Consider the following 144,179-nt stretch of genomic DNA (forward strand, 5'->3'; position numbering starts at 1 on the left):
TGCATATTTGCAGACAGTGTTGGAACAAAGGGACCCAGTATTTGCTTCTCCAATACACAGAAGAAGTGATCAGACCAGTTTCAGTCACATGACTGTTGGCTGTTGGTTTTTTGAACTTGCCATATGACCCCAAGAGAGAAAAGTCTCCTATAGTGAACAAGATTTAAGAAGAATACTGGGCCCCAATGAAAAGTAAGAGCTGTCTACAATCAAGGACTCTACGGCGAGCTGGAAACACAGAAACCGTAACAAGAAATCACCATTAGAGAGTGCCTCAAACCTCTCCATTTTATTTTTCTTTTGCTCTTTTCTGTCCCTATTTGCATGTGCATATCATGTGTGCATGCTAGTGTGGGCGCATCGTATATCTGTAGGCGTTAACCATATTAGAGTTTAAGTTTAAGGTTTAATAAATTTCAACTCTTTCTTCTTTAAACTTAAGAAAACATGGTGTGCTCATTTCTTTGCCTTATAATTGGAAAGCTGTGAACAAGGATTCACAAAGGGTGAGCTCAAAACACAGTGTGTTTAAAATAAAACCCTGTTACAATAAGACCAGGTGAAGACAGCAAAAGACCCCGAGACACCTTTCTCACCTGCTCGTAACATCATCAATGTGGAGGAGTTCTCTGATCAGGTTGTGATGTAATTTGTTCTCATGTTCAGCCTTGATAAATTGTAGAGCTTGCCGTCCAACCTAGTGTGCAAGTAGACTCCTTCTATATCTGCAGGGAAGGCGAAGGTCAGAAGCATGGAGAAGAAGATGCCAAACAGACTGGGGGCTAGGACACAACCCTGTTTCACTTCATTTTTCACTCTGAAACTGTCAGAAATGGAGTCATCAAACTGTACAGTGCAGTGCATGTTGTTATGAAAGGAGCGGATGAGACTGAAGAGCTTCGGTGGACAGACAATTTTTCCCAAAATCCTGTGGAGCCCTGCTCTGTTGATGGTGTTGAATACCTTAGTGAGATCTACAAAAGTAAGGTAAAGGGGTATCCTCTGTTCCCTGCATTTCTCTTATAGCTGGCTTATGGAGAAGGTCATATCCACAGTAGATCTGCCAGCACTGAAACAACACTGCACTTCCAGGTACACTCGGTCTGCAAGTAAATGAAGTCTTTTAAGTATGACCCGAGCAAAGGCCTTCCCCGTGACGCTAAGGAGTGAGATGCCCCTGTAGTTGTTGCACATTGCAATGTTGTTGTTGAAAGCACGTCTAGACATCAAAAATTACTGCAATGAGCACTACTGGCACTCAACCATGATTAGTGCCATTTGATGGTGCCATTCTATAAAAGAAATTATGTGGACTAATGGAAAGCCTATGATCCATAATTATAAAGTTTACTGCCATTTCCTCTGAATTTTCATGAAATGATGTTTCCCTTTTTCTTCAGGTGCTGTACCCTTGAATTTCTTGGGACTTGTCAACCTAAGGAAAATTGAATTTTTGAATCATGCCTTGGTATAATTTTAATCACAATGTTAGCACTAGAGTTCTCTGGCTACAACACCCGTGGTGAAAGGAACTTCCTGTATATGTTATAGAAAAGAAAGAAAATATATTTTGCTTTAATGATGAAAAATGTGATTTTGGACACTGAACATTGCAGGTAATGAACTCGTTTTCTCAGTGGAAAATCTAACACAACAAAAAAGGAATATGGGAACTGGAGTAAGCCATTCAACCCCTCAAGCCTGTTCTGCCATTCAATTAGATCACGACTGAACTGTACATCAGCACCATTTACCTGCCTTTGATTCATATCCCTTTATTGCAAAAATATACCAATCTCATTCTTGAAAGTTTTATTTGACCCAACATTCATTGCACATTGGGGGAAAGAATTTCTATACGCTTTGTGTGAAACACATTTTTCACTTAAACATCTGTATCAGTGTTAACTATGTGACAGGCATTAGGGAGCTATATCAATAATAGCCACAGTTTGCGCCTCTTCATTGGTTTTCCATCTATTTTATTTTGCCTCTCCTCTTTCCCCTGCCCTGACAAAAGCCAGAAGAATATTTATGAATCATTTTAAAGTTTGATACTGAGATCTGTACGCAAAAATACTGCTCGTGTCATCAACACCAGTTTCCAATTTAACACAACAATTATGCTTTTGTATTCCATTGGTTCATCAGCTGTGATGAAACCATGGTGGATCATTCCTCTCCCATTGGCTTTGATTGCATGATACCCTGTGTTTCATTGCTTTTGATTGGATTTTGATTTGTTTTATATGACAACACCTGTGTCAGGCTAGCTACGCCCAGATAAATTCGTGAAGTAGTACTCAAAATCTAGCTTGGTAGTGCTCATTGTTTGGGAGCTATGGGTGCCGCTTGGGATGAAAACGGCATCCAATGCGTATGCGCACACTTCTGTTGCAATGCTGGTTTGATGCCAGCAGTTCTATTTTGGAGCTCAACACTCCAGCCGACTCCCTTTCTCAACCTTGCACAGCTGAACATGCATTAAGCAGCAGGAAAAACACACCCACCAGCACTAATTAAAGGGTTCATCAAGCACTTTCTGCCTAGTGGCTGATTGATTTTTGTTGGCTGTTGCTGCATTTGTGCAAGTGTTTGATACTTTCTATAGTTCCTTCAAGTTGCAAATGTCTATAGGGAGTGCTATGATAGGTACTGAAGGACTTTTTGCTGACTTCAAGGCTTCTGCACCATCCAGTTGCTCTCAGTCATGGATGTAGTAGTTTGCATTCTTCTTGGACTACAACAGAACAGGGAAAATGAGCAGAGGTCATGCACAGCAGGACAAGCTGCAAGAAGAGGGAGGATGGGGGGGATTGGGAGAAGAGCTCTCAGCAGGTGGCCGTATTCACCCAGAGTGTTCAAGGAGCAATTCTCCTACCTGAACCTCAACAAGGAAAAGTGTATGAGATGCCTGCAATTCAATAAGAACCTCCTCACTGAAATCTGCCAACTGCTGCAGCCACGACTGCAACCTCACAACAGTGCGAGGACAGCATTGTCAATGGCTGTGAAGCCAACTATAGTGATGAACTTTTATGTGATTGGCTCATTCTAGGCAGGAACTGGAAATATTTGCAACATCTCACAGTTTGCTGTCCAATGCTGCATAAGGGAGGTGACTGAGGTAGTTTGATACTGATATCTGTACACAAAAATACTGCTCATGTCATCAACACCTGTTTCCAATTTAACACAACAATTATGCCTTTGTATGGGTGGTTGATGGTCGGCACAGACTTGGTGGGCCGAAGGGCCTGTTTCAGTGCTATATCTCTCTATGACTCTATGACTCTATGACTCTATGTTCAGAGAGCTAACTACACTTTATTCTGTCTTGCCAGAGACCAGCAGGTGGAGCAAACATGCGGTTTTGCTAGGTTTGCAGATTTCCCCAGGGTGCAGGGTATCATTGATTGTATGCACATCGTTTTGTGGGCACCTTATATCAATTCTGTCATGTACTGAAGGCGAAAGGGATTCCACTCCCTCAATGTCCAGCTGGTGTATGACCATAGGCAGCGAATCATGCAGGTCAATGCCCAGTATCCTGGCGGCCTTCATTCTGCGGTAGTTGAGCAAGTGCCAGTTGAGTTTGAGCCACCAAGGCAAACCAAAATGTCGCTACTTGGCAACAAGGGCTATCCTTTGACAACATGGCTCATGATGCCAGTGTGCAAGCCACACACAGGTGCGAAGCAGGTATGCAATGAAAACCATGCGGCCACACGAGATGTGATAGTGAAGACCATTGACATACTGAAACAATCCATCCACTGCCTGAACTACTCTGGATGAGCCCTGTAGTAATCAGCAGAGTATCAAGATTCATGATGGTTTGCAGCATGCATGAGGGGACAGCCCTTGCCACCAGCCATATAGTGAGCAGCTGAAGAGTAGGGGCACAAGGAAGAGGAGGAAGAAGCGTAAGAGGAGGAAGAACAAGGGAGGAGGCAGCCTAGAATATCCCTTTCTGTCCGGGCTGTCTGTGAAGGACTAATTTGAGTGCAATACCAGTAACCTCAACCCCAATTCCCGATTCACCAACAGTTCACAATTTACCTTCCATCAGTCACTGACCATCACAGTGCCTGCCTGACCATAATGCAAAAATATAAACCAACACAAAATAAACATTCCAAATCAAATTTATAAATTAAATCATGCATATTGTGTACAAATATGAACCAATCACTCTTGTGCATTCCCTTAGTCCCTGTCTTCTGTGTAGCTTTGCCTATCCTAGTGCTCCTATGCAGTGCTACCCTAACGGCTGCAGCATGGCTGGTGGAAGGAAGAATACTGCAGATGGCCTTGCAGGACAAACTCGAAGATCTCTGTGCCTAGAAGGCTCGGCTTCTGACAGCACCATCTCAGCATAGGTGACAGCAGTCTGGGCTGGCTGTCTGATAGGCAACAGCAGGGCACTGGTGGAGTAGGAGGGGTGGGAGGATGAATGTCATCATCCTGAGAGAGGATAGCAGATTCATGTTCCATGGAACAACTGCCAGTACCCTGGGGCGGTGCCTCTGCAATGACAGCGGTGACAGTCTGCAAGCCCCTCGATGCAATGTAATCCACAACTATGCTGGCAGCATTCTGAGCTTGCTTGGCAACAAGCTGACCTTGTAAGACAGCAGTCTAAGCTTCCATTGCAGCTCTCAGACGTTGGGTGGCTGCTGCTTGTGTTTCAATGGAAGTTGTAACATTGGCCATCAGATGCTGGTTGGGTCCACAAGTGTGCGAACGAAGTTGGCCACCACTTCCATGTTCCTACAAAGTCCTGTGCCAAGTTGGTGCTGGATTCCTCCATGCTCCTTGACATAGATTGCAGGCTTTCTGGCAGGCTTCCCATTACACCAAGCATTTCATTGTGCATATCCATCAGCATTCTTCTGTAGGCTGTCCCATTGAAGTCCTCATGTGAATCCTTTGGAGTGGAACCCATCTGCGACCGCTCCATCTCCGGAGCTGGCACCTGTGCTATCCTGTGCAGTCCATTCATGTCCAGTGTTTCACCGCATGCAGATCCCGCCTCTTAATCTGTACTATAAGCTTCATGCAATGTCAGTATCTGAGCTGGTAGCTGTATGTGTGAAATTGAGTGATGGTGCTGAGTCTTCATCATCACCGTCTTATTCATGTTCCTCCACTTCCTGGCAAGGTTGTACCTCGCGGGAATCTGAAAGAAAAATACACAAGGGTAAGGATGTGGTGAGGGGAGGTGGGGTAAAGTAAGAGTGCATGCTTACATCATCTGCAGCTTGTAAATCAGAAGAAATTGTGGGATAAGGGAGAAGTGGGATGTGAAAAGGTGAATTAGGTATGAGGATACCATCATCTTCGATAGTTACAGCCCCACCACTGGCCACAGCCTCAGTAGTGGACATCCCAAAAATGGCTAACACTGATTCCTCCAATGGGATTAAAACCTGCAGTTGTATCTGTCCCCCTCTGGTTCTGGTTGTGCACCATTTTGTTCTTCATTGGAGATGGAAGTATGCTAGTGAAGATCATGCAATCTGTTTGCGTGATGTAGCTGTCATGGTTGAATAGCTGGCAGTGTGTGTAAGCTGTGAGGTGTGGGTATGAGGCTTGCAGTGGTGCTAAGTCTATCAGGGTAAGATGAAGCTTTGAATATTAGGTATGAGGTCTAATTGATAGTGATTGTTGGTAGGTGAGTGATGGGGGTGCAGTGTTTTGAGCAATGTCCGAGGCTAGTGTCGCAGCTGGTAAGATATGACTTTTGAAGACGCATTTACTGATCTTCACCACTCATGTGAGGTCATTGAACTTCTTAAGGCACTGCTTCTAGGCCCTTGGGGCTTGAATCCTGTCAATGACCTCGATGACTATCTGCTCCCACTGCCTTCTGAACTCGTGGCTGGAGGCCTCCTGTCCCCCTACAGATACAGGGCATCACTCCTCCTTTTCACTTCCTCCTCCAAGACCTCCATTGCAGCAAACAAAAAGCTTGGAGCTTGTTCTCTCCTACGTTGTGCTATTTCTCACTGTTTCGCAGGAAAGATTCACTTCCTGCATTACTCCCTGCACCTGTTCCACCTACAATTCATCTTCCCTTTAAGAAGTGTAAGTTAGCTTTAAGCACAAGTTGGCATGCTACTTGTAATTCAATAAAGGGTAAAGGGTAATCCTGCACAACTATCCCCACAGCCATTTTCAAGGACTATCCAATTTAACGCCTGGTAACTTGAGACAGTACTTGGAATTAATGTTAGTACACCAGACTGTTAATCTAATTCTGCTAACAGATATGTTTGGGGAAGATTCCAGCTTGATTTCTTCTACATGTGCTTATCTTATTTTGTAACAGTTTCAAATACATAGTGGTTTGGAAAAATTGGAAATATATTGAGTTTGTTTCTTTATAACACCGTGAAGATGAGTGATTTGGGAAGCCAATTGCAAATGAAATGAACTGCTTGACTACGATAAAACAGGAATCATTAAAGGATCATATTTTTCATTAAAACTATTTGGTAAAGCCTCACCTTTTTTAACAAATGTACAATTAGCAAATGCTTGTATCAAAACACATAAATAAATCAACGTATTCTCCTCAAACAAAAATAAATGGATAAAACCTATTTCTCTATTAATTTTCTCCTCTCATTCCCTGAATGCTGAATCATGCTGGGTATGATTCCACTCACATTCGAAACTATGCCTGCCCAGAGCCCATTTTTCATGTGTCAGTCTTGGTGTGAATACTGGGTAATGCCAGAGACAAGCCTCATCCTTTCCTCAGCAGGTTTTTATGCAAGATCTGGAATCTAGCTGGTTCCTCGTTCCCTTAGCTGCAAAGGGTAGTTATTGTACCCCAACTGCTACCGTGCCTGAGACTGGCTAATTCAGCACAGAATGGTGATCAAACCTGGATACTTTCTTTGTCTGTATACCTCAGTTCGAGACTTAGTAGAATGGTGTAACCAAATGATATTTTTGTTCAGAAACTCTTACCTTAATGTATCTTTGCCTTTCTGAGATCTCAACCATCTATGTACCTCAAGCAAAGGCAAGTTTTTTTTTCTCTGAGCCAATTGTTAATAGTGTTCCATTTAATGAATGTGAAAAACCATTGCTTTATTATATTTTCTTTATAACCCTCAGAGAACCACTAATTTGTGGGTTTTCTTTACAGGGTGAGACTTAATGGCTTACCTGGCTTGTTAGCTGAAACCCTAATGTTCTCATTAGATGATTATCTTTTCTTTCCCAGAACTTGCCCTCGGTCCTCTTCACTTGGCATTGTGTCTCACAACAGGCACATTAGCAAAGGATCACTCCACAAGATTCGACACTGCAGTAATTAACTCAATTCAGGCACTGAAAAGGCAGATGGCAGAAAAGAGGAAAAGACTTGCTATTAAACACAAGACAATTGTTCTCCAAGCAGCAGATAGAACATATTCATCTTTGGCAGCATGTCATAGTTCTCTTTTTGTCTGTCTGTCTGTCTGCTCTTTATTCTCTCTTGTGAAGCAATAACTTCATCAGAGCAGACAGCCCATTCCATAAATAGTGTCTCAAGATTTTCTGCCAAGAATGGGTTCTGTAAAAAAAAATAATTAAAATCTAGTCAACTTGAAAAAATAGGCCCATAAAGGAAACAGGGGTGCTTTAACTGGAAATATTACAATGATCAGTGACTTGATGCTGCTGAACTTCAATGTATTAGAATAAAAATAACAAAAATAAAAATGAAGGTTTCTTTACATTTACGTTAATGCATGTTCAAAATGTACAGAGCTTTATTTTATTACTCAGTCTTGATAAACGTTTCTATACTTTTTTGTATTTCTTCCTGTCACTCCTGCTTTCTCCCTCCTCTCTTGAAATTTCTGACTCACGCTGGAGGCTGGTTCCACAATGCAGGCTGCACTTTGAAACTTAACCCACGTGGCCACTCTGCATTTGTAAACTGTCAGAGGGTGTCAAAGGGCCATTCAACTGTAGAGACCAGCATGGCAAAGCCTGATTTGGTATTCGTTACAGTCTGCACTATTTCACAAATTATTACTAAGGGGAAAATACTTCGCTTCAAGTATTTACAAGGCCAACCTTTCTGTGGCCCTACCTTGTTTAAGAATAAATTCATATGCAATGGTCCCTTTATTCACTCCCAACTTCTCCGATAATGGTGAATCCCATACCCGTCTTCCGCAACACCTAAACAACATCCAATATTGGGCTGACAAACAGGTATAAGTGCCAGGCAATGATCATCTTCAACAAGAAAAGCCCAATCACTTACCCGACCAACAGCAGTACCACCACAAGCCTCTCTACCATCTACAAAGCTCAAGTCCGGAGTGCGATGGAGTATTCACCACTCGCCTGGATACATGCGACTGCAAAAGCACTCAAGAGTTATTTTGCTTATGATAATTTTAGTGAGTCTCTATACCTTATTCAATATTTGTTTTCCTGGGATGTCTGTATGTTGCCCTCTTCCTCAACGGTAAATCCTGACTTAAAGTAGTTATTCAACATGCCCGTCATTTCCTTCTTTTCATTGACAACATCAACATTAGTTTTCAAGATGCCCACCACATTGCTCCTGAATACCCTCTTTTTCCTAATCTAACTGAAAAAACTTTGTGTTGATTTTGATATCCTTTGCAAGTTTATTTCCATACTTCTTATTTATAGCTCTTATTATCTATTTTGACACCTTTTGCTGTTCTTCGTATATTTCCCATTCACCAGAATCTGTACTATTTTTTACATTTGGTATGCTTTTTCTTTTAATTTTGTGTTGTCATTTACCTATTTAGTCATCCTTAGGGGTATAAATTATTACATTAAAGGCTTTTCTGAGCATGTCCTGCTGAACTTCAGCCATTTTACCCATTAACCAATCTGCCCAGTTTACTGTGAACAGTCTCTGTTTCATTCCATTAAAGTCAGCCTTACCTAAATCTAGAATTTTAGTAGCTGTTTTGTGTTTCTCCCTTTGAAACAGTATATTGAACTCAATCATATTAAGGTTGCTGTTAGATAATTGTTCATGCACCATTAGACTGTTAACTAAATCTGGTTCTCATTACTAATATGGCAGCCCTCTTGTTGGTTCAAGGACATATTGTTGCAAAAAACTATCCCGGTTGCACTCAAGAAATTCACTACCGGTCTGGCATGTGCTAGTCCGCTTATCCCAATCTATATGAAAGTTAAAGTCCCCCAGTAAAACCACTTTGACTTTACTACATGCTTGTTTAATCTCTGTGTCAATGCAATCTATCACTTTACAGCTGCTACCAGGGGGCCTGTACACAATTCCCACTGCAATCTTAAATCTTTTTGTTATGAGCAGGTGAGAAAGGTGTCTAGGGGTCCCTCTCAGCCTTCACCAGGTCTTACCGTAACAGGGTTTAATTTTTAAAACACCGTGTTTTTTAGCTCTCCCTTGGTGAATCCTTGTTCACCGCTTTCCAATTATAAGGCAAAGAAACCAGCACAAACAGGCTTTCTTAGGTTTAAAGAAGAAAAGTTGAAATTTATTAAACTTAACCTAAACTCTAATTCGGTTAACGCCTACGGATACATGACGCACCCAAGCTAGCATGCACATGCGATACACACATGTAGATAGAGACAGAAAGAAAATAGAAGAAATAAAGTGGAAAAGTTTGAGGCAATATCTGAGAAGGTTTTTTGTGTTATGGTTCTCCGAACTCACTGTAGAATTCTTGATAGGTAGATCTTGCTTTTCATTGGGGCCCAATATTCTTCTTAAACCATGTTCACTTTAGGAGACTTTTCTCTCTTGGGGTTCATGTGTCTTCAGTGGATTCAGAGGCTTGTGAGAAAGAGATGGGAGCAGGCAGACAGGAGAGGCTGAGGCGAGCCAGCCAGGAGAGATCTTCTCAGTCCAGGAGCATTCTACTTTTTTTGCCCAAACTGTTTGTACAAATTCAAAAAACTCAGGTTGCCCATCAGGTTAGTCATGTGACTAGCTGGTTTGACCATGTCCATTTGTGTATTCAACCATCTTAGCAGTCAACCTGGAATGTGAGCTCCCCCACTTTCAACATCTGATGATCAAAAGTCCATTGTGGGTTGAATGTGTCAGGGAATGGCTGCTTTGTCCTTCCAAATATTGTGTGTTAATATGCAAATGTCTTTTCCAGCCACAACTGATCTGTTTAACAAGTCCTTTCTTCACTCCAGTAAGTGTAAAATTAATGTTCATGACAAAGTTAATGTGCCTTATTCTTGGCAGGTGGGGGCCTAGCATGACACTTTTTTATTTCTTATTTCTACCCATAAAGTTGCCACTGCCCGCTTACCTCTTGTTATATCTTTTATCATTGAAGTGATTTCATCCTTACTCACTAAGGTTACTCCTCCCCCTCTACCATTTTCCTTATCTTTCCTGTAGATCTTCTAACCTGGTATAGTTAGTTCTGACCATGCTACAGTTCCTTTCTGTCCCAGTACTGGTGCCAATATCCCATGAAATGGAACTACTCCTTCTCACACCACTCCTTCAGCCATTTGTTCACCTCCCTTATCTGCTTATCCCTATGCCAATTTGCAAGTGCCTTGGATAATAATCCAGACATTTTAACCCCTGATGTCCCGTTCTTTAATTTAGCTCCCAGTTCCTGGCACTCTCCAAACAGGACCTCTTGCTTACTCTTCCTTATGTTGTTGGTCCCACCATGAATCACAATGATTGGTCCTCCCTCTCCCTCTACAATAACCTTTCAAGCCAGTTTGAGATGTCTCTCACTCTGGCAATATACCATGTGGCAAAAGCAAAATATTGCGGATGCTGGAAATCTGAAATAAAAACAGAATATGCTGGAAACACTCGGCAGGTGTGGCAGCATCTGTGGAGAGAGAAACAGAGTTAACGTTTCAGGTCTGTCACAAGTACATTGTATTTGCTGGATGTATCAGTTTCTGTGGATCCTCGTTCTCTGTCTCACTTCAGTTCCCTTTGCTCTGCACACTATAGGCTGAATTTTGTGGCGCCAGTGGGTCTCCTGGCACTGGGCCGAAAAGGTGGGGAGCACCCCCCCACCCCCGTGCAATTCTATGGTGCCAGGCCAATTATCAGCCGGGCACCAGGGTACCGTCCCTTTAAAGATGGGGATCTTGTCTCCCAGAGCTGCCAGCCAATCACAGGTCTGCAGCTCAGTAGTATCAGCAGCGCCATTGGGAGCAGTGGCCACTGCCAATACTGCATTAGGCCTTGGGCCCAGGCCCAGCATCGGCAGCAACAGGTAAGTGAGGTGGAATTACCGGGGCCAGTCCGGCAGGCCCTGGTGATGGTGGGGGGAGGTGGGGGTTGAGTACAGAGGGAGGGGGTTCCAGAAAGGTGCGTTTTTTGCTTGTGGGCACCCTCTGTGAGCCATAGGATGGAAACCCGCCCCCAAGCTGGCAGAGAGATTGTCTCATTTTACAGGGCGACCTCTCCACATGGCAGAGTTGACCCCATGCTGCTGACATGGGAAGAGGCTCTTATGTGGCTGTTAATAGGCTTCTTAAGGGCCTTAATTAGCATCTGGGCGTGAAGGCCACGGGCCCTCTGCCCCTGCCTCCCGTTGCAATTCTATGGGCCCCTCCGCCTCCTGGCCCATTTCCGGGGGGCTCATAAAATTCAGCCCTATCAGTCACACCAACCTCGTTCTGAACCTCTCCCTCTCTATGACGTGTTACTGAAGTCTGGAGCAAACTGCAGATACACCTCCCCCTCCCTTATGTCTCAGAGTGTCTCCAACTCCTTTTCCAGCTCAATGACTCTCGGGGCAACTAGGGATAAGCAATAAATATAATCATGCAAATATCACGCACATCCTGAGTACAAGTAATAATTTTAAAAGATCCTTAATTTGACTGAAGAAGAATTGCATTAAAATTTGATGGTAACCGTGCCAAACTTAAGACATTTGAGACTCAATAGGTGAAAAAACAGCCTGCAGAGCAAATTTTCTTCCCAATATCTGCCCCTCTAAAATGGAAAACAGCAGAAAACAGATAAGTAAAAATAGGGAATATTTTGCTCCATTAATGTTACAGAAAAATAATTTTTCTATATATGGGATGCTTGTAATGACAGTTTAGTGAGAAAAAACAATTGGTTTGGATTTCCACTTGGGCAGAGCAACCGATTGCTTTAGTCGAAGTTGCAAATTGGAAATGAAACATATGTGTTCTGGTCTTCAGCTGACAATGCCCACCACAGTACGCTGAGGCAGGTGTTGTAATGCTTCGGGCATCCACACAAATTATCATAAAGGCCCAGAATTTCCTGAGAACTTGCCCATAGTAATAGCTCATCCATGGCCTACACCATTATCATAATGTAGAAGTTCCAGGAAATTTTAGCTCAAGTGACTCACGTCATTACTTAAGCCATTCCATAATTTCCTGGGGCTTGTGCAGATTCACTGTGAACTCCGCTAAAAATTGAGCAGAGAATTAATAAAATAAAATCAGAAAATGTTGCAAATACTCAGCAGGTCAGGCAGCATCTGTGGAGAGAGAAATAGAATTAACGTTTCAGGTCGATGACCTCTCATTTGGGGAACCACGCCGGGAATTTTCACTCCCTAGGCTCTTAATTGGTCTTGGGCGGGACTTCCAACTCCTTGAGGCAGGAAGTCCCGCCTAATGGAGCTACCTGCCAGTCAGCGGGCCGGCAGCTCTTAGACCCAGCAGTGCCATAGGAAGCGGTGGCCAATGCTGGGACTACACCCAGCCATCGCAAGCAAGGTGAAGGACGGCCCCGGAAGACAGGTAAGTTTTTGGGGCCTCACTGGGTATAATCAGCCATGCCCCGGTGTTGCAAGGGGGTCGGTTGGGGAGTGTGGGGAGTTTTGTGTGGTCGGGGCAGTTGGGGCTCCAAGGGCGGCCCTCCGTGGGGCACAGGGGGCCTGATCAGGAGGGCACCCCTCCAGCCTGCAAGAATGGTGGCATTCTTGATTAATTAGCGACATAAGGGCCTTGGTTGACCTGGGGCAGGCCGGCTGTTTCTCGCCGCTGCCTCCCCACGTAAAATTGCTGCAGGGGCGTTGGGAACTGCCCCCCCACCCCCGCCTCCCACTACATCTGATGGCCCCCCAGCGACCAGTCTGCTCGTTGGGGGCCATAAAATTCCGGCCTAGGATTTGGATTTCACTGCCTTATCGGATGGTGGATATAGATTCAACAGTAGCCTTCAAAAACAAATTGGATAAACAGTTGAAGGAGAAAAAATTGCAAGCTATGGAGAAAAGTAGGGGAGTGGGACTAACTGGATTGCTCTTCGAAAACACTGCCACAGATTCAATGGGCCAAATGGTCTTCTTTGCTGTACTGTTCTATGATTAAAATCAATGGTGGTCACCAGTTGCCTTAATTAAACCTAGTTGACTGATGTTGTTACTGCTGGTGGGCCTGTCATTACTGGTAGCAGTGTTTGAATAGTTCAGTGTGGCATTGCCATTAGCTTTAAAGAATCTTTTTTATATCAGTCCAGGGTGCATGAAAGGTACTGTGCCTGCAAATTTAATTAAGTAACACATATATTTTGTTGTAAGCTTTTGTGTTTCCATTTGAGTATCAATTAGAACATGAAATTTATTACAATTATAAGGGAATGTCTGCAAAAATACATATAATTGTCAATGTAGTCTGTACCTTTTTGTTGTATTCACTTAGCCAATTTCAGGCGAGTTTCATAACTTGGATGGCGCTCGAATTCTATCAGTAACTTTGTGATTTGAGTAGCAAGTGGCTTTTAATAGAAAACAAATACTACAATGAAGTGTGGATTTCAAAAAGTCTATGTCATATAAATGCCCCTAAATACGCAACCCTCAAATCCAAAGGTAACACTTGACCTGATTTTTGCTCCAAATTATTTACTTTTCAATGCAAATGCTCTCAGCAGAATTGATTTTTGGGTGGGAATCTCATTACATTTTGTGTAAATTTATGATGTAGTCTTGATAAAGCTGTTTCCCTGACATCCTCGTGAGAATTATAGTAGAAAAACAATGGCAGGGCAATCTTTATCAAATTTAACCCTCGCAAAATGTCATGAGTGTTGTAATGAAATGAGTAAGCATTGTCAGTGTATTGGAGCACTCAGTGCTAAATGTAACAGACTTGTTGGATAATTCAAACAAAACATTTTCCAGGTATTGTGTCATCACTTTGACGCTATTTTAACATGACCTGAATATTTCTTTTTTCTTCAATATTCCATTAAGAAAGTCTAGATATTATTATTGGTAATATTGGATGCGACTGTTTAAAGCGACTCGAGCGAAGACTTTCCCCACTATGCTGAGCAGGGAGATTCCACGGTAGTTGTTGCAGTCACCGCGGTCACCTTTGTTTTTATAGAGGGTGATGATATTGGCATCGCGCATGTCCTGTGGTACTGCTCCCTCATCCCAGCACAGGCAAAGCAGTTTGTAGAGTGCTGAGAGTATAGCAGGCTTAGCACTCTTAATTATTTCAGAGGTAATGCCGTCCTTCCTAGGGGCTTTTCCACTGTCTAGAGAATCAATGGCATCACTGAGTTCCGATTTTGTTGGCTGTACATCCAGCTCATCCATGCCTGGCAGCGGCTGGGCTGCATTGAGGGCAGTCTCAGTGACAACATTTTCCCTGGAGTGCAGTTCTAGGTAGTGCTCAACCCAGCAGTCCATTTGCTTGCGTTGGTCAGTGATTGTGTTCCCTGATTTAGATTTGAGGGGGGCGATCTTCTTGATGGTTGGCCCAAAAGCTCTCTTAATGCCATCATACATTCCTCTGATGTTTCCGGTGTCTGAGGCCAGCTGAATATAACTGCATAGGTGTTGCCAGTAGTCATTTGCGCAACGCCTGGCTGTTCTTTGTGCAGTGCTTCTGGCTGCTTTAAGTGCTACGGATGTTAACTCGCTGGGGGCTTTCTTGTAGTTCAGCAGTGCAATGCGCTTAGCGGCTATGACAGGTTCCAGCTCTTCAAAGTGAGATTGAAACCAGTCTGCATTTGCTTCACGCGTTTGCCATAGGTGGTCATAGCTGACTCATAGATGGCGTCTCTGATGTGGGCCCACTTGGTCTCTGCATCCCCTGTGGGAGTGTTTTGAAGGGCTTTTTCAAGTGAATTTAGAGCCGAGCGTGTCTACCCTGAGGCACAGTGTGGCTTTCGAGCAGAGAGATCGACCATTGACATGCTGTTCTCCCTTCGTCAGCTACAGGAGAAATGCTGCGAACAACAGATGCTCCTCTACGTTGCTTTCATTGATCTCACCAAAGCCTTTGACCTCGTCAGCAGACGTGGTCTCTTCAGACTACTAGAAAAGATCGGATGTCGACCAAAGCTACTAAGTATCATCACCTCATTCCATGACAATATGAAAGGCACAATTCAACATAGCGGCGCCTCATCAGACACCTTTCCTATCCTGAGTGGCGTGAAACAGGGCTGTGTTCTCGCACCCACACTGTTTGGGATTTTCTTCTCCCTGCTGCTCTCACATGTGTTCAAGTCTTCAGAAGAAGGAAATTTCCTCCACGCAAGATCAGGTGGCAGGTTGTTCAACCTTGCCCATCTAAGAGCGAAGACCAAAGTACGGAAAGTCCTCATCAGGGAACTCCTCTTTGCTGACGATGCTGCTTCAACATCTCACACTGAAGAGTGTCTGCAGAGTCTCATCGACAGGTTTGCGGCTGCCTGCAACACATTTGGCCTAACCATCAGCCTCAAGCAAACGAACATCATGGGACAGGACGTCAGAAATACTCCATCCATCAATATCGGTGACCACGCTCTGGAAGTGGTTCAAGAGTTCACCTACCTAGGCTCAACTATCACCAGTAACCTGTCTCTAGATGCAAAAATCAACAAGCGCATGGGAAAGGCTTCCACTGCTATGTCCAGACTGGCCAAGAGAGTGTGGGAAAATGGCGCACTGACACGGAACACAAAAGTCCACGTGTATCAAGCCGGTGTCCTCAGTACCTTTCTCTACGGCAGCGAGGCCTGGACAACGTATGTCAGCCAAGAGCAACATCTCAATTCATTCCATCTTCGCTGCCTCCGGAGAATCCTTGGCATCAGGTGGCAGGACCATATCTCCAACACAGAAGTCCTCGAGGTGGCCAACATCCCCAGCTTATACACCCTACTGAGCCAGTGGTGCTTGAGATGGCTTGGCCATGTGAGCCGCATGGAAGATAGCAGGATCCCCAAGGACACATTGTACAGCGAGCTCGTCACTGGTATCAGACCCACCGGCCATCCATGTCTCTGCTTTAAAGACGTCTGCAAACGCGACATGAAGTCCTGTGACATTGATCACAAGTCGTGGGAGTCAGTTGCCAGCGATCGCCAGAGCTGGCGGGCAGCCATAAATGCGGGGCTAGAGTGTGCTGCGTCGAAGAGACTTAGCAGTTGGCAGGAAAAAAGACAGAAGCGCAAGGGGAGAGCCAACTGCGAAACAGCCCTGACAACCAATTTTATCTGCAGCACCTGTGGAAGAGCCTGTCACTCTAGTATTGGCCTTTACAGCCACTCCAGGCGCTGCTGCACAAACCACTGACCACCTGCAGGCGCTTATCCATTGTCTCCCGAGACAAGGAGGCCAAAAAAGAAGAATTGGATGAACACTTAATGCCATCATGTGGCATTTCTTTGTCCGCTATTTTAGTGGAGGTGCCTGATGATAACAATGTGTTTGTCACCTTGAACTGCCAACAGTAATTTCCAGGCTCAGATAAAATTCTGGTGTAAAGAGGCAAGCAACGGCCAAGAAACAAGTACATTGTTTTATTAGTAATAGTTGACCACAATGGAAATGTGTTGGATGGAAAAGTGGATGTGCTCCATTACAGATTTGCCATCCTCTCCACCGGTTTTCCTTTATCTGCTCCACCCAGGTGATCCTTTATGTCCAGCGTTATAAGAGGCAGCTCTGCCCTGGTTCCAGTTCCAGAAAACAAATAAATCTGGCTGTGAAATCTGGCCGCTATTTCCATTGCAGTGTATATAGATCATTTATGAAAATAGAATAAACAGAACAGTCGGGTGCTGCTGGGCATTATCCACAAATATTCAAACTACTTATGTAGTTTTGAGCTCTACTCTGCTCAGTTCCCAAAGTCTGAGGGGCGCCAAGCAGAAAGATGATGAGCAGTGTCTGTTGTGACCCCCAGCAGTGGGAAGGGAAAGTTAGAGAGAAGGCTTATGCTCAGTCGCAGTAAACACTGAAGATGCCTGAGTGGAGCAGTCAGGTGCCTGCTCTGCTGAACATTGGTCAGTTTCGCAGCTGGGTCCTAAAGTACCTTGTGACGTCTTACTAGGGGCTGAATTTTATCAGCATGCCACGCTCCGTGGCGGCGCGCTGTGAAAGCAGCGGCCTTCCGACACGGAAGTGCCGCCACTGAACCCCTGCGATATTACACGCGGGGGCCCATTTAAATGGAGGGGGCAAAGTGGCTGCCCCCGATGACACAGTCGCCGGTGCCATTTTTAAAGGGCTTCAAGCCCTTCAGTAACATTTTCATATTTAAAGGTACCAATCTCTACTCTAAATCCCGTCTTCCACCCTCCAATAGATAACTTATATATAAATTGCCCTCTCCCCCCATTAAAAACTTTTATTGATATCCTGAACTTTCTCCCCCGAAATTTGTTCCTTTTGACCCTCAACCCCTTCCCACTATCCCTGCAACCACCAATATGTGTTTTCCCCACTTGCCCCCCCCAACTCCCAACCTGATCATTTTATTCCTTCCCCCCTCCCCACTAGTGTCTCGCCTTGGAACTCCAACAGAATTCCGAAGGCGTGCGAGTCGTATCCGGTCACCCATAAAATCGGCCAATGGAGGGTCACCGTCGTCAGGTAAGTTAATTTAAATGTTAATTAGCCTCATTTTAATATTTTAATGAAGGCCCCACCCCCAAGCTGTGGGGGTGGGGGTGAGGGTGGGGCTGCACCCGAGGCCTTGCCGCCGCCGCTAATATCCGGCGGGGCCTTCTCGGCATCGTGGGTCGAGGTGGACCCCTCCCACTAGCATTTTACCTGCCTCCCCACTGCAACCCATGGCGCCGAGGAGCTGATAAAATTCAGCCCTACGTTAAACTGTTGTTTTTCTGCTTGTTTTCACCTGGAGAAAGAGCACTATGAGGACCAATCTCTTCCCCAATTTCTTGCTGTAAAAAATGATTTCTAAAAACATTTCTAAAATGTATTGGATACATTGTCCTCTATTTGGAGATTTGCTACCTTCTGGTTCTGATGGCATGAGGGAGCCTTAAGGCTCGGATCATAATGTTTAGCTTCCAATCTGAATATGTTGAACATCTCTTCTACATCATCCCTTTCTCTTCATATATATGCAAAGTAAAATGATGATAAGTAATATAACTTTATTTAAGGTTATGTAGGTAAAATACAGGGAGTGAAATGCATCTTGGATACATTCTTTCATGTCTTCATATTTCTTATGCTGGTTCTGTACAAAATAATGTTGCCTTATCCTTTCTGTGCTTCTTTAAGTTGTGCTATATCTTCAGGATCTCCTGCCAGATCATTTGCATTATTAAGATGGAGTTCACAAGATACCACTCCTGTTGTTTCTCTATCATATTTAAGACCATCCTCCCACGTCACAACTGTTGTTGTATTTCTCTGTTACACAGTTCACAAGCAATGCAGGGCTCGATTGCCAAATCCGGCTTTTCTCTGTGGTCGTTGACTGATTTTCAACGAAGACTATCAAACTTTTCAACATTTCTACTGATAAGTGGCTTGTTGGCTGCTTAAGAAGCAATAAAAATTCAATATTATTACAGGTGCACCAAGATTGCTAATTTTTCATTACCAGTAACAAAATGGTGGGTTGTAAATTACAGTGAAGCAAACGATTATCCTATTTTCTGCAAAAGACGAACTATGATCCTAATTTTTCCCAGATCGTATTATTCGAACACTGAAACAGTGGCATAAGGTGCAACATCCTGATAGACTTACAGAACCAAAAAGAAACTTAAATTAGCCAGATTCAAAATGTTTCTGTCCTCATCCACCAACAATTACTTTCAAAACATTTTAGAAAGAAAGTATTCCTTATGCTAGGAACTGGCAGAAGACGAGGAAAAGCCTACTTTCTGTTGTACATCTGAAGAGTTACTGGAAACAAACTTATTGCTATCATGTCTCACAGTTTCATTATTTTAGCAAATTGAATGAAGTCTCATTTATGATTGTTCTTGTTAAATGAAATTATTATATTATGTACAATGCTGTGGCTTTAATGAAGAGGGGCAATTAACTTGAAGCAATATGCTCCCATTAGAATACAGCAGATGTGAGCTCACATTGGAACTCTTTGGGCGGCAGCATTACTATGGTAACAACAAGAGGATTATGGTAAAAATATGATCACTTCACTAATCTCTACTGCCTGTGAGAAGAATGAATGAGATCAGTCAGTCATATTTATTAATATCAGTTTGATATCAAATTGGTAGTACATAGTTCTGGGACAAGAGTATTAACAGCTATAACACTCGGTGATTAGAAGCATCTGGCTCTTGGGTTTAAAGATCTACCTTAAATCAGCAGATGCTATATTATTTTGACTTCAAGTTCCAGTGATCAGTCTGCACCTGAAATGCTAAGCTGTCTTTTCTCTTAGAGACACTGACGGGCATGCTGTGTATTTCCAGCATTTACTGTTTTAATTTGTGACAGTGGTGTTTTGTTATTATTTTTTTTGCACATTCATATATTCCTCCATTTGCTGATTATCAAAATGTGTTAATTCTTTTTCTTATCAAGACCTCTGGTCTCTGCTCCTTTTTCTCTGTATCACAGCCTCTCCCACCTCAAGTGTTAACTATCACTCCTATTTATATTCTGTGAAACCACAAGACCAGTGTGATGTTAGGCCCAAAATATTTTGAAATAGTGTTATTTATGAATCTTTTTCTGTATTTACAGTTGTCAGGCTGCAGTCTACATAAACTGTCATGTCAATTACCTCCAAAACTTGCAATTGGGCAAAAAACAATATGAAGGGAAATTAAAAATTCCTGAAGATAATTAACAGTGCTTTTACTTCTCCTTTCCTTTCTATTCCCACCTGTCCTGAAGGCACCCTCTTATGCTGGGGTATGATTCTATTGGCACTAGGAACCCGTTATATACACATGCACTTTCCAGCAGGGGCCACTGGGTAATGGTCAGGAGTCAGCCATTTGATGATGATAATGTTCACGGTTTTACTTTGTGAACTTGGAGATATCAGGATGTCAGGCACCAAAATATTGTGGTTGCCTCTGATTCGTGTTGAACTGCAAGATTTAAAGATTAAATGTGTTAAAAACTGGAGGCTGATTTGTACTGTAAGTGTACTATCATAGATAATAAACTCCACAGTTTAGAAATATCTTAAATTTATTGCAGTAACACTCATCTCTGATGTTGAAGTTTACAAATCTTCATTCCTGGCGTAAAGCCTCTCCAACTGGGATGACACACTGAAAAATTACAGACCACACCCTGGAATTACTTTTATAGGTACAAGTGTGATGAATCTGAGTTCCAAACCTAATGTGGAGAACGGTTTTCTTGAATTTAATAAATCTAGTAACAACAATAAAAAACACTCGATTTCTACAAAGCCTCATTCAAAAATGAAATCTATAAATTTTGAATTTGTCATTTGCAGCTGCACACAAGTTCAGTAGTATGATGTCAGGAGTCATTCGGGAGTTCAAAGAGTTTAACAGTTCCAGCTTCCTGACAGCTAACATACATGAAAGCTGTCCAATTATCTTAAAAAAACAAACTGGTTTAATAATGCCTTTCAGCAAAGGGAGCCAGGCACTGCTACCTGATCTAGCTGCATGTAACTCTACTCCGTACTAGGTAATGGTGCCTTAATGTCCTCTGAATTGACCTAGCATACTACTCAAACAGTGACGACAATAGCAGTCCAGGAAGAAAGTCCACCATCACCTTCTCAGAATAACTAGAACTGGGCAATAAAACATGGCCTTGCCAGTGTTGCCCACATCCTGAGAACAAATTTAGAAAAAAATCTGTCCTCTCATAGAGTGGATTTCCTGAAATGTGCTCCTGCTAGGCGAGGATTCAACAGGGAATGTGTATTCCTAAAATTAACCCACATATCTGGTTCTTGCTGTAATTTAGCTTCTTGATGTGATCACACAGGAAAATCCTTTGTAATTTCCACCAGAATCCCGACAGCAGAATATTCTGGAAACAGGCAGGAATCTGAATGACTGGGTCCCTGCTGACTCTAGGAGTTCCCGATCAGCCTTGAAAGGAGTAGAACCTATAACCACTGCATACATGGCCAGTGCTACCAAGGAGGTGAAATCAAGGGCGCGTGCTCCCTTTGCTGAGAGTTCTTGCTTTTACAGCAGAGAAGAGATGTAGCTTAAGACTCAAGGCCAAACATCAAGAGAGATGAGGCACCCCAACTGCCAGGATAGTGCAAATGGGCTCCACAGCAGGATTGGAGGAAGTGGGGGCAAGTAAAGGCAGCAGCCATAACTTCTGAAGATAAGATACAATAGAAAAAAATCTGGAGCATCTCTCGTGCACAGGAGGTCAGTGAGGGCTTCCATAGTGTTTCTCAGAGGAGAGGGGCAGAGTTCCTTCACCTGATAGCAGGTGCCTGCTGGTCCCAGGCTAATCAAGTGTCATCCTATTAACCCCGCAAACTGCAGCTGGAGGACATAATCACCAGGATTGTGGTCTATGGATTTTTGGGGTCTTAGAAAGTAAGATATCCAGCTAGCAGCAAGTAACACAGCAGCATGATTTGGGTTGGGGGAGAAACTGCTAATGATATTCTGAAAGGATTAAATACATGATCCTAGTAAAATTTAATTTTACTCTGTTGCTGAAATGATAATTAAAATAGTTTACTGGGGGAAACCTGCGCAGCCATGTGAATCCAAAGTTCATAAAATGGGCCATATGTGTAAGTTTGAGAATAAGACATCAGATAAAATGCAAGCAATAATTTTCCCATATTAAAGGCATATGACATAAAAATGTAAAATAAAACAGAAAATGTGATCCTTTTCAAGATCAACCCTTGGGCTATCACTGACATCACTGCTTCCTGTGGCTTCGTCAGACATTTTTTTTCAAGTGTCAGTCATCATCTCATTGTAGTATGGGACGCTCTATCAGTTACTATTTCAGGGAACAGTAAATTAATCATAGTCTTCATGCTGGATATCTCAAGATCCCGACATTGTGTATTGCCCAGTGGTGCAGTTGGAAAAGATGGTTCCACACCTTTTTTATCATTCATTCATGGGATTTGGGCATCGCTGGCTAGGCCAGCATTTATTGCCCATCCCTAATTGCCCTTGAGAAGGTAATGGTGAGCTGCCTTCTTGAACCGCTGCAGCCCATGTGAGGTAGGTACACCCACTGTGCTGTTCGGAAGGGAATTCCAGGATTTTGACCCAGCGACAGTGAAGGAGTAGTGATATAGTTCCAAGTCAGGATGGTGTGTGACTTGGAGGGGAGCTTGCAGGTGCTGGTGTTCCCATGCATTTGCTGCCCTTGTCCTTCTAGTCGGTAGAGGTCGCCGGTTTGGAAGTTGCTGTCTCAGGAGCTTTGGTGCATTGCTGCAGTGCATCTTTAGATGGTACACACTGCTGCAACTGTGCGTCGGTGGTGGTGGATGGGGTGACAAATAAGCAGGCTGATTTGTCCTGAATGGTGTCGAGCTTCTTGAGTGTTGTTGGAGCTGCACCTATCCAGGCAAGTGGAGAGTATTCCATCACACTCCTGACTGTGCCTTGTAGATGGTGGACAGGGTTTGGGGCTTCTGGAGGTGAGTTACTCGCCGCAGGATTCTTAGCCTCTGACCTGCACTTGTAGCCACGGTATTTATATGGCTACTCCATTTCAGTTTCTAGTCAATAATAGCCCCTAGGATGTGGATAGTGGGGGAATTTAGCGATGATAATGCCATTGAATGTCAAGGGGAGATGGTTAGATTCTCTCTTGTTGAAGATGGTCATTGTCTGGCACTTGTGTGGCACGAATGTTACTTTGCCACATGTTTTGCTCTTACTAATGTTTAACCAGTTAACCAGTGTTACTTGCCCACATTGGTGGTAGTCGAACTATCAGGTGGAAGCATATCTCCTTCTGACAGTTCAAGGTGTGACCTTGGAATGGGAATTGAAGAAAGAATCCAATTTTGCTCCTCTGCTTTTTTGGGTTAAAGGTTCATTGCAGCAGTTGAGAGGAACAAAAGATTGGAAAAGAAAGCTTTAACGTTAACATTGGCAACGTTATTAATCATTTATCTGATTTTTTGTCATTTTCCATTTCCCTTACATGAGAAATAATTCCTTCTGACAGACTCCAATTTTGTGAAATCTTGGATCTCTTGCAGTCTTTCAAAGTTTATTTTCCACTGCACTCACACACATCTCATTATTCCTGCCTTCTATTAGTTTCAGGAAATGTTACAAGGTTATTTGTCACTGGCTCTCTGGTGTTTCTGTTCTTTGATAACTTTATACAAACATAGAAATTTACAGCATGAAAGGAGGCCATTTGGCCCATCGTATCTGCACCAGTCAACAAGTAGCCGTCCAGCCTAATCCCACTTTCCAGCTCTTGGTCCGTAGCCTTGTAGGTTACGGCACTTCAAATGCATATTCAAGAACTTCTTAATTGTTATGAGGGTTTCTGCCTCTACCACCCTTTCAGGCAGTGAGTTCCAGATCCCCACCACCCTCTGGGTGAAATGATTGCCCCTCAAATCCCCTCGAAACCTCCTATCTCTTACCCTAAATCTATGCCCCCTGGTTATGGGCTCCTGAACCAAGAGGAAGGGGCTTTCCTATCCACTCTATCTACACCCCTCATAATTTTGTACACTTCAATTAAGTCTCCCCTCAGTCTCCTCTGTTCCAAAGAAAACAACCCTAGCCTATCCAATCTTTCCTGATAACTAAAATTCTCCAGTCCAGGCAACATCCTCCTAAATCTCCTCTGTACCCTCTCTAGTGCAACCACATCTTTCCTATAGTGCGGTGACCAGAACTGCACACAGTACTCCAGCTGTGGCCTAACTAGTGTTTTATACAGTTCCATCATAACCTCCCAACTCTTATATTCTATGCCTTGGCTAATAAGGGCATGTATCCAGTATGTCTTTTTGACTACCTTATGTACCTGTCCAGCCACCTTCAGGAATCTGTGGGCATGCACTCCAAGGTCCTTCTGCTCCTCTACATTTCTCAGTGTCCTACCATTTATTGTTTATTTCCTTGCCTTGTTAGCTTTCCCCAAATGCATTATCTGACACTTCTCTGGATTTAAATTTATTTACTACTGATCCTCCCACCTGACTAATCCATTGATATCTTCCTGCAGTCTAAAGCTTACTTCATTATCAACTTTCTTTCTTCTTTCTTTTGGGCCTCCTTATCTCGAGAGACAATGGATACGCGCCAGGAGGTGGTCAGTGGTTTGTGAAGCAGCGCCTGGAGTGGCTATAAAGGCCAATTCTGGAGTGACAGGCTCTTCCACAGGTGCTGCAGAGAAATTTGTTTGTTGGGGCTGTTGCACAGTTGGCTCTCCCCTTGCGCCTCTGTCTTTTTTCCTGCCAACTACTAAGTCTCTTCGACTCGCCACAATTTAGCCCTGTCTTTATGGCTGCCCGCCAGCTCTGGCGAATGCTGGCAACTGACTCCCACGACTTGTGATCAATGTCACACGATTTCATGTCGCGTTTGCAGACGTCTTTATAACGGAGACATGGACGGCCGGTGGGTCTGATACCAGTGGCGAGCTCGCTGTACAATGTGTCTTTGGGGATCCTGCCATCTTCCATGGCCAATTATTGTATTATTTGCAAATGTCTTAATCATACCCATGACATTCAAGTCCAAATCATTGATATATACCACAAAAAGCAAGGGGCCTTGTACTGAGCCCTGTGGAATCTCACTGAAAACAGCCTTCCAGCCATAAAAACACCCATCAACCATTACCTTTTGCTTCCTGTCTCTGAGCCAATTTTGGATCCAACTTGCCACTTTTCCTTGGATCTCATGGGATTTTACTCTGATGACCAGTCTGCCATGCGGGACCTTATCAAAAGCCTTGCTAAAATCCATACAGACTATATAAAATGCACTACCCTCATCAACCATCCTTGTTACCTCCTCAAAATTTCTATCATGTCAGACACAACCTTCCCTTAACAAATCCATGCTGACTGTCTTTGATTAATCAGTGTCTTTCTAAATGAAGATTTATCCTGTCCCTCAGAATATTTCCTTCACCGAGGTTAGGCTGACTGGCCTGTAATTACTCGGTCTATCTCTATCTCCCATTTGAAACAATGATACAATATTAGCTGTCCTCCAGTCCTCTGGTACCATGCTTTTCACTGTAGCATCATTGCTAAGTTTCCAAAACTGAGTCTAACTTGTAACTGAGTTTTTAGTTTCAAGGTTGTGTCTATATACCTGCTGAGAGATGTTAGAAGGCAAAATTTCCTTGTAAAGTTGGACATTGACATTTATTTTTTTTGTCTGGCGAAAAGCTAAATGCAATAGTCTGCTGATTTTGCTGCTGATAAGTGTTTCTCAGATCAGTGCACTCCTCCTGAGTCAGGAATCAATCCTCAATATTTAATTACATTTAACACTTTTAACCAAACAGGATGCATGTTCAACATAAACACATTTTTAACAGATGGTTCACTGTTCTGTTGAACACAGAATTCAATCAAAGCATATCACGATGCATCTACTAATAATGTGGAACTGGTTTGCCAACCACATATACTGGCATAATGGGTCTAGAAGCTGCCTTAAAAAGCACTAAGTCTCAAAGATGAGAAGATGTGAAAATGTAAGAAACAATTTATATGACTGTCCTCTTAGCTGGGGGAGAAGGGATTGATGTGGAAATAGTTTACGAACAATGGGGAAAGCAAATGAGCCCTATGGTAATGGCATTGAAAAGTCTGATAGCTGTGGATTATTTTACTCCTTCAGACTCCCTCCACCCCATTATCTCTATAGCAGTGGAACTGGTAAATGGGTAGACGTTCCCTGCTGAGACAGGCCTAATTATGTGTATTGTCCAAATCACTTCCAACATGGTGTCACATTGCCTGGTTGCACGGGGTGATAAACTGCTTTTGTGTGTCAGAACAAACTTTACTCAATTAAATCATTTTAAGTCAGAACTCAATTTGAATTTGATGACTAAAAGTGGTTAAGGCCTGTCCTTGGAGAGTAATGGACGATTGCATACAAGGAAGGATCCTTGTTTCATGGATTAAGTTCAAGGAAGATTATTAAACTATTCACAGTAAGTGAGTAAATGCACCAGATGTTGTGCTACTATCACAATGAACAGAAAGTCCTAGATTTGATCAGTGCTGAGTTAGCTACAATTTCCCTCAGCATTCTTAGGTTTGAGAGGGGTGAACAATCAGCGAAGTTTCCTGCTTCTGCTCGCTGCCCATTGACAACTGTTGGAAAGCGCGTGCGTCAATGTCAGATGAGGACAAAGTCTGGATTGGCTGTGATGCCCCCTTGGCTGATAACCGGATGGCACTCCCTGTCCAGGCTCATTTATGAAGATTAACCATTTGGGTGAGGCACCAGCTGGTCTATTCCCCTGCAAGATTCAGCACCATCAGAGCAGGAGTTTAGAAAATTAGGAGAAAACAAATATCAACATGGACGTGAAATTGGCTAAGGAACTGAAAGCAGAGGGTAGTGGTGAATGGTTATTTTTCAGACTAGAGGGAAGTATACAACATTGTTCCTCAGGATCAGTATTGGGGCCACTACTCTTTTTAATATATATTAACGACCTGGACATGGGTGTACTGAGCATAATTTCAAAGTTTGCAAATTACATGAAACTAGTAAATGTAGTGAACGATAAGGAGAGAAACAAACTAGTAATAGACAGGCTGGTAAAATGGGCAGACACACAACAGATGAAATTTAATGCAGCGGAGTGCAAAGTGATACCTTTTGGTAGGAAGAATGAGGAGAGGCAATATGTACTAAATGAAAAAGAGTCCTGGGAGCATACAGACACAGATTTTCGAAGGTGGCAGGACAAGTTGAGGATACTGTTAAAAAAGCATATTTCATTTATTACTATTAATTAATATTAATATTAAAGCCAGCACAGGTATTATTAATAGAGGAATAAATTACAAAATTAAGGAAAACACTGGTTAGGTCACAGCTGGAGTATTGTTTTCAATTCTAGGCACCATACTTTAGGAAGGATGTCAAGACCTTAGAGAGAGTGCAGAGGAGATTTACTGGAATGGGATCAGGGAGTTCAGTTATGTGGAAAGACTGGAGAAGCTGAGCTTGTGAGAAGGTTAAGATGAGAACAGTTTTGATACAGTCAATAAGGAGAAACTGTTTCTAGTGGCTGAAGGGTCGGTTACCTGAGGACACATATTTAAGGTGATAAGCAAAAGAACGAGAGGCATCATGAGTTGTTATGGTCTGGAATGCACTGCCTGAAAGGGTGGTGGAAACTGATTCAATAGTAACTTTCAAAAGGGAATTGAATAAATACTAGAAGGGAAAATAAGTTCAGGGCTACAGGGCAGGGTCATTGGATAACTCTTTCAAAGAGCCAGCAAAGGCGTGATAGGCCGAATGACCTCCTTCTGTGTTGTATTATTCTGTGAGTCTGTGATTCTAAATGAAATATAGGTGGAATCAGCCATTGGAGCATTGGCTAATAAAAAGGTCTGCTGCAATGGGGGCTGTTGGGGGGTGGGTTAAGACCTAATTATTGTGCAACCATTGATGCTTTTCTTACTTCTTGATAAGTGGGTGGTGAAGTAATCCATCCAACTGAAAGTTAGATATAATCAGTTGAACAACAGGAAATTAACCACTTGACCTTTGACAATGAGTCATACTTTATTTCCACTGGCAGTCACAGAGGGAAAATGGTACACAAAACACCATGGTCTAAGGGAGAATAAACTTAGTATTTCACTGCAAAAAATTATCAAAGTAACAAAGACAGTAATGTGATCAAAAAGGCTTATGCTTATGCCATCTTTTTCCAACAGAGGGTTGTGAGTCTTTGGAACTCTCCTCAAAAGGTGGCGGAAGCAGAGTCTTTGAATATTTTTAAGGCAGAGGTAGATAGATTCTTAATAAGCAAGGGGGTGGAAGGTTATCGGGGGAAGGCGGGAATGTGGAGTAATCGGTTCCGCCATGAACTTATTGAATGGCGGAGCAGGCCCGAGGAACTGAATGGCCTACTCCTGCTCCTAATTCATATGTTCATATCTGGGAACTAAGATGTCAAGGCCAAAGTGGCTTAAAATATTACCAAGAAAAATTTCAAATGTTAGGCTCAAATCCCTCTTTTAATAAAAGACAAATGATTGTTTTCTGCACAATTGCTAACAAAGCTGCATTTTCAGAAATTGCATCATTCAAAGCTGCCCATTCCATTGTGACAGTATTGTGAATTATGGATTAAACATATGGACACTCTTCTACTTAATTGTACCAACCACTTAAATCAAAGTGTATTACACTGAATTATGTAGAAATTACAAAATGGAAGCAGGTATTCTCTCCAATCAGTCCATGTTGGTGTTTGCCAACAGTGGTGCCAATCCCATGTGCCCGTCCTGTTCCCTTAATTCTCTATCCATTTGTTTAACCACCTCTACAACCCATTCTTAAACATTGAAATAGTCTCTGCTTCAATAATTAATTCTGATATTGCATTCAACAGCCTCACAACCTTCCTACTTTCTTAACATATCCTAATGGGAGGGTGATTGATTTTGCGCAGTGGAGGGGAGGGGAGGGAACTGTATCAAGAATTCTACTGCATTGGTGGAGGGATTGCATTGCATGTTTGCTGGATTGTGCTGCAGATGTATGGCCCAGATGCCATTCTGGCATATTTTCAAAGCTGTACCTTGTGCAAAAGCTCTTTCATTGTCTCAGCTTGTACTCCACAGCTGCTGTTGAACTGTCTTCCACATCCCAGGGTGGGGGCACTTTGCAAAATATGACACAAAAGTGAGTCAATGGTGTAAAGTTGGGAGAATTAAGTTAATGAGGGGAGTTGGGGTTGACACATAGGAACCCAACCAGTGGGGAGATAATGAGGGAAAGGGAATTCACGTCAGTGGAGGAGAGAGGGGTCAAGACATGGGAAATCCAGCTAATGGGGAAGAGGTGGCCAAGGAAGGAAATTTCAGATGAGTGGGGGATGGGGGGTGTGGATTGCCAAGATATGGGAAAGCTAGGCAATGTGGGAGGGTGTGCTGGGGGAGGAGAATTCAGGTTATCAAGGGAGGGTCAGGTTAAGGCATGGAAAAGCCAGCAAGTTGGAAAAGCTGGGGGTGGGTGCGCAGGGGTACAGTGCACGGGGCAGTTTCCTGTGAATGGGAAATGCGGCTAGTGGGGATGGAACATGCGATGGATGGAATGGGAAGCACTTCGAGAAATCAATCACAATGGACAACGTTGGCTGGCTAAACTAAAAACCTATTTTTACCCTTTCGTTACATAATAGGCAGCTGACAAAGTACAAAAATCTCAAAAAAAATCTCAAACAACCTTACCTAAATACTTGTTCAGACAATTTTAAAAAATCATAAAATCATCGCTTCCCTTAACAGACATGCTCCGATTTTTTTTCTGTTTCTAGATCTCCATTTTTCCATTTAGGCCTGCTTCCCATTTTATTTGTGCTTGTGTGGGTATTTTGTCCATTACTGCCCCTTTCAAGGCTTCTCATGCATGTGGCTGATGTATGTACTCCTCACTGAAGCTTTTACTCATGAACCCCTTGCTCCACAATATCATTTTTGTAACTTTCCTTCAGAAAACTACAACTGGAACTTCTGTCTTGTGCTTCTTACTATCAATCTGGCATCCCTCTCCTTACAAATGTTCCCCATTTATCAAAATCATTCTTACCTCACCATAAAAACACTATGGGCTGAATTTAGTTAGAGAGGAGGGGCCCTGATGACGGGCCCAACAGCTGGGGGCAACCCAGCCTTGGCCATTTGGGGGACCCTGGCAGAATTTTAGACCCATTCGGCTAATAATTAGTTACCATCAGGGCTACTGTCCCTTGAAAAGACAGGAGCTAGACTCCAGGCTGGCAGCTCTTCGATCTCAGCAGCACCACTGGGAGTGGTGGCCGCTGCTGGGACTGCACCCAGCTGGGAGGACACAGCCCTGATAACAAGGTGAGTGGGGCCATGGGACACCAGGGCCAGTCAGGCAGGCCGTGGCGAGGCGGGGGTGGGGTTTGGTGAGTGCAGGGGTGTGGCTATTGCACCGCTGGACCCTCCATGGCCACATAGTGCCCAAATAGGAGGGCCCCCCGAGCCTGCAAGGAGGCCGCCAGCATTCACCAAGCAATCTCCTCACTTGGCAGAGGGCCCACCCGCTGCTGGTAAAATGTTAGCAGCAGTGGGAAGAGGCCCTTAATTGGCCACTTAAGTGTACCCTGCCTTCCCTTGCCATTTTATGGAGACCCTAGCCTCCCAGCCCGTCCCCAGATGCTGGTAAAATCCAGCCCAATGGATACATCCACACTGCGGTTTTAGTATCAGTGTGTAGCACTTTGTGGCAAGTAAATCAGGCGTGAAGGCCTAAACTGACTCTTAAGCAAAGCAGGCTGACAGTCCCTCCTCCAGTGAGTCTCACTCTTGCTTTGTCCTGGTGTCAGGGGGAGACCTCACGTTGGATTCAGACTTCATTTACATTATAACTGCAGCGTGATCTGAAACAAAACTGCTTCACTCCCACACGACAGTTGTAGTATAAATGCACCCTATCATATATAACTTCCATCTATAAAAACACATATTCCCTGGATTCTTCTGTTTTGCAAACCAACTCCAATTTCTTTTTATACCCCCTTTTGTGATTGTCTCACTCTAGTGAAAGGTTGAAATATATGCCAGATTTGTCATTTTGACTGCTATAATTTTATTCTACAATGCATTACACACCAACCTCCCTATTGCTCCTGGGCCCAAGACCTTCCTCATGTTCTCCTACATCCAAGAGACCCAGGTACTCGCAAAACCCAATCCCTCCCTCTAAGATGCAACACAGTAACCTTCTGTCTCATTATGAGCAATGCTGCAGAATATTCACTATGTTTAATGTCAGTTGTATCTGCAGTCCAACAAAGTTTTTGAAGCAAACATTGCCTTTCATTACATTGAAATTACATAGAGTCTACAGCACAGAAGCAGGCCATTTGTTCCAACCAGTCTATGCTGCTGTTTTTGTTCCACCAAAACCTCCTCCCATCACTCTTCATCTAACTCCACTAACATATCCTTCTATTCCTTTAACCCTTATGCGCTTATCTAGCTTCCCCTTAAATGTATCTGTGCTATTTACCTCAACTACTCTAAAGGCCTGCTCAGGTCAGGGAAAAAAAACCCGACCTGAACCCGACAGAACCACATCGGACCCGAGCCCGACCCGGCCCAAGTCCCTCCATTTTTTCCCGTGTCCGACCCAACCCGAGTCCGACCCCGACCCGACGCGCCCCGAGCCCGACCCGGCCATTGGAATGTTCCCTTTACCTACCTTTCGGTTCCAAATCTGCAGGAAGTTGCAGCATGAGCGTGATTGTGTCATAGAGACACTCACTCGGTCACTGTGCAGACTCAGTGTCCCTCCTTGACGTCCCGGACTCCCAGCTCAGGTAGGTTTTTTACTTTTAACACTTACCAGCAGAGCAAAATGCAATACTTACTTTGTGTGTCCGACCTGGACCTGGCCGGACCCAGACCCAGACCCGGACCCGGACCCAGACCCGACCCGAGCCCAACACATGTTGTCGGATCCCATTGGGTTCAGGTCGGGTGGCAGGCCTTTAAACTACTCCTTCTGGTAGCAAGTTCCACATTCTAACTATTCTCTGGGTAAAGAATATTCTCCTGAATTTTCTAGTTGATTTATTGGTGACTATTCATGGTTCCTAGTTTTGGTCTCTCCCACCAGTGGAAACATCTTCTCTACATCTATCCAATCGAACCCTTTCGTAATCTTAAAGAACTTGATCAGATCACCCCTCCATCTTCACTTTTCTGGAGAAAAGTGCCACAGCCTGTTCAGTCTTTCTTGATATCTACATCCTTTCAGTTCTGGTATCGCCCCTGTGAATCTTTTTGCACCTTCTCCAGTGCCTCTGTATCCTTTTTATAATGTGGAGGCCAGCACAATACTACAAGTGTGGTCGAATGAAGGTTCAATGCAAGTTTAATGTAACCTCTCTGCTTTTCGGTTCTATCCCTCTGGAAATGAACCCCAGTGCTTTGTTTGCTTTTTTATGGCCTTATTAACCTGCATCACTACTTTTAGTTCAATTCACTATAGGGGAGCAGTATTTATGAGAGTGTTCAACAAATCATTTTTCATTCATTTACAAACACACAGAAACACAATGATATGATTCACTTCACAATCCATCATTGCGCTATTTGCATATGACCTCACTGTGATAAAGGTGGCATATGGCTCCTTCCCAAACAGAATAAAAATGTTTGCCAAATGCTCCCTGTATTAAGACAGTGCTGACTTTGATAAGATCTCCTCAGATCCCAAGTCTAGAGCCATATGTTCATAAATTATACTGCTGTATGTTAACAAGTAACTCAACCACCTGTGAAACAATGTTTGATGTCCCTTGTTGTCCAGGGAGTAGAATGAGTTCAAGAGGAAAGAGCACAGGAAGACAAGAGAATGGAAACTAGTGACGCATCTAACATCCAATGTGTGTACTGCAGAAAGTATGAAGGATGATATTGTACCTAGCTTTCAACGTCCTCCACAGGGCTATCTTGCAATCCCATATCTGGAAATAGCAAAAGCCAAGGAGGATTTTGATGGTTGAAGGCAGTAAAAATATAACTGATACTGTGCAGGTTGGTTTTAACCAGCTGCAAGGGGACTCTGTGCCTTTGCTTCACAGTATGTAGGTTGGCTGGGAAGAGTTAGCTGAGCAGGTTGGCTCTCTCACCAATCTGCTGACTACATGAGTCTGCTGTCAGCTGTTCTCCTCAACACAGGTCAGGGATATTTCTGGTTAGATGTCCTTCGAATAATTTGACAGTCAGAATTCTGAGGTCACTGGGGCAACCTCAGGATCCATTGTGGCCACTTCTCTCAAAAGATAATCAGCTGTTGTTCATGTATAAACCAAGATGAGCTTTTCAAAAGACAAAGTTGATCCTGTCTTCACCCGATACTCACATAAATAAGGGTTGTTTTCTATATGTCCATTACAAATTTGGGTCTGCTGCAGATGTCTTCTCAGTTTCAGTCAGACCATTTACTCCCATTAGCATTCTGAAAGTCTTAAATGAGTTGATTCATACTGGCCTATGTCTACTTGTGCCATAGTAGGACTCAGGAGTGTAACGATTGTACACTCTTATGAATTGCATTGGATATCTATTGACACCCTCTGCTGGGTTCAAGCCATGAAGAACGATCAATTAGCTTTTGAGAGAAATGTTTACTGAATTTACTTAGCATACAATATTTAAAACTTTATCATTTGAAGTCACATCTGTACATAAAGTTTGAAATATACCAATTTCACTGAGTTTGAATTTAATTTAAATATTTGAGGAAACAACAGAGCATAGAGTGCATAAACAAGCCTCCTTCTTTGACCAAGCTTTTGGCCATCTGCCCTAATATGGCATACTCTAGCTCTTATGTTTAATGTTTAACATTGCATTATGTGGCTTGGTGTCAAACTTTGTTTTAAAACACTCCTGTGACGCGCCATGGAATGCTTTATTATGTTAAACGTGCTGCATAAATACAAGTTGTTGTTGTAGTGCCACATAAGAGATTTGTTGTCAAGATTTATGTATATAGCACTGAAGGTAAAGTGATGGCACAGATAGTAGGATGGTTAAAGCACAAAAATTAGATAATAGGAGTAATTGGAAATAAAAACAGAAAATGTGGGAAATACTCAGCAGGTCAGGCAGCATCTATAGAGAGAGAAACAAGAGTTAACATTTCAGGTCAGTGACACCTCAGGATGTTAAAACATGAAACACCCTACGTGAGAAACAGTGTTGAAAGCTAAATCTATAATAGCTTTAAAAAATATTTGTAAACAGAAAAATAAAAAAGCAGGAGAATGGGACTAAGTGGATAGCTCTGTCAGGCACAATGAACTAAATGGCCTTCTGTGTCATAAAATTAACTGAATGGTCTTCTGTGTGTTACGACCAGGTGAGAAAGGTGTCTAGGGGTCCCTTCAGCCTTCACCTGGTAACAGGGTTTAATTTTTAAAACAGTTTTTAGGTCCCCCTTGGTGAATCTTTGTTCACCGCTTCCCAATTATAAGGCAAAGAAACCAGCATAAACAGGTTTTCTTAGGTTTAAAGAAGAAAATTAGAAATTTGTTAAACTTGAACTTAAACTCTAATTCGGTTGATGCCTACGGATACACGACATGCCCACGCTAGCTTGCATACACGATACACACATGCAAATAGAGATAGAAAAGAACAGAAGAAAAATAAAGTGGAAAAGTTTGAGGCAATATCTGAAGAGTTTTTGTTATGGATCTTCGAGCTCACTGTAGAGTAGTTGATTGTAGGTAGATCTTGCTTTTCGTTGGGGCCCAGTATTCTTCTTAAACCTTGTTCGCCGTAGGAGCCTTTTTTCTCTTGGGGTTCATGTGTCTTCAGTGGATTCAGAGGCTTGTGAGAAAGAGATGGGAGCAGACAGGAGAGATCTTCTCAGTCCAGGAGCAAACAGTCTTTTCTAAGTTCAAACTCTCTGTAGCCAGTTTAAAAGAAAGCCTTAGAACAGCCAGTTAGTCATGTGACCAGCTGGTCTAACCAGTCCTGTCCCCTGTGGATTGTATCACCCTAGCAGGCTGTGGAGTGCCCTTCCCCACCCCCTCACTGTCCAGTGATCAACATCCATTGTGGGTTTAATGTGTCAGGGAATGGTCCTTTGTCCTTCCAAATACTATCTGTTAATATGCAAATGTCTTTTCCAGCCATGGCTGGTTTGTTTAACAAGTCATTTTCTCACTCCAGCAACAGTTAAAAATCAATATTCATGACAAAATTAATGTGCCTCATTCTTGGCAGGTGGGGGTTTAGCATGACATGTGTTATAAAATTCTATGCTTCTATAAGTGGAGCTAAATGGGCGGGTCCAGATGTAGATCATGTGCTGAGGACTTTTATGAATTTGGGTCTGTTGTAGATACCTTCTTGGAGGCAGTGACATCAGCCACTCCCACAAACTATCTCAGTGTCTTATTTTCATGGAATTTGACTGATATGATACTGCCCTATATCTGTTTGTATTCATTAGTGTAATGCAGGAGTTTAATAATGGCATTGCATTGCAATCTCTAAGTCCGTCTTAGAGCGAAGACCAAAGTACGGAAAGTCCTCATCAGGGAACTTCTCCTTGCGGACGATGCTGCATTAACATCCCATACTGAAGAATATCTGCAGAGACTCATCGACAGAATTGCGGCTGCCTGCAACGAATTTGACCTAACCATCAGCCTCAAGAAAACGAACATCATGGGACAGGACGTTAGAAATGCTCCATCCATCAATATCGGCGACCACGCTCTGGAAGTGGTTCAAGAGTTCACCTACCTAGGCTCAAATTATCACCAGTAACCTGTCTCTCGATGCAGAAATCAACAAATGCATGGGAAAGGCGTCCGCTGCTATGTCCAGACTGGCCAAGAAGGTGTGGGAAAATGACGCACTGACACGGAACACAAAAATCCGCGTGTTTCAAGCCTGTGTCCTCATTACTTTGCTCTACGGCAGCGAGGCCTGGACAACGTATGTCAGCCAAGAGCGACATCTCAACTCATTCCATCTTCGCTGCCTCCAGAGAATCCTTGTCATCAGGTGGCAGGACCATATCTCCAACGCAGAAGTCCTCGAGGCGGCCAACATCCCCAGCATATACAGCCTACTGAGCCAGCGGCGCTTAAGATGGCTTGGCCATGTGAGCCGCATGGAAGATGGCAGGTCCCCAAGGACACATTGTACAGCGAGCTCGTCACTGGTATCAGACCCGCCGGCCGTCCATGTCGCCGCATTTGAAGACGTCTACAAACACGACATGAAGTCCTGTGACATTGACCACAGGTCGTGGGAGTCAGTTGCCAGTGATCTGCCAGAGCTGGTGGACTGCCATAAAGGCGAGGCTAAAGAGTGGCGAGTCAAAGAGACTCAGCAGTTGGCAGGAAAAAAGACAGATATGTAAGGAAAGAGCCAACTGTGTAACAGCCCTGACAACCAATTTTATCTGCAGCGCCTGTGGAAGAGTCTGTCACTCTGGAATTGGCCTTTATAGCCACTCCAGGCGCTGCTCCACAAACCACTGACCACCTCCAGGCGCTTACTCATTGTTTCTCAAGACAAGGAGGCCAAAGAAGAAGAAAAAAGAAGTTTGCAATCTGAACTGGGTATTTGTCTCTTTCGCATGTGTGTTTCTTCAATTTCTATAAAAGTGGCCCAAGAAAACATTTGCTGAAACTTTGATCGTTAAGCTGCTTTATTTCACAGTTCCTGAATGTGTAGAGTATCAGTTTTAATCAAAATTGGCTTTTCCACTCTGCGTCAGTTTGTTTCCAGAGCATTAAAAAATGAACTTGCTGCTATTCAACATTATTAGTTGATTGTCTTACTTGTATTTTTAGAATGAGTTTATTGTCTGCACAACTACTAGGCATAAGATAGTGAAGTCCTGCATTTTCACCCCAGGTCAGGGCAGAACTTCCTTACACACAATCTCTTTTTTTTCTTAATTCAGCCTGACTCCAGTTTCAGCTTTCAGTCAAAACTGATTACTCTAAAGCCACACCAGCTTAATTTGGCAATGACTTCTGTTGAATTCAAATGAATAGAGTTGTTGCAACTGCACTGAGTTTGAATGATTGGTAGGATGTTAAACTATCTTTCACTGTCTGCAACACATTGGTCCAGACATCCCATTTGAATTTCAATCTACATCTTACAGCCCTGCTGTCCTGTGAATTTAGCTTCCTGAGAGCTAAGTTTAGTTCAATGGTAGCATTTCTAACATCAAAGCCTCATTGGTTACAAAGCCAGAAATCCCAAAACATGGCAGTGTCCAAATATCAGCCAAGATTTCCATTTCTGATTGGTACCAAAGATGTCTGCTGGAATGCTGGAAAATTGTTGTGTGGGTGCAGGAGAAAGTTTAGCTGGGTTACTCCCACAGTTAAATAGCTAACACTTATTGTCCAGCCTCATACATGAAGATTGGCCACGTAGATGAGGTAATTAGATGGTTGAAAGTTTCTGTGTAACTTTACCTCAGCATGACTCAGGGAGAGAAGGGGAGAAAAATAACTCCGTTTGGATTATCTCAATGACATCACATGACAAAAATAGCTAATGAGAAATTAATCTTTTGCATCTTGTGCATGGTATTTTTACAACAGATATGCAACTGGACTGGTTTACACAGCTAGATTTTGTCAGTTTTTGCTCATTGTTTCCATCACCCTCTTATCTCTCTTTCAGAGCTGCTCATTGCCATACACAACCACCTAGGCTGTAGACTTTCTTTATGGTTGCTGCCAGTGCTGTTCTGACATCAGCTGACAGGAGATGTGTTTGAGCTAATGATATTAATTTTTCCTTCCCTTTGAGGCAGATCATCACTGCATAGCTCAGCACTCCTTCTAGTAGCCTGGCTAAGATCTGCTGAACCTTGTTTCCAGTGATGTCAGGTGAGTTCAAGTGACAGGCAGCTCTGGGATCCAAAGTGGTAACCATCTGGTTTGGAGGCAGGTACTCCACGGGCTGCTCTGCAGGTCTGCCAACTCTGCATTATCTAAGGTCATTTTAAATTTTGTGGCTGGAATTTAATAACAGAATTCTTATCTTTAAAAGTTGTAAAATAATTTTCTTTACCCTCAAAGTATGGTGGCTCATGTGGAATTTGATAATTGCAAACAAAAATTATAATGATTGCTGAAAATATCAAAGAATTATCTTGCTGACCTTCAGAAATAAGTGAGCCATTCAGCTGTCAAGGAATCCCTTTGGTCACTAAGTGTAGTAGCATTAAGGGCGCTTATCTTCACAAATACATTTACAATGTCACCACACTTAGTGAGCAGAGGAATTCTTGCCCCTAGATTGAAATTCAAAAGAATATCAAATCTTCCAAACATATTTAATGAGACAATTTATCAGCTACCCCTCCCACTATAGAGTAACTGAGCTGTACAGCAAGAAATTCCCAAGTTCAATCCTTAGTTTATGTTGCATGAACCAATCTCAACTAGAATCCTGGTGGAGCAGTACAATTGGCCTTACTCTGGATAAGGGAGTAGAAAATCAATCAAGGTTCCCACTCCTGATTGTTAATCAGTGATCCCTGCTGGGAACCTACATGCATGGGCACTGAATGAGGACAGGAATGGGTTTGGTTTTTATGCCCCTGAAAGAAGCCATCTCAATCCCCTTCACTTCAGAATCAGTTTGAACTGTAACACCTGATCTACAGTGCAAGTTTGGCCACGATTATATTGCACCAATGCATGAATGAAATTTTACACGACTTTGAATACCTACATGTGGTTGGCTGGAAGAAGTTTTATTGGATGCCTGGAAATGTGTGACTTACCTGTCCTCTGGACTGCAGATAGTGCATTCCATAGGAATATCAGAAAGGAGCAAAATGGGGAGAAAATTTTAGGGCAAGTAACTTCCAGGTAATAAATAAGGAGACCATTGTGTATATTTAATTTTTAACAGTACAAACAAAAATCTTTGGTAGCTCATAATAAAGTAATATCATCTCTTTAATTTATTGCCATGCTTTTCCAATTTCTGCAATAGCTTAAGGCCTGTTCATCCACAAATAAATGTCAGGCAATGCTTATATGTTGTTATTGGCAGCTGTATAGGTGTTTGTGGTGGCTGTGGTGATTCAACGGTATTTCTGCTACTTGATCAGTTGCCAGTTGAAGTGGGAAATATACTCAGTTATGCAAACCAATCTCCAAAAAGATTTCTCTAATGTCAATTTAGGACTGACACCTAGAGAATAGAAGTGTTACTAGATGCCACTATCATGTGAAGATTGGTCCTTTAAAGCTCAGATATTATAGAAGTTAATGCCATGGGAGTATTGGGTAGTTCATTGGGTTAAAGCATTGTCCTTGTCTCATTTATCTGAGCCCTAGGTTTGAACTAAGACAACATGACTGTGGGTTTTCTCTCCATGATGTTTGTCGAGGAGCGTTTGTAGAATTTGAATTTTAAGCATTTTCATCCTCATTTCAAGTAAATGTGAGTTGATTGCACAAACCTTCAATTGATCTACCTGGTATCACATTACTTTTACATTCATGTTGCTTTCCACTGCTGTCTTGTTTATAGCAGAACTTACAATGGGGAATCAGAAAACATAGTTGCTACAGTAAAATCACGTACATCATATCAGACAATGACATCTACTTCAGAAGATTAATGTATATCAAATGTATTGCATGAGGATATCACAGTTTAAAGACTGAATCAGTATGAAAGAACTTTTAAGGAAAGTTATCAAGATGGTGTTTAATAATGGTCTACGATATCACGTTCCTAATGGTATCAGTTTAATACCAATTGCATACTTGTTGTCAGGCAAGCCCCCCACCTGCGAAGACTGAGGCACACATTATTTCGCCACATGAACATTAAAACTCAAAATTGCAAGCCCCTGACTGGAAAGATAGTGTTGGAACAATGGGGACCCAGTCTTTGCTTCCCCAATACACAGAAGAAGTGGTCAGACCAGTTTTAGTCCCATGACTGACTTGGAAATTTTTTGAATTTGAACTTCTAACAGGGAAGGAAATCGGAAAGCACCTTTCTCCTGGACTGAGAACATCTCTCGCCTGCCTGCTCCCATCTCTTTCTCACGGAACTGAAGAACCATTGAAGACATGGAAACTCAAAGAGAGAAAAGTCTCCGACGTGAACAAGGATCAAGAAGAATACTAGGCCCCAACGAAAAGTAAGAGCTGTCTGCAATCAAAGACTCTACTGCGAGCTGGAAACACAGAAACAGTAACAAGAAACCCTCTTCTGATATTGCCTCAAACCTCTCTATTTTCTTCTTCTTTTGCTCTTTTAGAACAAAGATAATTACAGCACAGGAACAGGCCCTTCGGCCCTCCAAGCCTGCGCCGATCCAGATCCTCTCTCTAAACATGTCGCCTATTTTCTAAGGTTCTGTATCTCTTTTCTTCCTGCCCATTCATGTATCTGTCTAGATACATCTTAAAAGACGCTATCGTGCCCGCGTCTACCACCTCCGCTGGTAATGCGTTCCAGGCACCCACCACCCTCTGCGTAAAGAACTTTCCACGCATATCCCCCCTAAACTTTTCCCCTTTCACTTTGTACTCGTGTCCTCTAGTAATTGAATCCCCCACTCTGGGAAAAAGCCTCTTGCTATCCACCCTGTCTATACCTCTCATGATTTTGTACACCTCAATCAGGTCCCCCCTCAACCTCCGTCTTTCTAATGAAAATAATCCTAATCTACTCAACCTCTCTTCATAGCTAGCGCCCTCCATACCAGGCAACATCCTGGTGAACCTCCTCTGCACCCTCTCCATAGCATCCACATCCTTTTGGTAATGTGGCGACCAGAACTGTACGCAGTATTCCAAATGTGGCCGAACCAAAGTCCTATACAACTGTAACATGACCTGCCAACTCTTGTACTCAATACCCCGTCCGATGAAGGAAAGCATGCCGTATGCCTTCTTGACCACTCTATTGACCTGCGTTGCCACCTTCAGGGAACAGTGGACCTGAACACCCAAATCTCTCTGGACATCAATTTTCCCCAGGACTTTTCCATTTACTGTATAGTTCACTCTTGAATTGGATCTTCCAAAATGCATCACCACGCATTTGCCCTGATTGAACTCCATCTGCCATTTCTCTGCCCAACTCTCCAATCTATCTATATTCTGCTGTATTCTCTGACAGTCCCCTTCACTATCTGCTACTCCACCAATCTTAGTATCGTCTGCAAACTTGTTAATCAGTCCACCTATACTTTCCTCCAAATCATTAATGTATATCACAAACAACAGTGGTTCCAGCACGGATCCCTGTGGAACACCACTGGTCACACGTCTCCATTTTGAGAAACTCCCTTCTACTGCTACTCTCTGTCTCCTGTTGCCCAGCCAGTTCTTTATCCATCTAGCTAGTACACCTTGGACCCCATGCGCCTTCACTTTCTCCATCAGCCTGCCATGGGGAACCTTATCAAACGCCTTACTGAAGTCCATGTATATGACATCGACAGCCCTTCCCTCATCAATCAACTTTGTCACTTCCTCAAAGAATTCTATTAAGTTGGTAAGACATGACCTTCCCTGCACAAAACCATGTTGCCTTATCACTGATAAGCCCATTTTCTTCCAAATGGGAATAGATCCTATCCCTCAGTATCTTCTCCAGCAGCTTCCCTACCACTGACGTCAGGCTCACCGGTCTATAATTACCTGGATTATCCCTGCTACCCTTCTTAAACAAGGGGACAACATTAGCAATTCTCCAGTCCTCCGGGACCTCACCCATGTTTAAGGATGCTGCAAAGATATCTGTTAAGGTCCCAGCTATTTCCTCTCTCGCTTCCCTCAGTAACCTGGGATAGATCCCATCCGGACCTGGGGACTTGTCCACCTTAATGCCCTTTAGAATACCCAACACTTCCTCCCTCCTTATGCCAACGTGACCTAGTGTAATCAAACATCTGTTCCTAACCTCAACATCCGTCATGTCCCTCTCCTCGGTGAATACCGATGCAAAGTACTCGTTTAGAATCTCACCCATTTTCTCTGAGTCCAAGCATAACATTCCTCCTTTGTCCTTTAGTGGGCCAATCCTTTCTCTAGTTACCCTCTTTCTCCTTATATATGAATAAAAGGCTTTGGGATTTTCTTTAACCCTGTTTGCTAACGATATTTCATGACCCCTTTTAGCCCTCTTAATTCCTCGTTTCAGATTGGTGCTACATTCCCGATATTTTTTCAAAGCTTCGTCTTTCATCAGCCGCCTAGACCTTATGTATGCTTCCTTTTTCCTCTTTGCTAGTCTCACAATTTCACCTGTCATCCATGGTTCCCTAATCTTGCCATTTCTATCCTTCATTTTCACAGGAACATGTCTCTCCTGCACGCTAATCAACCTCTCTTTAAAAGCCTCCCACATAACACATGTGGATTTACCTTCAAACAGCTGCTCCCAATCTACATTCCCCAGCTCCTGCCGAATTTTGGTATAGTCGGCCTTCCCCCAATTTAGCACTGTTCCTTTAGGACCACTCTCGTCTTTGTCCATGAGTATTTTAAAGCTTACGGAATTGTGATCACTATTCCCAAAGTAGTCCCCTACTGAAACTTCAACCACCTGGCCGGGCTCATTCCCCAACACCAGGTCCAGTATGGCCCCTTCCCGAGTTGGACTATTTACATACTGCTCTAGAAAACCCTCCTGGATGCTCCTTACAAATTCTGCTCCATCGAGACCTCTAACACTAAGTGAATCCCAGTCAATGTTGGGAAAATTAAAATCTCCTATCACCACCACCCTGTTGCTCCTACATCTTTCCATAATCTGTTTACATATTTGTACCTCTATCTCACGCTCGCTGTTGGGAGGCCTGTAGTACAGCCCCAACATTGTTACCGCACCCTTCCTATTTCTGAGTTCTGTCCATATTGCCTCACTGCTCGTGTCCTCCGTAGTGCCCTCCTTCAGCACAGCTGTGATATCCTCTTTGACCAGTAATGCAACTCCTCCACCCCTTTTACCTCCCGCTCTATCCCGCCTGAAGCATCGATATCCTGGGATATTTAGTTGCCAATCATGCCCTTCCCTCAACCAAGTCTCAGTAATAGCAATAACATCATACTCCCAGGTACTAATCCAAGCCCTAAGTTCATCTGCCTTACCTACTACACTTCTTGCATTAAAACAAATGCACCTCAGACCACCAGTCCCTTTATATTCATCATCTGCTCCCTGCCTGCTCTTCCCCTTCGTCACACTGACTTCATTATCTAGTTCCTTACAGGCTTTTGTTACTACCTCCTTACTGTCAACTGACCTCAATTGGTTCCCATCCCCCTGCCACATTAGTTTAAACCCTCCCCAACAGCGTTAGCAAAAGCTGTCCCTATTTCCATGTGTGTATTGTGTGTGCATGCTAGCATGGGCACATCGTATATCTGTAGGTGAGAACCGTATTAGAGTTTAAGTTTAATGTTTAATAAATTTCACTTTCTTTCTTTAAAGCTAAGGAAGCCTATTTATGCTCATTGCTTTGCCTTATAATTGGAAAGCTGTGAACAAGGATTCACAAAGGGGGAGCCCAAAACACAGTGGGCTGAATTTTATTCAGGCATCGCACCGTGGGGGCTCATTAGAATCAGGGCGGGCGCCAAGCCGCCCTCCCCATATTACGTGGGGAGAGGCGGGACATTCGGTGCAGTGAAAGAGTTTTTGACAGCTGTGCAGCAGCTGATGGGGCCCTATTTTAAGCGCCCCAGCACCTGCTTCCTGACAGCTGTCAAAGAAATACTTACCTGACTACTGAAGAGTGGGGCTGCTGTCAATCTGACAGCAAAACAGAAAGTGCTGCAGAAATCCAGCAGGTCAGGCAGCATCTGTGGAGACAGAAGCAGAGTTAACTTGCCAAGTTCACAGACCTGAAAGTTAACTCTGCTTCTCTCTCCACAAATGCTGCCTGACCTGCTGAGTGACTCCAGCACTTTCCACTTTACTGCCACATACTTACCCTGCTGTGTCCCAGTGTCCTATGAAGAAGTAATCCTCTTCTCCCACTCAAGTGTAACATTCCTTCTTGTAGGCATGCCGCACCTGGGTGAATAATCTTAATTTTGCACATTCCAGGACGTGAGACTTAAATAGACCATAAAAGGTATTACAGAGGTTTACAGAGAACACACTGACACAAATGGGAATGCACAGGTGTCACAGCAATGTAAATACATCTTTCACTAAATGTTCCTCACCAACATGTGTGTCCTTTTCTCTGTGTGAATGATGTGTGTCAGCATGTAGCACCATTGTCACATCCCTTTGCACCGTTGGCCCTTCAGGAGAGCCAACGTATGCAATAACATCATTGCCATGTCACCATTACTCATGAGCGTCTCCAGGGATACAGTGACATGGACATTGGCTCAGTCAGCTGCTGCCTCTAATGGTTTACACAGGGATGCTGCAGATGTGGACTGGTGCGCAACAGGTGATGTGTGGCTTGCAGAGCTCATGTCGGTTCCAATGGAGCAGACAGTCTTTGTCTGATAAGCCACTGCTGTACATCCCTAGGTCACTGCTAGCCCTGCGTGCAGAGCCTGGGTATCGTCTGCCCTCCCATGCATCTTTCATGTTGTAGGTCCTCAGCGTCCTCATAGTCCGAGGAGGAATCCTGTTGACGTCTCTCCTCATCATGCCACGCCTGGCCCCTATTGGGTGCATAGTTGTGCAGAGCAGCAAAGAAAGGAGCTGGCCTTTTCGGTCCGTAGTACAGGACATCACCCTATCCATACAGGCATTGGAGGTGCTCTTTCAGCATGCCGACCCCCTGCTCAATGGTGGCACTTGTAGCTCAGTGGCTGGCATTGTAACTCTCTTCTGCAGCAGCAGTGGGGTCTCTCACTGGTGCTGGGAGCCATGTATAGCCCTTATCTCCAAGAAGCCACCCCTCCATCTGAGCTAGTTCAGTGAACAGCGGTGGCAGCCGGGACTGGCCCAAGACCCAGGTGTCATGGCAGCTGCCTGAGAAGCGGTCACACATTCTCAGTAAGCATCTGCGATGAGCTCATACCAGCTTCACCTCGATTGAGAGGGCTCCTTTCCTGTGACGTCTGCAAGTGGTAGCCTGGTGGGAGGCCTGCTGTCCACATGAGTGCAGTCTATGAACATTACAACTTCTGGTTCCCCAGCAATGGTGCCAGAACCAATGGCCCTCTGGGCCTGGCTGTGAGAGTCCGTCCTGAAGCGGACAGACTCACTGGCCCTCCAATGCAGGGCATTGGTGACCTCCCTGATGCAGCGGTGCACTGCTGACTGTGTGACCCCACAAAGGTCTCTGGTGGGCCCCTAAAAGGCTGCAGAGGCGTCAGGCTTGAGAACCGCAGCCATTATGAGGAACAAAGGTATGGGATGTTCACCGGAGCCCATGGGCTGCAGGTCATCCTTGAGCAGGGCACAGTGACGTGTCACCACCCTCTCTATATGCACAATCTCCTCTGACACTGGTGCTCTGACATCTGATGGCATGTCATGTGGGGTCTGTAGATGCACGGCAACAGTAATGGCAGGCTCCCCTTGGAGGCTGCTACTCACGACCGGGGGCCTCTACGTGGATCGCACCTGCCTGTTGGTATTGCCTCTGGCGCGTACCGATCTTCACGTGTAGAGGATCACACAATGTCGGATGAGCCATACCTATTTCCATGTGATAAATAAAGTTGAATCCTGCATGTATTCAAAGGTTTCTAACAGGGCAGGGATTGGTGTTGGCGTATACATCAGCTGTTTTCCTGGATCAACTATATATTGTGCTATGGCATTGCCCCATCTTGGCCAACACAGAGTGGCACAGTATGACCACATCAAGATCCTACTAGCTGAATCGATTGCCCCCACCATCTATATAACCTTAATGCTCCTGCCCTTTCTGGCACCCTCCCCACACAGGGTGCCTAGTGTGCCATTGCCCCCTCACAAACATACAGCATACACTGTTAAAGGAGGGATGGTACATGGTACCTCCCTTCGTGCCAGCACAGCTTTCCCTCCAGTAATCCCAGACCCCCTCCCTTTCAGAATGCAGAGTGAGACCCTTGCATATCCCCACCTCTTCCAGAATACAGAGTTAGACCTCTGCATATCCCCCCCCGCCCTCCTCCTTTCCAAAATGCAGAGTTAGGCCCCTGCATATCCCCCCTCCCTCCTCCCTTCCAGAATGCAGAGTTAGACCCTGAATATTCCCCCCTCCCTCCTCCCTTCCGTAATGCAGAGTGAGACCCCTGGATAACAGAACTTAACTTCGCTGGCGACAACGCCTGCCTCTGAGGACCCGCCGGCTTTTCAATTCGTGAACAGGACGGCACGTGACAGCCGCCCGTTCCACGAAAAATCCGGAAGTGTCAGTGGAGAGGCGGCGGGCTGCATAATCAGCAAGGGTAATTATTCTTTACCATATGTTAATTGTGGTGCCACTGCCATGCGGCGGGGCCGCAACAAGGTCCCGCCGCTGCCGGTAATATGCGGTGGGCCCTTCTCGATGTTGCGGGTCGTGGCGGGCCTCTCCCCACAGCATTTTACTGGCCCCTGCACCGCAATCTGTAGCGTCGAGGGGCCAGTAAAATTCAGCCCAGTGTGTTTAAAAATTAAATTCTGTTACAGTAAGACCAGGTGAAGACACCTTTCTCACCTGGTCGTAACGATGCAGAAAGCTTTTTTATATATATTGTGGATTGTGAAAAGAAAGTGTAGCTGGAGTCATGGAAACAAGGAGCAATGTCTGCTCCCTCAGTTTCTCAGCCTTTAAGGCATTGAGCAGCTGAGCCATACACATGAGGAAAATTCCAGGTTTAATCTCAGGCCTAGACTGAATGAACTGATTTTAGTCAGGATGGCAGTAGGGATAATGCAGTTGGCTTCAGTAACCTCGTGGAGTTAGGCTTCAGTTCCTGATTGTTATTCACTTGCTTCTGCTGGAGGTGCATATATGTTGGCATTGAGTGATGACAGAATCAACAGCAATTTGCATTTATGTAGCACCTTTAATGTGGAAATGTCCCAAGATGCTTCAAAGAGGTGTAATAAGTGTATCACCTTTCCAGACTTCTGACCTCTACTTTCTATTAACTCCAAATTGTCCAATTGTCTACGTCCACATTCTGTCCCACAAATTCATCATTCACTTTCACTATCACCCTCACCCTCAGTGATCCACACTGGGTCCCTGTATCCCAATGTATCTGACTTAAAATCACAGAATCACAGAATTGTTTCAGTGCAGAAGGAGGCCATTCGGCCCATCGTGTCCGCACCAGCTCTCCAAAAGAGCAATTGTTTCAGTTCCATTCCCCTGCCTTCTCCCCTTAACCCTGCACATTCTTCCTTTTCATATAACTGTCTAATTCCCTTTTGAATGCTTCAATTGAACCTGCCTCCATCATGTTCTCAGGCAGCACATTCCAGACCTTAACCACTCGCTTGGTGAAAAAGTTTTTCCTCATGTCACTTTTGCTTCTCTTACCAAATACTTTAAATCTATGCCCTCTCTTGCTTGATCCTTTCACGGTTGGGAGCAGTTTCTCTCTATCTACTCTGCCTAGACCCCTCATGATTTTGAATACCTCTATCAAAACACCTCTCAGCCTTCTCTTCTCCAAGAAAAACAGTCCTAACTTCTCCAATCTATCTTCATAACTGAAATTCCTCATCCCTGGAACCATTCTCGTGAATCTTTTCTATTCTCTCTCCAGTGCCCTCATGTCTTTCCTAAAGTGCGGTGCCCAGAACTGGACACAATACATCAGCTGAAGCCGAACTAGTGTCTTATACAAGTTCAACATAACTTCCTTGCTCTTGTATTCTATGCCCCTATTAATAAAGCCCAAGATACTGTATGATTTATTAACCACTCTCTCAACCTGTCCTTCCACCTTCAATGGCTTATGCACATATACACCCAGGTCCCTCTGCTCCTGCACCCATTTAGAATTGTACCCTTTATTTTATATTGTCTCTCCATGTTCTTCCTACCAAAATGAATCACTTCACATTTCTCTGCATTGAACTTCATCTGCCACCTATCTACCCATTCCACTGACTTGTCTATGTCCTTTTGAAGTTCTACACTATCTTCTTCACAGTTCACAATGCTTCCAAGTTTTGTATCATCTACAAACTTTGAAATTGTGCCCTGTACATCAAGGTCTAGGTCATTAATATATATCAGGAAAAGCAAGGGTCCCAACACTGATCCCTGGGGAACTCCACTACAAACCTTCCTCCAGCCCGAAAAACATCCATTAATCACTACTCTTGGTTTCCTGTCACTCAGCCAATTTCTTATCCATGTTGCTACCGTCCCTTTTATTCCATGAGCTACAAGTTTGCTCACAAGTCTGTTGTGTGTCACTGTATCAAACGCCTTTTGAAAGTCCGTGTACACGATATCAACAGCATTGCCCTCATCAACCCTCTCCGTTAGCTCTTCAAAAAACTCTAGCAAGTTAGTTAAACATGATTTTCCCTTAAGAAATCCATGCTGGCTTTCCTTAATTAACTCGCATTTGTCCATGTGACTATTGACTTTGTCCCAAATTATTTTTTCTATAAGTTTTCCCACCACCAAAGTTAAACTGACTGGCCTGTAGTATTGCAAAGGGCAGTGAGGGGCAAGAGTTCCTAGAGTGTGTTCAGGAAAATTTTCTACAACAGTATTTTGCTAGTCCAATGAGAAAGGAGGCACTGCTAGACCCGGTTCTTGGGAATGAGATGGGCCAAGTGGATTAAGTATCAGTAGGAGAGCATTTCGGGGATAATGATCATTGTATCATAAGGTTTAGGCTGGCTATGAAAAAGGACAAAGAGCAATCCAGGGTAAGAATAATTAACTGGGGTAGGCCAGCTTCAATGGGATAAGAATGAAGCTGGGGCAAATAAATTAGAATCAAAAGCTGGCAGGGAAACCAGTAGATGAACAATGGGCTGCCTTCAAAAAAGAGATAGTTCGGCCACAGTCAAGGTATGTTCCCTCGAAGGGGAAAAGTAGGGCAAGCAAATCCAGAGCTCCTTGGATGACAAAAGAGGTAGAGATTAAGATAAAGAAGAAAAAGTGGGCTTATGACACATGCCAGGTGGAAAATACTATTGAGAACCAGGCTGAATATAGAAGGTCCAGAGGGGAAGTGAAAAAACAAATAAGAGAAGCAAAGAGAGAGCATGAAAAGAGACTGGCAGCTAACATTAAAGGAAATCCCAAAGTTTTCTGTAGGCATATGAATAATAAAAGGGTGGGAAAAGGAGGAGTGGGGCCGATTAGGGACCAGAAAGGCGATTTACACACGGAGGCAGAGGGCAGAGCTGAGGTATTAAATGAAAACTTTGCACCTGTCTTTACCAAGAAAGAAGATACAACCCAAGCAATGTTGAAACAGGAGGTAAGTCAGACACTAGAGGGGTTTAAAATTGACAAGGAGAAAGTATTAGATAGGCTGTCTGTACTTAAAGTGGATAAAGCGCCAGGACCAGATGAGATGCATCCAAGGATACTGAGGGAAGTGAGGTGGAAATCGCAGAGGCACTGGCCATAATTTTTCAGTCTTCCTTAGACTCAGGGGCGGTGCCAGACGACTGGAGAATTGCAAACATTACACCCTTGTTCAAAAAAAGGTGTAATGATAAGCCCGGCAACTACAGGCCAGTCAGTTTAACTTTGGTGGTGGGAAAACATCCAGAAAAAATAATTTGGGACAAAATCAATAGTCACATGGACAAATGCAAGTTAATTAAGGAAATCCTGGTCCTTCAAATCCATTTACAATACCCTGCCTTTTTATTAATTCATTTTCAACATATAGGCGTCACTTTGCGAGGCCAATGACCGTCACTACTTGACCTCAGAAATGGTGTTGGGCCTTCTTTTTGAATGAAGCAGCATTTTGATGCTAGGCCACTTAAAAAGGCAGTGACCCACATCGGTGTGAGATTGGAGTCACATATAGGCCAGACTGGATTAGGACAGCAGATTTCCTTCCCCAAAGGACGCAATGAATTAGCTGAGTTTTTTTTTACAACAACCAGTCAGCTTCATGGTCACCTTTTTACCAGCTTTTTATGTCCAAATATTTAAGCTGAATTCAAATTCTCAGAAGACCATAGTGGAATTTGAACTTACATTCTTTGGATTACTAGTCCAGTAACATAAGCTCCACAGTACCGTACCCTGTACCTCCTCCAGGCATATGTAGTCTTTTTGCACTCTGGTGCACTTACTGGCCTTCTGTGCATCCCACACCCTTCACCTTTGGTGGCAGGGCCTTTAGCTGTCTTTGACCTACACTCTACTTAGAACTCACTCTATCTATCAACCTCGGTCACTGCCTTTCAAATCCTTCTCAAAATTCATTACTTTGCCAAAGTTTTTGATCACCTCTCCCAATCCTTCCACTAAGATTTGTGTTCACTCTGCTTCTCCTTGAGTTTTTCTTTAACCCTTTTTTGGGGGCTCTAATAGTCTGGTGCCAGAATAAGGGAACCAAATTTAGTGGTTCACAGACATGAATGACTTAATAAATAACTCTGGTTATTGTTTTTGTGCTGGCTAGGCCATGTTTCCTGCCCATCTCTGATTGTTTTGAGGATCCTTCCTGAGGGGATTGTTTATAATCCTCTGAAGTGTCATGGTAGACCATGAGAGCCAATCATGTAATGTGGGCTCGAACCATTTGAATGATAGGCTTGCTTCCCTGTATGTAGGAACATAGGAAATAGGGGCAGGAGTAGTCTATTTGGCCCCTCGATCCTGCTCTGCCATTTAACTAGATCATGGCTGATCATCTACCTCAATGTCATTTTCCTGCACTATCCTCAAATCCCTTGATATCTGATATCTAGAAATCTATCAACCTCTGTCTTGATCATACTCAATGACTGAGCCTCCACAGACCTCTGGGGTAGAGAATCTCAAAGATTCACCACCTTCTGAGTGAAGAAATTCCTCCTGATCCCAGTCCTAAATGGCCCACCTCTTATTCTGAGACTGTGTCGCCTGGTTCTAGATCCTACAGCCAGGGGAAACATCCTTCCTGCATCCGCCCTGCCCAACCCTGTAAGAATTTTGTATGCATCAATGAGATCACCTCTCATTCTTCTAAACTCTAGAGAATATAGGCCCACTGTCCTCAATCTCTCCTCATAGGACAGTTCCACCATCCCAGGGATCAGTCTGGTGAACCTACGTTGCACTCCTTCTATGACAACTATATCCTTCCTGAGGTAAGGAGACCAAAACTGTACACAATACTCCAGGTGCAGTCTCACCAAGGCTCTATGCAATTGCAGCAAGACTTCTTAACTCCTGTACTCAAATCCTCTTGCAATAAAGGCCAACATATCATTTGCTTTCCGAATTACTTGCTGCACCTGCATGTTAGCTTTCAGTGACATGTGAACAAGGACACCCAGGTCCCTTTGGACACCAACACTTCCCAATCTCTCACCGTTTCTGCATTTCTGTTTTTACTACCAAAGTGGATAACTTCGCATTTTTCCACATTATATTCCATCTGTCATGTTCTTGCTCACTCACTTAATCTGTCTAAATCCCCTTGAAGTCTCTTTGCAACCTCCTCACAACACATTTCCATCTAGTTTTGTGTCATCAACAAGCTTGGAAATATTACATTTGGTCCCCACATCCAAATCATTAATATAGATTGTGACTAGCTGATGCCTAAGCACTGATCCTTGTGGTACCCCACTAGTCATAGCCTGCCAACCTGAGAATGACCCATTTATTCCTACTCTCTGTTTTCTGTCCGTTAACCGATTCTCAATCCATGCCAGTATATTACCCCTAATCCCATATGCTCTAAATTTTCTTACTAACCTCCTATGTGGGACCTTATCGAAAGCCTTAAGAAAATCTAAATACACTACATCCACTGGTTCCCCCTTATCTATTCTGCTAGTTACATCCTCAAAAAACTCTAACAGGTTTGACAAACAAGATCTCCAATTCATAAATCCATGTTGACTCTGCCCATTTTTACTTTCGAAGTGTCCAGTTATCACATCCTTTATAATAGATTCTAACATTTTCCCTACTATTGACGCAGGCTAACAGATCTGTAGTTCCCCATATTCTCTCTGCCTCCTTTCTTAAATAGTGGGGTTCCATTTGCGACCTTCCAATCTGCAGGAACCATTCCAGAATCTATAGAATTTTGTAAGATGATCACCAACGCATCCACTATCTCTACAGCCATCTCTTTCAACACTCTGGGAAGTATGCTAATTATGTTTTTAGAACAATCCAGCAGCTAACTCACAAATTACTAGATTTATCAAACTTCATTTCACAATTTCCCATGGTGGGATTTGAAGTCTAAAGCTCTGGGGTGATGGTACAGTAGCATAATAACCATGACATTCATATCTATTGCTGACTGAACAACAGTCAGAGATGCTTGTGCAAGAGTCTGAGAGGTGCTAGTGCCAACAAGATGATTCCAACAATCACATTCACTGGAATTAGCAATCTGGTCATCTGAGACTCTTATTTCTACAACTTGTAATGAGCCAGACTCATCAGTAAAATATTGCAATGGCTCTAACAGAAGTTTCCCAATCATTTTGAAATCAACAAAAAATGATAGTCAAGCGGCCATTTTACATTTTGTGCTGCCATCTACTGCACTAGAGGGAATTCCCAGCAGAAACCACTTCTTGAGGGGGAAAACCAATCAGCAAGCAAATATTTGCAGACCACTTTCATGCATTTACTCACTGGCTCATAAATGATATTGTCAGGTGTACGATTGTATGTTGTGTGCCTGTTCCTCCTGAGCACGGGCTGGTGTAGAGCAATATGTTTGTGATTTCCATGATGTTTCTCCCAATCTCCCAGCGTAATGCTGGCAGAAATCCTGAAGAAGCAGCATTAGCAGCCATTTACAACATTTCTCTGGAGTTTTTACTAACATTCCGGTAAAGTTATAATGGGAGATCAGGGAACGTCTGGGGAATTCCACCCCATAGGGCTCCAAGTTTTTTGTTTTTATGCACTGCTTAAATACACATAAAAGATCTTCCTGGGATACATAGAGAGTTTGAATCAATGTTCTCATTAGTTTGGTTATAACTCAAACAGTTGATACCAAAAGCTCTTGGTGTTCTAATTGAAGATTTATCCACCAATGAGGCAACAGTGTGAAGAACAGTCCTTCCAAATCTCCATATCCATGAAATTCGAGCAAGGCAATCAAACAATTAAAAAAATAAGATGACTTACCTGAATCTGTAGGCTGGACTGCAAGTACTTGAGAAGCTGCATAAGAACATAAGGTAGACGGGGTGGTGAAGAAGGCGTGTGGCATGCTTGCCTTCATCAGCCGAGGCATTGAGTACAAGAGTTGGGACATCATGTTACAGTTGTACATAACGTTGGTTCGGCTGCATTTGGAGTAGTGTGTGCAGTTCTGGTGGCCGCACTACAGGAAAGATGTGATTAAGCTAGAGAGGGTGCAGAAAAGATTCACAAGGATGTTGCCTGGTTTGGAGGGTTGAGTTATAAAGAGAGATTGGATAGGCTGGGTCTGTTTTCCCTGGAGCGAAGGAGACTGAGAGGGGACATGATATAGGTATATAAAATTATGAGAGGCATAGATAGGGTAGATAGTCAGAGTCTGTTTCCCATGGTAGGGGTGACTAAAACTAGAGGGCATAGATTTAAGGGAGGGAGGAGGGTTAAAGGGGATCAAAGAGGTAAATTTTTCACACAAAGAATAGTGGGTATTTGGAATGAGCTACCTGAGGAGGTGGTGGAGGCAGGAACAGTAGCAACATTTAAGAAGAATCTGGACAGATACTTGAATGAGCAAGGCATAGAGGGATATGGAATTAATGCAGGCAGGTGGGATTAGTATAGATAGGCATTATGATTGGCATGGACGCGGTGGGCCGAAGGGCCTGTTTCTATGCTGTATGAATCTATGACTCTAAGAAATAGGAGCAGGAGTAGGCTATACAGACCCTTGAGCCTGCTGCACCATTCAATAAGATCATGATTGATCTTCTTCCTTAACTCCACTTGCCTACCCTATCCCCATATTCTTTGATTCCCCAGGTGTCCAAAAATAAGGTCAACAGCCCAATGTTTGGACACTCCTGGCATGTAACAATAGGGTGGCGTTCATCTTCAGTGAGGACAGAAAACTGGCAGTACTGAATCAGCCACCTGTTTTATACCCGACCTGATTTTCCTTTCTGTCCTGTACTTCATGGGCAGCCACTATATTCCCAACTTCAAAAAAAAACTTCTGCTGGTTATGCTGGCTTGTCTCCCTCCTCTCCCCATCATGCAGCTTGCTAAAGAAAGAAAAGAAAGACTTACATTTATATAGCATCTTTCACACATTGTGAGGGGAATTTTATGCTCTCCCCTGCAGTGAATTTGCATGTGGGGAGAACATATAATCGGGTGAGCTGGTGGTGGGGAGGGGACCCCATCACCTTCCCGCCTCCATCCAAATTAAGTCCGGGGAGGGAAGGCCTGTGAACTGTCTTCCCACACCACCACTAACTAAGGTCCTTAAGTGGACAATTAAAGCCCAACTAAAGGCCTCATGCACCCGCCACTGGAATTATCCCAGTGGTGGATGGGCCTGTTGCCGCATGGGGGGCATGCCAAGCAAACCCATGTGGGTTGCTTGCTGGCTCTGGGGGGGCGTCAGGAAGGGAGGAGCCTGCTGAGAGCCACCCCCCCCTCCCCGCCCTTGCTGCTGACCCCCCTACACCCCCTCCCCCGCGACCCCCACCCCACGAAACCCTTCCTGTCCAACACCAGCAGCACCTCCACGTGCACTGCTCAGTTAACGAGCTACTGGGCTCTGATTGGTTGACACCTCTCAGAGGGCAGGACTTCCATCACTGGGATCCTTGATCCCAGGGAAGGTCTACCACTGTCCACTTACATGTCTTACTCGCACTTGATTTGGCGGGCCTTCCCCAGAGGAGGCGACACTGGGCTCTCGCTGTTGCTTTAGCCAATGGTCGAGACCCCTGTCACTCAGATAAAATCCTGGCCATAGAGGTTGAATTAATGTTCTCATTGGTTATATCTCAAACAGTGGATACCAACAGCTCTTGGTGTTTGAATTGAGGATTTATCCACCTATGTGGCAACAGTGCTATGAACAGTCCTTCCAAATGTCCACATCCATGAAATTCAAACGAGTCCCAAAGCACTTTACAGCCAATGATATACATCTGAAGTGTTGTACTTGTTGTAATGTAGTGCTGTATTTTCCAACCCCGCTCTCAATATCCCAGTAGGTGCCAAGATGCAGCCATACTGGCATGAAGGCCCATCTAAATTATTGCAGTTAGTTGACCCTGGATCCACCAGTATGGCTGTGAGTGGAGGTTGACAGTGCATTGATTCTTTCTCTACCATTTATATGATGCCAGGACAGGATCGAGCAATTTTGGCCCCCTTGTTTCTTATAGTTCATTTATAGCTGTAAATACAAGTTGGATTGGCAAACAGCTGATTTAGCTCCTGTTTTATTCCTAATTAATGAAGTGTAGAGCTTTCTGGAAATGATGCCAGCCTTCACAGCAGAACTTGTGGTGTTGCAAAAATATCATTGTTATCAGCCCACTTCCATTCTGCCCTCCTGCAACTTCCCAGTTTCCCTATCATATACCCAACATGCACATGTACGGAGCTCACTCACATATTCTGATTTTTTTTAAATTCCAGTTTATTTTATGTAGATTTTGACGGTAATTGAGGTAAGAGAGGAGAGCAGATGGGAGACGCAGCACTTTGTTTTACCTCAGTATTTATGAAGCAAATGGTTTAAATGAAAAGTAACCAATGCCTGAAATTCTCCCCTCGTGTATCTTTTTAATACTCAGATTTCTGAGGGCCATTTAAGCTATCTTGTTTTCACCCCTTTGCCTTGAAATCACAAGCACCTCAGTAAACCCTTGGTTGTGCTCTCTTTGTTTTTGACATTTAAACCCACATAGCAGAGGCAGGAATTTGCATATTACACTCTGCATAAAAACCACTAAGTGTTTACAGTAGGCAAGGAAGATTAAAACACATAGTGGGTGGAATGCTCAGACACTGTTACAAGTATAACACCAACATTGGACCACCTCCTCCCTTGATTTTGAGTTATGAAGTTGACAAGAAAGTCCCTTTCAAGGGTAACACTTTCTTGTTTGTTCATTCATTTACTGTTTCAGTTGTTCCTATGTTCGTACACTTCACCCCGCCCACCACCAATTGCTTCATCTCACTTACACACATTGAGGGGAATTTTAACCCCCCCTCCCCCAAAGAATTCTAAAAATTTCAAACTAAACCCAAGCTGCATCAAACCCGTCCACTTCTATTTTTAATGGAAGCGGAAGGGCAACAGGCAACTAACCTGCCCCAGGAAGGGGGTTGTTCATTTAAATATTATAATGAGGTTGTGTGTCTCAGGTTTTACCTCGCTTCCAGATTTAATGCTAGCTGGTCATGTTTCCTAGGCCTCAGGAAACCTGACAGCTAAAGACAGGCAAGAACTGCTATGTGGAAGAAGTAAATGCCTTTCCAGCACTGCTTGTGGGTCAGGTGGAGCAGGAGTGCTTCCCCAAGGTCCCCCAAATTAATCTGCCTCCCTCCCTGTGATCGGGCCACCCACCTGCCACAATCAAGCCCTCCCAATCACCAAACCCCACGTAATCACCTATTTTCCCCGCTTCAAACCACCCACCGCTACAATCGATCAGTCCCACCATCAGACCCCCTTGCAATCACTGAACACCTGACTGTCCCCAACTCTGCCCCAGATCTGTCTCCTACTCCCCCCTCCCACTGAGATCACCCCACCCCAGGCCATACAAGCCATCTGTACCCACCCCCCTTGTGATCTCTACTAGCACCTCGGCTGCAGCTGCTTCTGCAGCATTTCTCACCTGACAGAGAGCTAAATCTGTCCATCAGGCTGTCTTCTGGATTGGGATCACATTAGAAAAAAAACCATGCTGTGCGTTTAAACTCCACAGTGTTGAGAGGAACTATAACCACCTCCTTCCCACTTGGAAATCCCGCCCCACTAAATATTGGGGCCATTTGCTCTCTTTAGCTGCTCTGGTATTGGCTTTGTGCCACGCTAATGGTGTTGGCTCCTGAGAGTGGGCCACCTGTAGTCAGTGCCAACTGCAATTTAAACTTGTCAGATTAGCCAAAGAGGGCCACTGGGAAGATCTCGCAAAGATGAGTATTCATGTTCTTTGGCATTGGCAAATCTAGCAAGTTCACTCTGGGGTTGCCATTGGCCCTGCAAGACTCATGGTCAGAATTTTGCTGAGTAGGTAGAAGACATGCTGCTAGGGCCAAAAGCGGGAGGCGGCCCACTTCTGTGACTGGCGGGACCCAGGGCTGCATTTTGCCATCGGCAGCCACTTAATTGGCTGCCGCCAGGGCTGCTGTCCTACAAAAGGCCCACAGCTCAGCAGCAGCACTGCTATTGGTGGCAATTGCTGAGGCTGCGGCTGCAAGGATAGGGTGCCTCAATGACTGGATGCCCTTGAGGACAGGAACGTTGGGTTGGAGGTAGCGAGGATCTGCAAGCAGGCCCCGACGATTGTCGGGTGGGGAGTCGCTGAGGGTGGGCAGCACTGCTGCTGCGGTGTGGCTATTGCTGCTGGGGGTCTTTCTGAGTGCCCCTAAAGGAGGAGCCCCCACCAGAGTCCGCTGGGGTCACCAGGTTTCACTGGGTGTTCTCTCCACAAGGTTGGGCAAAATATGGGCAAAATGCCCACAGAAGCAGAAAGCTGCCCTTATTTGGATGCTTAAGTGCCTCTATTGGCCTCCCAGCTGCTGATCTGCCAATTTTCCCCCTGCTGGCAAAATGGGGGGGGGAAGACATTGGGTATTCCTCCCAATGTATTCCCGTGCCATTGTGCCAGTCTCCCAGCCTATCCCTAAAGGGATGGTAAAATTCAGCCCATGGGTCACGAGCCTGCAGTTTAGAATGGCAGTTTTTTTCTCTTTTTACGCTTTCTGTTTCTTCAGAACACACTCACTCTTTCTCAGTTTCTCTTTCCTGGGCTTGCACTTCTCTCCTCTCCTGGCTCTGACATTTTTAAGTGAATTTTCTTAACAGCATTTCATTATTTGAATGGGTGTAAGAGGCATTTTCACCTCACATACACCTGAAAGCTAACTGTTTCAAAGTTAAAGGTGAGAATTAACTGCAATGAGTTCGAGTCCCTCACAACGTCGTCCTGTATTTTGGGTTAAAATTTATTTCTTTTCACTCACTGCAAAATAATGCCAGTGATATGTGTTTAAGCATTGTACAGTGTGCAACCTCACCATATTTTAATTTCTCTCATTAACACGCGATGCCATGCTGGAGGAGGCCAGATATTTATGCAGTGATATGATCAGCACTGATGCAGCAAATTAATATTTTGTTACACCACTTTGGAATGGGTACAGAGTGCTTGCATACTGCCAGTTTCAATACATACTTCAAAAAAATAAGAAGAACCTTCAAGCCTTGCTCCTGGGAGAGACACGTGCATTTAAAAAAATCATGATGTCGGGTTAACAAAGTGGAACAATTTCTTTAAAAAAAATTTAATTTCAGTATTGATCTACATCTGTGATTATGCTAACAGCTTGGACATGAAATTAAGCTCCAGAGCGCTGCCATTCTTGGAAGGACATTAATGCGGGCATGCGTGCATGCACCAGGCAAAACCCCCACCTGCCAAGACTGAGGCACACATGATTTTGCCACATGAACATTAAAACTTAAAATTGCAAGCTCCGGGCTGGAAGGACATTTGCATAGTACCAGACGGTGTTGAAACAAAGAAACCAGTTCCTGCCCCAATACACAGAAGAGACCTGGTCAAACCAGTCAGTCACTTGACCACATGCTGTCCAACCAGGGGAGTTTTAAACTGTAAAAACAGAATTTGAACTCAGAATGCCGTGTGCTCCTGGAACTGAAGCAAGGATTACCTCCTCTCCGTCTGCCCTCATCTTGCTCTCACCAGCTTCGGAAACCATTGAAGACATGTAAACTCAGAGAGAAAAGTCTCCTACATGAACAAGGTTTAAGAAGAATACTGGACCCTGATGAAACGCAAGACCATATCTTCAATCAAGGACGACAGCGAGCTCGAAGCACAGTAACAAGATATTGCCTCAAACTGTTCCACTTTATCTTTTCTTCTCTTTTCTGTCCCTATCTGCATGTGTATATGGCGTGTGCATGCCAGCATGGGCGCATTGTATATCCGTAGGTGTAAACCATATTAGAGTTTATGTATGTTTAATAAATTTCACTTTTCTTCTTTAAACTGAAGAAAACCCGGTATGCTCATTTCTTTGCCTTATAATTGGAAAGCTGTGAACAAAGATTCACAAAGGGGGTGCTCAAAATACAATGTGTTTAAAAGACCCCGAGACACATTTCTCATCTGGTCATAACAGGTTGTTCAAACAGTCGTTCCAGCTGATTTGGCTTAAGTTTCAGCAGCTTGGTCTGTGCATGTCCAATGAATGCCTGTGCTGGTCACTCCCAGCTGAATAGGCATTCAGCAGCAAAAGGGCCCCCGAAAGCAGTGCTATTTCAAGGGCCAGACACCAACTTGCAGGTGAGGTGCTTTTGACTTCCATCTGCTTAGGCTGAGTTTATGGAAGTACTGTGCTGTATTTTTGAAGGTGTTCTGAACAGCTGCTGCATAAAATCAGGGAGGACATAGGATTTGGTAACCAAGGTATGTGGGCTGTTGCTGCAGTGCCGCATCAACTGTAACATGACCATCAAATGGAGCGAAGGCTGCAGAAATGGGCAGCACTGCAAAGAGGGAGGAGGAACGGGGCTCTCCACAGAAGGCCCTACCAACTATGGGTTTTCAGGAGGATTTCACCTACCTCCACCTGACCCAGAAGCAGTGCCTGAGTCTACTTAGGTTCAACAAGGAGGTGGTCACTGAGTTGTGCCACAAAGAACAAAGAACAGTACAGCACAGGAACAGGCCATTCGGCCCTCCAAGCCTGCGCCGATCTTGATGCCTGCCTAAACTAAAACTTTCTGCACTTCCGGGGATCGTATCCCTCTATTCTCATCCTATTCATGTATTTGTCCAGATGCCTCTTAAACGTCTCTATCGTACCTGCTTTCACCACCTCCCCCGGCAGCAAGTTCCAGGCACTCACCACCCTCTGTGTAAAAAACTTGCCTCGCACATCCCCTCTAAACTTTGCCCCTTGCACCGTAAACCTATGTCTCCTGGTAACTGACTCTTCCACCCTGGGAAAAAGCTTCTGACTATCCACTCTGGCCATGCCGCTCATAACTTTGTAAACTCTATCATGTTGCCCCTCCACCTCCGTCGTTCCAGTGAAAACAATCCGAGTTTATCCAACCTCTCCTCATAGCTAATGCCCTCCAGACCAGGCAACATCCTGGTAAAGCTCTTCTGTACCCTCTCCAAAGCCTCCACGTCCTTCTGGTAGTGTGGCGACCAGAATTGCATGCAATATTCTAAGTGTGGCCGAACTAAGGTTCTGTACAGCTGCAGCATGACTTGCCAATTTTTATACTCTATGCCCCGACCGATGAAGGCAAGCATGCCGTATGCCTTCTTGACTACCTTATCCACCTGCGTTGCCACTTTCAGTGACCTGTGGACCTGTACGCACAGATCTTTCTGCCTGTCAATACTCCTAAGGGTTCTGCCATTTACTGTATACTTCCTACCTGCATTAGACCTTCCAAAATGCATTACCTCACATTTGTCCGGACTAAGCTCCATCTGCCATTTCTCCACCCAAGTCTCCAACCGATCTATATCCTGCTGTATCCTCTGACAATCCTCATCGCGATCCACAACTCCACCAACCTTTGTGTCGTCCGCAAACTTACTAATCAAACCAGCTACATTTTCCTCCAAATCATTTATATATACTACAAACAGCAAAGGTCCCAGCACTGATCCCTGCGGAACACTACTAGTCACATCCCTCCATTCAGAAAAGCACCCTTCCACTGCTACCCTCTGTCTTCTATGACCGAGCCAGTTCTGTATCCATCTTGCCAGCTCACCTCTGATCCCATGTGACACCACCTTTTGTACCAGTCTGCCATGAGGGACCTTGTCAAAGGCTTTACTGAAGTCCATATAGATAACATCCACTGCCCTTCCTTCATCAATCATCTTCGTTACTTCCTCAAAAAACTCAATCAAATTAGTGAGACATGACCTCCCCTTCACAAAACCATGCTGCCTCTCGCTAATAAGTTCGTTTGTTTCCAAATGGGAGTAAATCCTGTCCCGAAGAATCCTCTCTAATAATTTCCCTACCACTGACGTAAGGCTCAGCGGCCTACAATTTCCTGGATTATCCTTGCTACCCTTCTTAAACAAAGGAACAACATTGGCTATTCTCCAGTCCTCTGGGACCTCACCTGTAGCCAATGAGGATGCAAAGATCTCTGTCAAGGCCCCAGCCATTTCTTTCCTTGCCTCCCTCAGTATTCTGGGGTAGATCCCATCAGGCCCTGGGGACTTATCTACCTTAATGCTTTGCAAGACACCCAACACCTCCTCGTTTTTGATAATGAGATGACTGAGACTATCTACACTCCCTTCCCTAGGCTCATCATCCACCAAGTCCTTCTCTTTGGTGAATACTGATGCAAAGTACTCATTTAGCACCTCGCCCATTTCCTTTGGCTCCACACAGATTCCCTTCTCTGTCCTTGAGTGGGCCAACCCTTTCCCTGTTTACCCTCTTGCTCTTTATATATGTATAAAAAGCCTTGGGATTTTCCTTAATCCTGTTTGCCAATCACTTTTCATGACCCCTTTTAGCCCTCCTGACTCCTTGCTAAAGTTCCTTCCTACTGTCTTTATATTCCTCAAGGGATTCGTCTGTTCCTAGTCTTCCAGCCCTTATGAATGCTTCCTTTTTCTTTTTGACTAGGCTCACAATATCCCGCGTTATCCATGGTTCCCGAAACTTGCCCAAACTTATCCTTCCTCACAGGAACATGCTGGTCCTGGATTCTAATCAACTGACGTTTGAAAGACTCCCACATGCCAGATGTTGATTTACCCTCTAACAGCCGCCCCCAATCTAAATTCTTCACTTCCTGCCTAATATTGTTATAATTAGCCTTCCCCCAATTTAGCACCTTCACACGAGGACTACTCTTATCCTTATCCACAAGTACCTTGAAACTTATGGAATTTTGGTCACTGTTCCCGAAATGCTCCCCTACTGAAACTTCAACCACCTGGCCGGGCTCATTCCCCAATACCAGGTCCAGTACGGCCCCTAGTTGGACTATCTGCATATTGTTTCAAGAAGCCCTCCTGGATGCTCCTTACAAATTCTGCCCCATCCAAGCCCCAAGCATTAAGTGAGTCCCAGTCAATATATGGGAAGTTAAAATCACCCACCACTACAACCCTGTTACCTTTACATCTTTCCAAAATCTGTCTCCATATCTGCTCCTCTACCTCCCGTTGGCTGTTGGGAGGCCTGTAGTAAACTCCCAACACCGTGACTGCACCCTTCCTATTCCTGAGCTCCACCCATATTGCCTTGCTGCATGACCCCTCCAGTACAGCTGTGATATTCTCCTTAACCAGTAATGCAACTCCCCCACCCTTTTTACATCCCCCTCTATCCCGCCTGAAGCTTCTAAATCCTGGAACATTTTGCTGCCAATCCTGTCCTTCCCTCAACCAAGTCTCTGTAATAGCAACAACATCATAGTTCCAAGTACTAATCCAAGCTCTAAGTTCATCTGCCTTACCTGTTATACTTCTCGCATTGAAACAAATGCACTTCAGACCACCAGTCCCGCTGTGCTCCGCAAATTCTCCCTGCCTGCTCTTCCTCTTAGTCTTACTGGCCTTATTTACTAGTTCCCCCTCATTTATTTCACTTGCTGTCCTAATGCTCTGGTTCCCATCCCCCTGCCACACTAGTTTAAACCCTCCCGAGTGATGCTAGCAAACCTTGCAGCCAGGATATTTGTGACCCTCCAGTTTAGATGCAACCTATCCTTCTTGTACAGGTCCCATCTGTCCCTGAAGAGATCCCACGGCCCTGCCAGTGTTCATAAAGGTCATAGTGGCATTGAATGTTTATGCATCTGGGCCGTTCCAAGTAGGAGCAGGCAACATCTCAAACATTTCCCAGTGTGCCGTCTCATCGGAGCATATGAGGCATGAGGGAGACCATCTATTCCAGAAGAGGAGAGTACATCGCTTTCTCCCTCAGCAGGGATGAGAAGAGTAAGAGGGCACATGACTTTTCCAGGATAGTGGGATTCCTGATGGTGCAGGGTGCTATTGACTGCACCCACAAGGCTCTGCAGACCCCCCACGCCAATGGGGAGAGGTACAGGAACCACAAGATCTACATTCTATAAGTGTGGAGTTGGTGTGCAACCACTCACAATACTTCATATCGGTGAATGCCAGTTAACCCTGGCAGCAGCTACAATGCCTTCATTCTGAGGCAGTAACTGTCTTCACGCTTCCACAAAGAACCCGAGGCTGGCTACTCAAGGACAAAGGCTACCCTCTGTACATGTAACTATTGCCCCTCCCTTCACCACATGACCTCACGAGGACAGTGGATGTAAATTGAGAGCCATGGAGCCAACAGGTGTATTGCAGAGCAGATAATTGGCGTGCACAAGCAATGGCTTCCCTGCCTTGACCATTTTGGGAGAAGCCTTCCAGCACATGCTGGAGTGGGTTTCAAAGTTCATAGTGGTCTGCTACGTCCTCCATTACATTGCCATCATGAGGGAGCAGCCATTACCTCCAGGAATTCAGAAGCTACCTCGGGAGGAGACGGAAGAGGTAGAGGAGGAAGAGGCAGGTAGAATGCATCCTGAACCCCTTCATTCCTGATAGGCTGCCAGAGAACACCTTCTCAGACTCCGTTTTCAACAAAACTACCTCACTTGATCATCATGAATCCACCATTGCCCACTGTTACATCCATCTGAGACACCCCATCACACATCCTCTTGAACCGCTGCAGTCCATTTGGGGTGGGTATACCCACAGTGCTGTTAGGAAGGGAGTTTCAGGATTTTGACCCAGCGACAGTGAAGGAACAGCAATATAGTTCCAAGTCAGGATGGTGTGTGACTTGGAGGGGAACTTGCAGCTGGTGGTGTTCCCATGTATTTGTTGCCCTTGTCCTTCTAGTTGGTAGAGGTCGCGGGTTTGGAAGGTGCTGTCTAAGTAGCCTTGGTGCATTGCTGCAGTGCATCTTGTAGATGGTACACACTGCTGCCACTGTGCGTCGGTGGTGGAGGGAGTGAATGTTTGTAGATAGGGTGCCAATCAAGGGGGCTGCTTTGTCCTGGATGGTGTCGAGCTTCTTGAGTGTTGTTGGAGCTGCACCCATCCAGGCAAGGGAGAGTATTCCATCACACTCGTGACTTGTGCCTTGTAGATGGTGGACAGGCTTTGGGGAGTCAGGAGGTGAGTTACTCTCCTCAGGATTCCTAGCCTCTGACCTGCTCTTGTAGCCACGGTATTTATATGGCTACTTCAGTTCAGTTTCTGTTCAATGGTAGCCCCTAGAATGTTGATAGTGGGGGATTCAGCGATGGTAATGCCGTTGAATGTCAAGGGGAGATGGTTAGATTCTCTCTTGTTGGAGATGGTCATTGCCTGGCACTTGTGTGGCGAGAATGTTACTTGCCACTTATCAGCCCAAGCCTGGATATTGTCCAGGTCTTGCTGCATTTCTACACAGTATCTGAGGAGTCATGAATGGTGCTGAACATTGTGCAATCATCAGTGAACATCCCCATTTCTGACCTTATGATTGAAGGAACGTCAATGATGAAGCAGCTGAAGATGGTTGGGCCTAGGACACTACCCTGAGGAACTCCTGCAGTGATGTCCTGGAACTCAGATGATTGACCTCCAACAACCACAATCATCTTCCTTTGCGCTAGGTATGACTCAAGCCAATGGAGGGTTTTCCCCCTGATTCCCATTGACCTCAGTTTTGCTCGGGCTCCTTGATGCCATACTCTGTCAAATGCTGCCTTGATGTCAAGGTCAGTCACTCTCACCTCACCTCTTGAGTTCAGCTCTTTTGTCCATGTTTGAACCAAGGCTGTAATGAGGTCAGGAGCTCATGTCATACCCATCTTCTTGACTTTGCCATTCCAGTGTCATTTCTACTCTCATGGACTGATTATTGACAAGGTCATCTCTTACCATTTCCTTGTATCCTTTACCATCCACATTCCTCTATCACCTTCCAACCCCAATTCCTTCTGCATGCACCCCTGGAAAAACCTCTCCCTCAAGTCACTTACAATTGTGCTTTCAAACTCCTAATTACATTGCATCTGGCCTTCCTTTTGCCATGATATTCTGCAGCCATCGACTCCTGCCTCACCTCTACTTTTGATGCCCTTTTCACAGCAAAATCCTCACTCTCTCCTATTCCAGCCATTTCCCCATTCCCATCTTCGCTTCCTCATGACTTGCACATATCTGATGCACAACTGGCATAGCCATCCATCACCAGATCAGGCTTGACCACTTCTAGTGCTTTTGAGTCTCACTCTCCTCTACCAAAACCACTCATTGGTCCAGATCATCCTGAAGAGTAAAGATAACCACGGCCGCTTTTCTACACTAACCATATCCTTAAACCCCTCTCCCCTGCCCCCTTCACCCTTACTCAAACAATGTGCAAGGAAGTCATCAGATGTTTTGCCATCAAGACTGACAGCATCTGTTCAGCTATCTTTTGTGCTTCCCTCCTTTCTTTTGCCCACAAAATCAAACCTCCCTCAGGCTCCCTTTGTGTCTTTCTGTAGCTTCTCTTCTTTCTCCTCCGATGCCCTATCAGAGCTCATCTTGTCCATGAGACCCACCTCCTGCAAACTTTGATCCATTCCCTTCCTGGCCCACATGCTATCTGCCATGTAAATGCTTCCCTCTCCTCAGGTACTGACCCCTGCCCTTTCAAAACCACCGACACAATCTCCCCTCCTCAACCCACCCTCTGTCCTTCCAAATTACCACCCTGTCTCAAATCAGTTTTCCTTTCCAAAGTCGTTGAATGTATTGTTGCCTCCCAAATCTCAATTACTCTCTCCTGCAACTTCCTGTTGAATGTTTTGCATCAAGTTTCCGACCATCCCCCAGCCCTAACCAAAGCCATGAATTACATTCCCTATGACTTTAACGATGATGCGTGTTCACTTCGTCCTGCTCGGCTTCTCTGCATTCTTCATCACAGACAACGAAACCATCCTCCTCCAATATCCACCTTGGTGCAGCTGCTTACCCTTGCTTCCACTCTTACCAGTCTGATCACCCTTTACATAAAACATCTACAGAAATGGCTTCCCTTCCCACCCCTGCATTGTTGCCTTTATCCTTGGACCCCTCTTATTTCAACATCCTCAGACATTCAGTCAGCTTTACAAGTGTGCTGACAGTGCTCAGCTCTACTTTTCCACCACCTCTCTTGGCCCCTCCACTGCCCCTGTGCAGTCAGATTGTTTGCCCAACATCCAGTTTTGGATGAGTCTCAATTCCATCCAGCTAAACACTGGGGAAACTTAAGGCATCGTTTTCAGTATCCACCACAGACTACATGGCATTGCCACCAGTTCCATCTCACTCCCTGGCTACAGTCTCAGACTGAACCAAACTGGTTTGGTACCCTAATCAACCTTGAGCTGAGCTTCTGACCCATCACAAATACTGCTTACTTCCATCTCATACCCTCACCTACCTTTGTCCCTACCTCAATGCATCTTCTGCTGAAATCTTCATCCAGACCTTTATCACCTCCTGACTTACCTTCCGGGAGAGCAGGGGTGAGGAGTCCAGGCACGCAGGCATTTGAAAACAAAATGAGCAGTGACGTCACAGGAAAGCTGCAAGGTGATTGGTTGGTGAGTAACTGCTGTTAGGAAATAACTCTAAATAGCTGAGTTAGTACACCAGTGTTAGGTTGCATGTGTAAATAGCTTAATAATAAGAAACAAGTGAGTAACTTTTTTTTGAGTAAGATTTATTTTAACTAGTGAACTGTATTGATTTTTTAGTAGGATTTGTCCGTGGCTTCAAAAGTAAAGATAAGGACTTTAGATTGTAGTGGGTAATGTTTGAAATAGAACAAGGCCCCTAGCGTAATTAGTATTTTTTAATTAGAGGGAGTAACTAAGTAATCTAAAGATAAGTCATGGCAGGAGAGCTCGCACCTGTGATCTGTTCCTCCTGCGCTATGTGGGAAATCAGGGATGCTTCCAGTGTCCCTGGTGACCATGTGTGCAGGAAGTGTATCCATCTGCAGCTACTGGCTACCCGCATTATGGAGCTGGAGCTGCGGGTGGATTCACTGTGGAGCATCCGCGATGCTGAGATCGTTCTGGATAGCACGTTTAGCGAGGTGGTCACACCACAGGCAAATGCTGCAAAGGCAGAAAGGGCATGGGTGACCACCAGGCAGAATAGAGGAAGGCAAATAGTGCAGGAGTCCCCAGTGGCCATCCTCCTCTCTAACAGATATACCGCTTTGGATACTGTTGGGGGAGATGGCTCAGGGGAAAGCAGCAGGATCCAAGTTCATGGCACCATTGGTGGCTCTGCTGCACAGGAGAGCAGGAAGAAGAGTGGCAGGGCGATAGTGATAGGGAATTCAATTGTAAGGGGAACAGATAGGCGTTTCTGCAGCCGCAAACCAGGATGGTATGTTGTCTCGATGGTGCTAGGGTCAAGGATGTCTCTGAGCGCCTGCAGGGCATTCTGCAGGGGGAGGGAGTGTAGCCAGTTGTCATGGTACATATCGGTACCAATGACATAGGTAAAAAAAAAAGGGGTGAGGTCCTACAAGCCGAATATAGGGAGTTAGGATGTAAATTAAAAAATAGGACCTCAAAGGTATTAATCTCAGGATTACTACCAGTGCCACATGCTAGCGAGAGCAGAAATAGCAGGATATATCAGATGACTACGTGGCTGGAGAAATGGTGTAGTGGGGAGGGATTCAGATTCCTGGGACATTGGGACCGGTTCTGGGGAAGGTGGGACCAGTACAAGTTAGATGGGCTGCATCTGGGTAGGACCGGGACCAATTTCCTCAGGGGGGTGTTTGCTAGTGCTGTCGGGGAGGGTTTAAAGTAGAATGGCAGGGGGGCAGGAATCTGAGCCGGGAGACAGAGGAGGGGGAAACAAGAATAGAAATGAAAGAAGAAAGGTAAAAAGCAAAAGGCAGAGAGAACAAGGGCGAGGAACAAATGGGGTCATAGTGCAAAATAAAGCTAAAATGACTAACAATGTTAAAAAGACAAGTCTAAAGGCATTGTGTCTCAATGCACGGAGCATTCACAATAAGGTAGATGAATTAACCGCACAAATGGATATAAAGGTTATGATATAGTTGTGATTACAGAGACATGGCTGCAGGGAACTGAACATCCAGGGGTATTCAATATTTAGGAAGGGCAGGCAAAAAGGGAAAGGAGATGGGGTAGCATTGTTAATAAAGGAGGAAATCAATGCAATAGTGAGGAAGGATACTGGCTCGAAAAATCATGATGCGGAATCTGTATGGGTGGAGCTAAGAATCACCAAGGGGCAGAAAATGTTGGTGGGGGTTGTCTATAGGCCCCCAAACAGTAGTGGAGATGTAAAGGATGGCATTAAACGGGAAGTTAGAGATGCATGCAATAAGGGTACAACTGTAATCATGGGTAATTTTCATCTACATATAGATTGGTCAAACCAAATTAGCAATAATACTATGGAGGGGGATTTCCTGGAGTGTGTACATGACGGTTTTTTAGACCAATACGTTGAGGAACCAACCAGAGAACAGGCTATCCTAGACTGGGTATTGTACAATGAGAAAGGATTAAATAACAATCTTGTTGTGCAGGGTCCCTTGGGGAGGAGTGAACATAACATGATAGAATTTTTCATTAAGATGGAGAGTGAAGTAGTTGAATCCAAAACTAGGGTCCTGAATCTAAATAAAGCAAACTACGAAGGTATGAGGCATGATTTGGCTATGGAAGATTGGGTAACTTTACTAAAAGGGTTGACGGTGGATAGGCAATGGATAATATTTAAAGAATGTGCATATGAATTACAACAATTATTCATTCCTGTCTGGCGCAAAAATAAAACCGGAAAGGTGGCTGAACCGGGCTTACAAAAGAAATTAGGGGTAGTATTAGAACCAAAGAGGAGGCATATAAAATTGCCAGGAAAAGCAGCAAGTCTGAGGATTGGGAGCAGTTTAGAATTCAGCAAAGGGGAACAAAGAGGTTGATTAAGCAGGGGAAAATAGAGTATGAGAGTAAACTTGCGGGGAACATAAAAACTGACTGTAAAAGCGTCTATAAATATGTGAAGAAAAAAAGATTAGTGAAGACAAATGAGGGTCCCTTACAGTCAGAAACGGGGGAAATTATAATGGGGAACAAAGAAATGGCAGAACAATTGAACACAGACTTTGATTCTGTCTTCACAAAGGAGGACACAAATAACCTCCCAAAAATGTTAGGGAACCAAGGGTCCAATGAGAGGGAGGAACTGAAGGAAATCAGTATTAGTAAAAAAAATAGTGCTAGGGAAATTAATTGGGTTAAAGGCTGACAAATCCCCAGGGCCTGATAATCTACATCCCAGAGTACTAAAGGAAGTGGCCCTGGAAATAGTGGATGCATTGGTGGTCATCTTCCAAAATTCTACAGACTCTGGACCAGTTCCTACAGGTTGGAGGGTGGCACATGTAACCCACTATTTAATAAAGGAGGGAGAGAAAAAACAGGGAATTACAAACCAGTTAGCCTTACATTAGTAGTGAGGAAAATGCTAGAGTCTATTTTAAAGGATGTGATAGCAGAACACCTGGAAAGCATAAATGGGATTGGACAAAATCAGCATGGGTTGACAAAAGGGAAATCATACTTAACAAATCTACTGGAGTTTTTTGAGGATGTAATGGTAGAATAGATAAGGGAGAACCAGTGGATGTGGTGCATTTGGATTTTCAGAAGGCTTTTGATAAGGTCCCACATAAGAGGTTTGTGTGAAAAATTAAAGCACATGGGATTGGGGGTAATATACTGGCATGGTTTGAGAATTGGTTGACAGACAGGAAACAAAGAGTAGGAATAAACGGGTCTTTTTCTGGGTGGCAGGCAGTGACTAGTGGGTACTGCAGGGATCAGTGCTTGGGCCCCAGCTATTCACAATATATATTAATGACTTGGGTGAGGGAACTAAATGTAACATTTCCAAGTTTGCAGATGACACAAAGCTGGGGAGGAATGTGAGCTGTGAGGATGATGCAAAGCAGCTCCAATGTGATTTGGACAAGTTGGGTGAGTGGGCAAATCCATGGCAGATGCAGAATAACGTGGATAAATGTGAGGTTATCCACTCTGGTTGTGAAAACAGAAAGGCAGATTATTATCTGAATGGTGATAGATTGGGAAAGGGGGAAGTGCAACTAGACCTGGGTGTCCTTGTATACCAGTCGCTGAAAGCAAGCATTCAGGTGCAGCAAGCAGTTAGGAAGGCAAATGGTATGTTGGCCTTCATTGCAACAGGATTTGAGTACAGGAGCAAGGATGTCTTACTGCAGTTATACAGGGCCTTGATGAGACCACATTTGGAGCACTGTGTGCAGTTTTGGTCTCCTTATCTGAGGAAGGATGTTCTTGCCATGGAGGGAGTGCAAAGAAGATTTACTAGGCTGATTCCTGGGATGGCAGGATTGACGTATGAGGAGAGATTGGGTCGACTAGGCCTATGTTCACTAGAGTTTAGAAGAATGAGAGGGAATCTCATAGAAACCTATAAAATTCTAACAGGACGAGACAGGCTGGATGCAGGGAGGATGTTCCCGTTGGCTGGGGAGTCCAGACCAGGGGTCACAGACTCAGGTTACAGGGTATGCCACTTAGAACCGAGGTGAGGAGAAATTTCTTCACTCAGAGGGTGGTGAACCTGTGGAATTCTCTACCGCAGAAGGCAGTGGAGGCCAAGTCATTAAATATATTCAAGAAGGAGATAGATATATTTCTTAATGCCAAAGGGATCAAGGGATATGGGGAGAAAGTGGGAAGAGGGTACTGAATTAGACGATTCAGCCATGATCTTTTTTGAATGGCGGAGCAGGCCCGAAGTGCTGAATGGCCTACTCCTGCTCCTATTTTCTATGTTTCTATGTTTCAATGTTTCACCGATTCCACTGTTCTCCATTTCTCGGACTCCAGCCTCATGTACCCCTACTTCATCCCACCGTGCCTTCATATGCTCTGTTGCATAAGGAATTCCCTCCCTAAACTTTGCTGCCTCTACATTTCCCTCTCTTCCTTTCAGACCCTTTTAAAAACCCATCTCTTTGATCCAGCTTTTGATCACCCGTCTTAACATGTCCTTTGGCTCGGCATCCATTATGCCTCTGTGCTGGGGTGGACTGACCATATGAGAAACCAAGAAATTTCCTGAGTGCCCCCCATGAATTATTCCCAAGTATTATATTTTGCTCTCTGATGCCCCCTTGAACCAGTGCCCCCATTTTACATGGCAATCTCGAGCCCTTTCAGGGAGCCAGTCTGCCATTATCTCTGTGAAATGATGTGAGACTTTCTCCTACATTGAAGCAATATATAATTGCATGTTATTGTTATGATTTACTGAGGAACTTGAAAATGATGGGGTTTCCGGTTCCCAAGATCTTAATGTTCTGAGGGGTTCTGCTGAAGTAACCTTGGTGAATTGCTGCACTGTATCTTGTAGATATTACAACTACAGTTGGCCGACAAGGCACTGATCAAGTGGACTACTGTGTCATAGATAGTGTTGACCTTCTTGAGTGCAGTGTGTTGGAATTCACAGTCATCGCATGCCATCTTATGAACAGTAGTAATGTTAACATGATCATTCTCAACATAAGCAGTCTGCACTCAGTAGAAATAACCAGCACCAGATTTATTGCGTAATATTTACTTTTTGCCATGAATCTACTCCCTAACACAAAGCTTTTCGTTGGTAACCATATATGTTCTTTTGCTTCTCGTTCCCAATCTAGTGCTGCATCTCGGTGTTGCAAATGTGGTAACAGTTTGCAGCTGCTGCTGCTCAGTTTGAGCTCCAGGGAATGGAGGTGTGGCAGTACTTCTTGAGCTGGAAACATATCAGAAAGCAGTGGTTGCCTGTCCACTAAAAGGCACGTCATCAATTCTTTGAGGGTGTTAGATGGTTTGGATGATTCACAGTTTCTCTGTGTGTTTCCTTAAATAAAAGCAAAATACTGCGGATGCTGGAAATCTTAAATAAAAACAGAAAGTTCTGTAAATACTCAGCAGGTCTGGCAGCATCTATGGAGAGAGAAACAGAGTTAACGTTTCAGATCAATGACCTGAAACACTTGCCTTTTTACCTCCTCTCTCCTCACCATCCAAGGCACCAAACACTCCTTCCAAGTGAAACAGCAATTTACTTGTACTTCTTTCAATTCAGTATACTGTATTCGCTGCTCACAATGCAGTTTCCTCTACATTGGGAAGACCAAACACAGGTTGGATGGTTGCTTTGCGGAACTCCTCTACTTAGTCCGCAAGCATGACACTGAGTTTCTGGTTGCTCGCCATTCTAATTCACCACCTTGCTCTCATTTCCGTCCTTGGCCTGTTGCAATGTTACAGTGAAGCTCAATGCAAGCTCAAGGAACAGCACCCCATTGTCCGATTAGGCACTGAACAACCTGTTGTATGATCGCTTTAATAGTGATGTCCCTTTAAGAACTCAGTATGCTAATAAGCTAAGTACCAGGATGCAGTCATGTGACTAGAAGCCATAGTCATTCTGCACTGCAACACCCTGTAAAGGTACTGCATATAGTTTGCTCTGTGTTGTGTGTATTAGTTTTAGCTGTTAATAAACCTTCTGGAGATCTTCAAGAAACTGGAATCCACATAGCTCATTGTGTTGCTTAAGATAACACAAAGAAACACATGGCACAGCCTTCTGGATGCAACATTGAGTTCAATAATTTCAGCCATGATCCCTATTTTGACTATTTTTTTTTAAACCATGTGTCGGTCTTCAACTTTTTTTTCATGTTTTTGCTTTCAGACAGAGCTCTTCATTAGTCTGCCATTAACACTCCCTCTGTACAAATGCTTTGTCTTTGACTACAACTATTACCATTCCTTTTCCTTTTGTTCCATGACATCTTGTCATTTAATCTCTCCTGCCCTCTGCCCTATCACAGACCTTCCCTTTTGTTCTTCTTCCCCCACCACCCTCCCACCACCCCCCCTTCACTTACTCAAAACCTATTACATTTCTAACCTTGCCAGTTCCGATGAAAGATCATTGACCTGAAATGCTAACTTTGTTTCTCTCTCCAGAAATGCTGCCAGACCTGCTGAGTATCTCCAGCACTTCTGTTTTTATTTGTATATTTCCTTTCCTGCCATGCCCTAGGTGCTGGGCATTTCTACATGATGACCTATGATCTGTACGAGAATAGAGTGTACAATATCATTGAGTTGTGTAAATCTTGCTGGCATAACTTTCTTGAACCAAACCTATTGCCTGTCAATTCCAGTTGTGACAACCTTCTGTATGTACAGACCAAGGCCTCAATGATCTGAGTCCACACAATTTATGACAGAACATGTTTCAATATTTGATCCCTCTATCCTTTGAAGCTCCTCTGTATATGCTCGTGAAGTAACTATTCCCTCCGTGGTGGACTACAGTTGTGATAATTCTTTAAGCATTTCTGCAAGTAGGTTGGAGATGCATTTCTGCTATTTGCTAAAGACCCTACAAGAAACTTAGTGCTGTTCTGAAGGATGTTAGGAAGGCCTTTTGGTTATCCAGTAACTGTCATTTGTAGGCAGACTCAGTCGAATAGCAATTCCTTCTCCATGTAGCTGAAGAAAGCCCCAGGCTGGAAGCCTGGACAGTTGCTTGCTACTTCTCTGCTGCCACATCCAATTGCTAATCCTTTCTTGTCACCTATACTTCACCCAGTCTTCCCTCCTCAAGCTCACTATTTCAATGCTGAGGTGGCTGGATCTGTGATGATTCTTGTGCAGGTAGAGTATGTGACCTGACATACTGTTCCTGGCTGCCACCAGCTGCTTCCCCTGAACATGAGTTGAGCCCATGGGAGGAGAAAAGAAAGATGAGTTATTATGGTTTCATGAGAGAATTCATATAACAGATAAAATATCAATATATTGCTTATGATGTAACTGTTGTGCAATATATGTTTCCATGTCACTAAGACAGTGAACAATGGAATCAGAAGACAATGGAAAGAAGGATACTTGCTGGGCCTGGGCAGCATGCCTCCAAATTCACCCTTCATAAACTTTGGGTCAAAACTACATAGCATCTTCTCAAATTGAGACAACTTCTTTAAAGTAGCAAATGCACCAACAGTAGGGTGAAATTTTAAGGGATCTGTGGCAACAGGCTGGGTAGGTGGTGGTGAGGTGGGGGGAGGGTGCAGAAAAAATGGCGTGAGGTGACGTTGGGCGGCGTGCCCGATGTTCTGACCCCATACCATTTTCTCTATGGTGGGCACCTTGGCAGCTGGTATGTCTACTGGGAGGCCAAATGAGCATTTAGCCAATGGTGGAGGGGCCCACCACTGAGTGGAGACACTGCCAAGTGAAACTTACGGCCTCCTGATGAGTTCAGTGGAGGGGTGGGCCCTCCTGATCAGGCATCCTGTGGCCCACGGAGGGCCCCGACTGAAAGACCCCACTGCCCTCAGTAATGACATCCCCCCCCCCCCCCACCTCCTTGCCAGGGCCTCACTGAGTGACCCTGGCCAGCTTAACTTTTCTTACCTCTCTTCTGTGGTCTTCTCCACAGCTGCTGCTCTGGGCCTCCTGCAGTACCAGCAGTGACCATCATTCCCTGTGGCGCTGCTGGGACTGCTGAGCTGTTGGCCCTCTGAGTGACTAGCAGCTCTTGGGGCAGATCTTATCCCTAAAAAGGGACAGCATTTCTGACGGTGGACAGTAATTGCCTGCCGCCTTGATTTCGGACGGGGGTCTAATAAATGGCTGATATGGGGTTGCTCCCGCCACCACCACCTTCCGGCCTGTCGTCAGGGACCCCCCGCCACCAAAATAAAATTCTGTGTTCTTGCAATGGTTGTGAACAACTTTCTCCTTCAAACACATGAATGGCATCCAGATGTTATAAACTGTTAAGAGATCCCCCAAGTAACTAACCTTTCGGTCAGTGCACATCTTTCTTTGTGTGAATTGTTACAACCAGGTGAGAAAGGGTTCCCTCTCAGATTTTGCCTGGTTTAACCGTAACAGGGTTTAATTTTTAAAACAGTGTTTTTAACTCCCCATCAGTGAATCTTTGTTCACTACTCTCCAATTGTAATGCAAAGAAATCAACCAGACAGGTTTTCTTAGATTTAAACAAGAAAGGTGGAAGTTTATTAACCTTAAACTCTAATTCGGTTAACAACTACAAATACGCGATGTGACCACGCCAGCATGCATACACGATAAACACACAAAGGTAGAGACAGAAAAGTAGAAAGAATAAAGGGGAAAAGTTTGAGGCAATAGTTGGGATTTATTTATGGTCCTTTGGGTTCGATGTAGAGTCTTTGATTGCCGGTAAGTCTTGCCGTTTCGTTGGGGTGCAGGGCATGCTTTAAAACTTGTTTCGATGTAAGAGTCTTTTCTCTCTTGAGGTTTAGGTGACTTCAGTGGATCCAGAGATTCGTAAGAGAGAATGCTAGCCAGGAGAGAGGCTTTCTTCTTCCAAGTTCAGTTGCAATCGCCCAAACTGTGCTGTGAGCAGTTCAAACAAAACCTGGGCCAGTAAGTTAGTCACGTGACTAACTGTTTTAACAAACTCCAGCGTTTGTGGATTCTCCATCTTAGCAGACACCCTGAAATGCTGGCTTTCTTACACATTCAATGCCTGGTGATCAAAATCCATTTGGGTTAATTGGATCAGGGAGCTGTTCTATTGTCTCCAGGCACCAAATCTTTGTATGCAAATGTTTTCCAGCCACAGCTGATCTCTTGAAGCAAGTCATCTCTTTCTTCTAGCGACAGTTTAAAATTAATGTTCATATGATGAAATTAATATACCACATTCTTGGCAGGAGGGATCTTCATGACACCTCCACACTCAGTGGAATGAAATGCGATGTTTAGAAGAGCATTTCATTAAAAGGGACAAGAGAGAAGACTAGGTACAGGGAAGCACATATGCATTTCTGTCATTCATTCAGAAATTCTAAAAATTGTTACCGCCTGTCTTTTCTTGGTAGCACAAAAGTCCGAGTGTATCAAGCTGTGTCCTCAGTACTTTGCTCTACGGCAGCGAGGCCTGGACAACGTATGTCAGCCAAGAGCGACGTCTCAATTCATTCCATCTTCGCTGCCTCCGGAGAATCCTTGGCATCAGGTGGCAGGACTGTATCGCCAACACAGAAGTCCTCGAGGCGGCCAACATCCCCAGCATATACACCCTACTGAGCCAGCGGCGCTTGAGATGGCTTGGCCATGTGAGCCGCATGGCAGATGGCAGGATCCCCAAGGACGCATTGTACAGCGAGCTCGTCACTGGTATCAGACCCACCGGCCATCCATGTTTCCGCTTTAAAGACATCTGCAAACACGACATGAAGTCCTGTGACATTGATCACAAGTCGTGGGAGTCAGTTGCCAGCGATCGCCAGAGCTGGCGGACAGCCATAAAGGTGGGGCTAAAGTGTGGTGAGTCGAAGAGACTGAGCAGTTGGCAGGAAAAAAGACAGAAGCACAAGGGGAGAGCCAACTGTGTAACAGCCCTGACAACCAATTTTATCTGTAGCACCTGTGAAAGTGTCTGTCACTCTAGAATTGGCCTTTATAGCCACTCCAGGCGCTGCTTCACAAATCACTAATCACTTCCAGGCGCTTACCCATCGTCTTTCGAGACAAGGAGGCCAAAGAAGAAGATGAAGAAGTGCTGCTTTAAACGGCCCTTTTTGGCATCCCAATAAACATGTGATTTTTGGGGGTGGGGGGGTGGTTTCAGTTTGCACATTTCCATGACTGCCTAGGGTGTCTTTGTTCCTGTTGAGGTCTGCAGGGGGAGGGTTAGATTTAATTAGCCCTAGGTTGGAGTTCAGCTCATGAGCGCGGCAGTGGGTGGATCCACTCTGAACTCTCTTTTAGTGCTTTGATGAGTCATGCAATGGCTTTTCACCTTAGGGGGATGGCTGGTCCCCTTTACTACTGACTGTGGGGGAGGATTCCTTGATAATCTTCCCTTTGTCCTCTGGGGACACTCGTGCTTCCAGGTATTGGTCCAGATTCTACTGCACTCCCCTGCGACACTTCGACTAGGTGAGGCATTACCCTCACAGTTTCTCTGCTCTCTGGAGGACTTCCTTTGTCTCTGCAGGTTCCTGTAAATGCTGTTAATAACACTGGTGGGGTGCTTCTAGTGTCTACATTTACATAGGAGGATGTGGGGTCTAACTTTTCAAACATTTTGGCGTTGGCTAACTGGACAGTAGGGGTTTCCATTTGGGAATCTTCCAGGACTTCCTTTAACCTGTCCTCTTTATGCCTTTTTCCCTTTTCCTCTCTAACGTTTTGCCAGCCTTGTGCCTGTCTGGCCCCTTTTGTTCTCAGCAGGGGTCCCTTACAGTTCACCAGCCCTTTGCTGGAGGGTCCTCCAAACACCGATACAGGACTTCGGGGTGCAGATTTCCCTGTAGGTGAAACTTGGCACATGTGGCAACTCCTACAGTACTCCACCACATCTGTGTGGAGTTTTGTCCAGTCAAACTGCTGTCTTATGCTTTGGTTTATCGTATACCAACATGTACAGCCACTGTAGTCTCATTGGCCATTCTTAATATTTCTCCCCGGTACCTCTGCGGCACCACTAACTGGTGAACTACTGTCCACTCCTTGCCCTCAGGTCTGTGAGGAGAACTCCATTTCCTCGTCAGTACCTTATTCTTTAAATAGTAGCAATCAGGGACTCCCTCTGCTTCAATTTCAGACTGGGCAGCCTGTGCTAACTCTGCCTGTACTGTGTCAGCTCGCTGAGCCTCAGCTAGGGAAGATTCATTTAATTCATTCCCTGGGTCTTCTAACTTTCCAAAGAAAGTCTCAGACAGACAGACCTCTTGATCATCTGCCTGCAGTGCCAATTCACTCTCCTCTGGGGGAGCTGGATTGATCATGGCCTGATCCACTACACATTCAGGGAAACTGTAGAGGACCGTCTCCTGCCACTGCCCTGTCTCTCTGACCCCCTGTGGTCTCTGTTTCACTACTGGGGAAGCTACCACCTTCACTCCCGCCAGATCATTACCTAGGAGCAGGTCAACCCCATCCACAGGCAAACTAGGGACAATCCCTACAGTCACCAGTCCCAAAACTAGGTTGCACTCCAAGTGCACCTGGTGGAAAGGTACAGGCATACACTACCGTCCAATACCATTCAACACCATTCTGGTGTTTACTGCACTCTCTGGGAGAAAAGTCAGGCCTTTTCCCAGTAAAAAGGATCTAGTGGCCCCTGTGTCCCTGAGGATTATGATAGGCTTGCTTGCCCCACTCGAGGGGTATGGGGTTATTCTCCCGTCAGACACAAAATCCTGATAACCTTCAGGAATCCATTAAAATTTTCCTGTACTTGCAGCAGTAGGCTTCTTTGTTCTTAGGATTACTGTAGTTAAATCCATCGCTTGTTCTGCTGTGCTTTCCATCAGGGTCCCTTCTCCTTCACTTAGCGGGTGTGCCCTGATTAACCCTACAGGTTTTCCCTTTAGTTTCCAGCAGTCGGCTCTTAGATGCCCTGCTTTATTACAATAGAAGCAGACAGGTCTCCAGGTCTCACTCCTACATACAGCACTTTGCTTTTTGGCTGGAGGAGGGCCCCCTGTGTCTCCTGCTTTTCTTTCCCTCCCAGGACTGCTTGGGCTTCTATCACGTTCCGACCCTTTGTCCTTTTCGGATTTGTGGGGGTGACTAGGAATGGTTTTCCCCTGGGAAACCAACTTGTAGATTAAAGCAAACTCATCAGCCAAAACTGCGGCTTGCCAGACTCTATGACCTTTTTATTCCTCTACATTGTCTTTATGGAGAGTGGGAGAGAGTTTTTAAATTCCTTGAGCAAAAGTACCTCTCTGAGATTTTCATAGCTGAGCTGCACTTTAAGAACCCTCAGCCACTGGTCAAAAGCCAGCTGCTTATTTCTTTCAAACTCCAGGTAAGTTTGATCAGCTTGCTTCTTGAGGGTTCTAAACTTTTGGCGATAGGCTTCTGGCACTAACTCATATGCCACAAGGATAGCATTTTTTGTCAGTTCATAATTTGAACAGGGAATAAACCTTTTAGCTTGCTTTGTAGCAGCAGAGTCCAAGCCTCAGCTGGACACTTTAACTGCCTTGCCAGTTTTTCAAAAGATACAAAAAATACCACCACATCTCCTTCATTGAATTTTGGAATCAATTGGGAAAGTTTTAATAATTCTGTACCCAGCTCTGAATTACAATCTTCCATATTAGCCATGCTTTCACTGGGATTACTCTGTCTCCCCCTAATTAACTGAAGCTGCCTCAGCTCTCTCTCTCTCGACATTCCTTCTGGAGGGCTCATTCTCTTTTTCTCTCCTCCCTCTCTTTTTCTTTCTCCTGCCTTGCTTTCTCTGTCCTTTCTCCTGTCTCTCTCTTTCTCTTTCTTCAAATTCAAATCTCCTCTTCCAATTATATCTTTGCTCACAATACCATGTCAGAGTCTACTTCTAACCCTGCTTTGGCTTCTTCAGATTCAAGGGAAAAATGATTAGCCACTAGTCTTAGGAGTGCAGACTTTCTATCCTTGGCATGGATAGTGATCCCACACTGCTCAGCCATTTTCCTCAACTCCTCCATAGACAGTGCTTTTAACTTATCCCAGGTGACTTTGCCCTGGCTTGGGGAGTTACTGGCTTCAGTTGCAGACATGTTAGTATTCTAGAGTCATAGAGTCATACAGCACAGAAACAGGCTCTTCGGCCCATCATGTCCGTGCCAGCCATCAAGCACCCACTTGTTCTAATCCCATTTTCCAGCACTTGACCCGTAGCCTTGTATGCTATGGCGTTTCAAGTGCCCATCTGAATACTTCTTAAATGTTGTGAGGGTTCCTGCCTCTACCACCTCTTCAGGCAGTGCGCTCCAGATTCCAACCATCCTCTGGGTGAAAAATTTATTCCTCAAATCCCCTCTAAACCTCCTGCCCTTTAACTTAAATCTATGCCCCCTGGTTATTGGCTCCTCCGCTAAGGGAAAAAGGTTTCTTCCTATCTAATCTATTCTGTGCCTCGGCTAATAAAGGCAAGGATCCCATATGCCTTCCTAACCACCTAATCTACCTGTGCTGCTGCCTTCAGTGATCTATGGACTAGTACACCAAGGTTCCTCTGATCTTCTGTACTTCCTAGGGTCCTACCATCCATTGTATATTCCCTTGCCTTGTTAGTCCTCCCAAAATGCATCACCTCACACTTCTCAGGATTAAATTCCATTTTCCACTGCTCCGCCTATCTTACCAACCCATCTACATCGTCCTGTAATCTAAGGCTTTCCTCCTCACCATTTACGACACCATCAATTTTCATGTCATCTGCGAACTTACTGATCATACCTCCTATATTCACGTCTAAATCATTAATGTACACTACAAACAGCAAGGGTCCCAGCACCCATCCCTGTGGTACACCACTGGTCACAGGCTTCCACTCGCAGAAACAATCCTCGACCATCACCCTCTGCCTCATGCACTAAGCCAATTTTGGATCCAATTTGCCAAATTACCCTGGATCCCATGGGCTCTTACCTTCTTAACCAATCTCCCATGCGGGACCTGATCAAAAGCCTTACTGAAGTCCATGTAGACTACATCAGCTGCTTTACCCTCATCTACACATCTAGTCACCTCCTCAAAAAATTCAATCAAGTTAGTTAGACACGATCTCCCCCTAACAAAGCTATGCTGACTATCCCTGATTGATCCCTGCCTCTTGAAGTGGAGATTAATCCTGTCCCTCAGAATTTTTTTCCAATAGTCGCCCAACCACTGATGCTAGACTCACCGGCCTGTAATTACCTGGTTTATCCTTGCTACCCTTAATGAATAATGGTACCACATTCGCTGTCCTTCAGTCCTCTGGCACCTCTCCTGTGGCCAGAAAGGATTTGAAAATTTGTGTCAGAGCCCCTGCTATCTCCTCACTTGCCTCACATAACAGCCTGGGATACATCTCATCTGGACCTGGGGATTTATCCACTTTTAAGCCCGCGAAAACAGCTAATACTCTCCCCCCCCCCCCCTTTCAATACTAATATGTTTAAGTATATCACAATCCCCCTCCCTGATCTCTACACCTACTTTGTTCTTCTCCATAGTGAACACAGATGAAAACTAATCATTTAAAACCTCACCTATATTCTCTGGCTCCACACGCAGATTGCCACTTTGGTCCCTAATGGACCCTACTCTTTCCCTGCTTATCCTCTTGCCCTTAATATACTTATAAAATTCGTTAGGATTTTCCTTTTTCTTGCCCGCCAGTGTTTTCTCATGTCCCCTCTTCACTCTCCTAATTACTTTTTTAAGTACCCCCTCCCCCCCTACACTTTCTATACTCCTCTAGGGCCTCCGTTGTTTTCAGCGCTCTGTCTCTACCAGAAGCCTCCTTTTTTTTCCTGATCCAACCCTCTATATCTCTTGACATCTGGGGTTCCCTGGACTTGTTGGTCCTACCCTTCACCTTAACGGGTACACGTTGGCTCTGAACTCTCACTATTTCCCCTTTGAATGACTCCCTTTGGTCGGAGGTAGACTTTCTTACAAGTAGCTGCTCCCAGTCCACTTTGGCCAGATCCTGTTTTATCATACTGAAATCGGCCTTCCCCCAAATCAGTACCTTTATTTCTGGTCCATCTTTGTACTTTTCCATAACTACCTTAAATCTACAGAGTTATGGTCACTATCCCCAAAATGCTCCCCCACTGACACTTCTACCACTTGTCCAGCTTCATTCCCTGGGATTAGGTCCAGTACTGCCCCTTCTTTTGTAGGACTTTCTACGTATATAGTAAAATCAAAATACTGCGGATGCTGGAAATCTGAAATAAAAACAAGAAATGCTGGAAATACTCAGCAGGTCTGGCAGCATCTGTGGAGAGAGAAGCAGAGTTAACATTTCAGGTCAGTGACCCTTCTTCAGAACTTTCTTGTAGGACTTTCTATGTACTGGCTCAAAAAGCTTTCCTGTGTGCATTTTAAGAATTCTGCCCCCTTTAAGCCTTTTGCACGAAGACTATCCCAGTTGATATTAGGGAAGTTGAAATCCCCTACTATTATTACCCTTTTATATTTACCCTATTATTTTTACACCTGTCTGGGATTTGCCTACATATCTGCTCCTCTATCTCTCCCTGACTGTTTGGAGGCCTGTAGTACATTCCCAGCCAAGTGATTGCCCCCTTTTTGTTTTTAAGTTCGACCCATTTGGCCTCATTTGAGGAACCTTCTAAGATATCATCCCTCCTTACTGCAGTAATTGACTCCTTGATCAACAATGCAATGCCACCTCCTCTTTTATCCCCTCCCCTGTCATCCCTGAAGATTCTATACCCTGGCATATTGAGCTGCCAGTCCTGCCCCTCCCTCAACTATGTCTCTGTGATAGCAATAATATCATAATCCCATGTGCTAATCAATGCCCTCAATTGATCTGCCTTAATGCAAGACTCCTTGCATTAAAATAGATGCAATCCAGCTTTGCATTTTTCACTTGTGCCTTAACAGGTCTATATTTGCTCTGCCTTCCAGACTGACTCTGTTTCCCTTCTATATTTGACTGTGTATCACCCCTTACTGTACCTCCACTCTGTGACCCATCCCCCTGCTAAACTAGTTTAACCCCCCCACCGCAACAGCACTAGCAAACATCCCAGCAAGGATGTTGGTCCCGTTCCGTTCAGGTGCAACCCGTCCAACTTGTACAGGTCCCACCTTTGCCAGAAACAGTCCCAGTGATCCATGAAACTAAAGCCCTCCCTCCTGCACCATCTCCTCAGCCACGTATTCATCTGCTCTATCCTCCTATTCCTATACTCACTAGCATGTGGCACCAGGAGTAATCCAGAGATTACAACCTTTGAGGTCCTGCTTTTTAATCTGCTACCTAACTCCCTAAATTCTTATTGCAGGATCTCATCCCTCTTTCTACCTATGTCATAGGTACCAATGTGTACCACGACCTCTGACTGTTCACCCTCCCCCTTCAGAATGTCCTGCAGATGCTCCGTGACATCCTTGACCCTAGCACCAGGGAGGCAACATACCATCCTGGAGTCACGTTTGTGGCCACAGAAATGCCTATCTGTATGCCTTACGATAGAATCCACTATCGCTATAGCTCTCCCACTCCTTTTCCTCCCCTCCTGTGCTGCTGAGCCACCTGTTATAGAGGGAGATGGACCCAGAGGACTCCTGCACTACCTGCCTAGTTCTTCTACTGTGACTGGTGGTCACCCATTTCCTTTCTGTCTGAGCAGTCTTTACCTGCGGTGTGACCACCTCCCTGTACGTGCTATCTAGCACACACAAACACAAGAAAACCTGCATTGAAGTCTTTTCTCTTTTTGATTGGGATCAATTTGACTTCCCACTTCCAATTTCTCATTTGTCTGTGGGTCAAATAAGGGACGCTCACCCCCAAAGTTTTGTTACGACCAGTTGAGAAAGGGGTCTAGGGGTTCCCTCTCAGCCTTTGCCTGGTTTAACCATAATAGGGTTTAATTTTTAACACATCGTGTTTTTAGCTCCCCCTCAGTGAATCCTTGTTCACTGTTTTCCAATTGTAAGGCAAAGAAATCAATCAGACAGGTTTTCTTAGATTTAAACGAGAAAGATGGAAGTTTATTAATCTTAAAACTCTCATTCGGTTAACGACTATGAATACGCGAAGCGCCACACTAGCATGCATACGCGATAAACACACGCAGATAGCAGCAGAAGAGTAGAAAGAATAGAGGGGAAAAGTTTGAGGCAATAGTTGGGATTTATTTATGGTCCTTTGAGTTCGATGTAGAGTCTGTGATTGCCGGTAAGTCTTGCCGTTTCGTTGAGGCCCAGTGCGTGCTTTAAAACTTGTTTCGATGTAACAGTCTTTTCTCTCTAGAGGTTTGTGACTTCAGTGGATCCAGAGATTCATAAGAGAGAAAGCTAGCCAGGTGACAGGCTCCCTTCTTCCAAGTTCAGTTACAATCTCCCAAACTGTGCTGTGAAGAGTTCAAACAAAACCTGGGCCAGCAAGTTAGTTATGTGACTAGCTGTTTTAACAAACTCCTGCGTTTGTGGATTCTCCATCTTAGCAGACACCCTGAAATGCTGGCTTTCTTACACATTCAATGTCTGGTGATCAAAATCCATTTGGGTTAATTGGATCAGGGAGTTGTTCTATTGTCTCCTGGCACTGTCTCTTAGCATGCAAATGTTTTCCAGCCATGGCTGATCTCTTTAAACAAGTTATCTCTTCCTTCCAGCAACAGTTTAAAATTAATGTTCATATGATGAAATTAAAATGCCTCATTCTTGGCAGGTGGGGTCTTCATGACAGAATGCAATCCAACGCAATGTGTGTTCAGAGTACACTTTTCAACATCTTTGTGCTGCAGTGCAGGCTATTTGTGCGCGGTCCAAAAATTGTAGCCTGCAGCTTTTTGGGAATTGTGCAGAAAATAAGAAAGATTGTTTGGATACTTTGCAATGTACCTCCTGAGGATGCTGTTACTCCTGGTTTGTCCCACATGTACAATGACCTAACATTATGAAAGTATATCAAGGTTTTACCCTTACTTTGACAGGCCGCCTGATTCCATTAAAAGAAATTCTTCATTTGTATTCAGGTCTGATGGTTAGGACTCTATATTCACTCTCTTTTCTACCTCCATCCACAGAGCTTGCACATTTGCTTTCACTGGTGGATTGCTTTCTGCATTAGCTCCTTTTGTATTTCCTACAGGAGCATCTCCAACGCAGCTCCCTGAAAAGGGACAGTTCTCCCTGATTTGCGAATTGCTTCCATTGTGGCTGCCACAAAAAAATCTGAGCATAAACAACCACTACCAAGCAACAATCATTTACGAGCAGCTGCTTCACCAGTTATCCCCTCCGCAATTCTAGCTAAGCATCCATTTCCCCATTTTTCTGGTGCTGGAAACCTGTTGCAATTAGAGGGAAGTGACAGCCTTGCCACTTTTGACAAGATCAGCCACACTTCTAATACAGGTGTGCCCCTGTCATCATTAGCAGCAACCCAGAAATTGGCATATTTAAAGTATTTGTTCAAAATCCTTTGGAAGCCTTTCAATTTTTTATAATATTTTGGCTGCTTTTGCTTTTATATTTCTGATAGTCCACTATCTTAAGTCCAAGGGACGGAGACGTTTATAGCCATTTACTGCCAGATCCGGCTGGACCAAGAAGGCGCTACTGGATTCTGCTCTCACCTGTTAAAAGTGGTCACTATTCCAGGATCATCCTGGGGTGCAAAGATTACCCCCAACTTCTTTTTTCTACTGCAAACTGTCTTCTTAAACTCTTCTCCCCTGTCTCTTCCAACCTCATCTCCAACAATAACTGTGAGGAGCTCATGGACCTCTTTGTCAAAAAATTGAGACCATCCAATCAGCTGCCTCTGCCACTTCCTACCCTTCCACTGTCTCATCAGTCCAAACTTGTTCTAAGGTGCCCCGCCCCCCGCCGTCTTCCCTGAACTTGCATCTCCCTAGTTTCTCTCCTCTCCTGCCCTCTCTAAACACATCTTGTCCATGGGACACATCTCCTGCTTGTGTGATTGCCTTTGAGTGATGGCCCTTAGTATGCTAATGAGCTGAGCCCCAGGATGTAGTCATTTGGCTACATGCCACTCTCACTCTTACTGTAATACCAAGAGGCAAGTCCTTTAAATAGATAGCTCTGCACTCTATATACTTGCTTGCAGTCAATAAACCTGTTTGAGATCTTAAATCAACTGAGCTCCACACATCTCATTTAAGGTGCATCAGACAACATAAAAAGTTCTCATTGCATGGTGGCAGCTGTGGCGAGAAAACAGAATCCAAGATTGAAGACCACAGGAAAACAGATTTAAAAAATACCGACAGCTGAAAGAGAGCAAGTTAAAAGAAACACTGGCCCAAACAGTGTTCAGAAGAAAACACTTACCTCAAGCTGTAGAAGACAGAGCTGAACTACAGGCTATAAATCAATCACTGCGATCGGGTGAGCCAGAATCCTCGTTGAACGAAAAAAAGCGTTGAGGTGCTTACAAAGTTAATTTTTTTAAAGGCTCAGTTAGAGAAAAAACAGGGACAAGCCAATCCCTATCTCAGGCTGATGGAATCAATACCTCTGGATTATCTGAACAGGACCAGAAAGGTCCTGCAAAGATATGGAAAGTACTGGAACATCAACTGTGATTGAGAGTGAATTTGGGAATTCACCGCTTGGATTTGATGTCCTACAGGCAACAGCCACAGTAATCAATAGACCAGTTCAGTAGATGCCATAGCGAGGGTAAAGAATGCAATTTCACAGAAACTGAGATGTCAGAGCAAGTAATGGAGTTGCTGACTGTATCAACTCCCATTGAAGCTTTTCGGAAGGACATCTTGGGGGAAAAAGAAAGGTCACAGCATTGACGCACTGCAAAAAGATGGCAGGAAATGCAAAGGTATTGTAGCTGGACAACTGCACCTATGAGCATTAGGTGCTGCCAACAGTATCAGCACCTTAACCAGGTCGAAAAGAGCAAGCAAGCACTGTGGTAAGTGTGGTTGGTCCCACTCATGGTGAAATTGTCTTACGAACATACAAATTAGGAGCAGAAGTAGGCCATTTGGCCCCTCCAGCCTGCTCCGCCATTCAATAAAATCATGGCTGATCTGTTTGTGTCTTGAATTCCACACTCCCATCTATCCCCGATAACCTTTGTTTCCCTTGCCTAACAAGAATCTGTCTACCTCCGCCTTAAAAATATTCAATGACCACTCCTCCATCACATTCTGAGGCAGCGAGTTCCAAAGTCGCACAACCCTCTGAGAAAAAATTTCTCCTAATCTCTGTCCTAAAAGGGCGATCCCTAATTTTAAAACAGTGCCCCCTAGTTCTGGACTCACCCACAAGAGGAAACATCCTCTCCACATTCACCTTGTCAAGACCGTTCAGGATCTTATATACTTCAATCAAGTCTCCCCTCACTCTTCTAAACTCCAGTGAAAATAAGCCCAGTCTCCCTAACCTTTCCTCATAAGATAACCCACTCATACCAGGTATCAATCTAGTAAACTTCCTCTGAACTGCCTCCAACGCATTTACATCCTTCCTTAAATAAGGAGACCAAAACTGCATGCAGTATTCGAGATGTGGTCTCAACAATGCCCTGTATAACTGAAGCATAACATCCATACTTTTATTTTCAATTCCTCTCATAATAAAGGGTAACATTCCATTAGCCTTCTTTATTACTTGCTGTACCTCCATACTAACCTTTTGTGACTCATGCACTAGAACACCCTCTGCACCTCGGAATTCTGCAGTCGTTCTCCATTTAAGTAATACTCTCCTTTTTAATTCTTCCTGCCAAAGTGAACAACTTCATTATACTCCAACTGCCAGATTATTGCCCACTCACTCAACCTTTCTATATCGGTCTGTAACCTCCTTAAGTCCTTTTCACAACATACTTTCCTACCTATCTTTGTGTCATCTGCAAGTTTAGCTACCGTGCCATCGCTCCCCTCATCTAAGTCATTGATATAAATAGTAAAAAGTTGAGGCCCCAGCACAGACCCCTGCGGGACTCCACTCGTAACATTCTGCCAATCAGAAAAGGACTCATTTATGCATACTCTCTGTTTTCTGCCAGCCTGCTTTGAGCTCCTACTTTGCGCAATAACCTTTTATATGGCACCTTGGCAAATGCCTTCTGGAAATTCAAGTACAGTACGTCAACAAGCTCCCCTTTATCCACAGTGCATTTTACTCCTTCAAAGAACTCCAATAAATTGGTTAAACATGATTTTCCTTTCACAAAACCATGCTGGCTATTCCCGATTACCTTGAGTTTTTCTAAGTGCCCAGCTATAGCCTCCTTAATGATCGATTCTAACACCTTCCCCACTACAGACATCAAGCTAACTGGCCTATATTTACCTGTTTTCTGCCTCCAACCACACCCCCCCACCCCCTGCTCCCCACCTTCTTGAATAGAGGGGTAATATTTGCCACTTTCCAGTCTGATGGAACTTTTCCACAATTTAGTGAATTTTGAAAAATTAACACCAACGCATCTGCTACCTCATTAGCCACCGCTTTTAAGACCCTAGGATGAAGCCCATCAGGTCTCGAGGACTTGTCAGCCCGCAGCTCCATCAGTTTGCTGAGTACCACTTCCCTGGTGATTGTAATTTCACCAAGTTCCTCTATTCCTTCCACCTCCTGATTTACAATAATTACTGGAATGTTTTTTATACCCTCTGTAGTGGAGACAGAAGCAAAATATTTGTTCATTTCGTTCACCATTTCCTTATTTTTTACTATTAACTCCCCATTCTCACTCTCCAGAGGACCAACACTCACTTTACTTACTCTTTTCCTTTTTAAATACCTGTCGAAACTCTTGCTATCTGTTTTTACATTTCTAGCTCGTTTCCTCTTATACTCTAATTTCTTTCTCCTGATTAACCTTTTAGTCATTCTCTGCTGTTCTTTCTATTCTGACCAACATCTGACTTGCCACTTACCTTTGTGCAATTATATGCTTTTTCCTTAAGTTTGATGCTTTCCTTAACTTCTTTAGTTAACCACAGATGGTGGATCTTCCCCTTAGAATTTTTCTTTATAGAGGCATATACTTGTTCTGCATTTCGAGACCTGTGCAAGGAGTATGGTGCAAAAGGACAACAGGCCCATCTATGCAGGAATTCTCTCTCCAAAGACACAGCCAGATGTCACAGTAGAATACAGGCAAAAAGAAAACAGGGCAACAGCAGCAAAGAAAGCGCCAGAGACATGTGTAAACTAAAGCCAATGCACAAGGTCCATAGCGAAACAAACCTGAGATAAGACTCAGAGAAGTAGTTCTCAGACAGAAGACGAGCAGGCATTCCACATTGTGAACCTAACACACCACATTGATAAAGTCCAACAACTGGAAGCTTTAGCCACTATTAACATCATGTGTCCAAGGAAAGCTGGCTAATATACACTCAGGGTCAAGATTGACACCGGCGATAGTACGAATATTCTACCAGACCGAATGCTCAAAGATATGTACAGGAGTCATTGAAAATCAATGATGCAACCAACAACTGCCAAGTTATCTGCATATAATGATCACCCATCCCTTGCAGTGGCACATTAAGGGCTGAATCTTCTGTGCCCGCTGCCAAGGTTGATGGTGGGCATAAAAAACGTCAGGCCAACAGCATGTTGCGGAACCGCCGCAATCATCCGTGCGACGGCTCATTTGAATGGCTGGGACGGCCTGCACCCACCCCCGATCAGATGGAGGGGGCGGCCTGTCTGTCCCCGGCAATGGCACCAGCTGCCTGTGCGTAGGCACTGGCACCATTTTTAAAGGGCTTTGAGCCCTTCTGTTAAGTTTAAAGATTTAAAGCAACAGTTAATAAAAAAAATTCAATACATTAATTTTGCCCCTCTCCCACCCCCCCCAATAACTATAAAATTAATTACTTTCCCTCTTCCCCCCCACCCGCCAAAAGACTTAGCTTGTCCACCTGACCTTCCCCCCCCAAAAAAAACTTTAACATAACACCCTTCCCACCATCCCCTGCACCAATGATGTCACTTTGACACTGTTCCTCCGCCCCCTCCTACACTGAGAAACTTACCTCCTCCCCCCCTCCCCACCAGTGTGGTGCCTCATCTCCCTGACAAGGATCAGAAGGTGCAGGAGTGCAGGCCAGTGGCACGAAGATTGCACCAGGCTGGAAGGCAGCACCACAATGAGCCAGAACAGACAGGTATCTCCATGAGACCAAATACTCTTTCTCCCAGCAAGTCATCGACCTTGAGCCCCAAGCCTTCAGACTTGATGGAATATAGGTCTAATACGTTTAATTAAGTCGAATTTAGATATAGTTAATATATTATACCTTTTAGAATTAAAGATTGAATAAATGGTCAGTTTTCAAGACTCACTTAAATTCCCCTTTAAGAAGGTCGAGTTAAAAATTTCAAGGTCTTTCAAGGTCCCTGTTACAATAAAATGTGAACCAGAAACAAGTTGGAAAACCCATTTCAGTGTTTCTGTTGCCAGGGAATTGGAGGTTAAACACACATTGAAATATCCTGTGTGACATCAGTATGGGGTAGCAATAAACTTAATCGATAGTGTTGGTTGGTGATGTAGACAGATTGGCTCAAAAGATTGTTATAAGGTAGAATGAAAACACAATTAGAGATAATAAAACAATAAATGGAATAGTACTTATAGGAACAAGAGGTCAGGTAACCACAATTATGAACATTTTGACCAGATAAATGCTCACAACTTCAAGACCGGGGAATTCCAGAAAAACATTAAGTGGAGATGTTAATTAATGAGACTACCAAATATGGATTTCAAGAGCAGGAAAAATACACACAGAAAGGTAACACCTATATGCTAAAAGATCAGACGATACCTTAGAAACAGTATGAACATGAGAGGTTCTGAAGCAAATATTAGAAGTGTCGAATTCCTCAACAGTACTTCTCACCCTATGGCTTACTCAGGGAATTTAAGGTAAAAGTTTACTTTAAATTCTGATGGATATTCTAAGGTATTTTGCTGTAACATTAGCAAGGCTAAACGTTTGGATTCTATGTTAGAAATAAGAATGTGTTACATCTCTTTGTAATATTTGATATTGTGATATACTTATCCACTTAAAAGTGTATTGCGTGTTAAATTCTTTAATAAATATATAAAAGTTAATAAATCGTCCCATGCAGTATTTTGTATACAACTACAAGAACCCCCTCTCTGTGTCTCTTTAAATGGAGAGATACGTATTGAAGAGAGTTTCCCAGACCCTTATAATATCTGGGATATTTATGACTTAGCCATAATTATTAAAAAGAGGCTAACCGAAAGATGGTAATATTCTCTATTAGTTTTCTTTCTTTGAGGGAAAACTAGTTCAATTCTTTGGATCCAAATAAGTGTCTATAAGAATTTGTTTGGTTTGAACTTAATTAAAGGAGATTCATAGGGATGTACACCTGATTTGGTTTAGTCCCTATAAGGAGTTAAAGCCATAAATCACTTCAAGACATGGAGGATGAGGAGAGGCAGAGGATACACAATGTCCTGAAGAGGCAGAGGAGGAATGAGTTGAAGCATTGTCCACAGGCTCTTCGTGATGAGATGCCAGAACTTTCCAAGAATTACAAGGCCCCAAAGGCAATCATCTTGAGAAAAGCAACAAGAGTATGTTAGCAGGCTGAAGGCAGAGCAACAGAAACTGAATACAGAGAGGGGGAAACTTCAGAATGAACAGCAACAGATGAGACGCAAACTCCTCAAACAAGAGTTGTCAAACTGAGATGATTTATGGACTTTTGAGCCTCTATATCAGTAAACTTCACAATCTCTATCCATGTGTAAATAATTTTGATTTCTAGTTATATGTTTTTGCTTTTAGCATACGAGACTTATCTTTGGAAAGAAGGGGGATGTTGTTTGATTGCCTTTAAGCGTGATATCCCTTTAAGATCTTAGTATGTTAATGAGCTGAGTACCAGGATACAGTCATGTGACTACATGCCATTCTTATTCTAACTGTAACACCAAGAGGCAGGTCCTCTAAATAGATAGCTCTGTATTGTATATACATGTCAGCTGTTAATAAACCTGTTTGAGATCTTCAATCAACTGAACTCCATGCCTCTCATTTATGTTGCATCAGACAACATAAAAAGCTTCTTATTACACTGCTGGCATGGCCCTATTCCCAATAAGCTGCGACCACCCAACTTCCCTTCCTGGCTCCCATGTGAACTGATATTGTTAACGATTCTCTGTCTTCAGGTGTTGTCCTTCTGTCCTTTAAATCTGCTATCAGCTCCTCCCCTCAAAAAAACAACCTTTGACTCTACCATCCTTGCTGAATTCCTCACTATCAACATCCTGGGGGTTACCATTGACCAGAAACTGAACCAGCCCAGCCACATAAATACTGTGTCCACAAGGTCAGGTCAGAGACTCGAAATTCTGAGGCGAGTAGCTCACCTCCTGTCTCCTCAATGCCTGTCTAACATCTACAAGGCACAAGTCAGGAGTCTGATGGAATACTCTCCACTTGCCTGAATGGGTGCAGCTCCAACAACACTCCATCCAGGACAAAGCAGCCCGCTTGATTGTCACCCCATTCACCACCTTCAGCATTCACTCCCTTCACCATAGACGCAGAGTGTGTACCATCTACAAGATACACTGCAGCAATTCACCAAGGTTCCTTCAACAGCATCTTCCAAACCCATAACCTATACCAACTATAAGGACAAGGGCAGCAGATGCATGGGGACACCACCACCTGCAGGTTTCCCTCCAAGACACACACCATTCTGACTTGGAACTATATCACTGTTCCTTCACTGTCGCTGGGTCAAACTCCTGGAACTCCCTTCCTAACAACACTGTTGGTCTACCTGTACCCCAAGGACTGCAGCGGTTCAAGAAGGCACCTTGTCAAAGGCATTTGGGGATGGGCAATAAATGCTGGCCTAGCCAGCGATGCCTGCAACCTATGAATGAATATTTTTAAAAAACTACTGCCCCAACTCCAACCTCCCTTTCCTCTCCAAAATCCTTGAACGTGTTGTTGCCTCCCAAATCCGTGCCCATCTTTCCCAGAACTCCATGCTTGAATCCCTCCAATCAGGTTTCCGCCCCTGCCACTGTGCCGAAATGGCTTTTATCATAGTCATAAATGACATCCTATGCTACTATGACAAAGGTAAACTATCCCTCCTAGTCCTTCTCAACCTGTCTGCAGCCTTTGACACGGTTGACCACACTATCCTCGTCCAACGTTGGGTGGGACTGCACTCATCTGGTTCCATTCTTGTCTAACTAATTACAGCCAGAGCATCACTTGCAATGGCTTCTCTTCCCCATCCTGCACCATTCCCTCTGGTGTTCCCCTAGCATCTTTCCTAGGCCCCTTTTTACTCATCTACATGCTTCCTCTTGTCACATCATCTAAAAACACAGCTTTCACATGTACGCTGACGACACCCAGTTCTATCTCACCACCATTTCTCCTGACTTCTCACTTTTGCTAAATTATCAGACTGCTTGTCTAACATTCAGTACTGCATGAGCAGAAATTTTCTCCAATTAAATTTTGGGAAGACAGAATCTATTGTCTTCAGTCCCCACCACAATCTTTGTTCCCTAGCTACCGACTCTATCCTCTCCCGGGCAACTGTCTGAGGCTGAACCAGACTGTCCTGGTGTCATATTTGATCCCGAGATGACCTTCCAACCACATATTCCTGCCATCACTATGACCGCATCTTTCCAACTTCGTGACATCTCCTGGTTTCGCATTTGCCTCGGCTCATTGCTGCTGAAACCCTCATCCATGCCTTTGATACCTCCAGACTTGATGATATCATTTATGACTTTGATAAAAGCATTACTGTGGAGGTGGTGGAAATCTGATTGGAGGGATTCAATGCATTTCTGACTAGTCTTCTACATTCTGCCTTCTGTAAACTTGAGGTCATCCAAAACTCTGCTGCCTGTGTCCTTACTCGCACCAAGTCCTGTTCCCTTATCATCTCTGTTCTCCCTGACATACATTGGCTTCCAATCAAGCAACACCTCAATTTTAAAATTCTCAGTCTTGTTTTCAAATCCATCCATGGCCTTGTCCCTCCCTATCTCTGTAATCTCCTCCAGCCCCACAACCTTCTGAGATATCTGCGCTCCTCTAATTCTGGCCTCTTGAACATCTCACTGATTTTAATCGTTCCACCACTGGTGCCTTCAGCTACCTTGGCCCTAAGCTCTGGAATTTCCTCCCTAAACCTCTCCACCTCGCTACCTCTTTTTTCTCCTTTAAGACGCTCTTTTAAACCTACCTCTTTGACGAAAGATTTGGTCCTCTGTCCTAATATCGCCTTATGTGGCTCAGTATCAAATTTTGCTTTATTATGCTCCTATGAAGCATCTTGGGATGTTTTATTTTAAATGTTAAAGGCGCTATATAAATGCAAGTTGTTTTTGTTATTGTAGTGAAATTTGAAAATGATTTTGGTTTTTCTAAGAGATTTAGATTTCCTCGGAGGCCATTTTCAAAACTGTTTGGAAAGCTGTTTTTGTTTTGCAAGGGAGTAGAAGGAAGGAAAGAGTTGTAATGATATATTGCCTCATTACATCCCTCAAACATATCAAAGGCTTCAAATATAATACATTCTTTTGAAGTTCAGTGACTGTTATGTAGATAAACTTGGCAACTTGTGGCTGCACAGCAAGATCCCATGAACAGTAATGAGATGATTGATCTGTATTTGTGGTTTGGGTGAAGAAAGGAATGTCACCCAGAACACTGCAAGAGCATCCTGTTCTTCCTCAAATAGTACCATGGGATTGTTAATGTCCACATGAACCCCTGGAACAGGCAGGAGAGGTCTCAATTCAACACCATAGCTGAACACTTCTAACAATGCAACACTTGCTCAGTACTGTTAACATAGATTATGTACTCCAATCCTGGAGTGGAGCTTGAACCCACAACTCCCAGAGACAGAAGAGCGGAGTGTAGTTTTTACAGCAATTACATTACACAGAGCTATTGTATTTCAAGACTGTGCATGAAATTGTATGTTTATAAACAAAAGAAAATTTGCTGAATGCTTCATCATGAAGTAAAAGTTCCTTTACTAAAATTGTTGAGGTACAGGTATGATGGGCCAAATAGCCTCCTTCCATGTTGTATCATTGTATGATTCAGTGATCATCATTGAGTCCTTTATGGCTTATTAAATAATAAAAAATGCATTTTAATAGTGCAAGTTTTGATGTTTTTACTAACTTGAGCCTTTATTGTGAAATTGGGTTAACATAAAACCGCTTAGCACTGACATTCAGTCTTGTATCAGTAAATCCCTGAAGACATAGTCACATAGTTTTCTTGCCAAAGATGCTGTGAAGACTGTAGTGTAATTCCTCACTTATTACGCTACTGAACTTCTGCTCCTTGCCTCTTCTGTGACCCTCACCAAGTTACCAATGCTGTCACTCCAAAAAGAAAAAAAAAATGACTCTCACCCTAACCTGGTCATCCTTTACAGAAGTGAGAAAAGAAGATGGCGTTGGATCTATTATCACATTCAGTCAAGTGTTATCGAGAGATGAGCCCTTATGCTCTGCTCCTCTGATGCAACAGGGCCCAAATTGGCCCTGGGCTTCTGGAGCAGAGCTGAGCTGGCTGCAATTAAAGCTGATCAGACATTCAGCAACAGCAGGAGAAGAAAAAGCCCAGACTTGTTTCAGCAAATCTTTCCTTTATTTACCACACAGGATAGAGCAGAAGCAATAGCTTATCATTTTGTGGAATCCATGCAAAAATTGATTGAGGAAGAAATGCTTTCTGACCTCCTCCTGTGTCCTGTTAACTTGTGCATCAGTTAGCTTTTGCACTTTGACATTTCAAGGTTGGGAAAGAGAATGTCAGATCTGTCTCATCGGTGGTGAAATGTTTGAATTTAACCAGTTTGGAAAAGCTGTAGCTACTGTTAATTAGCAGCTGCTCTTGGCAAGCTTTAACCCTTGGAGGACTAACGCAGCATTTTGCACCATTTCAAAAAAATACTATGTGCCAAGGTTAGACATTTCCATATTTCAGCGAATGCTGTTTACAAAGGGGATTCTCTTTGTTTAATTTGTGTGCTCTCTTTTTCCTCTGAAATATTCTGCATTACATGCACACATCATTTTGGGGAGATGCCAAACAGTTCCAGGTGTAAGAAGATGCAGTTTTCAGGGTTCACTGACAAATGCAATTTTAGGACAGGAGCCAAAGCCAGAATGTTCAACATAGACATTAAAAGCATTTTTTCTGGATTGTCATCAGTCAATAAGCCCATGACTATTTGGCTAGACTACGGGAGATGCATGACAAAAGTAAAATTTGCTCAAGCATGCATTACTGTGAAATGTATGGGTTCTGCAGTTTGGCCACTCATTCTTGTGGTTAAAACTGCATCTTACAATGTTCTTTGATTTCACATAGAAAACTGCAACATATTAATATACCTTTGGGAGAGCTTGTCTCATGAGACCTCAAAGGTTTTGTTGAAAAACATCATAAAGAACTATGTTGAGATTCTTTAAAGCGATATGGAATATTTTGAAAGGAAGAAAGGCAATATACCTTAGAGCATGTGTTTGCCAATATTTTTTATCAATTATTTCATAAATTCCACTTTCACCACTTTATGCATTTAAGAGTGATTATTATAAGCCAGAAATTATTGTTGCCAGTAATAGCAAATGAACATATAATGCATTTCCATGACATTTCTCTGTCTGATTATTTAAAGGAGGCTTAACCCATTTATGCTTCTATTTAAAGTAGTGGACAAAGGAATGTTTTACAAATATGTTAAACAGTTGTGTACTATTATTACCATCAGTAATTTCTAGGCTCAAATAGGCCTAATTAAGTCAACTGATCACAATAAATATGGGTAGGAAAATATCACACTCTTTTGAACCTGGCAACACTTAAACCCATTTTTCTCTTTGCAAGAATGGTATTATGCATAATTGTGTTGAGTGGCGACAGTGCAAAGTAACATTTACTCAAAAATAGCAAATTGCATCAAATAAAACATTCAGCAATTCAGGTTAAATCAACACAGGGGCTGATTTGCTCATTGGAGCATTCTGCATCACTTTCTTTTTGATTTCTGCTATTTCTATTTTGTTGTATATACGAGCAAATTTGGCAGAGGCATAAATGTGGGTTTGAGGTACAGGATTGATGCTGTAATGCTCCAAGAAAGTTACCATGCAGTTCAAATCGTTTGCTATGACTACTTAAATAAAGAACATTTTAAAAGAACATATTTCAGTTTCAAGCATATATGTTAAGATACATGCAATAATCAGAACATTGCACGTTAGTCTTTGAAATGTGATATTTCTTTCACTTATAAGACCTGCCTGTCTGTGTAAGTGATCTTTCTGCCTCATGTGATAAACAGCAGATTGTGCTGTATGGCCCTCTGTCATACAAACTCCTTTATTGACTTTCAGGATCAGCTGAAGGGGGATAAATATAACTGGGTGCAAATGGTGGTCCCTCTATGTTTTAATTCAGAAATTGGCAGACGTTTTTAGAAATATTTTATATTATATTAAAGCACTATATTAATATGCAGATGATGCTGTTGAAATTTTTCATAGGATCATAGAATCAGAGAGACAGGCCACTTAGCCCATCATTTTGCACCACTGCTTTTCTCTACATAAGGAATTAATATTAAAGTAAGAAAGATTTGCATTTATGTAGCACCTTTCACTACCTCAGGATGATCCAAAGTGCTTTACAGCCAATGAAGTCACTGTTGTAATGTCAGAAACACAACAGCCAATTTGGACACAGCAAGGTTCTACAAACAGCAATGTGACAATGACCAGATACTCTAAATTTTAGGTGTTGATTGAAGGATAAATATTGGCCAGAACATCGGGAGAACTTTGCTGCTCTTCAAAGTTGTTTCATGCAATCTTATATGTCTACCTGAGAGGGTGGATGGAGCATTGGTTTAATGTCTCATCCAAAAGACATCTAAAAGATGGCGGCCCACACACGCGGGTTTACTGCCCAGAGTTACCGTAATATTATACTCTCCGGCTCATTTACATTGCCGGGGCGGACCGCCAACCACCGCCCCCAACCCCCACCTTGGTGTAGAGGGGGCAGGCGAGCCGTCCCCAGCAACAGCGCCCGGCACCACTGCGCAGGCGCTGGAGCCATTTTTAAAGGGCTTCCAGCCCTTATATTTAATTTAAATATTTAAAGGAAAATGATAATAAAACTGATTTTAAACATTACACACAAGTTTCCAACCCCTCTCCCACCACCACCCCACCCCCGCCATTAACAATGCACTCATTCCTTGCCCTCTCCCCTCCAAAAAAATACTTACCTTGCGTGCCTGACCTCCCCCCACCCCGCACAAAGTTCACAAACTTAAAACTTTACCCCTTCCCACCATCTCCTCCACCAATCAGAATAGTTTGACCCCAATCCCCCCCTCCCGCACTGAGAAACATACCTCCTCCCCCCTCCCCACAGGTGTTGCACCTCATTTTCCCAGATGGGGATTCGAAGGCGCGGCAGTGCCGTCCACTGGGAAAGTCATTAATGAAGGTAAGTAAATTTATTTGAATATTTAAATTACTGTACTGTCGCCAAGCAGCAAGGGGGCTTCCACCAGGCCTCACCACTGCTGGCAATATCGGGATGGGCTCTGCCGGCGCGAGGTCCGTGGTGGGCATCATCCGGGACAATCTTCATGGCCCCCCGCCACAGATCCCAATGTCGAGGCCTCTATAAAATCAAGCCCAGTATCTCCGACAGTGGAGCACTCTTTCAGTACTGGACTGGAGTGCCAGCCTGAGTTATGTAATCCCCTCTGCTGTTTCCTCCCCATTCCATTTCATAGTCTACTATTCAAGCAACTGTTTAATTCCTTTTTAAAATAATTATGAACTCAGCTTCAAGTACAGTTTGTGGTATTTGAAGAACAGTCACTGTTGTAATGCTTACATTACAATAGTGCCTATACTTGTTATGAGGATTTCCAATTTTTGTATTAAAAATTGGGATTCTATATTTTTAGAAACTGAAAAAGATTTCAGTGGACGTTGAAACATTTAGAGATAGCTGAACTTTATGGATGTTTTTTTTAAAAAAGCAAGGTCTACAAGAGATTCCTGGTTTTGACCAGAAAACAAACACTGGAAACCAGGTAATTTCAAGGAAACCAGCAGGGATTTTAACACAAGAGCTACACTTTTGTGTGACAAGAGAGAATTTATGACTTAACATGATACTTGTTTCTGGAAAATTTTAGTTTCATTTTTGGACATTAAAAGCCAGTGTGTTTGGACTAAAGCAGGCAATTGGAATTTGATTTGGACCTGCCAGCAGATCAGAACAAAAACCAGACAAGTATTACCTCTCTGTAAAGAATCTTTGCTCTTGAAAAGCAAAACCTTGTATGGAGTAGTACTGTTTCCTGCATTTTTGAAGAAACACTGAATTTGCAGAAACCTTGCATCTTTAAAAGGACTTTTGCATCAAATGTGAGAACTGACACCTATTGCTACACCCCTGATGGAAGATCTATGTGAAACCTTCTACAGTTGAATTCTTTGAATGCCTACCCAACATAGACTGTTCATCAACCTCGCCTGGAAAGACTTCGAGTGACATCCAACTATTCAACTTTGGGGCACCTCGTCAAACCAAAGAACCTCCTTCCAGATCATTGCAGTCTAAGTTTTTTTAATTCCTTTTATTCCTTTGAAACAGCTGTAAACAAAAATCCCTTTTTTCCCGGTTAACTGTTTTTTGGATGTATGTGCATGAGGGCTAGGATAATAGTACAGGACTTTAATATTTCGATTTGCATATTTATTTACTTCATTATTGGTTAAGACTTTGTTTTATAATAAATGGGTAATTTTTGTTGTTTATTAAAGAAACCTGGTGGGTGTGCCTTTTTCTGGGGACAAATAAGAGTATCTAATTGGCTGTTGCGGTAAGTGGGAAAGTTCATTGATATGCTGTGACCTGTGGAGAAGTGGGACTGAATTAACAGTGCACTCCTCCTGCCTTGGTCGTAACACACTTTAAAAGTATTTAATTGCCTGTCAAGTGCTTTGGAGTGTCCTGAAAATGTGATTGGCATGATATAAATACAAATTCTTTCTTTCAAAGAAATCTGAATTCTAGCTACTCTCTTTGTAAAGATTTCTTTCTAACTTTCCTTTTCATTTTTTTCCTTAAATTTGTGCTGTCTGATCACCAAGTCATTGGCCAATGGAAACAGTTAATCACTATTCACCCTATCAAAAACCTTCACAATCTTTGTTGGATTCTATCAGGTCACTCCTTAAATTTCCCAACTCCAATTATTTTAAAACCCAAGCCTAAAAAGAAATTCTGCCTTTTAAATCATTTTTCCAGATCTTATTCAAATATATGGTTTGACACAATTGTCACAAAAAGCAACCAAATTCAAAATGATTGCTCATTGCATTTGGTAGTTGTTAACTTTCCCCTTCCAATCCAACTTTATTTGCCTTTGTTGACAGTGTGTCTTTCTGATGGTGGGACCTGGGTGCTGGAGCAAACTCCACTATGACCGTTGGGTGCACTCCAATTTTACAAAACTGTCATATGGCGAGATGGCTGTGGATTTCAACGCTGTCACCTATTCAGTTGGAGATCAGTCAGTCCAGATGAACTAGAATCACTATTTCAGATATCTCATAGCTCAAGGCTAGAACATGTCACCGTCTTTATTTTCACCTCAAAGCAAGCTGTTTGGGCAGATGCTGGCTGCAGCCCTCCCTGGCACGTTCAGCAGAGTGGCCTTTGTCTGTGTTAATTGAGTGCACCCTTCATCTAATAGCCTGCCTTTATATGTATTGAAATAGCTGAAGTGGCGCAGGTGAAAACGTTTTAATATCCTTGTTAATCACTTTGCAATTTAAAGCATGTTGAGAATTGCAGGATTGTCTGCATTAATTAAAAAGACTTCAGACAAACATCGCCCACCCTTAGTTAAAAAAATGATCGCAAATTGTGCCTTGGCCAAAAATTGGATTCATATTTTCAGAATTGCTGAAAATCAAATTCCGAATAAATCTTCAGTGACACATGCAAGTCTTATAACGCAGCTCTTGTGTTTGTTCAAAATGATTGATGTCGAGTAGTTTGGCAGTGCCCTGCCCACTTATTAAAGAGAACAACAAGCCAATACCGCATTAGTCATCGAGAGTTTACAAATGTCAACAACCTGCTCACATCATGAAAGAGTTGCATTCAGGGCAGATTTTGTATGACACGTTTTTGAGGATGTTGAAAGGCCATTGAAAAGGGATTACTACAAATTCAAAGTGAATATGACAGCAATGCTTGTTTACAAGTAGTGTATAAATTAATGCTTTAACTACTAATGTTTGGAGAAAAAAATGTACATTCAGATTTATTTAGCAAGTAAATTTAAGGCTCTAAGTATAATCTTTAAAGCTTTTCAAGTACAAACCTATATTTAGGACAACAAACTTCCTTTAGATTTTATTTGGTACCTTATATAAATCAAGTTCCCTGAGCATCATGTACAATAATCAGGTATAATGTCATTCTTCATGAAGTTTTAAAATGTTATCTGTATAACAAATAAGTAGAATTTCCATGAAGCTTTATTGAAGTTGTGATTTAATACTATCAAAGGAGCTTTTGAAAGGGTCTAATGTTCTGGCAGAAAGGTATACACAGTATTCTCTTTTTTTAAAACTTAAATGCCAACAGCAACTATTGAATCAGGTTGGGATACTTCAACCAAATGGCAAAATTATCTCCATGGGTTTATATCTGCTTCACAAGTCAATAGGTAAAAAGAATAAATGATGAATAAAAAAGAATGATGAATACCTGGGAGAGCAAATGGCTGTTTCTTATTCAAAGTTCTGACCCTGCAGTTTTATCTGGATGGCTAGTCACTCACTTTGTGGTAAATATTTGTAGTTTTATATGATATGCACAATGTACAAGATCTGATGATATCCATGTTTCACCAAATGCTGTGATATTATTGAGGTTCCTTGTCATTTTCTGGAAGTTCTCGGTGCAGTGCTGAATAACATAGGAGTATTACACTCCTGCAGACTGTCCCAGTTTCTGTGCAGTACTGAATTACATTCACACAATTTGATATCACACACATTCAGGGATGTCCCAACATTTCAGTGCAACATTGAATGTGATGCTTTGATTGGCTATTATACTCCTTTTGGGGTTTCTTAATATAATGTAGAAAAGTTAAGTCACAGCTACAAAATGATATTATAGTACCCCCCCTTTCTGACGTCATTAGTACAAATGTATTGGAAAGTAGCAAAGTTCCCTTCTGTACTAGTGGGCAAAGGCCCCGGCTACTGTATTACTAAGCCACAGAGACAGGGGGACACATTCTTGATTCTCGAGTTGTGCTAAGTTAGCTGATCTCAATTAGGGGACAGTGGGGGCTTAGATTTAGGAATTAGAAAAAAAGAAGCCAGGATTCTCTCTCACTATCCAATTATCCCTGCTGGATGAAACAATAATTGAACAACTGAAATTGGAAGATGCTACAAATGAAGCATCAAGAAATAGAAAGTGGATAACCAAGAGTTTTCAGAAATATAATTTACTTCTCTTAAGTCAAAGTCTCTTAATTCGAATGATCTGTTAACTCATATTGTATTTGAGCAAAACAGCAATCTTGAGATAGATTGAGTACATGGTAGAGATGGGTGATTGTAAAGCTGTGGAATAGTTAAAGACAAGTCAATACCCTGGTCTTTCCTGTGTTCCAAATTCATTCACGTATGATGCAGTGTGGCTTCAGGCGTTGTGGAAATTCTGTGCCTGCATTAGACTTACACAGGTAATTTATTTATTTAGCGATACAGCACTGAAACAGGCCCTTCGGCCCACCGAGTCTGTGCCGACCATCAACCACCCATTTATACTAATCCTACATTAATCCCATATTCCTACCCCATCCCCACCTTTCCTCAATTCCCCTACCACCTACCTATACTAGGGGCAATTTATAATGGCCAATTTACCTATCAACCTGCAAGTCTTTGGCTGTGGGAGGAAGCACCCAGAGTACCCGACAAAAACCCACGCGGTCACAGGGAGAACTTGTAACCTCCGCACAGGCAGTACCCAGAATTGAACTCAGGTCGCTGGAGCTGTGAGGCTGCGGTGCTAACCATTGCGCCGCCCCTATCAACCTGCAAGTCTTTAGCTGTGGGAGGAAACCGGAGCACCCAGCGAAAACCCCCACAGTCACAGGGAGAACTTGCAAACTCCACACAGGCAGTACCCAGAATTGAACCCGGGTCACTGGAGCTGTGGGGCTGCAGTGCTAACCACTGCGCCATTGTGCCACCACTGTATAAAAAGCAAATATTCATTGTACTTTACTGGATGTCAAGACATAGCCCTTGTGGATTGACAATGTTGAAATTGTATTCTCCAGTCAAGTTAAGATGAGAATCCAGCCATAGTCAGAAAAAAATGGCCAAGCAGTGTCGACAGCCTTTGGCACCAACAACTTTTGTTCTTAAAGGTAATGATTCAAACCATTTAGCAAGGACCAGCAATGGGTGAATCTTTCAAGTTTGCATTGCCGATAGAAGGCCTTGACCACCAGTTACACAGATCAAGAAAGTGCATTCATTATAGTTTTTACTCAACGGAAATTCATACAGTTTCCTGATGTGTGCTTCCAGTAGGTTGACCACATGAACTCAGAAATGACTCCCTCAGTGTTAGTGGGTATGTTTCTGCAGGAATGGGCACCACAGCTGATCCTAATCCTGTCCTTCCCTGCCATTCATACATACACATTTCCAATAGAAGTCACTGTGGAGTTGATTTTGACCCTACCCGGCCAGTTTCCACCGGGTAGGTAAAGAATCAGGTAATTTTTTTACTCACCAATTTCCACCTACTTTGCGTCAATTCTGATTTTAACTCTTTCTTCTGTACAGGCAGGAAGGACACCCATCAATAGTCAATGGGGCCTTCTTTAAATATTGAAATCGAGGTCTGATGATATAGTTGGGCTTCGAATCCAATTATAATCCTGTCCTGAGCAGGAAAGCAGCTGTGGTTTCCCTCCAAGGTAAAGACAGCAAGAAGAACATCCAGGGCCTGAAGAAGCTGTATAAGGTTCGTTTTTTTACTTCCCTTGTGGAGCCAGAAGAAACAGGAGTACCCCTCTGGGCCCCACAAGAAGATTAAGGCATTTCCCGCCTTGGGCTTCCCCGGCCCGTTCAACCCTCGTTCGAGACCCTCCTGAAACCCTCTTCCCACAGCTTGTTGACAAGTCTTTTGGTGCCGGCCGATAACCAGCTACTGCCCGCACTTCTGCTCCTGCCGCCAGCTAACTGTTGCTTTGTATCCCTTTAGGGCAGGCAGGCAGCTGATTGGTGAAATGGGGTGAATTTTATGCTCTCCTCTTCAGTGAGTTTGGAGGTGGGGAGAGCATGTAATCGGGTAGGATGGTGGTGGGAAGGATGGGGGGTGGTCTCCACCTTCCCACCTCTGCCAAAATTAAGTTTGGGGCAGGAAGGCCTGTGAACAGCCTTCCCACCTCCACCACAAATTGAGGCCTTTACGTGGGCAGTTAATGCCCAATTAAGGGCCTCATCCCACCACTGCTGCAATTAGCCCAGCGGCGGGAGGGCCTGTCACAACATGGGGAGCACGGCAAGAAAAACTGTGCGGGTTGCTTGCCAGCTCCGGGGGAGGGAGGGTCCCTCATTCAGGCACTAAGTTCCTTTTAATGAGGGACCCAGCATCAGGAAGGGGGGTGCCTGCTGAGAGCCACCCTATGCCCTTGCTGCCAACCCCCGTACATCCCCATCCCCCACGTCCCCCACCCTGTGAGACCCCTCCCATCCTGACCTACCTGTGGCCTGGGTCCTTTACTCAGAACATATTCCACAGATGCTCCATTACAAAGAGTTGAAATGTTCAATTAAAAATCAATGGGTAAACTGAAAGGTATTTCTCCACCCATACATGATATCTTTCCATTTTTATCTTTTTATATTTCATGTGGCCCAAGAAGTTGGCAAAATACCTGAGAATTAGGATCATTCTAGATTTTGATAAAATGATGGACCTTAATGCCAATCCATCACTACAACAACAACTTGTATTTATATACCGCCTTTAATGTTGTAAGACATTTCAAGGAGCTTCACAGTAGTGTTTTACAGTAAAATCTGACACTGGGCCACATAAGGAGATATTAGAGCAGATGATCAAAGCTTGGTTAAAGGGGTAGGTTTTAAGGAATGTCTTAAATGAGAAAAGAAAGGTAGAGATGCGGAGAGGTTTAGGGAGGGAATTCCAGAGATTGGGGCCTAGGCAGTTGAAGGCATGGCTGTCAATGATGGAGTGATTAAAATCAGTGACACTCAAGAGACCAGAATTGGAGGAGCACCGATATCTCTGAGGACTGTGGGGCTGGAGGTGATTACAGAGATAGGGAGGGGCAAGGCCATGGGTATCTGCAAACAAGGATAAAAATATTCAAATTGAAGCACTGCTTGACTGGGAGACAATGTCGGTCAGCAGGCACAAGGGTGATAGGCGAACAGGACTTGGTGCGAGTAAGGACACAAGCAGCAGAGGTTTGGATGACCTTAGGTTTATGGGTGGTAGAATGTTGGAAACCAGCCAGAAGTCTGTCAAAATAGTCAAGTTTAGAGGTAAAAAAAGCATGGATGAGGGTTTTCAGCAGCAGATGAACTGATGCAGGGATGGTATTGGGTGATGTTTTGGATGTGGAAACAGACAGTGTTAGTGATGGCAAGGATATTCAGTCGGAAGCTCATTTCGAGGTCAAATATGACACCAAGGTTCCAACAGTCTGGTTTAGTCTCAGATAGTTGTCAGGGAGAGGGACGGAGTATGTGGCTAGGGAACCAAGTTTGTGGTGGGGACCAAAGACAATGGCTTCGGTCTTCCCAATAATTAATTGGAGGAAATTTTGGCTCCTGGATATTGGACAAGCAGGGTTGGATTTTGTTGTCCCACCACCGGGAGCCTGGGAGCAGTGGCGGGTGCAAAAATTTGGCAGCCGTCCCACGCGGGACCCGTGCCGCGGCAATTGTGTGGCAGATAGCCACTAAGCATATTCACAGCGGCCACCCCCTCCCCTCATCGCCCCCCCATCCCAGTCACATGGCGGGGATGGAATTGGCAACACTGTTCATGATGTCACCTGATGCAGGTGCTGCTGCCATTTTAAAAAGCCTTCCAGCCCTGCAGACAGTTCAACAAAATGCAAAGTTGATGCATTCCCCCACTTTACTATACAAAAAATGCAGTGGTGACCCCCTTCCCATCCTCGGTGGCACTACCTTCTCCTGGATGGAAAAGTGAATGTGCATGAGTGCTGCACGTCACGCTGAAGATCGGGCGTGGATGGGAAGATTGCGATGGATGATATGGTAATGTATGCAGATAGGCATTTTAAATATTTAAACCAGGGTCCCATCACAGAGCAGGCGGAGAGGCCACCACGGGGCTTTCCCGCCACTGGGAAGATTGGACCCGGCAATCCCAGCATCGGTTTCCATGGCAGCCATTCCTGCTCTGATTCTCCAGCCCTCTGCGCCATGAAACCTGGTGTCGGGCTGGAAACAAAATCCAGCCCGCAGTCTGACAATTTAGAGACATTGGAAGGGTGGAGAGAGGTGGTGGTGAGGTAGAGTTGGCAAAACATTGAACAAGATTGACTTATATGGAGAAACTGGGGTTGGGGCACAACAAGTACTTCAGTTTGGAAAATACTTACATTTTCAAAATGTTTGGAAGCCCAGATAAACTCATTTAGATTTTGCCATACCACTTCCAGGAAGTCATTCTCAGTGGTGAGCCCTCTTCTTGCTGCAATCTATTTCGTAAAATTGCTGCCACAATGCTTCTTTGTCGTGGTAAGTGTAGCATGCTTGGGAGGAGCAGGTAACTTTGGACATATGGGGCCAAATTTCCAAATATTTTATTTTTTATTTATTTTTTATTTTTATTTTATTTAAAGATACAACACCGAAACAGGCCCTTCGGCCCACCGAGTCTGTGCCGACCATCAACCACCCATTTATACTAATCCTACAATAATCCCATATTCCTATCACATCCCCACCTGTCCCTATATTTCCCTACCACCTAGGGGCAATTTATAATGGCCAATTTACCTATCAACCTGCAAGTCTTTGGCATGTGGGAGGAAACCGGAGCACCCGGAGGAAACCCACGCAGACACAGGGAGAACTTGCAAACTCCACACAGGCAGTACCCAGAATTGAACCCGGGTTGCTGGAGCTGTGAGGCTGCAGTGCTGCCGGCGGGTTAGGGACCAGGCGTGGATGTGATTTGAAAATCGTATTCTCTGGAACCCAATGCCTCTGGGACGGTCTGCAATTTTCAATGTGAGGACAGGGGGTGAGGGGGTGCGGGGGGGAGGGGGATGGTGGTGTGGGGTAGCAGGAAGGGAATAGTGAAGCTGCTCTCCTCCAATTAAGGGCCCATTAATCTCATGAAGGGGTCGGTACTGTAATTTTTAATGGCACTTCCAGCGAGCCCACCAGTCTGGTGCATGATAGTCAAGCTGTCATGCTCACAGTGGGCAGGGGGCAAACTTTATTGTTGGAAGATGAAATGTTTTGGGCCCATGGGGATCTTGCTAGGCCAAGCACAGGATTTTTTTTCATTTTAAAATTTTGTTATTCTGCTGGCCCTCCATGGAGCTGCCTGCTCTCATTGGCAAGGCAGTGGCAGACACCAGCATGGCTGCTGCCTGCCTTTGCCACTCGTACTCTACAGGCAGCTCGCACCTCCTGCAGACTGTTGTGGGACAACCCTAAGTACGGACCGACTTAAGGAGCTGTAAGCGACGATCACCAGAGGAAGTGATATCGTGACACACATGACCAGGCAGCTGTGGGTGGAGCCCGGCAGAGTGAAAGATGTTCAAATCTAGTTCGTGCAGTAACTATTGGTATATAGACGTTCCAGTCGGGGCCTGCTGGACTGGCCTCGGCATGGCCGCCCCACTTACCTGAAGTCTGGGGCTCCTGCAGTATTGGCAATGTCCACCACTCTCTCTGATTGGCTGGCAGCTCTTGGGGGGGCGGGATCCCTGTCCTTAAAAGGATGGGGATCCCCGCACCGGGCAGTTAATTAACTGCCTGCCGTGGAATTCAGCCCAGGGTCCGAATCAGGGCTGAGGCAGGTAACCACCACCCCCCCCCCCCCCACCTTCTGGCCCATCGCCGTGACCCTCATCTATGGGGTAAAATCCAGCCCGATGCGTCAACAACGCCATTATTGTTGTTACACACCAACCATGATGATGTGGGATCTAAGTCCCTACCTAAAGGCATTAGTGAACCATTTGGGTTTTACAACAATCCAACAACTTCATGGTCACTTTTACCGGTACAAGCTTTTCTTTATTTTCAGATGTTTCTGTAACTGAATTCAAAAGGTAGTGAAGCTATGTAGTATAGGACCTTGGTCAGGCCAAACTTAAGAGTATTGTGCACATTTCTGGTCCCCATGTGATAAAAAGGACATTGAAGTACTGGAGAAAATAAAAAGAAATTACAAGGATGATAGGACTGTCTCTTATCTCATCTCCTGTAGAGATCTTCCCTCCATGGCTTCCAAACTCGAAGACCCCAACCTTGTACAGCCCGCTCCTACATTCTTCCCAGCATCAACATACAAGACTTCCCTGATAGACCCATTGGTCTGGATTTTATGCTGGCGACGGGGGTCTTGATGTCCAGAAAAAGCGACACTGAGATCCCCGCATTGCCTCTACCTCGAAAGGCCTGCTGAATCTAGTGCCAATCAGGCATTTAACTGGACAGCGGCAGGCCTTCCACAGGATCAAGGATCCCGTTGCCAGAAGTCCTGCCCTTGGAGAGCTGCTGGCCAATCAGAGGCGGCACTGGACCCAGGCCACAGGTAGGTCAGGGTGGGGAGGGTCTCACAGGGTGGGGGTTATGGGGAGTAAGGGGGCTTCTAGCAAGGGCAGGGGGCTGGCTTTCCGCAGGCTCCTCCTTCCCGAGTCTAGGTCCCTTGATCAAGTACTAAAAGCCTTTTAATGAAGGACCTCCAGAGCTGGGAAGCAGCCTGCACAGTTTAACGTGCCGTATCACCGCACTGGTAAAGGATGGTGGCGGCGGGAAGAGGCCCTTAATTGGGGTTAAGGGCCTCAATAGGCAGTGAGGTGGGAAGGCCATTCACAGGCCTTCCTGCCCTGTACTAAATTTTGGACAAGGCGGGCTGGTGACTCTTCTGATGCCCTCTGTCACTTTAACAATTTCTTGTTTCCTGGCCCTAACTGTCTCTTCTTCACCATGGACGAACAATCCTTCTACACCTCTATCCCCCACCAAGACAGTCTCGGAGCTCACCCCTTCTTCCTTGAAAGTAAGCCCACCCACCTCCACCTAGTGAACTTGTTCTCTCATTGAACAAAATCTCCTTTAACTCAACTCACTTCCTCGAAATAAAAGGTGTTGCTATGGGTACATGCATGGCTCCTAGCTGTGCCAGCCTTTTTGTAGATATGTTCCTGTCCTCCTCTGCCCCTATTTTGCTTCCTTTTCTTTGCAGGTTCCAGTCTTACTCTTGTTTTTCTCTTGTTTTTGTTTTCGGACTGCAGCTGTTCATCATTCTGCCATTCACACCTCCTCTAGACACATCTTTTTCTTTCTTTACTTGTCCCTTTACCACTCTGTTTGGTTCTGCCCTACCAACTATGATGTCATTTAATGTCTCCCTTCTTCCACCCTATCACAGGCCTTCCCTTTCGTCCTTTTTACAACCTCACCTATTCCCCCTGATTAAAACCTACTACATTTCTAACTTTTCCCAATTGTGATGAAGGGTCATTGACCTGAAACATTAACTCTGTTTCTGTCTCCACGGATGTTGCCTGACCTACTGAGTATTTCCAGCATTTTCTGGTTTTATTTCAGATTTCAGTCATCTGCGGTATTTTGCTTTTGTTTTACAAGGATGGTACCAGATTATAGCTATTGGGAAAGATTGAACAGGTTGGAGTTTTTTTTCTTTAGAAAAGCGAAGACTTAGAGGTGACCTGATAGAGGTCATTAAAATTATGAAGGGTAGAGGAGAAGAGAGTGTTTCCACTTATGGGAGAATCCAAAACTAAGGGTCATAAATACAAGTTAGTTGTTGATAAATCCAATAGGAAAATAAGGAGAAATTGTTTTACTAAGGGACTGGTTAGGATGTGAAACTCACTACCACAGAAACTGGTTGAAGCAAATAGCTTACATGCTTTCAAAAGGAAACTAGACCAGCACATGTGAGAAGAGATCATAGAAAGATGTGCTGAAAGGCTGAGATGTGGTAGATAAAATTGGGAGGAAACTCGTGTTGAGTATAAACAGCAGCAGAGACTAGTTGGGCTGAACAGCCTGTTTCTATGTAATTCTAAGTAATATACTCAGCATTTTAAAGTTTTGTGCCTGTTTTACAGGTGGAAAATGGTCATAACGAAGCCCAATTTTGGAATCTAATGTCCTGCTCCCACCCACCCAGTGCCCAAAAAGCATCACCCCCAAATTTAATTTGGGCCATTTTTCAGGGGTTACTGACAGCCATCTAAATTGATGTTAGACTCGCTTACATATGTAAAAGAGAAACCTAATGCTTGTTTTAGGAACCCTTGCCAAAATGAGACCGCAGGAAGCAGATCAGGTGCTGGGCCTGTTGCAGTTGCTGTGGCTGCCAACCAATGTTAAACTTATCACAAAAAAATTGTTTAAAAAGACATTCCTGTGAAGCCAGGAGAAGCCAGAGTGCTCCTCCCAGTTCCACAGCCCTTCTGAGGGCCATTGTGAACCACAATTGTCCCTTTACAGTCTCCTCCCCTTTGCCCAGGGCTTAGACAACAGCCAGTGGAAGCGAGGCAGATGGCAGAAGGTTTGAATCAGCAGATGGGTGAGCTGCCTATGGAGGGGTGATAGTGGTCACAAACACTAGGCGCAAACACGCAATAAGTTGATTTTCCTGACTACAGCTCTCAAGAAGACCCAATTTCCAAGGCACAAAGGTAATGGAGGTATTGCCCAAACAAACCCAGATGAGTGTGTTCTGTCCCTTCTGCCAGGACTTCCAGGACTTTCCTATGGTGGGCATGGAAGTAGAAGGAAAGGAAAAGGAATTTCCCAAATCAGTGCAGGAATTAAAATTTTGCAAAGTTCAAAGTAGCTGTGTTGAGCTCTTTAAATTTACTTTTGCCTTTTTTCTAATGCCTACCACTGATCACCACTGAACATCAGTGAAGCAGTAATGACATTGCCATTTCTTTGCTGCCTAATTTAGATTCACCTGTGCTGAAATATACTGCTATTCTCCAAAGACAGCAAAACATTGAGCAGGCACTAAAATTGGTGTGGATCTGGCATAATGGATTTCCTCATTTCCTATGCAACACCTGTTATTCACAGGAAAACCCTGTGAAATCCTGACAATCCTTTGCTCCTCAATGGTTTAGTCAGTAAATGTACTGAGGGAAAAGTCATGGAGGGTAGGGCTTGGTTCAAGCCCTTTGAATTGAGTTTGTCAATCTCATCTGGAGTGGTGATGAGGTGAAATAATTGGCCTCAATAGCCTTGGGATGGGTCAGGTTAGAGAATGGCAAGAGGAATCAAACATGGTAACTGTTGCTGAGCACCATCCAGTGACCCCTGAAGCAAAGTGTGCCTCAGGTGATGGCAGGTTGAATGGCTGACTAGCAGATGAAGCTGGTGAAGAATGATCTGTTGGATGAGGTTTGAGAAAGATTCTGGTGCTCATGGAGTCATCAGTCAGTTAAAGATATCACCTTCAGAAGAGGGGGAAAGTAATTTCCTTTGTCTATTTCTGATACTGGCTAACAAAATGTTGTATGTGTTGAATAGAGAACCACAAGCCATTTCTGAATTCTTTGACAGAATCCTTCAGATCCGTACAGTATTCTTTTCCGCTTTAGTGCAGAAATTATTCAACAGTTAATAAATCGTCATTAGCAGTAGCTGACAGGAAAACAACCTATGGCGGGAGCAAGAAGAACAAAAGCTTTATATTTATTTCTTTCATATTTTGAATCCTTTTTTTATTTTGTCAAGTTTTAAAACAGAGCATGTGTGAGATGGTAGTGAAAATGTAGACAGTCATTTGACTTTTCCTGCTGCCTCAGAGGCACATTGTGACTTTTTTTTGACTCGTTTCCCCTCAGGGAGATTTTTCTCCCCCCCCCACCGCCCAGGTTACTGCCAGTTCAAAAATATTGCAGTGAACTTGTCACCTTTTCTGCAGAATCTGGTTTAGTTTCTGTTTGTGGGTCAGTGATAATCTCTCCTGGTCCCCTGGGTGATATCGCAGAAGCCTATTGATATGCACAAGGTGTAAAAACTACTTGCTTGGGTGCTAAATGTTGAAAGTGAACCTTGGCAGCCTTGAATGTTTTTTCAACATGGGTGTTGAATGCATGGTTGAACCTTACTCAGCTTTGATACATTAAAGTAGAAATATCTGCTTTCACAACTTAATTCCCTTGATTTTCCTTTTATTAATCCCATCCCAGGATTGCAATGTATTCAAATCCATTGAATACTGAATTCCATTGTGCCAACTATGGATAAGATGATCTTCAGGCCTGAGGCCTACAGACAATGCACAGTGCACACGTTGATGCCATGCAAAGTACTTTCAGTGCATAAGCTTGTGTAAAGTTTGCTAAGCTGGCACTGTGTATGCAAACTAATGCACTGGAGAGCCTGTAAGCATTTGAAATGCACATTTCAAGTGCATCCTAAAATGGACTATTTTATTTTTGCTTTTGTCGGAATGGAAGAATTGTTTTTGCTGCCTAATTAAAATTTTAAGTTGCAGCCTGATGATGTCATTGGCACCACAACATAAATTTAACTGGAAGTGAGGAGGCCCGAGATGTTGGCTGACTGGCAACTGATCCGAGGCTGGAGTTGCCGGCTCCGAAGGTAAGTGCTAAAGGTCTGCTTTTTTCACACTCTGTGGACCACAAGGAGCAGGAGCGCACCACCCCACCTTCCAGGGCTCACAGGGAAGCCTCCGGCCACTACCTGCGCTATTCTTTGTCCGGAGCCTTCTGCTCTCCTCCCCCATCCCCAATCTCCAGGCTCCAAACTCCAGGCTTCCCCCTCTCAACCCCCAATCATGAGCAGCTACCCACACCACCCCCCAATCCCGATCACAGCCAGAGCTGATGCTCCCTGCTGAGTATGGGGTACAGTCTAACTCCATTCTCCTGTTCTCTATATTTTTTCATATTCCCCCAATTTCAAGTAAATATCCATTTCCCTTTTCAAACTATTTATTGACTGCTTCAATATACTACTCATTATGGGTGTGAAGATTTTTTTTTTCTAACCTGCCCTTAATTCTTCTTCACATTATTTTAAACTGATCCCTGTTGTTACCATCTCCCTGATCATTGAAAATATTTGATCACTAATGTAGCAATACGAACAAAAATAAGCCCTGTGAATAATGAATGTCAGTCCCCCCCTCTACTGAATGTAAACATTGAGTGCAGATTTGGACGCAAGGAAATAAGAATGGGACTGAGATTGTTCCATTTTTGTGACCAATTTTCTTCTCTCTCCTCCTGAAAGTGCTGATTTTTTGAAAGCAAATGATTTTGAAGGTGGCAATAGTTCTTAGGTCTCTCGTCCAATTGACCATTTATCTGTGGCTGTACATAACCACCTGGAACTTCCCAGGATTCTGTGCTACCAGTGTAAGTGTGTGAAGCAGAATCTCCCGCCTGCCCTCACTCCAGGCCTGTCCTAAATTCTGGGATGATGTTACCTGCATATTGGAGACAGTCACCGATACAGCAGCAGCTACCTTGGCCTGATTGAATCTGGCCTTCCACAGTGCAGCAGAGTCCTCACGAGCCACAGAAACATTTTTTCTTAATTTCTTCCTTAGAAGGCCTGAAAAGGACTCTTACCCTGGCATGCGTTTCACAGATACCGTGCATAAAGGGAAGAATTTTCCTGGGAATCCTGGGAATTAGCCCCCACCCGCGCACCCAGAGTCCTCTTTTATCTGCCCATGACAGCCCCGACCCAGAAGTTAAGGTGCAGGTCAAATTGGGTGGAATCCTGGTTCAACTGGGATGTGACTCATATCCTATTCCACTGGGTGGAGGTGGGATTATTGCCAGTTTTGGGACTATTGAATTTTCAATGCTCAATGGTCCCTGCGGCAGGACCCACAGTGTGTCTCTAAAATTCCGGCCTAATAGTGGGTGCATTTTAGCCCAAACTGCAAGTTAACTGCTAGTTTAAACTGCCTCTGACTGCTGGTTTAAACCCTTATCCCCCGACCATGCCTGCTCTTTATTTGTGAGCTTTGGATCTTCTCTCAAATTTGGCTTTCAAGTTCCTGGACTTCTCTGGAGGTCAAGACTACGCTTCTGCACTGGACAACAGTGTAAGACACAGCTGCTCTGTTGTTTATATTTTAAAGTAACTGCTCAGATTGCAGCCCTTCCCCACCACTGCTGTAACTTCAGTCCCCTGCTGAGCGTGTTATTGGCTGACTGGTTCTACTGATTTATCAGCTTCAACTACAGTTTGTTCCTGGCCAGAGATTCAATTGCCTCGGCCAAAGTATATATGTGTGCTGCTTCTGGATCTTACGGTGACGTCCAACTTCACCATCAACTTTCTGCCCACAGCTGATTCTGTGCACTTCCTGGATCTCCATTCCCAGTTAAAATACTTCCATCAGTGCATCCTCTAATTCTTTACCCTCAAATAACTTCATTTGCCCACTACACCTGTCTCTGAGATTAAACGACAGTTTGTCGATGCTCCGTGCTAGCTCCACCCTGCCTACATCAACTTTATCCCACCACGGGACCTCTGAATATAACTCTGGACACCCTCCTATTATCTCCTATCTATTTCCCATTTACTATCAAGTTTTATGTATCCTAATCTTGCTAGGTAACCAGGCCTACATAACTTGAGTTTTCCTTGTGTCCATTCGCTTGTGCATTTTGGCTGCTGCTCTGGACCCAAGCTCGCCATTTCTATTTCCACTTTTTGCTTGTTCTTTTTTGAAATTCTTTTCTCTTTACCCCTCCTAGACCCCTCTCTCCTGTTGTCATGCCTCCTTTCATTTCTCCCCTCTCAGGTACTCTGTCCTCCCAAATCCCTACCCCAACCATTCAGTACTCCTTGACCTTCCTACTCTCCTGCCACCATCCCAGACTTGACTCCCTTTTAGATAAGTCTATTGCTTCCTCTGTGCCTTTCTTGGTATCATCTGAGGGGCTCATTGAGGCACTCAGCACTGCCTAATTCTGAGCAGCAACCACAACTGCCCCATCCTTCTCTCTCACCGACCTTCTGCTCAGCACACCCGCTGGGGCTAATCTTGCCAATCCCCTCCCAGTTCTCTCACTGCTGACTCGGTGGACTCTGCCATTGGATCAGCTATCATCACCCATCTCTGCATCTCTCTCCAGAATGTCTGTTCACTTCTGAATAAAGCTCTTGCCATGCATTAGCTCATTTTGAATGATTTCATCAACATCATGGGCTTAACGGAAATCTGGCTGAGGGATGAAGACACCTTTCCCCTAAACGAAGCCTCCCCATCTGGCTAGAATTTCCACCACTTGCCCTGTCAAGACCACTGCCGTGGCAGTGTGGTGCTTATCACCAATTCACACCCTTGGCCTGACGCCTTACTCCTTTGGCACTTTCTCCTCCTTTGAGCATCTCACCTTGCTCCACCCCTCTTGCCTCTCATTTAAAATCCTCATTCTCAACTGTCCAACAGTGTACCATAAAATTTTCTCACCAAGATATCTTCACTGCTTTCCTCCCTCAACCTCTGCATTGAGGGACTTCTCATCCTCAGTGATTTCAACCTCCATCTCAGCTCATCATGCTCGCTTCCTCTGAGTTCATTGCTCTCTTATCCTCCCTTAATCTCTCGCTCCATGTAAACTCCCCAACCCATTTTCATGGACACCCCCTTGAACTTGCCATCAGATGTAGCCTCACTACTCCCATTATATCAATCATTACATTCACAGATAAGGCCATCTCTTTCTCTCACATCCCCTTTCCACCTTCCAACACTACTTCCATCTATATCTGCCCCTAGAAAAACTATCCCACAATTCACATACAACTGTACTTTCCAAATCCCTCCCTCCTATGACAATTCTTCAGCTACTGATTCACTCAATTGCACCCTCACCTCCACCTTTGATGCCCTAGTCCCCAATAAAACAATTACTCTCTCTCACCCTGGCTGTTCGCCTGGTACAGCCCTCATCTCCACCCCCTTAAGTCCAAGGGATGCAGACTTGAGTGGATATGGTGGACAACTGGTTTAGTCATTCACTTCCAGATCTGGCTGGACAACGTAAAGCACCAACAGGTCCTGCTCTTGTCTCCCAAAACTGCTCTCTATTCCAAGATCATCCTGGAATGCAAAGATAATCCCCAACTTCTTTTCTCTACTGCAAACCATCTTCTTAAATCCCTCTCTCCTGTCTCCTCCATCCTTACCTCCAACAATATGTGTGAGGAACTCATGGATTTCTTCATCACTAAAATTGAGGTCATCTGAACAGCTGCCTTTGCCCTTCCCCTAGCCCACCAGGACAAGAATTCTCTTCAGTTCACCCTGCCTTTCCCTGAACTCACATTGTTCTCTAGTTTCTCTCCTATCTCCCCTCATGCCCTCTCCAAGCTCATCTTGTCCATGAGACCCACTTCCTGCTCACTTGACCCTATTCCCACTATACTGCTGACCCCCTAACTTCCCTTCCTGGTTCCCATGTTAACTGGTATTGTTAATGGTTCTCACTTTTTAGGTACTGTCCCTCTTTCCTTCAAATCTGCCATCATCAGCCCTTCCCTAAAAAAAACCGTTGGCCCTCACCGTCCTTGCAAACTACTGCCCCATCTTCAATTTCCCTTTCTTATCCAAAGTCCTTGAATGTGTTGTCACATCCCAAATCCTTGCCCATCTTCCCCAGAAAGCCATTGTTGAATCTCTCCAATCTGGTTTCCGCCTGTTCCACAGTCCTAAAACGGCACTTATCAAAGTCACAAATGACATTCTGTGTAACTGTGACAAAGGTAAACTATCCTACCTTGTCCTTCTCATCCTGTCTGCAGCCTTTGACAGGGTTAACCACACCATCCTCCTCCAATGCTTTTCCACTGTTGTCCAGCTGGGTGGGACTGCTCTCACCTGGTTCCATTGTTGTCTACTGAATCGTAGAGTATCACCTTCAATGGTTTCTCATCCCTCTCCCATGAAATTACCTCTGGTATCCCCCAAGGATCTACCTTAACTATTTCTCATCTATATGCTGTCTCTAGACGACAACCAAAATCATAGTATCAGTTTTCACATGTATGCTAATGACATCAATGCTCTACCTCACTAGCACCTCTCGAAACTCTCCACTAAATGATCAGACTGCTTGTCCGACATCCAGCACTGGATGAGCATAAATTTCCTCCAATTAAATATTAGGAAGACCAAAACCATTGTCTTTGGTCCACACCACAAACTCCATTCCCTAGGCACTGACTCCATCCCTGTCCCTGGTAACTGTCTGAGGTTGAACCAGACTGTTCGCAACCTTTTAGGTTGAATTTTTCTAGTCCATTGGAGGTGGGCTGGGAGGTGGGAGGGTTGGCAATATGGTGGGAGAAGGCATCAAGAGAGGACCCCGACATCTTCCTGCCGCCATGGCATATTGCCAGCAGTAGGCATCTGAGTACACGGCTGCCCACCAGGCAGACATTTGAGCCACTTGAGTGGCCAATTAAGGGTCACTTCCCACCCCCGTAGGCATTTTGATACTGCGTTGAGAGGGCACACTGCCACACGGGAAGACCGCCAGGTAAACCCTGGCAGCCTCCCTGTGGTTCCGGGGTGTGGCCCTCCTTGATAGGTCCACCATGGCCCACAGAGGAGCCCCCAGCAGCAATGACTGCCCTCGTGCCTAACTTGCCACTGGTAAACCACGGCCTCTCCACCATTCCCCCCACCCCCCCCCCCTCCCCCCCGCACCCCCTCCAGATTGTTGGGGCCTCCCTGCCTGGCCCCAGCTTTCCCAACAAAGCCAAGGGCACCTTGCCCTGGAGGTGCCCTCATCCTGGAGCTGCAGCCTCAGCACTGGCCACTGCTGCTGAGGCTGCTGAGCTGTCGGCCCTCTCATTGGGCCAGCAGATGGTGGCCCCGGTGTTGGCAGATGGCAAAATACTGCCCCCAGGCCCTGGCAGTGGGACTTCCTCGGGCTGACAAAGTTCAGCCCTTTGTATCATATTTGACCCCAAGATGAGATTCCGACCACATATTCGCGCCATCACAAAGACCACCTGTTTCCACCTCTCTGACATCAGCTCATTGGCTGCTGAAATCCTCATCCATGCCTTTGTTCCCTCCATATTTGACTATTCCAGTGTACCCCTGGTTGGCCTCATACACTCTACCCTCTGTGAACTTGATGCCATCTAAAACTCTGCTGCCCATGTCTTAACTTGTACCAAATCTTGTTCACACATCACCCCTGTGCTCACTGACCTATGTTGGCTCCTGTTTAAGCAACACCTCGATTTTAAAATTCTCGTCCTTGCTCTTAAGTCAATAAATTTGATAAAATGGGACAGATGTGCTATCCCTTTAAGAGGATCCCTGCAGATGAACCACCAGAAATGCACGCTGACCCTTACTAATGAAGGAGCTGACACACTTCAGTCATAATAGTCACTACACAATCAAGCTGCATCCTGGTGACATTCATCACAGCCGTTGGCAGCTTCCTTTAATTCATCTGGTATTTAACCCGGGCGAAATCCCCTCCAGCTAGTTCATGTTGGCTGGCATTAAATGAACCCACTCTGTTACTTACAATTGGGGAATTAACATCAAATCAAAGCTTGTTCAGAATGGAACTTAAGAAGAAAACTGCCTTCTGCTTAGCTTTACATTTCAAAAAGGTTTAGGAATCCTGCCACATGGAGTGACATTATATAGCCAAAAAGGACAATCATTTTATTTGGACCTCGTATGCATTGAATGGTCAGGAACAAGTATTTTAAACCTCTTCGGTGCTCAACATGTTGTAAAATGGGGACTACATTGATACATAAAGGTTAGGATTGTTAAGAAAATAAAAACTGTCCTGGTAACTGGTGCATTGATATCTGCATATGAAAATATATCTATGTATAAAAAATTACAATTGGAGTGCTACAACTGGACTTGGAGCTCCAGGGGTAGGGAGGGGGGAATTCAGACAGGGTGGGAACAGTGACTGTGATTTCCCCTATGTTAAATTAGCCTGCTGAAAGCATTTCTGCACTCCTTTTGCAAATGATATCTGTTGTTGGAGAACTTAACTAGAATTCTAGTGTGCTCTACGTACTATCTTAAATAATGAGCTAACCACTGATCATGGGCATCCCCAAATACTGTATTATTGCATGTAGCTTTGCATAGCTTAAGAGGACAGGTCAATGATATTGGAAGACGCAGGGGGCATTTGTCCAATTTGTTGATTCATATTGCTGCCTGGGGTCCTAGTACGTACCTAATTCAGCCTGGATCCAGTCCTTCAGGAACACAATAAGAAGATTCAAAGGGAACTTTGACTGTTCTCATCTTTCTTCAATGACGTCAACCTTCTGGTGCACAATAAGCTTGTGGAATATATGATATGTGTCCAATCAACTCTCCTCCATGGTTATCTTTCTGACTGTGCAATTTCTTCGGTGCATGTGCAAGATCACAATTAGTTGTGAGTTAAATTTATGGCAGAAAAAGGAAACAGTTGCAGAGAGTGAGGGCTGAGATCTACACAAACTACTACTTAGTTCCCTTTAGAAGTAGTCAGCCTCACAGCAGTTGCCAAATCTCCTCACATGAAGACCTGGGTTAAGTAGTTGGTGATGCTTAAGCCTGGACTTGGATGTCTCGGATGTCAAAGTGACTAACATATCACAAGCTGCACTGAGTAAATCCACTCCCTTTGCTGAAGGCGAACACCTGCCATGTAACTGGTGAGGAAATGCTGAGACATGGAACATCAGCTGTTGTGGGGATGGAGGAAGGTGGGGATGCAGGGGCAGGGGTAGTGGGGCAGGGTAGATATGAAAACACATGCTTCATTCTCCAGAGATTAGTGTCTGCCATGCTTGGGTTATAGAGGGACATCCAACTCGTGGCACAACTGCTCAATGGGATATGGGGCTGAATTTAATCAGCCCAGCGCCAGGACCAGCGGCAGGCCTAGAAATGGATTGCGTTCCCATGCTTCATGTGTGTGGCCGCACTGCTGCGATTACGCGGAGGGTGGCCATTTAGCATAATGGAGGCACCGGTCACCCCAAATCATGTACTGGGGACGGGTGGCGAGGCGTCAGCTGACATCGAATCAGGTGCTGGCGCTATCTTTTAAAGACTGCCAGCTCTGCATTGACTCCTGCCTTGCAGTCTATAGAAGGTCAGTTTACTGTGAAACATAAAAATTTACAGCTCTGTTTCCTACACCAACCAACCCCCCTAGGAAGAGTGGACAGAATGGCCAAGGGTAGACCAAGAGTGGCCCCACGCTTCAGTGATGCCTCCTTGCAGATTCTCCTGAAGGCTTCAAGGGAAAGGCGGGATGTTCTCTTCCCCAGCGATGGCAAGAAGAGGCCCTCCTGCCTGACCAAGCAAGCCAGGATGGAGATCACAGAGGAGGTCAGCAGTCCTGGGATCACCTGACACAACTGGATCCCATGCAGGATGAGGATCAATGACCTCCTGTGTTCAGCCAAATTGAGAACTCCATTCCAATGTTCTTTGTGGGGTTTTCATGTGACAACGTGGCAGGATGTGCAACAAGGTGAGGGTGCCACTACCAGCACGATGACAGAGAGGTTATAACCTCATCATGACAGATGCATGGCTGCATCTGGGCCACACGTCACCTTTGTTCATAGCTCACCCCTGTAAATCCTATGACAGCGTGTGTCATCATGAGAAATATCAGATTCCACAGTCAGGGACGAGGGGCCCACAGTAGCAGAACTGTCATGGTGATACTTATGCCAATCTATAATTTCTCCATCCTTCCTCTGGCAGGAGAAGATATCCCATAACAGAAGGCAAGCGGTAAGGACTGGTGGAGGGGTCCCTGACATGTGTCCTCTAAGCCAGGCCGAAGAAGCGGCTTTAGAACTGACGGGGAGCCAAAGCGGATGTGCAATATCTGATGGGAAGACTGGAGTCCCTGCGCAAGAAGTGATTATTGCCATTCATTAAAATATTCATGAATGATGGAGAACTACATCAGGCATGTTTGCCATAATGGGATATGTGCTGCCTATCGCACAAATGTTTGTGTTCTCTCATGCAGGTCAGCGTTCTCAGGTGACTACAGCCACAGCGGGACACCTGATAACCTCTGAGGAGGAAGATCACTCAGAGGATGCACCGTCCCATGACGCTCCTGCACCTTCCACCAGCACAGATACTTTCACCTCATTGGGTAATCGATCGACAATAGAACCAGGGTCACAAGAGAGCACTGCACACGCGCCCAAGCAGCTGGCTGACGCTGAGACAGCTGAGGCCTCCAAGAGTTAGAGGACTGTGGGTGTCCAGGCTCATCCTGAGCCCCAGGCCGATGACGAGCTTCTGGTGTCAACAATACAGGGCATGCTGCAGTTGCAGAGAGGGCTTAGGCAACATCCGATGGAAATGCCAGTGGCCACGCACAGCCATGAATGGATGATGGGTGAGTCCATTCATGCCACGATTACTGCTATGTCACAGGCATGTGAGTGCATGGCTTCCTCCACTGAGAGGTTGGCGACCCTCATGGAGAGTCAGATTCCACACATGCGCTAGGACCTGCATGCCATTGCCTTGGCCATGAGCTCAACTCAGCAGTGGCAAGGTGAGAGAAAGGCCAGTGGCCTGGAGACTTCTCCTGCTCCTCATCCTTCTCATGAGCAGGGAGAATCCAGCAAGCCTTAAAAGGGAGGAGGAGAGGCTACCTTCCACATCTGGGGGCTCACCTCAGGGCACTCCCTATGTGGACATCAGCTCCTCAGCCCCTCTTCCAGTGAGCCCAGCCCCAGCGGCCGCGATGCCTGAGAAGAGTTCTGCACCAGTGAAGGAACCCCTCAGGCAGCCGGAGCCCTCCATGCCACAGGCACCCAGAGGACGGTCACCGAACTCATCTCAGGCCAAGGGGCAGCGTGATCAGCAGCCTGCCTCCTGCCCAGCTGCTAGTGCAGGAGTTACACCGCATCCGCGCACCCGCAAACGTCTTAAGGAAAACACTGAGCCACACTTGGGGATTCATGGGTGTTGCAATTTGTTCTTTGTAATGTAATTAAACGTTCTTCTGTGCCAATCATTAGCCACCGTTGTGTGAAACCCATGTTCCATCGTGCCTTAATCGTGATCATCTGACTGCCACCCTACCCATTAGTGCACTGCCAATGTGACCACAGCCCTCATTAGCATGGCAGTGTGACTGCAGATCTCATTAACATATGTTCTCCCATGGGCACTAGCGGGCATTTCAGCTGGTTGGCATTCAGGGAACACAGTTGCAAAGGAGGCGGCAGACTAGATGCATGAAGGTTCTCATCATACATTGCTGTTTGGCCCTGTCTCTCCTCTGCATCCTCCTCATCAGAGATGATTGTCACTCAGGCATTTCTTCCTCATGTAAGGCCTCCCTCCTCTGCAGTGCTAGATTGTGCGAGTCCAGCATACCACCACAATACACGAGACCCTCGACAGGGCATACTGCAAGGCACCACCAGATCATCGAGGCAGTGGAATTTCACCTTCAGCAGCCCAATGGCCTGCTCGATGGTCTCTCGGGTGGAGCCGTGGCAAATATTGTACCTCTCCTTTGCTGCATTGCAAGGGTTCCTCACAGGCGTGAGTAGCCATGTCTTCAATAGGTAGCCCTTGTCCCCGAGAATCCACCCCTGAAGGCGAGTGAGGGGATTGAAAAGCTGAGGCACCTGGGACTGCCAAAGTATGTAGGTGTCATGGCTGCTTCCCAGGAAGCGGGAACACACCTGCAGGAAACACTTTCGGTAGTCACAGACCAGTTGAACGTTGATTGAATGGAAACCCTTCCTTTTGATGAAGGCAGACGGCTGGTCCAATGGAACCTTGATGGCCACATACGTGCAATCTATTATACCTTGCACCTGTGGAAATCCAGCTATGGCCCATAAACTGAGATTGTCAGGGTTGGTCCGGTTGCGCACATAGTTGCTGGCCATCTCCAACAGGGCATTGGTCACCTCCTTGATGCAGTGATGGGCCGCAGTCTGGGAGACACCACACATGTCTCCAGTGGATCCCTGGAAAGCTCCAGATGTGTAGAAGTTTAATGCCACACTGATCTTCAGGGCCACTCACTTAGGGTGACCCCCAAATCACAGATGTCGCAAATTTTCCTGCAGAAGGCCACATAAGTTGGTGGCAGCCTCCCTGGAGAGCCATAGTCTTCACTTGCAGTGTTGCTTGGACATTTGGAGATACCTGATGTGAGTCCTGTAGATTCTCTGGCATACATGGGCCCTTCTTGGCCTGACTGGCTGCTGAGGCTCTCGTCATGGAGCTCCAGGGTCAGGCATAGCTGCCTCTTGGGCCCCTGTCAGAGGTTTGTCAAGAAGCCAAGGGGATCCAAAAACGCAGGGTGTATGAGAAACATGCCAGGTGACCTGGGGCCTTTGGATCGCTTCAGATGCAGAGGCTACCCTGCTTTGAGTGCTTTGAGTCACTATTTGCTCGGCGGAATGCCTGACGTACCTCAGAACTCAAACTTACTGATGGGTGACCATCTTTTCCAGCAGTGTGAGCCACCACACGCAGTAACACAGCAGTTATGGGACTCTATAATGTCCACCCACACCCAACCTAAACCCTCACAGAGCCCCCAGTAGACACAAACCCCCTCGCAGAGCCCCCGATACACACAAACCACCTTGCAGAGCCCTCGATACACACAACCCCCTTGCAGAGCCCTCGATACACAGAACCCCTTGCAGAGCCCCCGATACACACAACCCCCTTGCAGAGCCCTCGATAGATACAACCCCCTTGCAGAGCCCTCGATACACAGAACCCCTTGCAGAGCCCCAGATACACACAACCCCCTTGCAGAGCCCCCGATATACACAATCCCCTTGCAGAGCCCCCGATACACACAACCCCCTTGCAGAGCCCCCGATATACACAACCCCCTTGCAGAGCCCTCGATACACAGAACCCCTTGCAGAGCCCTCGATACACAGAACCCCTTGCAGAGCCCCCGATACACACAACCCCCTTGCAGAGCCCTCGATAGATACAACCCCCTTGCAGAGCCCCCGATACACAAAACCCCCTTGCAGAGCCCCCGATACACAAAACCTCCTTGCAGAGCCCCCGATGCTCAAAAGCCCCTTGCAGAGCCTCTGATACACAAAACCCCCTTGCAGAGCCCCCGATACACAAAACCCCCTTGCAGAGCCCCCGATGCACACAATCCCCTTGCAAAGCCCCTGATACACAAAACCCCCTTGCAGAGCCCCCGATGCACACAACCCCCTTGCAGAGCCCTCAGTACACACAACCCCTTGCAGAGTCCTCAATACACAAAACCCCCTTGCAGAGCCCTCAATTCACACAACCCCTTGCAGAGTCCTCAATACACAAAACCCCCTTGCAGAGTCCTCAATACACAAAACCCCCTTGCAGAGCCCTCATTCACACAACCCCTTGCAGAGCCCTCAATACACACAACCCCTTGCAGAGCCCCCCCGATGCACATAACCCCCTTGCAGAGCCCCCGATATACACAACCCCTTTGCAGAGACCCCGATACACAAAACCCCCTTGCAGAGCCCCCAATACACACAACCCCTTGCAGAGTCCTCAATATACACAACCCCCTTGCAGAGCCCCCAATACACACAACTCCCTTGCTGAGCCTACATCAACAGAGCGACAATGGCCTCAGAACCACCCATTCCCCCATGCTACAATGGTGAAGATACCTCCCCAGCGTGGCACTGAGGCCTCTCACCTCCGTGCCGCCAGCTTTTAACAGTCAAGAACCTGAAGGCATGAGAGTGCCGCCCGCCATTCACAAAATCACGGTCCACTTATTAAATCGCAAATAATTACATTTAAAATCATATTAAAAAGCATTTCAGCAATTTAAAATAGGTTCCTGTCAGGTCGGGGCACCAATCCACCAGGGTACTTTCCTGCCTCTGACAAAATCGGCAATCTACATAATGACACCAGGTTTCTGGGCAGGTGACTTTGCTGCGATTCTCCGTCCCCCCACGCCACCATACCCACCTTGAACAGCCACACAAAATTCAGCCCAGGGTGTGTATCATGCTGTGATCAGGAGGAGAGTGGTAATGTACTTAAACATTTTAAAGTTTTATGTGTTGCCTACCTTGCTGCTTGGGAGGAGCACTTGGTATCTGCTTTCTGACAACTGAGAGCTCAACCTTATCCTTCTCAGTTGTTGGATGACCAATTAGTGATTATCCTTCTTGGGGAATGGAGATATAGGCAGAATCTCTTTAGGATCAAGGTGGCTCATTGACACACCTGGCAATGTAAATTCAGGACAACACTCTGTGGCAGTTTCTGAGCCAGACAGTACTCCAAGGTGCTCCAGGGTCTGCAATCCGGAGGACACAGCTGATGATTGACCAGTCAGTCTGGCTCATTAATGAAACCTAGAGGAGGAAGACTTGTCATCGGTGACAAGTTGAAAATCTATATTTACATTTCCCATTTGTGCCAACGTGAGAGAAGCATTACTGACTACAGCTTTACATTAGGAATTGGCAGGAAACATGAAGTGGTCCCAGTCCAAAATTGGTACTCCCTGTGATACTGTATGTGGTCATTGTGGTGCACTTTTTTTTTTATTCTTTCATGGGAGGTCGCTGGCTAGGCCAGCACTTATTGCCCATCCCTAATTGCCCTTGAGAAGGTGGTGGTGAGTCACCTTCTTGAACTGCTGCAATCCATAGGTATACCCACAGTGCTGTTGGCAAGGGGGTTTCAGGATTTTGACCCAATGACTATGAAGGAACTGCAATATAGTTCCAAGTCAGGATGGTGTGTGGCTTGGAGAGAAACTAGCAGGTGGTGGTGTTCCCATGCATCTTACCCAGTGACCGGAGCAGCGGCAGGCGGACCTGAGTGGAATCGCATCCTGAGCAGGACCTGAAAAGAAGAGAGCAGGGCTCGAGGCCGTTACTTACCTGGTGACCGGAGCAATGGCAAGCTCTCTCTCTCTCTGTCTCTCTCAGCATGAGCTGAGATTCAAAAGAGGAAATCTGTAAGCTGATTGGTTGGGTAAGTAACAGCTGTTAATGCCTTTAAGTAGCTTAAAAAAAAGGGAAAGTTTTTTTTGAAACAAAAACTTCAAGTGATAAGGTGAGTACTACTAAAGTGTGTTTTTTTAAATTAGTGTAATTTATTAAGGACTTTAGATTGTAGTGGGTAGTGTTTAGAGTAGAGCAAGGCCCCTACTGTAATTAGTATTTTTTATAGGGAGTAACCAAGTAATCTAAAGGTAAGTCATGGCAGGAGAGCTCGCACCCATGATAGGCTCCTCCTGAGCTATGTGGGAAACCAGGGATGCTTCCAGTGTCCCTGACGACCATGTGTGCAGGAAGCGTATGCACCTGCAGTTACTGGCTACCCGCATTATCGAGCTGGAGCTGCGGGTGGATTCACTGTGGAGCATCCGCGATGCTGAGGACGTCGTGAGGTTGTGACACCGCAGGTAATTGCTGCACAGGCAGAAAAGGGACGGGTGACCATCAGGCGGAGTAATAGGCACAGGCAGGTAGTGCAGGAGTCCCCTGTGGGCATTCCCCTCTCAAATAGATATATCACTTTGAATACTGTTGGGGGGGATGACCTCCCAGGGGAAGGCAGCAACATCCAAGTTCGTGGCACCACGGATGGCTTTGCACCACGGGGGGTGAAAAAGACTGGGAGAGCCATAGTGATAGGAGATTCAATTGTAAGGGGAACAGACAGGCGTTTCTGTGGCCGCAAATGAGACTCCAGGATGGTCTGTTGCCTCCCTGGTGCTAGGGTCAAGCGGCTGCAGGACATTTTGAAGGGGGAGGGCGAACAGCCAGTTGTCGTGGTACACGTCAGTACCAACGACATAGGTAGAAAAAGGGATGAGGTCCTGCAAGCTAAATTTAAGGAGTTTGGAGCTAAATTAAAAAGCAGGACCTGAAAGGTAGCAATCTCAGGATTGCTTCCTGTGCCACGTGTCAGTGAGTATAGGAACAGGAGAATAGACCAGATGAGTGCGTGGCTGGAGAAATGGTGCAGGAGGGAGGGATTTAGATTCCTGGCACATCGGGACCAGTTCTGGGGAAGGTGCGATCTGTACAAGCGGGACAGGTTACACCCAGGCAGGACAGGAACCGATATCCTCACAGGAGCATTTGCTAGTGCTGTTAGGGAGGATTTAAACTGGAATGGCAAGGGGATGGGAACCTGAGCGGGGAGACTGAGGAGGAGGAAACAAGGATAGAAACGAAAGACAGGAAACAAAAAGGCAAAAGCGGACGGCATAAAAATCAAGGGCAAGAAACAAATGGGGCCATAGTGCGAAATAATGCTATGATGACTAAGAATGTTAAAAAGATAAGCCTAAAGGCATTGTATCTCAATGCGCGGAGTATTCGCAATAAGGTAGGCGAATTGACCGCGTAAATAGATGTAAATGGATACGATATAATTGCGATTACGGAGACATGGCTGCAGGGTGACCAAGGATGGGATCTGAATGTCCAATATTCAATATTTAGGAAGGTCAGGCAAAAAAGGAAAGGAGGTGGAGTACCGTTGTTGATAAAAGAGGAAATCAATATAATAGTAAAGAAGGATATTGGCTCAGAGAATCTTGATGTGGAATCTGTATGGGTGGAGCTAAGAAACACCAAGGGGCAGTAAACATTGGTGGGGGTTGTATATAGACCCCCAAACAGCAGTGGTGATGTAGAGGATGGCAATAAACAGGAAATTAGAGACACATGCAATAAGAGTGCAACTGTAATCATGGGTGCCTTTAACCTACATATAGATTGGGCAAATCAAATTAGCAATAATACTGTCGAGGAGGAATTCCTGGAGTGCGTACATGATGGTTTTTTGGACCAATACGTTGAGGAACCAACTCGAGAACAGGCCATCCTAGACTGGGCATTGTGTAACAAGAAAGGATTAGTTAACAATCTTGTTGTGCGGGGCCCCTTGGGGAAGAGCGACCATAACATGATAGAATTCTTCATTAAGATGGAGAGTGAGAGAGTTGATTCCGAGACTAGGGTCCTGAATCTAAATAAAGGAAACCATGAAAATATGAGGCGCAAGTTGACTATGATAGATTGGGAAGAGTTACTTAAAGGGGTGACAGTGGATAGGCAATGGCTAGCGTTTAAAGAGCACATGGATGAATTACAATAATTGTTCATTACTGTCTGGCGCAAAAATAAAACAGGAAGGGTGGCTCAACTGTGGCTTACAGAAGAAATTAGGGATAGTATTAGATCCAACGAGGAGAAATATCAACTGGCCAGAACAAGCAGCAAACCTGAGGATTGGGAACAGTTTAGAATTCAGCAAAGGAAGACAAAGGGATTGATTAAGAAGGGGAAAATAGATAATGAGAGTAAGCTTGCAGAGAACATAAAAACTGACTGTAAAAGCTTCTATAGAGATGTGAAGAGAAAAAGATTAGTGAAGACAAATGTGGGTTCTTTACAGTCAGAAACGGGGGAATTTATAATGCGGAATAAAGAAATGGCAGACCAATTAAATACATACTGGTTCTGTCTTCACAAACGGAGACACAGATTACCTCCCAGAAATGTTGGGGAACATAGGGTCTAGTGAGAAGGAGGAACTGTATGAAATCTGTATTGGTAGGGAAATGGTGTTCGGGAAATTGATGGGATTGAAGGCCGATAAATCCCCAGGGCCTGATAATCTACATCCCAGAGTACTTAAGGAAGCGGCCCTAGAAATAGTAGAAGCATTGCTGGTTATTTTTCAAAATTCTATAGACTCTGGAACAGTTCCAACAGATTGGAGGGTAGCTAATGTAACCCAACTATTTAAAAAAGGAGGTAGAGAGAAAACAGGGAATATAGCCTGACATCAGTAGTGGGGGAAATGCTAGAGTCCATTATGAAAGATGTAATAGCAGAACACTTGGAAAACAATGACAGGATCGGACAAAGCCAACATGGATTTACAAAAGGGAAATCATGCGGGACAAATCTACTGGAACTTTTTGAGGATGTAACTAGTAGTAGAATAGATAAGGGAGAACCAGTGGATGTGGTGTATTTGGACTTTCAGAAGGCTTTCGATAAGGTCCCACATAAGAGATTAGCTTGCAAAATTGGGGGTAAGGTACTGACATGGATAGAGAACTGGTTGGCAGACAGAAAATAAAGAGTAGGAATAAACGGGTCTTTTTCCGAGTGGCAGTCAGTGACTAGTGGGGTACCGCAGGGATCGGTGCTAGGACCCCAGCTATTCACAATATATATTAATGATATAAGTGAGGCAATTAAATGTAATATATCCAAGTTTGCAGATGACACAAAGCTGGGTGGGAGTGTGAGCTGTGAGGAGGGTGCAGAGAAGCTCCAATGTGATTTGGACAGGTTGAGTGAGTGGGCAAATGCATAGCAGATGCAGTATAATGTGGATAAATGTGTGGTTATCCACTTTGGTGGCAAAAACAGAAAGGCAGATTATTATCTGAATGGCGATAGATTGGGAAAGGAGAAGGTGCAGCAAGACCTGGGTGTCCTTGTGCACCAGTCGCTGAAAGTAAGCATGCCCGTGCAGCAAGCAGTTAAGAAAGCAAATGTTGGCCTTCATAGCAAGAGGATTCGAGCACAGGAGCAAGGATGTCTTGCTGCAATTATACAAGGCATTGGTGAGACCACATCTGGAGTATTGTGTGCAGTTTTGGTCTCCTTATCTGAGGAAGGATGTTCTTGCTATGGAAGGAATGCAGCGAAGGTTCATCAGACTGATTCCTGGGATGGCAGGACTGACGTATGAAGAGAGATTGGGTCGATTAGGCTTGTATTTGGTAGAGTTTAGAAGAATGAGAGGGGATCTCATAGAAACCTACAAAATTCTAACAGGACTGGACAGACTGGATGCAGGAAGGATGTTCCCGATGGCGGGGGAGTCCAGGACCAGGGATCACAGTGTAAGGATAAGGGGTAAGCCATTTAGGACTGAGATGAGGAGTGATTTCTTCACCCAGAGAGTGGTGAAGCTGTGGAATGCTCTACCACAGAAAGCAGTTGAGGCCAAATCATTAAATATATTCAAAAAAGAGTTAGATATAGTTCTTAGGGCTAAAGGGATCAAGGGATACGGGGAGAAAGCGGGAACAAGGTACTGAGTTTGGATGATCAGCCATGATCGTATTGAATGGCGGTGCAGGCTCGAAGGGCCGAATGGTCTACTCCTGCTACTATTTTTTATATTTCTATGTTTCTATCTGCTGCCCTTGTCCTTCTAGGTGGTAGAGGTCGTGGGTTTGGAAGGTGGTGTCGAAGGAGCCTTGATGAGTTGCTGCCGTGCATCTTGTAGATGGTACACACTGCTGCCACTGTGCGGTGGTGGTGGAGGGAGTGAATGTTGAAGGTGGTTTGAACCAAGGTTGTAATGAGGTCAGGAGCTGAGCGGCCCTGGCAGAACCCAAACTGAGCATCACTGAGCAGGTTATTGCTAAGCAAGTGCTGCATGTTAGCACTGTCGATGACATCTCCTATCAGTTTGCTGATGATCGAGAGTAGACAGATGGGGCGATAATTGGCCGGGTTGGACTTGTCCTGCTTTTTGTGTACAGGACATACCAGGGCAATTTTCCACATTGCAGGGTAGATGCCAGTGTTGTAGCTGTACTGGAACAGCTTGGCTAGGGGCGCGGCAAGTTCTGGAGCACAGATCTTCGGTATTGTTGCCGGAATGTTATCAGGGTCCATTGCCTTTGCAGTATCCAGTGCCTTCAGTCATTTCTTGACATCACGCGGGGTGAATCGAGTTGGCTGAAGACTGGCATCTGTGATGCTGAGGACTTCAGGAGGAGGCTGAAATGGATAATCCACTTGACACTTCTGGCTGAAGATTGTTACAAATGCTTCAGCCTTATCTTTTGCACTGATGTACTGGGCTCCCCCATCATTGAGGATGGGGATATTTGTGGAGCCACCTCCTCCAGTTAGTTGTTTAATTGTCCACCACCATTCGCTACTGGATGCGGCAGGACTGCAGAGCTTAGATCTGATCCGTTGGTTGTGGGATTGCTTAGCTCTGTCTATCGAATGCTGCTTCCACTGTTTGGCACACAAGCAGTCCTGTGTTGTAGCTTCACACCTCATTTTGAGGAATGACAGGTGCTTCTCCTGGCATGCCCTCCTGCACTCTTTATTGAACCAGGGTTGATCCCCCGGCTTGACAGTAATGGTAGTGTGGGGGATATGCTGGGCTATGAGGTTACAGATTGTGGTTGAGTACAATTCTGCTGCTGCCCCACAGCACCTCATGGATGCCCAGTTTTGTGCTGCTAGATCTGTTCAAAACCTATCCCATTTACCACAGTGGTAGTGCCACATAACAGCATGGACGGTATTCTCAATGTGAAGGCGGGACTTCCTCTCCACAAGGACTGTGCGGTTGCCATTCCGACCAATACTGTCATGGATAGATGCATCTGCAACAGGCAGATTGGTGAGTATGAGGTCAAGTATATTTTTCCCTCTTGTTGGTTCCCTCACCACCTGCCGCAGACCCAGTCTAGCAGCTATACCCTTTAGGACTTGGCCAGTAATGTTGCTACTGAGCCACTCTTGGTGATGGACATTGAAGTCTCCCACCCAGAGTACATTCTGTGCCCTTGCCACCCTCAGTGCTTCCTCCAAGTGATGTTCAACATGGAGGAGTACAGATTCATCAGGTGAGGAGGGGTGGTAGGTGGTAATCAGCAGGAGGTTTCCTTGCCCATGTTTGACCTGATGTCATGAGACTTCATGGGGTCCGGAGTCGATGTTGAGGACTCCCAGGGCAACTCCCTTCTGACTGTATACCACTGTGCCGCCACCTCTGCTGAGACGTTGTCTGTAAGGTATGATTCTATGAGTATGACTATGTCAAGCTGTTGTTTGACTAGTTGGTGGGACACCTCTCCCAACTTTGGCACAAGCCCCCAAATGTTAGTAAGGAGGACTTTGCAGGGTCAACAGGGCTGGATTTGCCATTGTCGTTTCCAGTGCCTAGGTCGAATCCGGGTGGTCCATCCAGTTTCATTTATGTTAACTTTGTGGAGGTTGATACAACTGAGTGGCTTGCTGGGCCATTTCAGGAGGACATTTAACAATCAACCACATTGCTGTCAGTCTGGAGTCACATATGGGCCAGACCAGGTAAGGCAAGGACAGCAGATTTCCTTCCCTAAAGGGCATTAGTGAATCAAATGGGTTTTTAACAACAATCAACAATGGTTTCTTGGCCATCATTAGACTAGCTTTTTAATTCCAGATTTATTAATTGAATTCAAATTCCACCTTCTGCTGTGTGGGATTCGAAGCCATGTCCCCAGAGCAATACCCTGGGTCTCTGGGTTACTAGTTCAGTGACAATACCACTATGGCACTGCCTCCCCACTGGTCCAGTTTAGTTTCCGGTCAATGGTAACCCCCAGGATGTTGACAGTGGGGGATTGAGCAATTGTAATGCCATTGACTGTCAAGGGGAGATGGTTAGATTCTCTCTTGTTGGAGATGGTCATTGCCTGGCACTTGTGTGGTGCGAATATTACTTGCCACTTATAAGTCCAATCTGGATATTGTCCTGGTCTTGCTGCATTTCTATATGAACTGCTTCAGTATCTGAGGAGTTGCGAATGGTGCTGAACATTGTGCAATCATCAGCGAACATCCCCACTTCTGACGTTATGATTGAAGGAAGGTCATTGATGAAGCAGCTGAAGATGGTTGGGTCTAGGACACTACCCTGAGGAATTCCTGCAGTGATGTCCTGGAGCTGAGATGATTGACCTCCAACAACCACAACCATCTTCTTTTGTGCTAGCTGTGACTCCAACCAGTGGAGAATTTTCCCCCTGATTTCCATTGACTTCAGTTTGGCTCGTGCTCCTTTTTGCCATACTCGGTCAAATGCTGCCTTGATGTCAAGGACAGTCACTCTCTGGAGTTCAGCTCTTTTGTCCATGTCTGAACCAAGGTTGTAATGAGGTCAGGAGCTGAGTGGCCCTGGCAGAACCCAAACTGAGCGTCAGTGAGCAGGTTATGTTAATTGTTGCTTGATAGCACTGTTGATGACACCTTCCATCACTTTGCTGATGATCGAGAGTAGACTGATGGGACGATAATTGGCCAGGTTGGATTTGTCCTGCTTTTTGTGTACAGGACATACCTGCCCAATTTTCCACATTGTCGGGTAGATGTCAGTGTTGTAGCTGTACTGGAACAGCTTGCTACAGCAGCAACTAGTCCTGTGTTGTAGCTTCACCAGGTAGACTCCTCATTTTTAGGTATGCCTGATGCTGCTCCTGGCATGCCATTCTGCACTGTTTGTTGAACTTGCAATAATTTCAGTGACTCTGGGGAAACTCAGAGATGAAGGTGAACCCAGAATCCAAACTAATAATGAGCTACCAAGTGAGGTGAATGTTGGAGGTGGAGGACAGGATGTGCCTAATGGAATTGCCTTCACTTTCCCTTGAAGGGTCAGTGGGAATTAATAAGAGAAGAGCTGTCCTAAGAAGCATTTTAATGATAAATAGATTTCACACTTAAAGGATTACGTTTCCATTTCAAGTAATTCCTCTAATAAATATGTGGAATGTGCTTAATTCGTTGTATTTTTTTATTCATTAGTGAAACTTTGGGCAGAATCTCCGTGGAGATGGGGGAAAGGGAAATTTGGAAAGATGCGCATTGGGTTGGCTCCCTGACACGTTCCCACCTTCGTGTGCTTTTGCCATAGACGGGCTTACAGCGACAGTGACCACCCACCCGACAGTAGCTAATTAGGGTCCATGAAGGCCCCACTTAGGGACAAGTGTCAGATGCCACAGTATCTTACCAGTGTCAGACTGGCCTCCCCACTAAGTCTAGAGGTGAGCAGCACCTTGGAGGCAGCCATTGATGCCTCCTCTCACTGGCCCAGTGAATGACTCGCAGGAATAAAATGGCCCACTGCCTCAGCCATAACCCTTCCTGTGGAGGGGTTTCCCCTCTCTACTGATGGCCCTAAGAACTGTGGGCCTTCCTTATTTTTATCATTTAAGCAGGCATCCGAGAGCGCCTCCATTTTGAGGCACTCTCACGTTCCACTACTTGCCTTTGCAGTGCCTGCCTCTCCTGGTGGAATTCCTTTACATCCAGTGCTGCCGGCCCTCTGATTGGGCCTTATGACTCAGGAATCTGCCTGCCATGCTCAATTGAAAGGTGATCGCAGAGGTGGCCTCTGAGTTGGCTGCATCCTGTAAGAATCCCCCTGTCAGCCGCCTTGGACCCGGAAATGGCCCTGAGCAACAATTATAAACAATGTTGGTAAGAGTCCACCCTTTGTTTGAGGGTTTATCTCCTATTGGAGTAAAGAGCCTATAAGCACAAAGGAATCAAAATACCATTAACAAAATAATTTTTTCAAAAGCAGTTGACAGAGATGTCAGGAATGAAGCTCGAGAATACTGAAGGGGATTTGTGAAAATTGGCATTAACAGGGTGGTGAGGGTGCAAAAATGAGGTCAGTAGCCTTTTGTTAACCTTGATTGTTGTGACTTTCACAGAGGCCTACCACTGCACACTAAATTGCCTACTTGAAATGAGCAGTTGGTCTCTCTCCCAGGCAAATTGGGGCTCAATGACATATTTAGAACTCTGATTGCAATTTTAAGCTATGCCTGGGTGGAGCTTGTTATGCAACCATTCTGCCCATGTGTATCGGTGCTCCGAACAGGAAATGGCCAGAACATTTTTAAAATCGAGTTTTCTTTTTGTGGAGCCGGAAGGAGTAGGTATCCTTCTCTTGGCTGCTGTTGGCCTCGTGTCCTACCCCTACTCCCAACAGAACCTATCTGCTAGCTGTTCAATATTCCTGAGGTTGGAGCAGCAAGCTGCATCTGGACACCTGTTTGCCGTCTTTATCTTTCCCTTTCAGCCATCACCACTGTCCTTATTCACCTACTTTAGTTCCTAGCCCCCAATGCCTCAGTTTTAGAATTCTCATCCTTGTGTTTAAAACTCTTCATGGTTTTGCTCCTTCCTATTTCTTTAATCTCCTCCAACCCTAAAACCAGAATGCCCCCCCCCCCCCCCCGACCACCATGAACTTTCATTTTCTCTCACTCTGATCTCTTGTGTATCCCCCACACCCTTCATTCTACCACCGGCAACTGAAAAGAAAGAGTTGAATTTATATAGCGCTTTTCACAATCATCAGTCCGCTTTACAGCCAACAAAGTACTTTTAAAGTTTTTTTAATTCTTCCATGGGATGTGGGCATCGATGGCAAGGCCAGCATTTGTTGTCCATGTCTAATCACCCTTGAAAAGGTGATGGTGAGCCGCCTTCTTGAACCGCTGTAGTCCTTGTGGTATAGATACACCACAGTGCTGCTAGGGAGGGAATTCCTGTTATAATGTAGGAAATGCAGCAGCCAATTTGCACAAAGCAAACTCCCACAAACAGCAGCATGAGAATGACCAGATAATCCATTCTTGTAATGTTGATTGAGGGATAAATATTGGGCAGGACACTGGGATAACTCTCCTGCTTTCTTTGAAATAGCACCATGGGATCTTTTATATCCACTTGAGCAGGCAGATGGGGCCTCAGTTTAACATCCCAGCCAAAAGATGAGACCTTTGATAGTGTAGCACTCCCTCAGTACTGTACTTGAGGGACAGCCTTGATTTTTGCATTCAACCCCTGAAATGGGACTTGAACCCAGAACTTTATAATTTAGAGGCAAGAGTACTACAAATGGAGCCACTTCTCACACTTATAGTTGTACCTTCAGCTGCCAGGGATCTTGCTCTGGAATTCCCTCCATAAACTCTTTCTATCTCCAACTCCTCCTCCTAATTGAGACAGTCCTTAAAACCCACCCCGTTGAACAAGCTTTGGCTCAACACTCCTAGCACTTCTTTAGCTCAGCATCCATCTTTTAATCACACATCTGTTGAGTGATTTGGGTCAGTTTTTGCATTGTAGCTGCTAAATAAATGCAAGTTGTTTTATTTTCAGTTTATTATGTAGAATTTCACTTTTGGGTTGCCTAGTGGTCAGTTGGTAAATGTACTTCCTGTAGTGGAACTGAACCATTGAACAGGAAGATCCCAGATTTGATTCCCCATTTGTGCAGAATCAGTTAACCCCAGCCAAAGTAGTGATTGGGTTCCTGTAATTCTCCTCAGTGGCCCTGGAGTGGGTATAAATGTCAGGGCTCCTGCTCTTGATTGCCATCTGGTGACTCCAGCTGCAAGTGCATATAGTGAATCGTGGATGAGGACAAGATTGGGCTCAACTGTTGTGCTCCATACAGTTCAATAGCCTGACACTCACTGTCCATATTTTCTTTTCAATTATTAATGCTGTTAATCAAATGTGAGACCTCCTTTCATATTAGCTTTTTGGAGTTTGAACAGACTGAGTATTTGGAATAACATGGAATTACATAGAATTATATAGAATTTGCAACACAGAAACAGCCCCAACTGGTCACTGCCAGTGTTTGTGCTCTTCGCCAGTTTCTTCCTACCCTCTTTCAACTAATTCTCTTTCAGCCTATTCTTCTATTTCTTTCATCTTCATGTACGTATTCAGCTGCCCACTAAAGGCACCTATGCTATTGGTCTCAACTGCTCCATGTGATAGTAAATACTCTCTGGATAAAGAAGTTTCTCCTGAATTCTTTGTTGGATTTATTAGTGACTATCTTATATTTATATCCTCTAGTTTTGCACTCCCCCAGTGATGGGAACTTTGTGTGAGAAAGTTCTCAAACAGAACAGACTGAGCAAGATGCACAGCAAACAGAAGAGGCAGCACATCCTATTAACAGTGCACTCTGGCTGTGTTTTTTTTGCTCCATTTAATAAATTAACTGAGGCAATGGCAGAGAGGAACGCTGGCCCTCTTGGCATTGTTTGCAGGTATTTGGACTGAGAGATAAAATGCTTGGTCACTACTGAGCTTCTCCCAATAGCTCCATTGGTTAAAGACTGTGTGCAACTGAGTCATACAGACCAGAAGAGTCCTGGTTTAATTTCTATTTTGCAGTGAGGTATATGTTGAAAGGAAACTGAGAGCCTGATTGGAGGAAGAGAATATTGCTGCAAGATCGCTCCCTGTTCCACTGGTGGACCTCAAGACAATTTCCCCTGTTTCCAAAAGCCTACTGCCACATCCATGTAGCGGCAAGTGGGGTAGATGCTAGGAAAATATGGTGGGGACCCTAGGCCCTGCTCTCCCATGGCCATTTGCAAGCAGTAGGAGGAGCAGCCAGCGATGGTCTCGTTGGGGTGAGAGGAAAGGAAATCCAAGTCAGCGCAGAGAGATGGCAGTAGGCCTTGCCACTTTAATTTTCCCTGCCACTATTCTGCCAGATTTTGGGCAAGATTGTGGATGAAAATCTAGTCCTCATTGTCTAGACTGACATATTAAAGGTGGTTACTTCGAGCTCCAAGGGTACCAGAGGATTCCTTATATCCATGCAACTAAAGTGTTTGTAAACAATAGAAGTAAACAAAGCAACATTTTGTAAGTGCTTCATTTTTGAAATGAGCTTTGCCCCCAGTTTCCCCATCTGCTCTCTTGATAGTGATTGATGCTGGGAAAGGGTTCCAGGAGTGACAGCAGCCCTGCTTGTATCTCCCCAAAGCAGCTATCCTACCTGTATAATCTGTGCCCATTTTTCCCAGAACTCTGTTTGAATCCTCCCAAATCAGGATTCCCTTCCACAGTATCGAAACAGCTTGTACCAAAGTCACAAATGGCATCCTATGTGGTTGTGACAAAAGTAAACAATCCCTCCTCATCCTTCTCAACCTGTCTGTAGCCTTTGACACTGTGACCACACCATCCTCCTCCAATGCCTTTCCACTGTTGTCCAGCTGGGTGGAACTGCTCTCAAATCCTAGTCAGAGTATCACTTGCAATAGTTTCTGTTCCCAGTCCTGCACAGTTACCCCTGGAGTCCCAGAAGGATCTATCCTTGGCGCCTCCTATTTCTCATCTACATACTGCCCTTTAGCAACATCATCCGACACTCAGCTTTACCTCACCATCACTTCTCTTGATTCCTCCACTGTTGCTAAATAATCAGACTGCTTATCTGACATTTCCTCCAATTAAATATTGGAAAAACCAAAGTCATTGTCTTCAGATTTCACGACAAACTCCGCTGCCTCGTTACCAACTCTTCCCTCTCCCTGGCCGCTGTCTGAGGCTGACCCAGACTTTTCACAACCTTGTTACCATACTTGTCCCCCAGATGAGCTTCTGAACACATATTAGCTCCATCACTAGGATAGCTAATTTTCACTTCAGTAACATCGCACAACTCTGCCCATACCTCAGCTCATCTGCTGCTGAAACCCTCATTCATGCATTTGTTGCCTATAGACTTCACTATTCTTGGCTGGGCTCCAACATTCCACCCTCTGTAAAAGTCATTCAAAACTTTGCTGCCAATGTCCTAACCTGCGCCAAGTCCCATTCACCAATTACCCCTGTGCTCACTAACCAAATTAGCTCCCTTTCAAGCAATGCCTTGATTTTAAAATTCTCATCCTTGTTTCAAATCCTTCCATTGTCTCGCCCCTCCCTATCTCTATAATTTCCTCCAGCCTCACAACCCTTCGAGATAGATCGCAATTGTTGACAACGCGATCGGTAGGTGGCGCTGTTTTGGCACATGCGCAAATACAGCATGTGCCACGAAAACATCACAGCTTGCGACTGTAGCAGCTGCCAGGACTAAAGATGGCGCTGCTCAAAGAATCACAGAGATGAAACCTAACAAACACGTGGCAGAATACAATGGCCGGAGTGAGAGAGTGGAGCGGGCCGGGGAGAGCAGCGCGGGGAGACCAGCGGTAGCGGTGCCGGGGGGGGGGGTGGTGGAGAGAAAGAGGGGGGGAGAGGGAGGAGGGAGAGGGGGGGGAGAGGGAGGAGGGAGAGGGGGGGGAGAGGGGAGGGGAGGGGGGGAGAAAGAGGGAGAGGGGGGTAGAAAGAGGGAGGGGGGAGAAAGAGGGAGAGGGAGGGGGGGAAAAGAGGGAGAGGGAGGGGGGGAGAAAGAGGGAGAGGGAGGTGGGGGGAGAAAGAGGGAGGGGGGGAGAAAGAGGGAGAGGGAGGGGGGAGAAAGAGGGAGAGGGAGAGGGAGGGGGGGAGAAAGAGGGAGAGGGGGGGAGAAAGAGGGAGAGGGAGGGGGGGGAGAAAGAGGGAGAGGGAGGGGGGAGCAGCGGAATGGAAGAGGAGTGCCTTTTTCTGTGCATGCGCCATAAACACAACAGCAAAAGACTTACTGGCCAGTCCCTGGACCCGGTGACACCGAGGTCTTCGCACGCTCGCTCCCCGCGGCTCTCTACGGCCTCTCGCTTCCGGCCCTCTCCATTCAGCCGTTCCCTCCAGCTGCGGATGCCCAATCCAGTTGCTTTCTCCCCTACCCAGTTGCTTTCTCTACTTCTCCACAGTACTCCAGGCATTGCAACTGTCTGGTCCCTGCATTTTGCATGCTCCCTCTCCCCACCCCTCCCCGCTCTCCCCACCCCTCCCCCTTTTCACCCACCCCTCCCTCTACCCCCCTACCTCCACCCCTCCACCAAAGTTGAATATCTGAAGTGCAGTTGCAAAGTCGGGGAAATAGCATACAAAACAAAACCTCAACAATTCTGGGTTTAATTATTGAAACGTTTTATTAAGTTCATTAAGTATCCGAGGAACTGCTGTACATGGATACATGAGTGTTGTGTCCAGCATTCCCATTAGACAGACAGGCCGAGTCTCTGCTATGCACAGCTAAAGAGATTGTTCCTGGAGAGCCTTGTGGTGAATGAACGCTTGGCTCTCTATTCCACTACTGTATTGTCCATGTGAAGAAGGCAAAGTCACAAGAGTCTGAGCTCAGTCTATTCTTGGTGAATGTTCCCCAAGCACATCCCAATGTGCATTCCCAATTCATCCATAAATGCAATGTTCCTTTCCACATCGTGATGAGCTCCGCAGCATGATCCAGTTGCCTTCGTTGCTTGAATGCTGACCTTAAGTCTCGAGGATAGTTTTCTTGACGGCATGTTTTACATGAAAAGAAGAAAAGCAAATCAGAGTCAGAGCTTGCCTCCCTCCATCCACTGAAATTACTGTTGTGCACACCTTTTTAAGTTCTGCAGTGAAGGCACCAATTGATAACGTCGCCAATGAAGCACTTATTACCCACCTCAGATGCAGGAATCATCACATCCTTGCGTCATCTCCTGCACTGCCTCCTTTGCTGGAATGCCGTCCTTAAGTGTCAAGGATTGTTTTTTCAAGGGCACATTTTACACGAAAGGAAATAATGAAAGAACATCAGTGTCAGAGCTTCCCTCCCTCCAATGAAATTACTGTTGCGCATGCTTTATGCTCTGCAGTATAGGCCAATGAATCACTTAGTACCCACCTCAGCTGTAGGAGTCAGGATGATGTTGCTGCCTCTATCTCGTGATGGTTCAATGCTGCTCTCAGGGAAAACATGAATGATGTGAGGGTACTGGAAAAAGAAGCACATTTCTTTTGGACTATGAACATAAAGCAGGCCATTTAGCCCAGCTGTTCCCTGCTAGTGGTTATGCTACTCGTGCGTCTTCCCATCCATTCCCATTTAATCTTGCCTACTACTATCAGCATCATCTTCCATTTCTTTCACTCTTATCTACCTTTGCCTTAAAGCAACACTGAGGATGGAGAATGGTGTGGCTGCACTCCCACCTCACCAGTTGTGTACGCAGCAAGAGCATTCACATTTGTGCTGCCACTGGACACGGCATGCTTGTTTCTTTTAGTGCTCAGTCTCTTCTTGCTGAATGTTCCCCAAGTGCTTGACCCCTTTGGACGCCTTCTCTGCTTGACAGGCAGCAGCTGGCAATTGCGGAGTCTCACAAGGCTCTGCATGGTTGTTTCAAGGGCGGATGGGGAAACATGTGGCTGTGTGTCCACGTGCACTGCTTGGATGGGTGCAGGAACAGGTGACTGTGTAACTGAACAGCAAGGAGAGGGTACCGCAGGTGGGGGAAGTGGAGCTTTGAACAGGCAGGTGTGTATGTATGGTCCATCAGATCATTAGGCCAGGGGGTGAAACGCTCAGGATCCATGGATTGTGGCACGCGACTGATGTCCGGTGCATGGCCACCTCCATCCGAAGGTGCTTCCGGGCAATTGTTGGGCAGATTAATTGGCTCCATCTCATCAGCCAGTCCTTGTGTTTATGGTGCATGCACAGAAAAAGGCACTCCCCTTCCGCTCCGCTGCTCCCCCCTCCCCCCCGACCTCCCTTTCCCCCCCTCCCTCCCGACCTCCCTCCCGACCTCCCTCCCTTCCTCCGTCCCTCCCTTCCCCCATCCCTCCCTCCCTCCCTTCCCTCCCACCCTTCCCCCCTCCCTTCCCCCCTCCCTTCCCTCCTCCCTTCCCCCCTTCCCTCCTTTCCCCCCTCCTTTCCCTCCTTTCCCCCCTCCCTTCCCTCCCTTCCCCCCTCCCTTCCCCCCTCCCTTCCCCCCTCCTTCCCTCCTTTCCCCCCTCCCTTCCCTCCCTTGAAATGCTTTCAGACCAACTTAACAACAGGGACTGGAGCACATGCGGTGCCCCAGACAATGTAAATATTTTCAGAGCAACTTACCTTGGAACAATCTCCTCTGTCTAATAAAAATGAAGCAAATGTCCAAAATGACTAAATAATTGAGATAAAATGCCCGACGAAACCTCTCCTCCTTCCATTTTCAAAAACCCGCGCCGAAGCTTTCGGAAGATTGACGCACATGCGCACACGGTCTCAGGCCCTCTGCGCATGCGCTGCGGTCCGGATTGCCAGGACCAGTTTGCGCATGCGCAGAGGCCAACCTGGCGTGTTCCCCGAGGAAGAACGTTACGCGATGACGTCATCTGCGCATGCGCAAACTGGTCCTGGCAATCCGGACCGCAGCGCATGCGCAGAGGGCCTGAGACCGTGTGCGCATGTGCGCACCGCGGCGCATTCTGATGACGTAGCGTTGTCATCAATCACTTTGTTCGAGATATCAGTGCTCACCTAATTCTGGTCTCTTTTGCATCCCCAATTTTAATTTCTCCGCCATTGGTGGTCGTGCCTTCAGCTGCCTATTTCCTAAGCTCTTGAATTCCCTCCCTTAAAACCTACCTCTTTGATCAAGCCTTTGACCATCTGCTCTAAAATCTCCTTATATGGCTCGGAGTCAATTTACTTTATAATACTCCTGAGAAGCGCTTTGGGAGATTTTATTACATTAAAGGAATAATATACACACGCTGTTGTTGTTGTAGACAATGAGTGTCGGCAGGCTATTAAACTGAGCCCGATCCTGTATCTACTTGAAGCCGCTAGATAATGATCAGAAGTGGGAACTGGGGCAGGTTTTTCACTTCCCAATCCTAGGGTCTGATGCTAATTGCGATATCCCAGTTAGGGTATCATGCATGCCACTGGGTTCCCCAAGCATAGATCTCACAGCCCAGAGAAAGAAAGACTTTTTGTAGCATCTTTCAAGATATCAGGATGTTCTAAAGTGCTTTACAGCCAATTAAATACTTTTTGAAGTGTAGTCATGGTTGTAATGTCAAAAATGCGGCAGCTAATTTTCACACAGCAAAGGTGCCACAAACAGCAATGTGATAATGACCAGATAATCTTTTATTTAGTGATGTTCATTAAGGGATAAATATTGACCAGGATCCTGGGGAGAACTCGCCTGCTCTTCATATAGTACCATGGAATCCTTTACACCACCTGAACGAGCAAATGGAACCTCAGTTTAACATCTCATCCAAAAGATGGCACGTTCAACGGTGCAGCACCCTCTCAAGTGTTAACCTACATTTTTTGCTCAAGATTTTAGACTGAGAATTTGAACTCATAACCGTCTGCCTCAGAGGTGAAAGTGCCACCACCTGAGCCACAGCTGACAGTGTCCCAATCTTGCTGGCACTTGCAGTTTTACATTTGATTTGCAGGAGCTGCTCAAGGCCTGTATTTGCAAAAGCATGCAGCTGTAGCACAGATCTCATGCAGTTTAAAAACTCCTTGACTCACCACAACCTCTGGTCTTCCCTGTTGTGTCTATCTCAAAGCCCACTGAGCCATCTGAAAAAATGGATTTTATATAGCCTATATAACACTGCAGTGTTGTATAGAGCAAGATTATTTCAGGTCTGTAACTTGGTAGGTTTGTTATCCACAATGCTTCAACATAGAGCAGAAGCAGAAGTGTGTGGTCACACTGGATTATCGCACATTAACACCCATTCTGACACAGCAGAGGGTCAGGTGTTGAAATGTACACCCTGTTCACAAAAGGCTTATAAATTAGGTTAGATCTATTAATTACTGTTAAGTGTCAACTGTGGCCCAGTTGGTCGCACTCTTTCCTCTGATGCAGAGATTGTGGGTTCAGAAACTCAAACACAAAAATCAAGGTTGACATTCCAGTGGAGTACTCTACTGTTGGAGGTGCTGTCTTTCAGATGGGGCATTAAATCAAGTCCCTCTCAGGTGAATGTAAATGTTTCCATGGAACTATTTTGAACAAAAGCTGGGGGCGGAGGGGTGGGGGGCAGGGGTTGCGGTTTCTCCCTCATGTACAGACCAATATTTATCCATCAACAAACACCATTAAAACAGATTATCTGGTCATGATCACATTGCTCTTTATGGGAGCTTGCTGTGGACAAATCAGCTGTTGCATTTCCTATATTACAGTAGTGACTATACTTGTGGGAACTTGTACACCTGTCTGCTTTGGGATGTCCTGAAAGGTGCGATATAAATGCAAGTCTTTATTTTCCTAAAGCTAATTTTGCTTAATATTTGCAACGTATCTTCACCACTCTAGTAACAGAACATACGTTGAAGG

This window comes from Heterodontus francisci, chromosome 2 (genome assembly GCF_036365525.1).
Source record: "Heterodontus francisci isolate sHetFra1 chromosome 2, sHetFra1.hap1, whole genome shotgun sequence".
NCBI classification, from domain to species: Eukaryota; Metazoa; Chordata; class Chondrichthyes; order Heterodontiformes; family Heterodontidae; genus Heterodontus; species Heterodontus francisci.